This window comes from Ptychodera flava, chromosome 13 (assembly GCF_041260155.1).
Source record: "Ptychodera flava strain L36383 chromosome 13, AS_Pfla_20210202, whole genome shotgun sequence".
In the NCBI taxonomy this organism is placed as follows: Eukaryota; Metazoa; Hemichordata; class Enteropneusta; family Ptychoderidae; genus Ptychodera; species Ptychodera flava.
In genome coordinates, this window is record NC_091940.1 from 33471944 (window position 1) to 33590016 (window position 118073).

General features: G+C 38.5%; 4 protein-coding genes and 1 long non-coding RNA gene across 6 annotated transcripts; 3 read left to right on the forward strand and 2 right to left on the reverse strand.

Annotated features, from left to right (window-relative positions):
* Nucleotides 1–26768: 26768 nt before the first annotated feature.
* LOC139148221 (uncharacterized) lies at nt 26769–35488 on the forward strand. The gene is made up of 2 exons (XR_011555898.1): nt 26769–27008; nt 33312–35488. It is a non-coding gene; the product is annotated as an uncharacterized lncRNA (long non-coding RNA).
* A 3991-nt stretch (nt 35489–39479) lies between these two features.
* LOC139148578 (uncharacterized) lies at nt 39480–40268 on the forward strand. Its single transcript, XM_070720062.1, has one exon. The coding sequence runs from the start codon at nt 39480–39482 to the stop codon at nt 40266–40268; it is 789 nt and encodes a 262-aa protein (XP_070576163.1).
* Nucleotides 40269–42477: 2209 nt separating this feature from the next.
* Nucleotides 42478–43266, forward strand: LOC139148579 (uncharacterized). The gene has a single exon (XM_070720063.1). The coding sequence runs from the start codon at nt 42478–42480 to the stop codon at nt 43264–43266; it is 789 nt and encodes a 262-aa protein (XP_070576164.1).
* A 7055-nt stretch (nt 43267–50321) lies between these two features.
* LOC139148222 (endosome-associated-trafficking regulator 1-like) lies at nt 50322–58585 on the reverse strand. 2 transcript variants are annotated; one of them, XM_070719536.1, is made up of 7 exons: nt 58281–58585; nt 55036–55118; nt 54542–54933; nt 52765–52876; nt 52124–52186; nt 51811–51947; nt 50322–51074 (listed from the first exon to the last, which is right to left on the reverse strand). In XM_070719536.1, exons 1-7 carry the CDS (start codon nt 58549–58551, stop codon nt 50966–50968), a joined length of 1167 nt encoding a protein of 388 aa, XP_070575637.1. In that variant the 5' UTR covers nt 58552–58585; the 3' UTR covers nt 50322–50965. The 2 variants fall into 2 exon arrangements, with proteins under 2 accessions (XP_070575637.1, XP_070575638.1); XM_070719537.1 differs by having other exon boundaries at nt 54542–54930; nt 58281–58582.
* Nucleotides 58586–67414: 8829 nt separating this feature from the next.
* On the reverse strand, nt 67415–109018 carry LOC139148580 (sodium-dependent multivitamin transporter-like). The gene is made up of 14 exons (XM_070720064.1): nt 108926–109018; nt 80093–80279; nt 79463–79530; nt 78927–79081; nt 76720–76857; nt 76215–76300; nt 75059–75106; nt 73109–73170; nt 72248–72336; nt 71980–72122; nt 71162–71315; nt 70237–70342; nt 69661–69800; nt 67415–68227 (listed from the first exon to the last, which is right to left on the reverse strand). Exons 1-14 carry the CDS (start codon nt 109016–109018, stop codon nt 68065–68067), a joined length of 1632 nt encoding a protein of 543 aa, XP_070576165.1. The 3' UTR covers nt 67415–68064.
* Between the last annotated feature and the right edge of the window lie 9055 nt (nt 109019–118073).

Below are 118073 nucleotides of genomic sequence, written 5' to 3' on the forward strand. Positions count from 1 at the left end.
AGACAGAAGTGGAACAACGTCCTTTTTTCCCCGTGGCATTGGTACAGATGCTGCCTATGTGCAAAAAACGTAACTTTTCTATCAGTAAGATAGGAGGTCTTTTGGTCTCGTCTCGACTCGTCTTGGTCCGGGTTTTGTGACTCGCCCAAACTATCTTGGTCCGACTGACACAGAGGCAGATTCATGTATCGTTGACTGCGCCGTTAGGCGTAGTCATGGTTCCGTATTCAATAAATAAGTTCCAGTTATACATCAGCACTCGTCGTCAGATCCGCTACTGTTAGAGTCCAAACAAAGACACGTCAGCTTGATCACTCGCGTCCCAGAACGCTAATGTATTGTGAGCGTGAAATATTACTATTCTGTGCTCCAATTTGGAAGATTATGACACTACAGTAACAGTCTGCATGGCTTTACCCTGAACACGAGTGTGTATTCCATCCATTCACGGAACGAACGAACACATGGTGATTGATAGATAGTTGCATAAATGAATGGTACATGTGGGAATATATACATCTTTTGGAATTTCAGTGGTGGGGAGAAGGCAGTTGGTAGCTTAAACTTGTGGGGAACGGGGAGATACTGGAGGGCAGTGTGCATCATAATTCAGTGGGAAGGCATTTTTTCCACGAAGGCAAGTGGGAGGGCAGTTACCAACAGCTCTACTTTCGCCTTCACATTTTTAGATCAGGGTCATCAATAGGCAAAATCGCTATATCGGTCTTCGAAACATGTATGACCGAATTTACCAGTGGTAAATACGACGTAAGACCTCCAAAATACTGCTCAGAGGATAATAGGCAGAGGTACACCCAAGAATAAAACCCATTATTATACGTCTACTATCGTGAACGATAGAATTTTGTGTGCGCTAAAAACGCGTACGAAACGTCCGTTTCATACATTTACCGTTTCCCGGCGCCGATCAAACGAGGACATTGGCGCAGCGTATCCCGCGAGCCCGACGCGAAGCGGGGGGCGGTGCTCGGCGCCAATGTCAAAGTGCATCCTCTGCGGTATTTTCGTGATAACCTCTTTATTATACATCTTACATTCGTGACTGGGGCATCAAATTGTTCAAGTATTGTTTTCGTGCAATGTCAACAACATTTCTTCCGATTTATGGCTCAGGCGTTGAATGCTACCATGGACAGGTTTCCACCACACGTACACAGCACGGGACATAACAATTGGACGAGTGAGTGCCAGAATATGTCCCGTGAATTGTTATACACCATTTGCTATATTTTTCTTGGAGTACAGTTAGCTATTTTAGGTTTAAGAAAAGTTTGTAAAGTTGTTTTGAGTTCAATAAAGTTTTATATGAAGAGTGTTTATTGTTCAAATATGTATTCACAAAATTTTGTAAAACGTTTTTGGGTTCAGCAAGAATTTGCTTTCACATGATGTTCTGCTTCATGGTGATTGTTAAATATTTATGCATGTTATTGCTCTTTCATGGCCTTAAAAGTCTTCACCTGTGTTTTATAATGCACAATGTTAGTTTTTAAGAGATGTTTCCATGATGCAGAGTAATAATGTATGCTCTATATTTTTAACCTGTCAGGGTATCTTGTCTTCACCATTGTTTAAAAACCATGTCAATGTCAAAATAATTTGCTGAGATTTTGAGTTGCAGCGGAAAAGTTTTATTTTCTTTATTAAATATTTTATCAAATGACACACAAGATATCAGTGCACCATTGACATGTACTTGACATGGTATTTTCTTTTGCGATAAAAACCCTGTTCAAGTGCAAATATTATACTTGAACATACAAATAGGATTACGTATTAAACTGATATTTGACAAACATTGACAATGTATTATCTGACGCTTATCAGTAATGCATAGGCAAACAATTTGCAAATAACCAGAATACATATATCAGTACACATCCATGCATACTCAGGTTTCTGCTTGTATATTGCCACATATACATTCATACAATATATCATGTGCGGCAGATTAATTATTATAACCATCTATGAAAGCTTGGCCATAATTAACCGCCGCAGGAGGCAGCTCGAGAGAGCACTGAAGACACGGTCTTTGGGTACATGGCAACAAATTTATTTTTTCATTTTTCCCAGCCTTCTTTGTAGCAATTTTTTTCCGTCCACTTGGCAGGAAATTTCTTTTTCCTATAAATGGCTTGACAACATTTTTTTCAAAATCCTCCAGCCCCACCCCAAGAAATAAAATGGGCCACCCCTAAACAATCATTTCTTCTCCGTCGGTCTACCTTTAAAGCGCTGAATGTACCATTTTATATCATACGCCTTATTGTTAACATATCAGGACAGATGAGATTCGTAGATTTCTTAGAATTATCTCATGTTATGGTGTCCAATCCATGCCAAAATACTACTTTGATTTTACAACACAACATGCCATTCCGAATTCTATTTTACAATTCAACATGCTATTTCACAACACAACATGCCATTCCAAATCCTATTTTACAACTCAACATGCTATTTCACAACACAACATGCCATTCCAAATCCTATTTTACAACTCAACATGCTATTTCACAACACAACATGCCATTCCAAATCCTATTTTACAACTCAACATGCTCTTCCGAATTTCATTTGACAACACAACATGCCATTCCAAATCCTATTTTACAACTCAACATGCTCTTCCCAATTTCATTTGACAACACATCATGCACTTCCAAATCCTATTTTACAACTCAACATGCTCTTCCCAATTTCATTTGACAACACATCATGCACTTCCAAATCCTATTTCACAATTCAACATCCCATTCTAAAGCTAGCTCTGCGGAGCAGGGCAGTGTTACTGGCTACGAACAAGATTCAAAATGGCGGACGCGAAATGGTCCCCTCGCACAGAGAGAGAAATGCGAACTTTGCACAAGTCTAAAAACGCAGCTTAGCACATTGTGTATCTAAACAAGATGAGCGTGCTCGAAAACTAGGATCGATCACGATTTTAAATTAAAAATTGGCTGTTTTTGGAAAAGAAACTGCGCGTTAAAATCAGCAGTTTTGTCTATTGTGCACCGTGCGTGGGAGGCTTATCGTGTGCGCGGCTCATGTGAAAGACCAGGCAAGATTCACCCTCAATCATAAGTATCCGCTGACCTCCCTCCGAGCTCAGACATTATCTCCGTTCTGTGACGGAGCAGGTCGTACAATTTTCATAGTTCATTGCGCATGCTAAGTAGACATTGCCAATATAATCTACAAGATTTTTTCGCTTTACCTTGTAAAAGAACCTTGTTTTACGGGGTACCAGTCAACTCGCACTTTTTCCAACCCGCCCAGAACCAACTCGCCCGATTCCAACTCGCCCGATACCAACTCGCCCGATTCCAACTCGCCCGATACCAACTCGCCCGATATTATTTTGCAATTTTATGAGTACCTGGTACGCTAGGTCTGCATGGCAGGGCTGTGTGTTTACCGGCGTTATACGGAGGCCGTATAACGCCGGTAAACACACAGCCCTGCCATGCAGAGCTACTGGTACGCTTGCTGCGAATCGGTAGCCTTTGCCACTCGGGTAGCTTGGTCATTGCACGGTCCAATTGTGGAGGGACCGTGGTCATTGGAGTGGAAGAACATATCAAAGAGTGGCAGGGCTCGTTTTCGCAGCAACTGGTACGCATAAAACGTTTTATTTCTAACAACAAATATTTCTAACATAGAGAACCACAGGTGCGGCTTGAAATATGTGCCAACACGGAAAACTTTTTATTTGCGAATTTCACGTTTTGCAAATCTCTTGAAAGAATAAATTTCGTTCGGCTTCTTTACGTATAGGGATAGTTACTGCGTACTGGCTCACTTCTTTAGGAACAGCAGGACCGTCTTTCACGAGTTACTGGCCTGGCATGACATGAAAATAGCTGGCCTCGGGCCATCGGGTTAGCGTACATGGAATCTACAACACCCTATCTCAAAACAACGGGCGAGTTGGTATCGGGCGAGTTTGAATCGGGCGAGTTGGTTCTGGGCGGGTTGAAAAAAGTGCGAGTTGACTGTAATGTTTTACTTTACCAACCCTTGGAAGCTGAGGAAAAACCCTGTCGCCAAATAGAAAACTTTCCCCTGAAAGAATTTATTTATTTCCTACAACCAAATACCTAATCAGTGATATTTTAAAAGTTGTACGTTACGGTCAAAAAGCAGAGAGGAAATTCTTCCGTACTGATTTCCTGCATTATTATTATTATTATTATTATTATTATTATTATTATTATTTTGTGGTTTCCAAAGCTTACATAAAACGAAAAAGACTAACATTTTGACAGGACAGGAAACGCCAGCTGAAAGCCATATTAGAGGTGTTGCTAAACACATATTTTCCGCTGCAAAAAGTTTTAATATTTTATTAAAGCTCGGCAGACAGACACTTTATGAAGTTCACAAGCTTAATTTTCAATTTTGATAAGGGGGTCAAAATTATCTCAATGGCAATTAAGCAAATATTTACAACGAAAACATCACGAGATTTCTAAAAGTTAACAGTATTTGCGAATAGAGGTCACTTTCGCAATTTCCAAAGTTATTTTGTGAACACTTGTCAAGGAAGTGTTCGTATATTAAAGAAAACTCCTCCACGGCTTTCATTTCATTCTCTCCATTGTACAACGTACATTGTGACGCAAATAGATACCAACTTTTCGATGCTGCTCGTCGAATTATGACATAAAAAGTTGACACAAGAATACCTTGAAAAGATTACAGTAGCGTGTAGTTGTGACACGAAAATAGTTTGCAGCAATCTGTACTATCTGACCGCACCAGCTATGCGTGTAACAAAATTATTTAATTATCTCAGAACTGAGTAACCTGCACTATAGCGTTACACTCCTATTTTGTTAAGAAACGACGAAATCATCTCAATTCCAAGCATTCTTCAATATGCTCACGGCTATCTATTGTCTTCAGTTTTACTTTGCTGCAATCTGCATAGCTGTGATATCGCAGCAGTACTTGTGGCGTGTATCGAACGCGCTCGGGTCATTGAGGTCATCGCCACTGTGGCGATGACCTCAATGACCCGAGCGCGTTCGATACACGCCATACCGCTGCGATATCACAGCTATACAATCTGCAATATCCGACAATCTATGACTCGGCTCCGAGTAACCTTCACTAACGTTAAAACTCCGTCTAGGCTAAAAAAATTACCAATCCGTCTCAGTCTGCAGCATCCTCCAATACACTCAGGACTCTATGAAAGTCCACACATAAGAAAAGTCAATCACTTTGCAGCTATCTGCAAAGGTACAAAAATTATTAGTCTCAGCTCGGAGCAAACTGCACTGACGTTAAACTCCGTCAAGGATGAGAAATTACTGATCTATCTCAGGCCGTAGCATTCTCCAATACACTTAGGACTCTGGGATCAAAGTCCACAGATATGAAAAGTCAATCACTTTGCAGCCATCTGCAATATCTGACAAGCTTTGTATAGTACAAAATAAATAATGTGTCAGCTCAGAGCAAACTGCACCAAGGTAAAACTCCGACAATGAAAACAAATTTCAAATCGCAGTCTGTTGCATCTACAATAAACTCAAAACTGTATCTACAGTCCATACATACGAAAAGTCAATAGTTTGAAGCCATCTGCAATATCTGACACGCTATGTATAGTACAGAAATTATAAAATGTCTCAGCTCGGAGCAAACCGCACCAAGGTAACAATCCCGACCATGTAAAGAAATTTCAAATCTATGTCAGTCCGTTGAATCCACAATAAACTCAGAACTCTATCAGTGATGTCTGGCCGGTTCGCCTGCAATGAGTCGAGAGCCTGTGGGCAAAACCACTGGTTGCAACGCGGTTACTCCACCGAAAACAATCGGTTTTTTTCACCCAAAATTGTGATCGATCTCCTATTTTGAGCACACTCTTGTCTAGATGCACGATGAGCTAAGCTGTGCTTTTGAACTTACACAAAGCCCACTTTCATCTCTCTATGCGATGGGACCATATCCGTATCAGATGCGCCATATAGTAAATCTCGGTCTTTCACTATAAGCCTCCCACGCACGGTGCACAATAGACAAAACTGCTGATTTTAACGCGCAGTTTCTTTTCCAAAAACAGCCAATTTTTAATTTAAAATCGTGATCGATCCTAGTTTTCGAGCACGCTCATCTTGTTTAGATACACAATGTGCTAAGCTGCGTTTTTAGACTTGTGCAAAGTTCGCATTTCTCTCTCTGTGCGAGGGGACCATTTCGCGTCCGCCATTTTGAATCTTGTTCGATAGCCAGTAACACTGCCCTGCTCCGCAGAGCTAGCTTTAGAATGGGATGTTGAATTGTGAAATAGGATTTGGAAGTGCATGATGTGTTGTCAAATGAAATTGGGAAGAGCATGTTGAGTTGTAAAATAGGATTTGGAAATGCATGATGTGTTGTCAAATGAAATTGGGAAGAGCATGTTGAGTTGTAAAATAGGATTTGGAATGGCATGATGTGTTGTCAAATGAAATTGGGAAGAGCATGTTGAGTTGTAAAATAGGATTTGGAATGGCATGTTGTGTTGTGAAATAGCATGTTGAGTTGTAAAATAGGATTTGGAATGGCATGTTGTGTTGTGAAATAGCATGTTGAGTTGTAAAATAGGATTTGGAATGGCATGTTGTGTTGTGAAATAGCATGTTGAATTGTAAAATAGAATTCGGAATGGCATGTTGTGTTGTAAAATCAAAGTAGTAATTTTGGCATGGATTGGACACCATAACATGAGATAATTCTAAGAAATCTACGAATCTCATCTGTCCTGATATGTTAACAATAAGGCGTATGATATAAAATGGTACATTCAGCGCTTTAAAGGTAGACCGACGGAGAAGAAATGATTGTTTAGGGGTGGCCCATTTTATTTCTTGGGGTGGGGCTGGAGGATTTTGAAAAAAATGTTGTCAAGCCATTTAGAGGAAAAAGAAATTTCCTGCCAAGTGGACGGAAAAAATTGCTACAAAGAAAGCTGGAGAAAAATGAAAAATAACTTTGTTGCCATGTACCCAAAGACCGTGTCTTCAGTGCTCTCTCGAGCGTCCTCCTGCGGCGGTTAATTATGGCCAAGCTTTCATAGATGGTTATAATAATTAATCTGCCGCACAGGATATATTGTATGAATGGATTAGTGGCAATATACAAGCAGAAACCTGAGTATGCATGGATGTGTACTGATATATGTATTCTGGTTATTTGCAAATTGTTTGCCTATGCATTACTGATAAGCGTCAGATAATACATTGTCAATGTTTGTCAAATATCAGTTTAATTCGTAATCCTATTTGTATGTTCAAGTTTAATATTTGCACTTGAACAGGGTTTTTATCGCAAAAGGAAATACCATGTCAAGTACATGTCAATGGTGCATATGTTGTGTGTCATTTGATAAAATGTTTAATGAAGAAAATAAAACTTTTCCGCTGCAACTCAAAATCTCAGCAAATTATATTGACATTGACTTGGTTTTAAACAATGGCGAAGACAAGAAACCCTGGCAGGTTAAAAATATAGAGCATACATTACTCTGCATCATGGAAACACCTCTTAATAAAACTAACATTGTGCATTATAAAAGACAAGTGAAAACTTTTAAGGCCATGAAAGAGCAATAACATGCATAAATATTTAACAATCACCATGAAGCAGAACATCATGTGAAAGCAAATTCTTGCTGAACCCAAAAACGTTTTACAACATTTTGTGAATACATATTTGAACAATAAACACTCTTTATATAAAACTTTATTGAACTCAAAACAACTTTACAAACTTTTCTTAAACCTAACATAGCTAACTGTACTCCAAGAAAAATGTAGCAAATGGTGTATAACAATTCACGGGACATATTCTGGCACTCACTCGTCCAATTGTTATGTCCCGTGCTGTTACGTGTGGTGGAAACCTGTCCATGGTAGCATTCAACGCCTGAGCCATAAATCGGAAGAAATGTTGTTGACATTGCACGAAAACAATACTTGAACAATTTGATGCCCCAGTCACGAATGTAAGATGTATAATAAAGAGGTTATCACGAAAATACCGCAGTTGTAAAATAGGATTTGGAATGGCATGTTGTGTTGTGAAATAGCATGCTGAGTTGTAAAATTGGATTTGGAATGGCATGTTGTGTTGTGAAATAGCATGTTGAATTGTAAAATAAGGATTCGGAATGGCATGTTGTGTTGTGAAATAGCATGTTGAATTGTAAAATAGAATTCGGAATGGCATGTTGGTGTTGTAAAATCAAAGTAGTAATTTTGGCATGGATTGGACACCATACACCCGCGCGTCATTTTCGCTGATTTGAGGAGCTCCCTGCATGGGTCCATTGAGTCTAATGGTAAAATTACGTCATGTCTTTAAAAGCTCTTACGCAACGAGTGTTTTTTATTACCTTATTGCCAAAATTGACATAAAAGCCGATGAATACCGGCCTTCAAACCCTGTCGTTGTGAACCCAAATATCGTGATTAAGAATGAATAAACTAGGATACGGATGACAGATATCCCAACTTTGTTTTTCTTGCCATCACTTGTCATGTTCTGAAGACGATTACGGTGCACTTGAAGGTGAAGGGAGTTCGTAACCATGGCGACAGGACTGCCATGGACTCTGAACTCTGAACAACAGCGGACTGTGGCTATTACGACCTTGGTAATTAGGTGTTTATGACTTCATTTCAGTATTTACGACTTTGGAAATCAGGTTTTTACGACGCAAACTCAGTAAATGTCCTCGACAACGAAGTTTACTCAAGGCGAAAGAAAATTCGTATCGCTCACTGACCTTTATGCAGACTTCGGAATTACAAAATAACATTCTCGGCAAAGGAAAATTTAGTCTGCGAGGGTAACACGCGATTTTTATTCTTGATTTTCAAATGGAATGATTGGAAAGTTTCTTTGAGGACAGTCATAGCGAAAGTTTAAGTCTTTCAATTTCGAGGCGCGAATTACCTTCACCAAAGAAGCCTTCTTGATAATCTCGCCTGGAGATAATCTGTTAAAAGTCATGCACTGGGGCTCATATAGACCAAGTCACGTTTTATACAGTACTTCGGTCTGAGATTTAAGGTAGTGTGCGCCTCGAAAGTGAAAGACTTAAACTTTTGCTTAAACTTTCCTGAATGAAACTTTCAACCATTCTCTTACCAAATCAACAATAAAAATCAGGGGTCACTAAGCAAAGTTTGGAACTAGCGAAACAAATGACCCAACATTTCGTGATATTTGAAATTCAAAATGGCCGCCATTCCTGTTTTAACTCTATGGGGAGAAAATTAAATGTTGGATTTTTGAAAAACTAAGACGGCGAAAGTTTTCCTTTCTCCAAGAGCGTTAAAATGAGTCCCGACAAGAGGTAAATCAGAAAAGAATTGTAAAAGTTTTTGAGTCGGACTATTTGTCCCCGAGGCGCTTTCTACCTTAACCAAGCCGTTCGAATCACAGCTTCCTTGCTGTTCTCACTGCAGGCAATCTTTTACATCGACGTGACCATGATGGGACCGGCACTGGCAGTGGAAGCAGGCGAGGGGCCTGCATAAATATTAGCTATCAATAAAATGGTAATGTTATCATAGATACCAATGTTTATGTTGATAATGATCACAATATCCGGTAGAGATGATGATGATGATGATGATGATGATGGCGACGACGGGAACGGACTCGAAAAAGTCAGTGTGCCGCCAGATGGCGCTGTAGCTTACAGCGCCCCTATAATCATCCCCAGAGTATGAAACACTCCTCAATGCTATTCCAGATTCCTGGAAACAAATCATCATTTCAAACATCCACAATGAAGAAAACTATGATATTTTAGACTTAGAGAATTATGATCTAACAAAAAGCGATGTCAAAACCAAGTCACTTTATTGGAAATTAGTTGATAAGAAATGGCTTGCAGTCAAGGTCAAATTGGTCAAAAATGGACTGAGAATCTAAGTCTCACTGACAGTTACAAAGGTACTTTATTCAGCCGTCTTAGTTCAATAGGAATTGCTAGCAATTCAGTAAATGATTTAAATTGGAAGATTTTCCATCGAGGCCTAGTCACAGGAAGCTTGGCCAAAACTTTCAATTTAAGTTGTGGGAAATGCCATATTTGTGGCCAAGAAGAAACACTGGAACACATCTTATTTGAGTGTAAATAGGTAAAAGAAATCTGGCAGAAATGTATTTCTTTCTTTGTCAGAAAACACAACTTTGATAATAATATCAATATCAAAAGATTAGCAATTGCAGGAATCGCAGGAATAGCAGGAATAATAATTATTTTTTTTTTGTAATTATTAAACTTTATTTCAGACAGGTACAAGGACCGTCCATAGAATCAAAAAAGCTACACAGTACACCAAAAAAGCACAACACCAAACTACAAGAAAGTACAGGCAGATTACAAACACACATTAAAAAACAGGAACTGAGAGACAATAAAAAGCAATTCTAAGACTAACGATACAGAAGCTGTCTCCAATAAGATTGCAATCCAGAATACCTACAGTCTGACAAAAGTAAAACTCTTAGAAGACTTGTCGGTACATTGCAGTCTCGGACAAGACTGTACACAAATCTTCTTCTAAAGACTGGAAAATTATTTACACGATTTTCAACAAAGGCAGCTGAGATACTAGCATTTCGCGATAAGTCTAAAAACCTGCGCAAAGCATTATTGTGACAAACATGCAGGCTACGAATGGACGAAACATTAAAATCACACCAAAGTTGAGCACAATAGATGTTATTACAAAAAGTATTAAAAAGTCGTAACTTAACACTCAAACAGCAATTACGAAACTTTCTTAGAAGTAAGTTTGCTCTACCACATAATGCCCTACGTTGGGAGGCGATATCATCATCATCCTTTAAGTCTAATGTAAAAACATGACCAAGATACACAAATTTTGACACGAAATCAATACTATAACCCTAAGGGTAATTGGTGGAATAATTCTGCATTTGTTTCGAGATTTAAAACACATACATTTTGTTTTAAAACGTTATATACAATATCATTCTCTTCAGCAAAATTCTGGCAAATTTTGAGTAGTTTTCTTAGACCCTTGATAGAAGGCGCTGCTAAGCACATATCATCTGCATACGATAAATTATTCAACATTGTACCATCCTATTTCACAACCGATCCCACAGGCAGACAAAGCCTTGTTAAGGTCATCCATGTATACATTAAAAGTATGGGAGACATGATGCCACCTTGACGCACTCCGTTTGACACAGTAAAAGTGGAAGAAATTGCTTTTCCCCAACGAACACAAAATGTTTGGGAAATAAACCAAAATTTAAGAATACGAACAATGTAAAGAGAAACATGCCTCTCAATTAACTTCTTCAATAGAGTGAAATGGTTAACCTTGTCGAAAGCTTTTTCGGCATCAAGGAAGCATACATACACTGAACTTCCATTCTTCTTATAATACCTGATGGTTTCTTTTAGGAGGAAAACACACATGAGTCCCATGCTTCCATTTGAAACCGAACTGGTATTCAGAAGTTTCAAGTTGTGTTGCGCAACGATTTAACAGAACACGCTCCAAGATTTTAGACAAGACACTGGTCAGTGCAATTGGTCGATAATTGCTCTTGCTCGACAAATCAGCCGTTTTGTCCTTCACCAAGGGAACAAGAATCACATTGGTGAGATTTTCGGGAACAAAGCCATGTATTAACATTGAAGAGAAACACATTGCAAGATGGATAATCAATTTACTGCTAGCATAACGCAAATGCTCTACCCCAATACCATCACTGCCCGGTGATTTTCCCATGACTAGCTTACTGATGATATTACGAATTTCATCGACATTTATATACATCTCTTCAGCATAGGGGATCAAGTCTAGTGAATTTTGTACATACATCCTGTGCTTCACATTATTCACAGAATTCATAAGTTCGTGAAAGTGACTACCCCACATATTAGCAATATTCTGATCACCCTTTGCATTATTTACACAAGTCGCCAAAGGGACCTTTTTACTATTCACACTGGCAACAGCAGCCCAAAAAGAATTTTGCTTATTTTCCAAAAGGGCGTTTGCCATGCTATCAGCTCGCCTGGTGGCTTCATCTTTTCTGCATTTTCTCAAGGTATATTTGAAAACGGATCTCGTGCGCCGCATTTGCTCAGAAATCGGGCCAGTCCTTGGTTTACCAGCTGATCGCCAAATACTGTACGCAAGATGTGCTGCACTGTGTGCTTCTTTGACGACATCATTCCATCCTGGAATTGAATGGTAGCGCTTTGGTTTGCTTGAACAGAAAACGTCATCACTTGCCTTGGTCAAAGCATTACAAATTGAGTTATAGTACGAAGAAATTTGACTGATATGTTGATGGTGGCAGCAGTTTGGATTTTTACAATAAATCAAATCGCCGGGAATCTGAATTTGTGACAAATAGAAATCGGAACGAAGTGCATATCTTTGAATATCCGAGTCAGCAACAGCTGACCAGTCAACTCCTTTCCAATTGACCTGCGAACAGGTGTCACTAGAATTTCTATCACAAGAAGAACTCACTGTAGTACTAAAGGCAAATTGACAAATGAATGGCAGATGATCAGATGAAAAGAAATCATCGACAATTTGAATATCTGAAAGTGCGCTATATGCGGCCTTGGTACACAGACAATGGTCAAGCCAGGAGGTTGAACCATGGGCTTCACTTTTATATGTATACACATCTGAACTTTGACCAAAATGTGACATGTCAGCAATAACATAGTTATAATCATTACAAAAGGAAATTAATTCTCTACCAAAGGTCTTATTAGGGTCAGCATTCATATCTCCCATTACAATCGTGTATGGTGTACCAGAATCCTGTATTATAGAGTGAATTTTGCCCAAATAGTAACTAAAAACATCAAAATTTTCATGACAATCCGTGGGGAGATAAACACAAAGTAACAGGCAAGTACCAAAGTTAAACGAAACCTCTACACCAATGATTCTTGGGTCATTATACGTTTTGGGAGTGATGATACTCGCCAATGATTTTTTCCAAAGTATGGCTGTGCCGCCGTACGGACGGCCGACAAATAAGCCTTCCTTTGTGTCAATTGCACAAACTCCAAAAGCCTGAAAATCATCATGTATTAATGAGAGCAAAGACAGTTCGTCTTTAAAGAGCCAATGCTCTTGCAAAAGACAAATATCAACCATATTGCAGAGGTTTTCAACATCTGCAACCGACGATTTAACTGATCTACAATTATAAGACCCTATTTTCATTGTTCTGTGGATGCTTTTTTGGAACGACTACGGTAAAACTTTCGAACCAAAACTCCGCAAGGCCACTTTTCAGAGCATACTATATCACTATACGCAACTCCTTTCACGGTTATCCGAAAAGATGAATAAAAATCATACTTGGTGGAAAGTTGTTCACATTCAATAACTGAGATACAATGAAATGTCTTCTTGATGTAATCAGTCAGTTGTGTTGACGAAATATCAGGACCCAGACGACTAACAAAAATATGTACAGTTGGTTCTGTATTTATTCCGTGAACAACGCAGTCAGATATGAGCGAAGTACCGATAACTGGACTTCGTTTCTGTCTTTTCTTTCTTGTCACTAATATGAAGGAATCAAACTTTGAGGAGTCAGTAATACTCGAATTCTCGTGCACAGATGTTTGATCATAAATTTGGCCCGCGCTTGGTTGTGGTGGTATACACTTCAGAGCATTTGCATAAGATTTCGTCGGCGATACGGTCTTCCTCGGGGAACCTGAATTAAACAATTCCATGACTTTGGTGTTTTCCTTCCTCCTGATGCTTATGCGGTGTTGGTGCATTCAAGACAGAGATAATTTCTTGTTCAACACACGCAACTGGTTGTGGCCGGTTTTCGTCTATCTCAGAATGACACGCAACGGATTTGTCATTCACTTCTGATATACAATTTACTCGATTCAATGATTGTGAGTTTTTCAATAGCTCGATTTCATCTTCAAGATGAGAGTTCAATTGTAAAGAATGCTTTGTACACTCCTTCAGTGAAGTGATATCAGACTTGATCGATGACATCTGTTGCATCAGAACAGAGATATCAATATGATTTTGTGTTATGGGTGGTAGATTACCTAAATCAACTGCTACAAAGGACGGTATCACCTCCGGATCAACTTCATGTAACAAATTCAGTATATCTTGAACATTATTCAACTTTTTGTTCTGGCCTTGTCTTCGTCTGAAGCGAGAAGAAGTAGCCGACGAACACAGGTCGAATAGCTCTTTTTTCGAATTTTCAATTTGAGAATCTTCATAGAAATCGCAACAGACCTTGGACAAAATGTCAGTAGGCATAACATCCATCTTATTTACCAGAAAGCAGAGCAGCTCATTCACGATCAGTACGTCCTTAGACGATGACGACTCCCCACGCTTATTCTTTGACGTGTCACATATTTTCGTACTGGAATCATCAGCACCTGTTGATTCGTCCGCCCTGTTACTTTGTTGATGATTCAAATTTACGACAGAATTTTGTTTCTGTTTGCCCAATTTGCGTTCTTGACGTCTACGCATAGTGCCAGGAAACCGTTTCTCCTCACATTCAGGGCATAATAGTTCGTCACATATCGCAAGAGTCACAGAATTTGACGATCCACAATCGTAGCACCTCATGTTGATTTACATAAGAATGCTGAAATGATATGTGCAATGGCGAGGTAGCCAAAGGCCAAAGGCCCTGGGCAATTCAGAAATTGCAGATTATGGCAGTACTATTGACTACCGAGTACAGTTTTCACGTCGTCAGCTTCAGGGTATCTTCATGCACACATGTAGGTCACAAAATGAGGAGCAATTTCGGAAAAGACAGCAAAAATCGCTGAGTATCACGAGCACCTTCAGGAGACAGCTGCGCCCGTGAAAGCAGAGAGAGAGAGAGAGCTGCAACATCTGACATTATTACTATACGTATTACTTGCTTTGTAAATTACACAGTTTGGAATATTCGAAATTCGGTCACTCTTGATGGGATTAAAGTTTCCCTTCAATCCTATGTTATGCAATTAAAATGTTATCTTTCCTCGTGGATGAACACATTATATTTCACTCATAAGATGATGAACAAAACTGAGGATTTCATCGCAAAGTTTTCAAGCCTTGTAAGACTTGAACGAGAAGAATGCATCTTGAATGCATTCATATGATGATCTTTGTAATTACACAGCTAATTATTTTTTGTTTGTTTTTTGTTTCAGACAAGACGCATTGTAACAGTTCACTGTCATGCAGTGCACTGTCATGTCTTTGGTTATCCGCAAGGACAAATTGTACCTGAGTTTGAGTTTTCCTACATGCAGAAATTCTTGTTTAACTTGAGATTAACATGTGAAAGACACGTGATAAAAACTGCTCCATACTCCTACGGATTTCTAAAGTAAGATGAGGACTAAGCATCAGAAAATGTTGTCCCTCTCAAGGTAGAATCAGAGGCGAGTACTCGGCCGTGTGGGGGCGTTTTTGGGTACCCAAGAAAGAAGGTCCGCGGACAAAACGTTTCAAAAGGGCCGAACTTTTTCGTTTATTTTTCTCTAAAAATTCAAATAAATAATCTTGATTTGCAGATGTAGCATATATTCAAGCATGTAACTGACCTTGCTTTCGACATACAGCCACCTAGCAGGTCAATTTTTGGACGAAAAGCCTCCACAAATAATCCAGTCAAAAAAGTAAGAGTGTTACATTCTTTCTAGAAGACATTTAGCTACGAAACAATGGGGCATATTTCCCCAAGTTAGTCGGGATCGAAAACGGCAAAGCTTTGCATGCCTTAAACTCTTTTACTCAGGTGTAACTGTAAGGTCAATGATCCTGAGTGACCATATACCAATCCAATGGGCATAAAACTGTTTATTTTGTTGCTTTGTTTTTGTTCCTAGTCTGAACCGTCGCCAATATCAGTTGATTCTTTGTTGAGATTACTAGTTCACTGTCATGTGGAGTACTTTGGTTATCCATAGTCCGCAAGTAAAATGGTTTCTAATGTGGTAGGCATAAACTGTGTCTAATATTTCCTACCTACCTACCTACCTACCTACCTACCTAACTTCATTGACCCAAAGGGCCAAAAATACGATGGTTCACCTACCTTCCTACCTACCTATCTACCTACCTACCGACATACCGACCTACCTACCTACCAACGTACCTACCTACCTACCTACCGACCGACCGACCAACCCACTGACCAACCGACCGACCTACCTACCTATCTAGCTACCTACCTACCTTCCTTCTTTTACATTCTTTTTTTTTCCAATTTTCGAGGTACCGTGGTTCTCATGGTCCGTTTTATGGACCATTACACATGGTTCTTGTCCATGTTTATCCAAAGCTCTTAAAATAACATGGTTTTGCATCATATGTAACTACTTCGTCACAACTTAACACAAATCAATATGAACAATGTCATTGAAACGTTGTTTGTTTATTGCTTTTTGCATTTAACCTTAGCATGGTTCAAAAAGAAACATTTTACGGACCATGACGCATGGTTTTTTGTACAAAAATTCATCCGAAGGTCACAAAATACGATGGTCTTGCATCATAAACTACCACTTTGTCATAGTTTTACACAACTTTATATCAAATCTTACATTCATAAATCATTTTGGAATTTTATTCGTAAGAGTAGGATAAAATGGTTTCACGGACTCTTTAGTATGGTCATTACCATCATTGACCCAAAGGGCTAAAAATATTATAGTTCACCAACCTTCCTACCTACCTATGTACCTACCTACCTACCTATCTAAATACCTAACTTTGTTTTACATTCTTTATTTCAAACTTTTGAGATACCTACCTACCTGCCAACCTACCTACCGGCCTACCTACCTACCTACTACCAACCTACCTAACTAGCTTCAGACTGATCAATCCACTGACCAACAGACCAACCGACCTACACACTTACCTACCTACCTACCTACCTACCTACCTACCTACCTACCTACCTACCTACCTACCTACATACATACATACACACTTACCTACATACCTGCCTACCTACCTACTTACCTACCTACCTACCTACCTACCTACCCGCCCACCTACCTACCTACCAACGCACCTACCTATCTAACTACATACCTACCTACCTATCCACTTACCTACATAGCTATACCTACCGACCTGCGTACCGACTGACTGACTGATTAACTCACCGACCGACCAACCTATCAACCTGCCAACGTACCTAACTACCCATCTGTCTATATATATTCTACCTACCTACCTACCCACCTATCTACCTACCTACCTACCTACCTACCTACCTACCTACCTACCTACCTACCTACCTACCTACCTACCTACCTACCTACCTACCTACCTACCTACCTACCTACCTACCTACCTACCTACCTACCTACCTACCTACCTACCTACCTACCTACCTACCTACCTACCTACCTACCTACCTACCTACCTACCTACCTACCTACCTACCAGCCTAACTACGTACCTACCAACTTACCTACCTACCTACCTACCTACCTACCTATCTCTACCTACCTACCTACCTACCTACCTACGTACCTACTCACCTACCTAACTACCTACCTTCTTACCTACATACCAGCCTAACTAAGTACGTACCAACTCACCTACCTACCTAACTACCTACCTACCTACCTACCTACCTACCTACCTACCTACCTACCTACCTACCTACCTACCTACCTACCTACCTATACCAACCTACAAAACTACCTTCCTGCCGACCTACTACCTATTCCTACCCTCCTACTACCTACCTACCTATCTACAGACGAACAAGAGACGGACCGACTGACCGACCAATCTACCTACCTGTACCTACCTAGCAACGTACCGACCGACCTACCTACCTACCTACCTACCTACCTACCTACCTACCTACCTACCTACCTACTTACCTACTAACATACCTACCTATCTACCTACCTAACTATCTACCTACCTACCAAGCTACTGACTGACAGATTAACTCACCAGCTGACTGACCTATATACCCACCTACAGACCAACCTACCTACCTACGTATCTTCTTTGTTTTACATTCTTCATTTCCTTTTTTCGAGGTACCATTGTTCTCATGGATCCGTTTTATGGACCATTGCAGATTGTTCATGTCCATATTTATTCCAAGCTCTTAAAATAGCCTGGTGTTTTATCAGAACTACCTACATTGTCTCAACTTAAAACTAATCAATATGATCAATTTGATTGAAACATTGTCTGTTTATTATATTTTGCGTTTGATATTACCATGGTTCTAAAAGGACCGTTTTTAGGATCATTACACATTGTTTTAGTCAAGATTTATTAAAAGGTCACAAAATACGATGGTTTTGTATCATAAATCATTTTTTTCTCAGAGCTTTAAACAACTTTATGTCAAATCTTACATTAAATTTTTTTATAAGATTTTATTCGCAATAATAGGATAAAATGGTTTACACAGTTTGATTTCATGGACTACTTGATATGGTAATTACCCTCATTGATCCAAAGGGCTAAAAGTACGATGGGTAATCTACCTACCTACCTATCTACCTACCTACCTACCAATAAACCTACCTACCATCGTACCTACCAAATTACCTATCTACCTATCTACCTACCTACCTACCTACCTACCTACCTACCTACCTACCTACCTACCTACCTACCAACCTACATACCTGCCTACCTAACTACCAACCTAACCACTTATCTACATAGCTAACTATCGACCTCCGTACCGACTGACTGACTGATTAACTCACCGAAGGAACGACCCATCCACCTACCAACCTACCTAACTACCAACCTTCCTTCCTATCTACCTATCTCTCCCTACCTACCTACCTACCTACCTACCTACCTACCTACCTATCTAGCTACCTATCTAGCTACCTACCTTCCTATCTACATACCTACCAAGTACCTACCTATCTAAGTGCCTACCTACCTACCTGACCACTTACCTACATACCTTCCTCCCTCCCTCCCTACCTACCTACCTTCTTACCTACATACCAGCCTACTTACCTACCTTCCTACCTGCCAACGTATAATCCTACCTATATACCTACCTACCTATCTACCTACCTATCTACCTTTCTTGTACATTCTTTATTTCCTATTTTCGAGGTATCTACTTACACACCTACCTACCGACCGACTGACTGACTGACCGACTGGCTAACAGACACATCGATAAATATACCTACATACCTACCTGCCTAACTTCCTACCTACCTACCTACCTACCTACCTTACAATGCCATTTTGATTATGCAAGCTCTTACTGGTACAGTGCCTTGACTTTAAAAAGCAAACAAAAACTTCAAACTTCCCAAAATAAAGTTATACGGTTTGCCCTTGGTATGTCAGCAAGAGCACACCTTGAATCGGTTCACTTCAAACAAATGGGATGGCTACCTGTTAGCCACAGAGTCGCATATATAAAACTCAATCATGTTCATAGAGTTACATTAGGATTAGCACCGAAATATTTGTCTGATAATTTTGTTTTTAATAGTCATGTCCATAGAACGAGATCCGAGACCCTATTCTATCAGAATAGTTTGTATATACAGCTAGTGTTGAAAGGAACAAAGTTCCAAGAAATATACAGAGTATTACTTCAAATTCTCTGTTTAAAAGAAAGTTAAAGAAGTATTTTTATAAAGCAATGATTCAACGTGAGCAAAATGATTTTGGTTTTTGTTGATTGTTGTCGTGCCGATTTGCTTGTGATTTTATTTTTCGTGGGACCACAGTGGAAATAAGTTTTTAACTTTTCTGTGTTATCCCAGCACTTCTGTCTTTGTCTTTTTTCTTGTTTGTAATGTATGGTTACTTTTTAAGTGCTAAATAAATAAATAAATAAATCAATCAATACCTACATACATACCCGTCTTTCTACCTACCTACCTATCTATCTACCTACCTACATACCTACCTACATACCAACCTACCTACCTTTCTACTTACCTACCTACCTACCTACCTACCTACCTACCTACCTACCTACCTACCTACCTACCTACCTACCTACCTACCTACCTTCAAACATACATACCTACCTACCTATCTACCTACCTACCTACCTACCTACCTACCTACCTATCTACCTACCTACCTTCTAACATACATACCTACCTACCTGTCTTTCTACCTACCTACCTACCTACCTACCTACCTACCTACCTACCTACCTACCTACCTACCTACCTACCTACCTACCTACCTACCTACCTACCTACCTACCTACCTACCTACCTACCTACCTACCTACCTACCTACCTACCTACCTACCTACCTTCTAACATACATACCTACCTACCTGTCTTTCTACCTACCTACCTACCTACCTACCTACCTTCCTACCAACCTACCTACATACCTACCTACTTAACTACCTACCTACCTACCTACCTACCTTCCTATCTACCTACCTTCATTGAGGGCATGTTTGGCGCGTTCAGAATCAAGAATCTGGAGTCTTCAGATGAACTCGAGTGATCAATACCATTGTCGGTTCATGGCGTATCGTCTGGAACCGGTCTTCTTCGTTAAGGTAACATGCACCTCGAAAGTGAAAGACCTAAACTTTTCCTCAAACATTCCCAGTGAAACTTTCAACCATTCTCTTACCAAAGCAAGAATAATAATCAGGGGTCACCGTGCAAACTTTGGTACAAGAGAGACAAATAACTTGCGATTTCTTGATATTTGAAATTCAAAATGGCCACCATCCCTGTGTTAACTCTATGGGAAAAAATAAAATTTTCGATTTTCGAAAAACTAAGACGGTTTAAACTTTTCTTTCGCCAAGACCTTCAAAATGAGCCCCTACAAGTGGTAGGTCAGAAGAAAATTAATGAAATTTGAAGGCCAGAATTTCAGTCCCCGAGACGCGTTCTGCCTTAAGTATCATCCAATGTTTGAAAGAAGTAACAGAGTCGGAAGAGGTTGGTAGTAATAGCACGTAAACGTTGATTGCGTACATGTTAATTATCATGCGTCTTGGTATTGCGGCGCATGCCCACATGAAATCAGTATATTATTTTCATATCCTCAGTTGTTATGTGGATAATCTATTGAAAATTACTCCCGAGTCGGATAGGCCAAAAACAACAAACTTGTCCCAAACATATGAAAAATAATTATGTTGGATGAATTAATGATGTATCAGTGAAACTAAGCAAGTTTTGGGAATAGGCCTAACTGTGAGCTGTAGGAATGAAGTCAAAGCGCTTCTTGGATTATTTGTGTGTGTGTGTCACCGTATGTGTGTTTGTGTGTGTATACTGGTATGCCTTTAATGCATAAAGTCCATACGAAGGTAGTATTTGCCTCGAAAGTGGAACACTAAAATTTTGTTCAAACTTTCCTCAACGAAACTTTTGTTCTCTTACTAAGTCAAGAATAAAATTATGGGCAACCGCTCAAAATTGGTACCAGGGAAACAAATTACCGAACGTTTACCGATATGTGAAATCCAATAGGGTATGTGAAATTCAATATGGCCGGCATTCTTGTGATAACAATATAGAAAAAAGTATGATTTTCGATTTTTTTGAGATGTGATCGTGAGGCAGTAAAAAGGTTTACTTGCACCAAGAGCACCATGAGCCCTCAAATGGTAAATCAGAAAAGTATTGAAAAAATTTACAGCCCGAGGCGCGATTCTGCCTTAAGAGTCAACTGATTATCTGACATTTATTGTCGGTGATAAACTATACATGTCTACGAAAATGTTACGTTTGATCGTCAGTCAACATTTGATGATTAATGGAAATACACAATAGCTAACATCCGAAAGCTAACATAAGTGTTACCAGCGTTAGCAGGGTCTGATCGTCAGCATACATGTCAAGATTTGAATTTTGTAAAAAGAGTGGTAATTCATTCATAAAGATTGTGAAGAGATGACGACCTAAAAGAGATCTTTATGGAAAACAAATATTTATATTTCCATATCCGATAGTTTGCCCATGTGGCAAACATATTTGGGAGCGGTCTGACAAATATGATTTGAACCAGTTTATAACATCTCTACGTAAACCATATGAAGATAATTTCTTAACTAAGATGTCTTGATCTACAAGATCGAAAGCTTTAGAAAGATCCAGGAACATTATACCAGAGAGGCGTCCTGTGTCTGTATTTTCTAATAATTCATCACAAATACGGAGAAGGGCAGTATGACAAGAATGATTCTTTCTGAATCCTGACTGCTTGTCGTAAAGAAGGCCTCTATCAGACAAAAATTCATATAACTTATTGTGTACATGGTTTTCAATCACTTTTGATATAGTTGGTAAGATTGAAATGAGCCAATAATTTGACATCTCGTTCACACTACCGTTACCCTTATAAATGGGAGTTACTCGGGCACATTAAATGTGGATAGAAAGATTGCATTGTCAATACTAGCATTCAACACATTTGTAAGGGACGGTGAAATAATAGAGGCACCATAACGCAATAACTTTGCATTGATATTATCAGTACCTGTCGAATTAGCATCTAATAACATTTTTGTGACAAAGTCTTCAGACATATGTGGAATGCTAAATGAATTTTCAAGGATTTTATCTCTCAGAGTATCAGCTAAAGAAGAAAAATTGATGTTCTTGTCAGTTGAAACATTAAGCGTTTTTATAATATTCACAAAATGGTAATTGAAGGCATTTGCAATAGCAGAAGGGTCTGTGATCATAGCATTGTTACCAACTATAGAGATATCTTTATGCTCCACTGATTTTATTATGTTATTGTAAATATTCCAGACTGCCGTTGGGTTTGAGCCTTTGCTTGAAAGTTAAATCGGCGTTTTATTGTTTTGTTTATCAGAAGGAAAACTTTGTTCCTTTCTAGTCTGTAAGGAGCGAAACTTTACCACAATATTAGACATACGGTCACAATTACACCTTGTTTTATTGATAACCATGATTGGATAATGATCTGAAATATAAATTTTTGGGATGACAACCTTAGAAATATTTTCGTTATTTCAGACATAAATATGGTCAATGCATGTTTTTGAGACATGCCTTGTAGGTTCGGTAATGAGTTGATGTAAATTCAATTTACAAAGAGACCGATAGAGGTAGTGTTTTTTTGCTGCAGAAGATAGAACGTCGATATTAAAATCGTCTAAAATGTAAAGTTCTTTGCCATGCAGACACAAACCTACACTCAAAATTTTCTTCAATCTGAACATCAATACTATGAGGAGTATTTGGTGGTCTGTAAATACCAGCATCTAAGAAAGAAGTGCACTTAAGTGGTTTGATTTCAAGCCACATAATTTCCAACTCATCAGATTCTAAATCATGTCTTCTTGTATAGACCACATTTGGTGTAATATAGGCCAGTAGACCTCCGCGTTTTCCATTTCTATATTTCCTTTCAGTTAAAACCCGGGAATAGAAAAATCAACAGTTGAGCTATTATGGTCGAGAAAAGTTTCAGCTAAAAACATGATATCTGTACAGGTAGTCGAGTCAAAATTCAGATAATGTGTGATCTGATCAAGTTTGTTAGACAAACGCAGAATGTTCCGGTATCCCATTTTCAAACCATTTGGAAGCTTAGTCTTTGGCGTAATTACCATGGGATCGTCAGCGGCTTTACCTTCCTTGCCTTGACTCTAATCACCGTTGCGACGATAGGTGCAGTGTAAAGCTTTATGACCCTGGAAACCGCATAACCAACAGTGGATTGCAGTACCATGTCTACATACCCTAGACATGGCCGTCTTCACCGCAAAAGTATGCATGTTATTTCTCGTTGTTTCAGTTGTTGAGGATATCCATGTCCATCAAAGTTGCGCCTGTTATATTAACGTTGCCCTCGTTTTTGTTGTGTGCATATTTCGTTGAAAATCTTTTTCCTTGGTTTGGTTTTCTTTTGGTATAACGATTATTTGCTAGTTTAGTATTTGAGATGAATCTGTCGCACCCTGTAAGGTGAACACCATCAAGTAGAAGTAGAGATTTCTCGATCGAACCATCATTGTACCGAAAGTTAATGTCATTGTCCACACACGTAGATGAAGAGTCTTCTTCATCTACATCCATGCCATACCATACAATGCCACACCATACCATGCCACACCATCCCATCCCATCCCATACCATACCATACCATACAATGCCACGCAATGCCATACCATACCATGCCATACCATATCATGCCATACCATATCATACCATACCATACTATACCATACCATATCATCTCATACCAAACCATCCCATGAGATGCCATACCAAACCATGCATGCAATGCCGTACCATGCGATGGCATACCATACCATACCATACCATACCGTACCATACCATACCATAACATACCATACCATACCATACCATCCCATCCCATCCCATCCCATCCCATCCCATACCATCCCATACCATACCATACCATATAATGCGACACCGTACCGTGTTAGGTCTATACCATTACTGCCACATCACATTATACCATGACATGCCATACTATTCCATATCATACCAAGGAAGAAATTAGTCCTGCTACCGCAACGAGTTATCTGATCCACAACTATTGAAGAGCCATAATTCTTTCGAATCATTTACTTCTCTCATAAACTCTGTAATATAGTGGCATGAATGTTCAGAGAGTACAATCGGTCTAGGGAGGAACTCCAGCCTTCTATGGAAGAAAATATGACATTACCTCAATGTCTAGAATCTCCACTGAATGTTTTTGAATTATTAAAAGCCATAATCTTAATCTCTCATGATCCGTGTCGTGAATAGTAAAGATTTCGGGGACACATAGATTATTTCGTATTAGCCAACTGTAGGCTAATCCTTAGAATCTGTAGTTTAGGAATAATGATAAGTACTCTCCTAGAAAACCCATCATATGTCTTCCGGAGGTTTAATGCAAATTACTTGTTTGTTCAGGAAGTTCTTAGCAGTGCAACAGGTGATGTTTATATTTATGCGTTAACCTCTATAGTAAACCAGTAACTTATCAAAATATTTTCTGTAAGGCACATTGCATCTCACAGTTGTGGATGAGTAGGTTGCTGTCCTTGGTAAAATTGACCAGGACATGTCAGATAACAACATGACATCGGCAGTATTGTGACAAATGATATCAAACTATACTGCCTTGATCATATGTGTTGCTGAGACGGACCCTAAAAGCGTCTGCCGCCGCACGACCAAGGACATCGAATAACATACCCTTTATCGAACACAAAACATGAACAAGGTAATATAATATTGTGTTCTTTTTCCTATGTCGTTGGGATACTATATATGGCCTCTACTACTAGTCGTGATTTCATGATACATATAATGCAGCTCCTTAAGTATATGATACTTCCACGACGTCAGCTGTTTCACATTGAACATCCACATCTCGCACTTTACGTACTTTGCCCGCGTTTTTGTTACTTTGAGCCAATCTAGATATGTCTGATGCTAGTAGAGAACGCTCATCAATTCAGGACACCTGGTACCACTGCTATTTAGCATGTTTCAGGATGACCGTTGTGTTATGACTTTTTGTTTCACCTTTTTGAACCTGGTAAAGTGTTCATTTACTGTTAATGATATCGATTATTGGACCAGTCCTGTTGGAACTCATATAACATATATTTATGGTCCGCCGTGAACATGGTGAAGTAGAAACGGCTTTTGACTCGCTCAGAGAGTGAATGAACTTCAAGCCAAACTAAAAATCGTCAATGTAAATAATAGGCAGGATATCGTCACGATTTTCGTCTAGCAACATTTCAGGTGTAACCTACAACGTTTGAAGTACCGCATTGTATGCGTAAAATGTGTATAAGCGATCACAGAAGGCCATTAATGGGCACTTTTGGCCCTCGCCTAATATGGAAAATATTACTTGGATATGAGGGCGCTTTCGATCGTTGGGATCGCGTTGTAACATTTTGGCCTGGACTACTTTTAGAGCAACAATAGCGTATCTATATAAAAGAACAGCGTTGAGTATCCGTCCGCAAAACATCAGTTAGATATGAAAAAGAACCAAAAACTTTTATTTCAGTGTTTGTGACCCAATTTTCATGTATGGTAAATTACCTTGTCTTATAATTTCGACCATTTCAAAAAGCAGACTATCCAATCTCTATGAAGTATGAATGTGTTTAGATCATTAATTCATTAATGATTATAAATAATTGTGTATATTACGATCTACATGCAAAATAATCTTTTAAGATACATGGTAATTTACTCCAATAGTGTTGCAACCCACATATGTTGTTATAATCTACGAGCTAAATACGATACGAGTCACATGACCGCTAACTAAACAGTAAATAGCTGTCGTACTTACCATTGGTACGTACTGTATAGTGATTAGAAGCATAAAGCCCTAAACACGATTGGAAGTAATTTTGGAGAATAGGATCTTTTAAATGTTCAAATTTATCAAAAGCGTAAGGTGCAATTTAGCAAGATTACAAATTCGCAATAAGAACAAGTGAAATTGCAAAAAAAGTAGATGACCTTAAATTTGCTGATTAAACAAAAATTTAACAATACCCCATTCTCCAAAACTAGTTTCAATCTTGTTCCTATGTATTAAAGCTTTCAGTGTCGCGACGTGTCTCTCCAATTTAACATATTTGTGAATGTACAAACAAGGTCATCATTCAGAACAGATTGATGTTTGGTTGACTCGTATGTTATTAATTATTACACAGAGCACACTTTGGATGGCCCTCTCCCTGGCGTAGGTCAGTTTTGAGCTGCACTCTGTCAGTATAAACTCCGGCCCTGTAATGTTTGCCTTGCGTTAATGCAAATGAGGGTATTGTCAGGGCCCTTCGACCCCCTTCAACTTTAGCAGTAATTGCTGACCCCTCACTTTTGCAGTGTCATATGACGTCGCCATACATTAACTCTAGGAGAGCACCACGTTGAAAAACTGGGCCTAATACTCAACTCCAGAGGAAGGAATCCTACAGTAAGTATGTGAAATGATAGCTGTGATATTGCAGCGGTGCTGTGGCTTATCGATCGTGCTCAGGGTCAAGGCTCCAAGCCCACAGAACCTGGCGTTGACCATTGCCCCGAGCGTGACCGATATAAAGCCACAGCACCGCTGCGATATCACAGCTAATGAAATGGCTAATGATGTGCTTAGTTTTTGGATGTTGTTTGTTCTAATGGATGTCAGTATCCGCTATGATGATATCACGCGACCCTCTAGTCTGTCGACACCCCACTTTGAGCCTATTTTGTCGGTATGGTCGTTGCCGATCATAAATGTGCAGTTTGCAGTAGATTTTTGCCTGGCAATACCAAAAGTACCACTACTCCCCATGCAGAAAATGCCGCGTCGTTCATAAACGAAGCCACCGGGTCCAGTAGAACTATCGACAGTCGAGTAGCCCTGCTGTCTTGCCAGCGGCTCGATGCAAGTTCCTGTGTTTCCCGAGTGCGTTGCAAAGAGGTCAAAAGAATTTAATTAAGAACAAATTCAGATTGAACTTATCGAAATGTGGTCAGTCGGAAACTGTGATAGAATTCAGCTGCGAATTGTTATAAAGAGAAACTATGAAGTGTATACTATCCTTTACAAGAGGACTAAAGCGGTGGCGCGTAAAGGTTGTGGCCTGCTGGTTAACAGTACCATGACCCCGTTCCACCACATAGGTCGAGGTCAACTTAGACATTGAATCTACATTTCAATAGTTGTTCCTGCGTTGCAAAGGTGGAATCGATGGAACTTACTGTACTGTTCACCTTGTGGGATTGTTTTATATTTGTTTGTAGATAGCACGATTTGCAAGACCACTACTTTTTTCTACACTCTTAGGTGGAAGAATGAGAAGGGGCATTGTATTTTTTAAACGACAAAATTATGAACATATTACGAAAAGTTACAGCAATTGTCCCTGTTAAGGCTGGACTGTTTTCAACCAGATGACTGGTCCATTGAATGACTTACCTGATGATAACTAGTGCAATAAGAGGAAAAAATCTATTTGTATTGTACCCGATATAATTCTGTTGACTTCACAAGATTTTACAGGTGTAGGAAACCAATACAAAGCATCAAAAATAGATGACGCGTACACAGCTTTCAGAAACTACGAAAGGAATTAAACAAGCAAAGAAGCTCGCATACAATGATTACCTCGGTGACGTACATGATCAAATTGTAACATGTAGTAAACGCTTTTGGTCTTTCATAAATAATAGACGTAATTCTCGCTCTTTCCCAACGTGTCTTGTTGCACCATTCGATATGGCTTGGTTGATTGCGATGATGTTCCTGAATGCGGATCTTTAATAAACGAATGTTTAAACAATGTCATTATTACTATTTATGAAGTGACTAACAATTTGATCAACTTAAACCCTAACAAGGCTCTAGGCCCAGATGGGATCCCTGTCAGAGTCATTCGTACTTGTTCACAACAGCTTGCTACCGCTTACATTGATTTTTAACAGGTCACTTCAGACTGGTGTCTTTCCGTCTTTGTTCAAATGAATTAATGTTGTTCCAGTTTCTAAATCTGGCCTTCGTAATGAGGCCGGTAATTGCCGGCCAATCTCACTCCTCCCTATTTTTTGTAACGTTTTTGAAAAAGCTGTCTTTTCCCATATTTGATATGTTAGTTGGTTTGCCCGTTGATCTGTGTATCAAATAAAAAAAATAAAATAAAATATTTATAATCACGTGTAGAATGCACTGGCGGACAATCGGCACGGATTTGTTAGGGGGCGCTCCACTGTTACCAACCTCGTTTCTTACCCAGACCATTTATCCCGAATTATCAATGATCGTGCTCAAGTTGATTCTATATACCTTGATTTCAGCAAAGCGGTGTGTGGCTTATCGATCGTGCTCAAGTCAAGGCTCTACGCCACAGAACCTGGCTTTGACCATTGCCCCAGCGCGATCGATACAAAGCCACAGCACCGCTGCGATTTCATCCCGATGTTAATGACTTTTCCATTGAATGACTTACTTGATGATAACTAGTACAATAAGAGGAAAAAATCTATTTGTATTGTACCCGATATAATTCTGTTGACTTCACAAGATTTTGCCGGTAGAGAACGATACAAAGCATCATGACGCGTTCACAATTTTCAAGGAACTACGAAAGGAATTTAAACAAGCCAAGAAGCTCGCATGCAAGGATTACCTCGGTGACGTACAATGTCAAATTGTAACAACGAGTTAACGCTCTTGGTCTTTCATAAATAATAGACGTAATTCTCGCTCTTTCCCAACGTCCCTTACACATGGCGGGATCATTGCCGTTATGCCATTCCATATGGCTGGGCTGATTACGATGTTGTCCCTGAATAAGGGATCTTTTGTTAACGATTGTTTAAACAATGTCATTATTACTATAATTGATTTAGTGACTAACATTTTGATCAACTGAAACCCTAACAAGCTTCTAGGCCCTGATGGGATCCCCGTCAGAGTCATTCGTACACGTTCACAACAGCTTGCTACCGCTTACGTTGATTTTTAACAAGTCACTTCAGACTGGCGTCTTTCCGTCTTTGTTCAAAGTAGGTAATGATGTTCCGGTTTCTAAATATGGCCTTCGTAATCAGGCCGGTTATTACCGGCAAATCTCACTCCTCCCTACTTTTAGTAAAGTTTTTGAAAAGGCTGTCTTTCCCCACATTTATAATCACATGCAGAATGCACGCATTTGTTAGGGGCGCTCCACTGTTACCAACCTCGTGTTTCACACAGACCATTTATCCAGAGTTATCGATGATCGTGGCCAAGTTGATTATATATACCTTGATCTCAGCAAAGCCTTTGACTCAGTCAAACATAGACTTCTACTGCATTAAGTCTCACACTTTGGCAATCATGGTAACATTTTGAATTGGTTCCAATCATATCACTTCTTGGCCTTTTGGCCAAAGGTCCATATATCTTTCTTTCATGAATTTGGCTTTGTTGTGTGTACCGGTGCTTTACTGTCTGTTCTGTGCTCTTTTGTGTCTATGTTTATAACTAGTGTATAACGAATTTTGACCTAGTGTTATAGATTACGGATGGGTATGATTGAGATTATTTTCATAGAGTGCAGCGTGTGGTCCGGAATAGTCACTTCTCCTCATTGAGTAACGTTGGTTCTGGTGTACCTCAAGGGTCTCAGCACAGTCGCTTGGTGGGCTATTCAGCTCTGGGACTATTCGCCCCATAGACGAGTGTACAGAAGCGAGAAGAAGTGAGGGTTGTTTCTCGCCTCTGTGCACTCGTCTACGGGGCGAATAGTCCCAGAGCTGAATAGCCCACCAAGCGACTGTGGTCTCAGTTAGGTCTGCTTTTGTTTGTTTTCTACGTTAATGATATCAGTTCTTCAGTTTCAAGTTTCATGTAATTGTATGCAGATGACTCAAAACTGTATACGAGGCAAATTTCTAACATCTCGGATTGCGGTTTTTTTCAACAAGACCGTAACCACGTTGAGAGATGGTGCACAACATGGAAACTTAAACTGAATTTCGAAAAATGTATGGTTATTCCCTTTACAAACAAGAAACTCCGATTCCGTATAATTATAGTATTAATGGGGACAATTTATACAGAGTACCATTAGTTAAAGACCTGGGTGTTCTTCTGACCCAAAATCTGAACTATTCTACACATAATATTATATAGGGCTCAGCCCTTTGTGTCGCGCCAGGGGTTAAGATTGGCCACAGTTACGAGTGTAGTTATACATAGCCGCCGCCGAGTAGTATGCATGCATACTACGCGGCCACTTAATATAACTACACTCGCAACTGTGAGATTGGCAATGTTATTTGTATTGATTCATGATAAAATAGAACAAGTCATCGTTGATGACACAGTTCCCGGTTGTCCATTTTGTTATAATCTTTGGTGTCTAGGTAGCTGTGGTCTAGGTAGCTGTGGAATGACATTGATGCAACGGGTGCATCAGGCCTGTGACTTGCATAATACAGTAATCTGAGGAACGTTCAATAAAATTGACCCATCTCTGCCGGTAATGACCATTGAAGGAACTTTTGATTACATCACACATAACGATGCCCTCACTGCCTCTAGTGTCATGATGGCACATACTATACACATGGTTTGGTGGAATTTTAGAAATGGTATGGGATCGGGTATGTTGTTGTAATCAGCCATTTCGGATCATATAATGAAACAAATTAATGTGCACAAGAATGCAGCCATATCACGTTTAATCAAAATCAGTCCATCGAAGGACAATGACCTATGTTTATGTTTCAAAGACATAAAAAATCACACCAAAATTGAAATCAAATGGCTGTCTATTGACCATATGGATCATAGCACAAAATTAGTAGACATGCATATGTATGCCATAGTACTTTATCTTTGTACCAAGTCTCAACAACATTGGATAAGGAATATTTGCATATGATTAAGCCTCAAAGACATGAAGAAATCCAAAACTGACCATCTGGCAGCGATATTGGGGAAAAATGACAATCTGGCAACCATATTGGAACATGTCACGAAGTACATTGACATGTATATGTATGCCATAGTGCATGATCTTTGTGCCAAGTTTGGACAAATCGGTGTAATGACCTTTGAATTAAGCTTCAAAGACATGCAAAATTCCAACAAAATGGCAGTTCTGCAGCCATATTGGCTCCTATCGCAAGGTTAATTGATACATGCATATGTATGCCATAGTGCTTTGCCTTTGTGCCATGTTTGAACAAAATCGGTTCAAGGATGTTTGAGTTAGGCCTATGGTTCAAAGACATGAAAAAATCGCAACAAAATGGCCGCCTCACGCCCATATTGGATCGTATCGCAATATAATTCAACATGCATATGTAGGCCATAGTGTTATGCCTTTGTGCCAAGTTTGAACAGAATCGGTTCAAGGATGTTTGAGTTATGGTTCAAAGACATGAAAAATCGCAAACAAAATGGCCGCCTCACGCCCATATTGGATTGTATCGCAATATAATTCTACATGCATATGTAGGCCATAGTGTTTTGCCTTTGTGCCAAGTTTGAACAGAATCGGTTCAAGGATGTTTGAGTTATGGTTCAAAGACATGAAAAATCGCAAAAATATGACCACCTTGCGGCCATATTGAATCGTATCGCAAAATAAATCGATGTGCATCTGTAGGTCATAGTGCTATGCCTTTGTGCGAAGTTTGAACAAAATTGGTTCAGCAGTGTCTGAGAAACGACTGCGGACGGACGCACGGACGGACGCACGGACGGACGCACGGACGCACGGGACCCAATTTATAAGTCCCCGCCGGACTTCGTCCGCGGGGACTAATTAATTGTTACTTCATATACGTTTGTATGACAACTATGCCCAGTTTCCCTCTGATGAAAGCAGTTCACGTACGTACACGACGTCAAACCCTGCAGCAGTGCAGGTATAGATTTTCTGTAATGTGTACAAATGTTGGACAAAAATTGCCAATTGTGTTAAACAAGGGACGTATTATGCCATCGTTACCATTGCCCACCTTCCACTTGCAAGCTGAAAACTAGAGCGTTCCGTCTAAAAACTGGCAATTTTTGAATCTAGTTATTGACACAGGGGGCGCTTTTCTAAAATTCAATCCCAGCATTCTTTGCGTATGCCCCCGTTCATATGCACGACAGTTTTCTCCCATTTTCTATTTTTTATGCGTGATATTAACGATATTTTGTATCAGCGACAAAGTGGATAATAACACTAACTGGCTAACAAAAGATATATTTTATAAATGGCATGTTATAAAATAATAATTTACACGTTTTGTATTTGTTTATTTACGAGTACTAATAAATAAATAAATAAACAAAAATAAATAAATAAATAAGTAAATAAATAAATAAATAAATAAACCTTGAGAACAGTGACAGAATTCGACAAAACATATATTTATAAATGGCATGTTATAAAATAATAATTTGCACGTTTTGTATTTGTTTATTTACGATACTAATAAAATAAATAAATAAATAAATAAATAAATAAATAAATAAATAAACCTTGAGAACAGTGACAGAATTCGAAGGAGATTTTCAAAATTCAAGCGGTTCGGCGTGAGTGTTCGTAAATGAGGGTTGGGCTTGACACAGATGAAGTGTCTTTGTTAGGCCAATGGATGTACAGTAGACTCAAAGTATTTGATTGTCTATACTCGGTGTCAGGTAGGAGCGACAAGATAGTAATATCGTGTAATATAGGGAAGGAAAGAAAGTAATTGCAAAGTGACGAGAGACAGGCAACTAACACTTTTCATAATCATTTAATCACAGCTCGAAGATGACTGAAAACACACTGTCAGATAACATTCCCAAAGCCGTGCTGTGGTCGGCTCCAAGATGCATAACAACGGCGTTTGACAGATCGATAAGAGCACACGGCGACATCAAGGTGTACCATGAAGTATATAGCAATGCAGCCTACATCGGTGAGGAACGATTCTTTCCTCATTTCAAAGATAGTGACGTGGTTCCTGGCTGGAAGTTCAGCGACGTTAAGCAGCTTTTTGAGGCTTCTCTAACAGGTTCCCGGGGCGTCTTTGCTAAAGAGCACGCACATTGTATTCAAGAGCATAGACGAAGCGACGCCCTGCCTGATGGTTACCGCCTTACATTCCTGATACTTAAGCCAGAAAAGTCTGTCACATCATTTTAAAAATTGCTCACCAAACCTAACAAGCCTGTTCGTTGGTCAAAGATATATCCAGAAGAAGCTGCTTTCCGTCAAATGTGGGAATTATATCAGTACACTAGAGACACGAAGGGCGACACACCTTCGATAATCGATGCTGATGATCTGTTGAATGAACCCGCCCTTCTGATTAAGAAATATTGTAATTATGTGGGATTCGAATTCAAGGAAAGCATACTACACTGGTCGCGTCGAAGACTGGACTTGGGAAGGCAACATGTATGACACAGTTTTAAAAAGTACAGGCTTCAACAAACTCGCGGAAAAAGAAACAACAGAGCCTGACGTATCATCTTTTCCAGAGTACATCCAAGATTTAATTCGAGATGCCCAACCCTACTATGAAGAGATGTACAGGCTGCGTACAAAGCCTTGAATAAAAGTCATCGTTGATGACTAGTACCCACTTGTTAATGAGTAATTTGATCTCAATTCCTCTACATTAATTGGGTCTGTGATTACAAATACTTCGCTACAGATGGGACTTAATGGCCGAGAAAGAAGCCCATGATGCTGTAAACGTAAAACCAATCTCGGCTGCCCCCTAATTACAAAAAGGCCATTAAATGAATTAATTAATAATTAACAGAGCATCCTATTATAACACTGACAAATTATCACCTTTACCATATTTCATAGAGTTTTATGCAGTGCTTCTGAAATTAACATAATTACGCAAACATCATGAAAGACTTTTGCCTGAAATTGCAATCGTCACACTTCCCTTCTTTAACAAAATCGTCCTGATTTTGAAATAAAGACCTCAGTTTTTTCAATTGTATCATTCGTTCTTAAAATAAGATAACAAAATATTTAAAAGCTTATTATTAAATATAAAATACAGTAAAACAGAGGTAAAATGACAGAATATGTAAAAATCTGAACTATACTATCACCAAAATAATTGAAATTTGGAAATAAAATCTCTATCTTTATAACTCTTCAAAATCTGAAAAAAATTGAAACTCTAAAAGTACGTGAAATGGTAAAAGTACGAATTCTACCCTTGAACCCCCAAAAGGATCAACAAACATAAAAATAAAACACTCTCTTTTTAAACGAGGAGTACCATAATTAAAACAGAATCTATATATACTGCTAACACCCATAACACAATGTTTAACATTACCGACTCATTTTTCTTCTTACTCAAAAAAAAAAGAAAAAGAAAAATGAAGGTATCAAAACACAGAAAGAGGCGCTTGCAGTGTATTTACAATTACACGTTAAATAAAACATTCTTCAAAATCACTTAAAAAGTATTGTTTCTTTCGTTGCAAATATACGCTACCAATGAAATGGCACATTCGAGTATTGACACATTTTAACGGCGATTTATATTACAGGGTCAATTTACAATATGGTCTTCTTGATTCGACTTTGTTAGGAAATATATTCTTGTATTTCGTCATTATTAGTGCAGTGTCTTACTATAGATACTCAGATAGCATTCCTTGTGAACTAAGCTTTGAGGCACCGCTTCCTATCACTGTTTATTTTACCAACCAGAGATTCCATCTGATAAGACAATGTGTCTAATCCATCATTTGACTTTTCATGACTCATAGACACTTTTCCAGCCAAAAGTGCTTTATCTACGGGAACCTTGCCTTCCCAAGGCAGAGACATTTTCAATCTCATCAGAGATACTTCAGGTCACTAGACTCTGTGCTCGGTCTCTCACACAAGTTTTATGACCACTTTATTAACCACTGTCTATTATTAGTATAGAAATAAAGTAGTCATCTATAGTATTAGACGACTTCGTCTCCCGACCGCTTTCTCAGACCTGGTTATATACAACACAGACTTTTTCCATCTCGAATGATAAAACATTCCCTTCGCCTAACAATTCTATTATAAGTTGTCTCACCTTTAAATTCGTGGAATTGTCTTGAAGCTGATGCCACACTCTCTCTCTCTCTCTCTCTCTCTCTCTCTCTCTCTCTCTCTCTCTCTCTCTCTCTCTCTCTCTCTCTCTCTCTCTCTCTCTCCGCAAACATTTAAACATCAGGCTGCTCTTGATGTTCGGAAGTATCGATATCAAAACCAGCAAACTATTATATCATCACTTTACCGTGGTCAAAAATACTTCGTTAAGTTACCCGCCATCTTCTGTTTTCAGCCACTTCGGGTGATGACATCAGTGCGTTGTTGTATGGACATCATTCCGTCTTTTTTGGTGAGCAAGTCATTCTGAAATACCGTATGTACTGTGCCCGGATAGTTTCTTCGATTTCTTACGACTTTTGTGTAGTTGCCCGGATTCTCTACCACATGTTGCAACCGTTTGTTTTACGGTTGACCACTTCTCTCAGGTCAGGGAATAAGCTTGAAAAGAGGTACCAACAGGATACTACTACATGGGGACGCCGTAAAGTTCAAGTGGTTGAACTTTATTGATACACAGTCGGATCGGACCAACGAAAAGTCTGCCGAGGCCAGGGATGCCTAGACTGACAAAAATCTAAACCTCCCCCTTAAAGTCAAAAGTCTAAAGTCTAGAGTCCAAAAGCCTCCGAAAGTCTACAAAAAGCCTTTGAAAGTCCCCGAAAGTCCACCTATACACATCAAAACTTCACAGTAATAGACATACAGTGCGTTTTCACCAAGGTACCGCAACTCTGCGTATGAGACGGACACAATCCACGTACAAACTAACGATACTGGTATCGAGGCACATTTCAGAGCCACCGACTCATTGATTAATTACAGTAAACCAGCATGGGGCAGCCGCTCTGTCTAGACTGAGAGATACACTTGATCTACATTGTATTGCTTTTTAGTTAGTTTCTGTTGAGAATACCTTCACCTCTTGAACTCTTAGCTGAAATTGTAAAAGAAACAGTTACATTGTAGATCAAGTCTAGTCAACTGTTTATCTCTCAGTCCAGACAGCGGCTGCCCCATGCTGGTTTACTTTAACTAATCGACGAGTCGGTGACTTTGAAATGTGTCCGTGATACCCAAGCTAATCGTGTGTTTTGTACGTGGATTGTAAACGTCTCAAACGCTGAGTTGCGGTACTTAGGTGAAATGCACTGTATTTAAAGGCGTATCTGAACATGTGAAACACAACACTAGAAGTAAACGTACATTGGCTGAAAAATATGAACTTCTTGACTAGATATGAAATGAAATCCCAAATACTTGATTGGGAGAATAGCCTATCGTTGTCACAACTTATTGTTTTAGCTTAAGTTTCCATTCGAGTTCCAGTATCATGGTCAATATCAGTAAACACCTTTTGTCCGTACTGAATGAAAAACACAGCTGTTGGTTGTTTTCCAGTTTCTATAATTGACCGACCGGTAGCTGCATTGTATGTTCATTAACACATTGGCAATGATACTTGAGTTAATAAGATAAGTACCGGTTTGTTACTTGAGTTAATCAAAGGAAGAGATTCCATGTTTGAGCGACTACAATTGTTGTATTCCCACCCACCTAGTTGAATGTTCGTCATGGAAATAACAGCATTATACATCTACCGTGAGTATGGTTTTGTGCATTTGTGCAGATGTCCACAGTCCATACTTCTGTACAATATAGCAGAATAGGTATTATCGTGGAATCAAACATCTGTAATAGAACCTTACTTTGAATATTTGAGTCTGTAAAAAGTAACTGTCTTAATTTAAAACATGCCTTCATAGCTCTGGTTACTTTGTTTTGGTGTTTGATATGGCCACTGCAATGCATTGTTGGAAAAGGTCTATTGGATATGATACTCCATTACTTTGATGACATATACGATGTCAGTTTAAGCTGTACAAATATAAGAGTAGATTGCTTTGTAACTAGAGCCTGAGTATTTTTTCAGCACAACAAAAGGTGTCTTCATACGAAAGAATTGAGAGTTTCCGATCATTATTTATAAAGTTAGATACAAAACAAAACGTTTTTTAGAGTCTTTGACTCTATTTAAACGCATTCTTTAAGATTTTGGATATTCCATCAAGTGCTCATAAGCTCTCGCAGCAAGAGCTAATTGCAATAGGCATTATTCGTTGCCGTGTCCATTGCCTATGCCCAGATGCTTTACTGTCTTTCTGTGGTCATGAATTTTTTCTGGAATCTGGAAGAAGTCATGAATGTGTATGCATTATGTCTGTCTTTATCATTTATATTTGCATGAATATGTATGCTGTATAGTAAATAGCCGCACATACCATGTCTGTGTACTGTGTAGAGAGTGGGAACACAAACCTTAACTAATCTATCAATAAGTTCCTTGAAATGAACATTTTGATAGACATGTAATGGTCATTTGGACTAGGTTAATGCTATGCATACCCTTACCTTATCAGACAAAGGACACCTTAGAAGAAGCGCCCTCCCCTAGAGTGGGTCAGTTGTGAGTTGTACGTTGTCAGTTGTAAACTCATGCAATGCTTGCCTCGCGGTATTCAAATGAAGGTGTTGGCTTCTCCTTACTATCCCTGTTGGCCTCTGACTTTTGCAGAGTCATATCTATGACGTCGAAAGAGATTAACGCCATTAGGACACCATATTGAAATACTGGGCCTGATTCTGAGCTCAAAGGAAAGGAAGCATCATACGGTAAGTATATGTAATAAACATGTTACACACAGTCCGCATTTTAGAAAGATGTGTGTTCAATTGCCACCAAAGTCGATCGTGATGATGTCACGAGGCTCTAGTCTGTCCACTGGCGAACAGGACATATAGTCTAAAATATGATATTATTTTCGTAATTATTGAATCCAATGGACGCCCTGGCCGGCCACCTATGCTAAATGAAGCCAATGAGGCAACAATAGTAGAACTGTCTAATAGTCGAGAGGTCCTGCTGACTTTTGTTATCCTCAAGGTATGGGAAAAAGTATAGTAGCATACTGTTCAATACACGTAGGAAAACCAAACCCCTAGCCCTTAGAGTTGATAAGATACAAGAAAGTATATCAAAGGTCATTTAATACGGTGGTTTCAATCGGGTTCGAACTCACAACGTACGGTACCCAGTCTCCTAGTGGAGAAGTCACAGTCAGAACCTCTTGGCCAAATCCCCAATCTCAAAAAGATTGGTTCAATAGCCGAGCTAAGTTGTTACAATTTTTGTGACTGCGACCCTCTCCACAGGCTGTAGAGTTCGCGAAGCACTCACGCTCTAATGCTCACTATTACACATCGCACATAAACTTTATCGAAGCGAAGCAATGAATACATCGCATTTTGGAAAACATGTTTGATCCCTTATTGGTCAATATCCAACAAATACCAAACCTCTGGTCCTTGTGCTGAGATATATGAAAGTAGGTCAAAGGTCGTTTAAAGTTATTTGAAAGATTTTCATGGTTGGATACTTGTTAAATACACTAAAAGAAAACTAAACTCATAGCAGTTTTTGTTGCAGAGATATCAAAAAGGGCATCAAAGGTCATTTAAGGTCATATTTAATTTGTTAGACAAAGTTTGACGCAATACTTGTGCATTGTAGCTTAAATGTTATATTGGTTCCAGTGAAGAAGATTAGTTAATAGTATATCAGGGTTGTAGTAAGTTCCCCATAATAAAACAATTTTGCCGCCAACTACGTTGAAACGCCATTCACAAATTTGCAAGCACTCTGGCAAATGATTATATTAGCGAAATTTCAGTTTAAATGGCACGTTAGTTCTGGAGAAGATTTTTAGCGATTAGAAGTTTTCAAAAATCCCATTTTGCGGCTAAAGTCACGTTGCCGCTCACGATTTGATTTCTTGATTTCTTTATTATTCAAGGTCAAAATGAGTGAAAATGACCACACTTTTCCACGGGCTATCCTATGGACGGTACAAAAGGGTATGTCAACAGTATTTGAAAGATCCATACGGGCTCTAGGTGATATCAAAGTTTATCACGGAAGTTACGCCAGAGCTGCATATTTTGGAGAAGAAAGGTGCTTCCCACACTTTATGGATAGACAAGTTCAACCCGGTTTGAAGTTCAGTGACATAAAAGAGATCCTTCAGGGACCGGCGGTTGGATATCGGGGTGTCTTCATGAAAGACCACGCATATCGTATAGGGGCAACTGGAAGATACGATGCTTTACCCGAAGGATTTGCACATTCATTCCTCATACGCCAACCTATCAAATCTATCATTTCATTTTACAAGACCTATATAGATGCTTATGGTTGGGACAGTCCACTCCTTGTATCTGAGATCAGCTTTCGCGGAATGTGGGACTTATACAAATACATCAGAGATGTCAAAGGTCAAACACCATTGATCATCGACGCTGATGATTTAATCGCCGATCCAGCTGGCATAATGAAGAAGTACTGTGAGGCTGTTGGATTTGAATTCAGAGAAAGCATGTTACACTGGGAGCCTGGTCCTGTCGATGGATGGCTATGGGAAGATATATGGTACCGAAGGGTGTCGACAAGCAAAGGTTTTTTGAAGCCATCTGAATTAGAATCAAGTCGGCCGGATGACAAGCTCTCTGACTTGCCTGAAGTGATTCAAGAAGCGGTACGAGATTCTCAACCCTGCTATGAGGAAATGTACAAGTTGAGAATGCTACCATGATTCTATCAGTATATCGATTGATGAAGTAGGGGGAGACATTTCCGTTCTATATTGCTGGTCTGACAGCTTTCATATTCGGTATCTCTCTTTAAAGGAATATCCCCATAGAGCCTTATCAAAAATAAGTGCAAATTCACAATTTTCAAAAATTTATTTTCCTTATTTTATCTTCCTTTTTTTTGAAATCCAATTGCACTCGTATTAACTTTGTATGACGCTAGGATTATCGAATTCGAATATGCGAATATTTTCGTCTAAGTTTCTCACTTCTGGTAATAACGTTGTTTTCTCCGTATAACTGGTCTTACAGCTTTGAAATTCAATGTGCAGGGTTGCCCTCATTCAATTTTATATATAATAGTCCAAACAAAGGGCTATGTGCCAGAATGTAGAGGTGCACGTTTGAACAAACCTTGTTAAGATCACTCCAAGAATTCTGTATGCCGAATTGTATAGCAATCGGACGAGTGAATTCTGAAGTGTAGATTGTTTTACCAAAACGGCCAAATGGCCCCAATGTACAGTACTGCAAAATGAGAATGGATTATAATAGGTATATGATTGCTTCTTTCAAGCGAATAAATGGTTATCGACATTTCAATAAGCGATGAGACATTTGCGGGTCAAATGAATTACTAGGAACTAAAGGAAACCGGAAAACAAAATCAAAATAATCGTCTATTTTTAAAAGTTGGTGCTGGTTTTGAAAAATAACAGACCAACACTGACTGAAAGACATTAAATTCAATTTACTTCTCTCAATGATTCTGTGGTTGAAGTAATTTAATATTGTACTTCGAATACTTATCATATAATTCATAATTCACTATTTGAATGGTCAATAAAACTGAGTTATTGTTTAAAATATCTCGCGTAGTTTTCTACAGAGGTATCATAAAAGAAGGATATTGTAGTTGCCATCAAACTTCTTCCCCATAATCTCATGGTTAATTAAAGTTACACATTGCTTGTTAGATTTGCAGGTAGTTTTACGCATAAAATTCAAGAAGCCCTGCACTACACACACACTCATACTTTGCCTTTTCCGAGCTTCAGTTCACAGAGTGCACACTTGTTGATCAAGGTGAGTGGTCTATGAATTGTTTTCGAATTCGCAGGATAAGGTCGTTTGCAATTGTCAATATCAAGAAAGGCGCAAGTTACAAAATTAATTTCTGCACGATATCAAAGACAGTTACACGTTAATAAATAGGTTAGGATGTACCTCGAGGATTGTTACTAGGACTCTAACTTTTTGCCTGTACGCTTCTGGTCTACCACTTCTATAACATCCGTTTTGTCCAGTTGTGCAAAATCTAAATTTTCATGTTCCCAAATTTAGTGTTCACAAAGCTTATAGTGGCCGTATCGGCAAACTTTAGGTCATGCTTTATTTTATTTTATCGAAAAGTTGATTTACATATTCACCTCTGAAGACTTAATATATGATTATAAAAGAGAATGCTTTAAATTGTGTAATCGTGGGCAAAACCTTTTGCTTCGCTTTGCCTATAATGCTGGATGCATATGTCTCTTTTCCATCAAAGTCAACCAAGACTAAAAAGAACTTTTTCAATACCCCGAACTAGCATCGAAAGCGGTACAATTTGTGTGGCCTATGTTATTGGAGAATTTTAACAAATATCTTGTCAAATTGACTTTTAATGTGGTTTACAATGGTAGTAAACGTTTAGAAACCTGTATGTTATAGTTAAGAGTAGACTGAGCTTCGGAACACATTATCGTCCGTTCATGGTAGAAATAGTTTACTAGGTCAAATTGGTAAATGATCCGTAAAAAAATTCTCAACTGTATAGATTCCTTACACAACGCGAATTTTCTTTTAAGCTTGTATTGCCCTGGCTTGTATCAGGCTACGTGAAGTCAAATTTTCAATTCCAACTAAGTGCCTAAGCCTCGAGACAAAGTCACATGAAATTCCATGGGATTGATGAACCTTTCTGCTTGTAACACACGCTAAGCATAGATTTTTCTTCTTAAATTTATTCTGTTATTAACATTATGATATATCTGATCTAATCATTTACCCAACACCCTCCTGAATTTTGGGTACACGATCTTAAGTCAAACTTTCTCTATCAAATGCTTTGCAATGAAAGAATCAAGTTTATTTGTGTATAAAATTACTCCCACGGAAGCTCTTTATGCGTAATTGATAAATTCAAAATTTTAAATTCTCAGAGTCGATATGACCCAAAGGAGTGGTAATATTCCAAAGGTTGTACTATGGACTATGCCCCGAGCAGTAGCAACAGCGTTTGAGCGATCCATTCGAGCTCTTGGTGATATCAAGGTATATCATGAAGTTTACGGCATGGCAGCGTACTTTGGGGAAGAGCGGTACTTTCCTCACTTTTTGGACAGGCCAGTCCAGCCTGGTTGTAAGTTCAACGATATAAAACAGATGCTTGAGAACGAGGATAAAGGATGTCGAGGTATCTTTCTGAAAGACCTCGCCTACCGTATAGCAGACACCGGCAGATATGACGCCCTACCTGAAGGTTTCCAACATACCTTCCTCATACGCCCGCCAATGAAATCGGTCCCTTCCTTTTACAAGAACTTTGCAAAGGCCTATGGTCCCGAAAAGAGACCGATCTCAAGTGAAGTCGGTTTCCGTGAAATGTGGGAGTTGTATCAATACATCAGAGATCACAAAGGCCAAACACCCTTGGTCATTGATTCAGATGATTTGCTCAGTGACCCAGCTACCATAATGAAGAAATACTGCGAGGCTGTTGGATTTGAGTTCAGAGAAAGCATGTTACAATGGGAGCCTGGTCTTGTCGATGGCTGGCATTGGGAAGAAGAATGGTACGGAACAGTATCAAGCAGTTCCTGTTTTAAGAGACCGATTGATGTTAGGTCAAGCGATACCGAGAAAGATGAATCTTCTTTACCCGTTTTCATCCGAAAAGCCATTCAAGATGCTGAGCCCTACCATGAAAAGTTATACAACTTAAGATTAAAACCCTGAGCCAAAAAGGCATTACAACTTCAATTTAAAAAAAAATAAATGAATTAATTTCCCTAGTTCATTACACGTTTCGTTGAAAGTGAACGTATTTAATGATCTTATCGTTCAATACATTGTATTTATTTTATGTTCTCTGCATGTGCTTTTGTGAAAGGTTAATAGGCGTTGCGATATTTGTATTTTTCTTCACTTCGATGACCTTTGTAGAATCATTCTGACATGTGCAAGATGTCTTTAAATATAACAAATATTAGCGTATATTTAAATATGTCAGATGGATCGCGTTGTGGCCTGAACTACTTTTAGAGCATCAATAATGTATTTATATAAAAGAACAGAGCAGAGTATACGTCTGCAAAACATCAATTTAATATATATTAAACAACACTATGTTTCAGTGTCCTGTGACCCCGATTTTCATGTATGGTAAATTACCTTCTCTAATAGTTTTCGATCGACCATTTCAAAAAAGGCAGACTATTCGATCTTATAAGCACGAGTCGTTTTTATATCATTAATGATTGTAAGTAATATGCATATTACCATCTATAATAAAAATAATCTTTTAAGATACATGGTAGTTTACTCAAATGGTGTTACAACGCGAAAATGTTGTTGTAATCTACGATTTTAATACGATACGAGTCACATGACCGCCAACTGTACAGTAAATAGCTGTCGTACTTACCATTGGTATGTAATGTATAGTGATCAGAGCATAAAGCCCTAAACACTATGGATTAATTTTAGAGATAGGACTCTTTTAATTGTTCAAATTTTCAAAAGCGTTAGGGTGCTTTCTGGTAGGTTTTCAGTGAAAATTAAGAAAACAAACACAATGTTAACACTATTACTAATAAAAGTATTATTTTTCCAAAAGAAACCAAATAAAAAGTGCGCTTATGTTAATACACTTTTGTTTTTGTCTGTTTGTTTTTTACTGGCTGGCTGGTAGGTGTTTCAAAAATCCAAGGACGGCAAACAAAGAACAATCTTTAAACGGCGTAGATGGAATTTTGCAATATTACAAATTAGCAATGAGAACAAGTAAATTACAATAAAAGAAAAAAAGAAAAGTAGATGAGCTTAAATTTTGCTGAATAAATAAACATTGCTACAATATCCTATTCACCCAAATAAGTTTCAATCTTGTTCCTTTGTATCAAAGTTTTGTCGCGACGTGTCTCTCCAATTGAACATTTCTTATATGTACAAGGTCATTCAGAGTAGGTTGATGTTTGGCAGACACATAGGTTAGGCCAAAGTAATCAAATTCTTTGTTTGCGTCCCCGCCCGCTTAGGTTTTAAAATTTTCATGAAAAACACACACAGTGTATTTGAATAGGAAATTTTAGGACATAAACGCTAGCTTTTCAGAACTAAAATTTGTTACAATTTTTATTCGCTGCAATCAAATTACATTGTGTTAATTTCCTTGTGTGTGTTTTTCAGCCGCTTAGACGCGTACCTTTTCCCATTTAGAGTGGACGCAAAACAAAGAATTTAATTACTTGGCCTTATTATAACAATCACACTTTGGATGTTGCCCCCTCTCCCTGGCTAAGGTCAGTTGTGAGCTGCACGCTGTCAGTATAAACTCCAGCCCTGTCATGTTTGCCTTGCGTTATTCAAATGAGGGCATCGCCAAGGCATTGTCCTACCTTCGACTTTAGCAATAAGTGCTGACCTCTAACTTTTGCAGGTCACATATATATGACGTCGCCATAAATTAACTCAAGGAGGGCACTATTAGTGGGCCTAATACTCAACTCTAAAGAAAAGAATCCTACGGTAAGTTAGTCTAATCCCTATATACGAAGTATTTTTGCCTTCGGAGATTTTTGGCCTTCGCCCATACTCCAAAAGGGATTTGGCTAACAGCAAGTATATAAAATGACTAAGTTATACATGATGGGCTTGGTTTTTGGATGTTGTTTGTTCTGATGTATGTCAGTATCGGCCATGATGATATCACGTGACCCTCTAGTCTGTCGACAGCACCCTTTCGAACTCATTTGTTTGTATGGTCGTTGCCGATCGTAGATTTGCAGTGTGCAGTAGATTTTTGCCTGGCAATACCGAAATGGACCGTACAGAGAATACTATAAGGTCCTTGGCTCTCGAGTCAGTCGCTTTATGATGATGTAGGATTTCAACTAGACTCTCAGACTTCAATAGTGTCACTTCCACAAACAAATGCTAATAACAGTAGATGGATGTTGTGATAACATAACTGCACAACCGATACGGCAGTCTGACCCCTACACCATTGGACACACTAGCAATATCTCTTCAGTGCTACAGGTGTCATTGGTTGGGTTGATGTGTGCTTCGTGAACCTACTGCTCTCGGCAAACATTGTGAGTATTCGCACCAAAACAAATGCATAGCGAGAGCAACGCCTGACATGCCTTGGTTTAGGTTAACGCGCCGCGTAACTACAAAGAAATATTCAAAATGTGTATATAAATTGGTATAATTATATTCTTCGGCCCAAATCCTTTCCTTTGGCCATTTTCATTCTATAATATTGTAGTATATTGTCTATATGTATTAATGATAACTTAAGATTTGATCCGATTTGGTGAAAATTTCGTGAATTGACTCATTACACAAAATAGGACCGGAAAGTAGTCTAGAATATATACAACTGGATAAACGTGAAAGCTGCACAGAAAGGAACAGCTATTATTTTATATATAGAAATGTTAAGAGACAGAATCAGAACACATAGATTCTTTATTTTTTACTGAACATAATACATAACATATACAAGATTTGCCATTTTTAAGGCTGATGTTAACATGTTGTTATCGAGTAAAATATGTCAATAAGAGACCAAATTAAATCGCGTTTCTCCAAAACATCATTCTTAAGGCTGTCTCTTTAACCTTCAGCTATTTGTCATGTTTTAGTTCTGTTGAAATGTGTAGTTGTCAGGTCAGGTCATTACATTAATCTGATTATCCTAATCGTGGCATTGATTGCAAAGTTAGATGTCTTTTGCATAATTCAGCTGACAGCATAATGTGGTATGTACTGAAGTGGAGAAAGTAAAGCACGGGACATAACATATATTTAGGCTCCTCGTCACATCAGTATGACATTTGACTCGCTCAGACATACTGCGGCATATATACAGAGGTATATATACAGTGGTCACGTCTTATATAACCATTCTAAAGTGCATTATATATACATAAGACACCATCAAAATGTTTGCCAAGTAAAATGTTAACATGTAAGCGACAGTTGAAGTGCCCGTGTTGTTAACGAGTTAGATATATCAAGAAAGATACTAAAGTAAATAATAATCAGACGCGTTTCTCCAAATATGGGCAGCCGGATTTGATCGAGAGGAAGTGAACTTAACCACAATTCTCCATGATCAGTACACACAGAAATCACCCATTGAACTGAAGCAAATATCTTCTGTATACAGAACTGTTTCGTCCACACTTTAAAATTCTGACAACATTTTTTTGATAATCATAACTTTCTTATTTCCCACTGTGAATAATGAGGAGATCAATCCCTTTTCCATGGAGGAGATAGCAATTTTGTGATTTTGTGAATAGATTAACTTTCAAGGAAACTAAAGGAATAAATGGCATCTGTGTTGTCAAAAGAAAGGGTATTGATGTTTTTTCAGCGTTCATGACAAAGGAATCATGCATGACTAACAGGTGACAAGCTTATAATTTCAACCACCGAGAAACATGTACCACTTTCATCGCACACTTTTACACAGATTGCATAATTGCTATAAATAATTAAGCTATCTTTTATCCAAGATTTACCTTAAAAAACCTATGAATACGATGGATGTAAGGCCTCCATTGGCGAGCAAGCATTTTAATTTAGTCGAAAAGGTAAGAGTGTTACATTCTTTCTAACGTACATTTAGCTACAAAGCAATGCGGCATCATCCTCAAACTAATCGGGGCCAAAAACAGCAAAACCTTGCATGCTCAAGACTCTTTTACTCCAGTGTAATTTAGGGTCAGTGACCCTGAGTGACCCCATGTCAATAAAAAGGGCAGAAAATTGTTTTTGTTACAATGTTTTTGTGCCCTGTCTGAACTTTTTCAAATATCGGTGGATCCTTTGTGGAGACTAGTTAGTTCATTGCCATACGTAGTACAATGGTGATTCCATAGTACGCAAGGATATTCGTACCTGAGTTTGAGTTTTCCGACATGTTGAAACTCTTGTTAAACTTGAGATTAATATGTGAAAGATGCGTGATAAAAACTCTTTCATACCCCTACGGATGTGTAAAGTGAGGCGAGGGGTTAGCGTCAGAAGATGTTGTCCATCTCAAGGAAGCACTAGCGAGTACTCGGCCGTGTGAGGGCGTTTTTGGGTACACCCCGGGAAATCATAAAGGGTCCGGCGAAGTGGACACCGGCGGAATGGACAAAAAGTTCCGAAAATGGTCGAACTTTCCCGTTGTTTTTCTCTGGAATTCAATAAATAAACTTTCTTTGCAGATTTAGCCTATATTCAATAATATAATTGACTTTTCTTCGACATACAGCCACCTGGCAGGTCACGTTTTGGATGATAAGTCACAGTCCCTCCCTCCACACACCAATTGGGAAACGTCTATTGTTTTAACGTGTGAAGTACCGGATTAGGTATTGTATCCGTATTTCATACCCATTTTCGTCGCGTTTTTCTTTCGAACATTTATTACAAAGAACCACTCATATTTACTCTCATATGTGAATCCTGCGTAAACCATTTCAAATAAATGAACAATCCATTAGGTTTTGGACATGTATCACATGAAATGTGGTGTTTATTTTGGTGTGGGGTGGATTGTATTCTAACCGAAATGAAGCCCTACAATTACAAACACAGACATCTTATCAAACAATATGGCGCATCGTAACAATAATAAAATTGTAAATGAGTTTGAGTTTTCCGACAGACAGAAATTCTTGTTTGACTTGAGATTAACATGTGAAAGATACGTGATAAAACTGTTTGATACTCCTACAGATGTGTAAAGTGAGTTGAGGAGTTAGTAGCGTCAGAAAATGTTGTCCCTCTCAAGGAAGCAGAGGCGAATACTCGGAAACGTGAGGGCGTTGTGGGTACCCCCCCCCCCACCAGAAAAAAAGGTCTGCTGTAGCAGACAAAAAGTTTCCAAAAGGGCTGAATTTTCTAGATTTTTTCTCTTGAAATTCAAATAAATAAACTTACTTTGCAGATTTAGCTTATTCAAGGATATAATTGACCTTTTTCGCCAAACAACCACAGCAGGTCTATTTTGGGATATTACAGACTCCAGAGGAAGGTAATCTTTGATCTAGTCAAAAAACTAAGAGTGTTACATTTTTTCTTGAAGGCATTAAGCTACAAAGCAATGGGGCATCTTCCCTAAGTTAATCGGGACCAAAAACAGCAAAGCCTTGCATGCTTAAAACACTTTACTTCTGTGTACTTGTAAGGTCAATGACCCTGAGTGACCCCATTTCAATCAAAAATGCAGAAAATGTTTTGTTTGTTGCCCTGTCTGAATGTTTTCGAATATAGGTGGATGCTTTGTTGAGATGGGTTAGTTAGTTAGTGCGGAGTGCTTTATCGCAGTAACCAGATATGAAGTTAACATGCTCATGTGTGTAGAAGTGAGTCAGGGCTGTCATATAGTTGAACTAGTCTTTATCATAGAGTGGTATGTAACATAAGCATACATGTAAGTAGCAAGTTTCATTAATTTTTGTGATTAATTACAGGATATGGTAATTAGTGGCTGATGAGTTTATGCATTGACTGTAACTTAAACCACAGAGTTTCGTATATTCCAGTTAGTGTATTTAACAACATAAGAAGTAATACAATATATTATTTCTGACATTGAATCATCAATGTCTGCTCCAGTTAATTATTGCCATTTTTTCAAGTCAGTGTCTTCATGCAGTCAAGGCTCTTTTGTTAAGAATAATTTGCATTTAGCCCATAGTTCGTTTGCATATCTGCAATCAAAATTGCATGTTCAATGGTCTCTTCGTCCCCAGAGATGTGGCATTTCCCATCACTAACTTTGAAAGTTTTTGGCAAACTTCCTGCGACTAAACCTCTATATCTTCCAGTTTAGGTCATTTACCACATTGCTGACAATTTTGTCTGAATTTAAAAGCTGGAACAAGGTCTTTTTATTGTTATCCCTGTTAATATTCAAAGTCTCTGATCAGTCACACTCCATACATAGACATGGTACATACAGCGCCCTCAAACGACCGATATGGTCAAACTATCATTTTACTAACATTGACACTCCCCACGCAGTAGTGGCGCTATCACTAGCATCTTTAACTACAGGACTGAGGTGACAAAGGCATGAAAAATCCAGCATTCAGTACTCAGCAGTCCTTTCCTTCACAGGTTCAGATTATACCATCAACACTGCGAGCTGTTAATTAACATGGCTCTGCTGAATGTCTCACAGCGCCGTAAAATGTCTGTCACTTCAATATCTACAACATCGGTGAACCATTTTCAGAATTGTGTCACTAATTACAATATTCAAATTAACAATTAATTGGCGTGACGATCCAAACGTTTTTTCTTGCATATTACAATTTATATGGCAAGTTTAATCATATTTAGTGCAGTAAATCTTGGTATATAACACTATGGTCATCATGCGTCCCATAGACAACCATGTAACAGAAGAATTAAAACTTTGATAACTTCATTAATATGCATACCGAGCCCACTAAAATCTGATCAGTTCTTGCCATTTGATATCTGAGATATTGATCTATACAGACAACAGACAAGCTGACACAAGCAGACAGACATTGCTGAACCATAAGCCCACATGTGTGACACACGTCAGCTGAAAATGTGCATGATCACCCATGATAACAATGAGTTTGGGCAAAATTATGGCAGTAGAAGTGTTCAAAAATAGTTCCTCTGTTCCCAATGAAACCAGTGCACTGAGAAAGTATTTGCTTGTGGGTTGGTTTGTTGATCACAATTCACACATCCCTCAAATTTCAAAGCTTAATGTTGTTTCAGAGTAAAAAATTGTTGACACATTTTTGAATATGAAATAATCTTTTTATTTCCTTTATAAAAAAGTCATAACAGACTATTACAATGACATGCAGCACAGTGGAAACTGTTTCAAAAGAATGTGGATGCATAGTTTTACAACGTAAATGCCAAAAACTGACCTGAATTTTCATGAAAAGATGCAGAACTTACTTGGAAGCGCATTGTGACTTAAATTATACATAAATAAAACTGTTTCATGATAAATTTTCATTTTCACCAACTTGATTTTCTGATGGTTACAGATGATGATGATCAAATATGAATAAATTTATTGGTTTCTAAAAAGCTTTTGACAGAAGACAGAAGAGAAGTGATTTGTGAAGTCTTAGAGACTACCATGCACTGATCCTTGCCCTAAGGAACATCACTACACCAGGAATTGCACTGCAGTATATCATGTACTTAAACATTACGGTTCCTTATAACAAAAGTATTGAAAGACAGTTGATGAATCTATTGCTCTTTCTCACTTGAATTTGAACTTGAAAGCACTATCCACACTATCATGAAAAGACGGCCACTGATTCTGACTGACATGAATTTCTGTGAACAAAGAGAGTCAAAGTATTGCATTGTTCCCAATATATTGAGAGACACAGCTGCTAGGCTGTCAGCCCATTGGATGCTAGCTTGATTGCTGAGAGTTTGCAGAATCTTTCTCCTCTGTAACCACGGCGATACTTGACAGAGTCTCGGAGATGAGTTTCAATGTGCCAACACCGCCAAGTAGCTGACTTTGAACATGAAAGATATGAGAAACAGGAGAAGATTGAAGTTAGAATTTGAAATGAATGTTACTGTAGAATCAATAATTTTCACTGAAATTTAATTTCACAATTTTTGATGTTTTAAACATCACAGTTTTTGCCAATAAATCAACAGATTCTATTGTTATTCAACATTTTCACTGGGATTTAATTTAGCTGATTTTATGTTCCAGTGAAAATAGTGAAATTAAATCCCAGTGAACAATTAATATTTTTACAGTACTTGAAAATGTATCTATTGATAATGAAAAATCTGTTTACAGATACAACATAAAGCAAAGCGTTGATTTCATACCTGTCTGACCCTGACTGAGTGAAAAATGCCATTCAGGTTTTGGCAGACAATGCCGTTCATTATTGACATGATCTACCTCTACATGAACTCTATAAAATGTTGAGGTGTAGAAAGTGAAGTACAATGTTTAAGACAGTTCTATTCAAAGTCCTCTCAATGGGCCGTTTTCATGACCCCTCCGTAACCTCTACATCCTGGTATTTTTGGTGAATTTCAAAATCTTGAACATTTTGTCATGAGAAGAAAAGCAAATATTTGCCTGAACATAGGTTACTGGTACAGTGGTAATTTTGCACAGAATTCGGTGAATGTGGCTGGTTGTTGCAGAATGTTCAGATTTAATTTACTACAAATAAAAAAATACCAGGATGTGATGTCATACTTTGGGGGGTCACATGTGTAACTTACTTGATTGCTAGTTCAGCAGTAGTAGCACCAACAGAGAGTTTTTCAGCAGCAGTTTGAGCCGTTTGAGTAATGGCACTCACATTGGCACGCTCAGCTTCTAACTGCTGTTTCTCTGAGCTGAGGACGGCCATCTGACCCTGGTTATGTAATAAATGAAAAGAACGTTATTTGCTTAGTTCATCACTGAGACTTTCACCAGTTTATGTGATACAACTGATTTCTGTTATCTATTTCTCGACTCCATTATGACCTGAACACTTTACCCCTGGCAAGTCAAAGGTCATTGAGGTCAAAGGTCACAAAGAAGACTCACCTTTAAAGCTTTGACTTCCTGTTTGAGTTGGGTGACCATGTTTTCGGCAGCAACAGCCCTTGTCTGGCAATATAGACAAAAAAGAGAAATTTGTAATTATAATAAATGTTTACGATGAAATATAAGCAACAAAATTTGTGCATGAGAATTTTTGAAATATTTTCCTTGCATCATAAATGGTGGAAAAATAATACAACACTGAGGTAAATATGTCTTCTTTGAAAGACAAACTTTTGAAGTAAACAACAAATCCTCTTTTCTCATGACATGACTTTCTTTCTCCAATCCTTTTTTCTTCCAATTTAACTTCCCTTTTCAAAGGCTGTTTCCTGACACACTGTCTACATGGGCATATCAACTTTAAATCTGACAGACTGACAAGCTATTGATGTATATGTTCTATACAATAAATATGTTGTTTCCTTTTTGAATTCACCGACAAACTTTTCAGGCATTCTACACCCATTTTTGAACTTTTCATGAGTACCGTGCATGGCACATACAGCACTTCACGGTGCTTGGCTGATCAGCTTTGCTTCCTAAGCAATCGCAAAGTTAACATGCACTGGTGCCATTGAAGGGCTTTCACTGGCTCTCCTGCCAAGGGAACACCCTTTTTCCACATCAGATTATTCACATACCGTTGTTAACCTTAGATTCTCTTCCACCTGTTGTACCATATTTTCAAGGGCTTGTGTATCCTCAGCCTCTCTTTGTTGGACTTTTTTCATTTCTCCGAGCATGGCCGCAACTCTGCAAATGGATTCAAAACAATTTTGTTTTCACTTGTTTTTATCTAATTAAGGTCAGATGTAGAGAATGCTCCGGCTTATCACGTTTCTCTGCTGTTGTGTTCTGCTTCAGTCACCCCTCTACAGCTGACAGAGAGCAGCAACGAGCAAGGATATATACAAATTTAGCCAATTGACCTTTTTGTGTGTCATTCAACATATTTCTCTCTTATTCAGTTAGTGCCCACTATCATTTTAGTCAGTAGTAAAGTGATATCTTGTAATAACTGGTAAGAAATATTGAAGTAGAGAATTATAATCATTCTATCAGTATTTGAGGCTATACAAAATTTTCATGTTCTGAACTATTTTCTTGCCCTGTGTCTGAAGAGTTGATATTTCACTAAAATCTGAGCCACATGCTGTGTGCTAAACACCATTTTCACTTTTAAGGTTCTAAATAAATCAGCATTTCATCTTTCATACACCCACTTTAGCATTAGATTATGAATTTTCAAGTTAAAGCTCCAGTAATGCTAACTTTTGACCATTTTTACCTTTATAAAAATGACTCACTTTTTACCATACATTAATTGTGGAATGTTGTTCAGTGAAGAAATGAGTAAGATTTGTTCTCTCATAGCAACGTACAAGTGCTAAATATTGCCCATTTGGACATAAATGCCATGCACTCCTTTCTTATCTTAGTCTCATTTATATCAGATCCTTTTTCTAACACCATGGTTTTTCGATATTGTTATTTGTCTCATTTACACTTTTGAGTCAATGATATGCTTTAGCATCTTGAAATTGGCTGACAGAGTTGTTGGTAAACAAATTTCAGCCCTGCAAAAGACCACAGCATACAATTAGCTACAAACTTCACTCTCACTGCAGCGTGCATCAATACCCTTGGGGTGTCTTATTGATTTAATATATTTTTTCTTTTGTGTTTACAAAAATGTCAGGAGGCTGTGACTTTTCCTATCTGAGCAAATCACAAATAAGCCTAAAGTTTTGACAAAGATGAATCAAGGTGATATGAATTGAATACAAAGTTATGTTTGCCTGGTGCGGTACAGATTTTGACTCACTTTAGCCATTACACTACTGATTTCCCATCCATGATTGGCCAAAATTTGGCAGATATAACAATGGGCACAATACACTTGAAGAACGCTAGGCCACATCAACAAATTGGTGTTTTTTCTGAGGGTGACTTTATTGGTGATGAAATAACAAGCATACCCCATCATTTCACCTTTATCCTGCAAGCTAACATTTTACTATCAGGTCAAGTTGGATAAATCCAGTAAGGCATTGACATGTCCTGGATGTTAAATTCTTAACAAAGATTGAAGGCAACTGAAAATATAGATAATGAAAATATGATTTTTACTGACTAAACCTGCTATAACTTACCATGTAAAGTACATGAGAATATGGCAGATTGGCCTGACAAGATCAGGGTTGAAAAAAGTCAGGAAACATTGATTTTCCCCTTCTTAGCTGATTACTCAAAAACCATCAAAAGTTTCAACCATAGTCAAGATGGGTCAATCAAACTTATGAGATGGTTTTGTGTGTAGAATATCAGTGTTTGTCTAAGGGTGCCTCTATACAAAAATAAATACAAGCATAGCTCCTCATGATATAATGTTAAATTGTTGTACAACATTTATCTCACCTTTCTGATTCCTGTGTGGCAGCATTCTGTGCATCCAGCAGATCCCTCTTCAGTGACTTATTTTCCTGTTTCAGTTTTTTCACCTTAGCGGTGATCTCCTCTCTGCTCATTGAACTGAGATCGTCAGGTTCGTCAAGGTCTGCAAAAATGTCAGGAAGCTCGCTCACTTTTTTCCTTCTCCCAGATTTTTGCGAAAAAATGTCCTGAGTGGTGTTCATGGCTATATCGATGGATGAACCTCTGAGTGTTGAGTCTGTTGACAGTATTACGGAATCAATGTCTACTCTTTTGGTTTTTGTCTCAGCCTTCACATTGGGAAATTGTTCATCATGAAGTCTGTCATAAATGTCAGGCAGGCCATCGATGTTAGCTGAACTCTTCAGGTCATCCTGCTGGGAAAAATACATAGCGTGTCATAAGCTGAACAAATCTTTTTTCCAAATATTTTAAAATTCATGTTAATATAAAAGAAATTGCACATGAGAATACCATACCTTGGTCAATGATGAAGGCTTTGTGTCTTGCTTTAAAAAGTTTTTGAAGGAAAATGGATTGCATTCTTCAGATTTTGATTGCCCTGAAAAAAAGAAAATTTCAAACTTATGTCAAGATCCACACTAAACTCATGCTCACCACAGTATCGACTGGCATTGTATAGTTTGCAGTAGCTGCGATAACATAGCCCAGGGGATGTGTGAGTCTGCTGTCGCACTGGCACTCAGGGCTACAATTCCCCCTGTGTAACAACAAAAACACATTTTGAACAGCATATCTGCCGTGCACAGAGACAGTCATAAGGGCAGTGAATCTTTCCTTGTCTTATAGAAATTTCACCATAGTCTTGTTTGCTGGCTGTAAGCGATGCCATCTCTGCCAACTAAATGGTTATTAGTGACACTTTAGACTGAAAAAACTGTTACATCTGGCAAGACCTCATCTTACTCAAGATGGCGGCAGATTTGAACAAAAACATCGGTCAGAGTTGTTATCCTGTTATTTTTTCTACCTAGAGTATCACTGTTGACCATTTGGTCAGTGTACTTGAATTTACTTATGACCAGGATGCTAGACTCTTGTGAAATGTCAACGAGAAGATTCATAGCCAGTGGCAGGGCTTGACAATTCCTATCGCCCGACGCCCGGGACAAGTGAAATTTACGTTCGGGCAAGTTAAAAATAAAATCTGGTCGCCCGCCGGACAAGTTGTTTATACAACTTCTGGCGCAATCAACGCGAACCTAAGTTGCAGCTTGTGCACGTGTCGTCCGATTTACGTTGTCGTTCACACAAAATAAATGTCAATCACTGACTTTTTTTAGATACAATTGTGACGTTCTTCTGCAATTCACTTGCCGACTTACGCAGATGTTGCAATTTTCGATGATCGACATGAAATTGTTTCATCGTCCAATTAAAGAGTCGCTTAAAATTTGGCGTAAACAGCATTTCTCTGTTGTATGCTGACTGCTCCGCCCCAACAAATTAGGTAAAAAATTGCAAAACCCAATGCCATAGTGCTTATCGACGATCAACCGTGCAGTAGGCCTACTTCAAAATCATTCATGCGGCCTCGCAAGGTAGACGAACATTGTTGTCAGATAGTTTGTGGAGTGATCGCTGTAAATATGAGTATTTTACGGTAATATTTCCACTAATGCAAACAAGGCATTGTGCATTTTTGCAAGCCAGAGCGTAATTTCCGCTCCGCAGACCTACGCAAAAGTCAAGCAAAGTTGTTGCCGTAAAGAGGCACGTAGTTTACGACGATGGGCATTGTGTAACTCTGAGAAACGACATTGTGATGATTTACGACGGCGCCACGAGGGCCAGCGTGAGTGGGATCGTCTGAGAATCAACGTCTCGATGTGATGATTAGAACAATGTTTCTGACAAAAGATCTAAAACATAAGCGTTATGATGAGGAAAAACGCCGTAGATGTTATCTCCCGAAATGGAATTTGGAAAGCACAGTGGCCTTGGTTGAAATATGACGGTTCCAAAATGTTCTGTACGTCGTGTCTCAAATACCCCACCATTGCCAAACCATGGAGGTAGGAAGAGACTACCTCCATGGCCAAACCAAGCGAAATGCTCTTCTTGACAGACACGACATGTTTCGCGTTGAATCGATAAGGTCTCACGAGTTTAGTCAACCGCATTTGGACTGTTTGGCGCATCGCATATGAGATCGTGACGCGCACGCACTCACAATGCGTGAACCGAATGACGACGACCAGCGACAGAAACTGACCAATCTTTTTACGACGGCATTTATGCTTGCCAAACACGGGAAGCTGATGTATGATATGTACCTTCAAATTCAATGTTAGCCCTGCGTACAGGTCTGTGTGTTCCCGGCGTTATAAGGGCTCTTGAAGTGGAGGCCATATAATGCCGGGAACACACAGACCGTACGCAGGCCTACTTCAATGTAAACTTTTGAGAAAAATTGGCGTCAACATCGGCGAAAATTACCAAAATAAGAAAGCCCTGAAAGCCGATACGGAATTCGTCGCAAGTATTTTGGTCTTGATTATTACAAATGGAGGACAAGTAAAATTTTTGAGAGGACAAGTGAAATTGAAAATCCACTTGTCCGACGGACAAGTGAACCGGAAAAAAAATTGTCAAGCCATAGCCCGTGGGACTGTTTCTGTGAACAGTACATCTGCTGTGCAAAATTTCTGCGTTGTTTCACAGTGGGAATTGTAGCCATGATGAGGGCTGGCACAAATACAGCAACATCTGTTGCATACTCCAATTGGGTACACTATTGCAGCTAGGTTTGCAGCTATGTTGAATTAGCATTTGGCAGTCTTCAAGATAAAATGTAATGTTCCGTCGATGCTGGATGGCTGACTGGTCGTGTGTGACCAGCACTCAAGAAAAACAGTACCCTTACAGTCCCTCCAAAGGCTTCTAGCCATGCTAAAATATTCAACTCTTATAAGCCTTTAGTTCATATGTAAGTCCCTTCTCCACTTGAGAGAGAATTTCACAAATGTTTTACACCTGTGGGAAGCTCCGACCTTAGACCTCATTTTGCTTAAAGTTTAAATTTTCCAAGCACAACCAGTGATCAGTTACCACAGAGACTGACAAAATATGTCAGGCCACTGTCCTGAGTCTTTCAAAACCTCTCAATGAAATGCTTTTTCAGGCACCAGGTGCACAAATAAGAGGTCTGCATCCTTTTCTCTCCTTCTGGGGGATGATGGGAAGCTGAGAAACACAAGAAATACATAGAGCAGCTGTGTATGGAACTTCTGAGCTAAGACAAGGTACAGCTCCCTCCATGGTTGAAGCTTGTTTTGTCAGTTTACTGTCCGGATAAAATTCAAATAATGGCAATGAACTTTCTCAAAGGTCGTTACTGCTAATTGCCATACAATTTGCGAATGGTTTGTAACAGTTCAGTAAACTTCTACAACCCTTAAATTTACGACAGGGAATAATAATCTGCACTACCTCCCTATCGAAGAAACTGCCGACTAAGGAACGTCGCGGGTAAAACCGAACAAATCCATCTTCATGGATTACACATGGCGGTAGAAAGAAAGAAGATTGCATATCTAGCTTTGTTCAGTGTATGCATGGATTTTTTACATCCATGGTGTATGTCAGTACGCCGGGCAGAGTAAACTTTAAAGCTATCCATAATATTTTGTGGCCACAATTCAGGAGCTTATATATTATTTCAATACCTCAAACATTCGTATATTATTTTATATTTTAATACCTGATGCATTTGCACTGCTTGAACCCGATCCATCCGATGTCTGACCCGAGTCAACAGTTGATCGCGTCGGCGTCCCACTGGAGGAGTTCTGAGCTGGTATGTCGTCGCTGAATATGTCGACGAATTTATCAGAATCAACTCTTCCCTTTTCCTTCTTCTTCTTTGGTTTCTTTTCTGAGCTAATGGGATTAGACGATTTCTGCTTCACGAAAGCGTCAAAGGAAAACGGGTTGTCGGCATTGCGACCACTTCCGCCCTCTTCGGCCTCCATGTTAACTGCAACGAAAACGAGGCTAGGGTGATCCTCATGACCTCCTCGTGACCTCAAATGACAACGAAAAATCTGTGGAGCGCAAAGCATCATGTTCATGAATGCGGATAGCTGCAGTGCTGTAGCTCGAGGTTTCGCCTTGGTATTTGGGTCGGACTTGTTTTGCCGTCCGACCCAAATACCCAGACAAAATCTCGAGCTATTACAGTGGAATTTGATTGAGTGTCCGGTTTGCCTTGCAGAGCTCGACGAGTCTACATGTTGCTTATCATTAGAAAAGTAAACATTTGCAACAAATTCAGTCTTCGTCTTTGGTTGGTGTTAGATTACAGAGCGCAGCAAACGTTTCCCATACACTGTCTCGTCACGATCACTGCAGTCGTTTCAGCATGTCACTCACAACAAGCATAACACTGCACTACATGCACATCACCAGTTTTCTTTTAGGTGTTTACTTTTAAATTGGGAACTTTATGAAGAAACAAGTAAATTCTTTTAAAAAAATCTTTTCTTCTTCTCTCGATGTCAGCAATCACGGCAACAGTTCCTTCAGCATGCAGTCTGTAGCATTGCCAGTGCAGTCTACTCTATCAACAAGTTTGACACGATACAACACTGAATATTGTCAACCAGAAAATGCTAAACACTCCTGCATGAAACTTTAATCCCGCTTTATCTTTTTTCTCAGCTAAATGAAACTTTCTCAATTGACACTTCTCTGAGCTACAAAATAGACTTGAAGATTTTGCACATGCAAGTGCAATTCAACACGGTACATTTTGTGCCATTGAATAACACACCCAGTGTTTCTGAAATAATTCACTGTATTTTGGCACTTGATTTCCCGGACAACATCATACACAGCAACGGGTTAGCATTGAGGGGACGGTGATATCTCTCTGCCTTCAAAACATTCTTTACCTTGCTGAAGAAATACAATGTTCTACTATAATAAAACGCCCAGAGTCAGTCCGGTTGATGTTGAGGACTTTCCTCGAGATATAGATCCGACACTCGAAAAATATGCCAGTGAGTTTTGTCTGAGTTATACCAAATCAAAGCACAAATAGCTGAAAGAAAACTTTGATGATGTGCTATAGCTATAGTGCGGTGTCAAGCTTGTTGTGCATGAGTGGCATGCTGAAACGACTGTCATGATTGTAGACGAGACAGTGTATGGGAAACGGTCGCCGCACGCGCTGTATAATCTAACATCAAAGACTCAGTTTGTTGCAAATGTTTACTTTTCTAATGATAAGCAACATGTTGACTTGTCGAGCTCTGCAAGGCAAAACGGACACTCGATCAAATTCCACTGTAATATATGTAGCACTGCAGCTGGAATGCGGAACAAGTAAAGTTCGTACGCAGGGCTAGACTAAAGACTATTGCTTCATGCTTTTCTTTAGGAAGGCGCAGCCATCTGTACTACAGCACTGGGAAAATTTATTAGTAAATTTTCGATTCACTTTCATAGTTCGAATTTTAAACATGATGAAACTCCACACGGACATCACAGAAACTCTCTTGACTTAGGGACTGGACAGAAATTACGGGGGGGGGTTAAAAATGACGCTGCACGAAAAACAGTGCTTTTGTTAACTATCATTTTACTCATGAAAAATTGTTTTTTATTTGGAAATCTGTGACAAGGAAAATAGTTGCATCAGTGAGAATGGAATATATTTTTTCATTTTTCTCTTTCTAAAATATGTCACTGTAACAATGTGTTGTGAAATATTAGCGCATGTTGCTTTCTCATACTGATTTCTCACAGAGAAATCAGCAAAGGATCAGGTTTTTGTCATGATTTGTATATGAACTGCATATTTCATAATGATTAGCACGCTTTGCAAGACTTTCAATTTGCAAACATCCAGATTTGTCTGATATATATAATATATCTCTGATACATCGAAGTTATACGCCAAAAGGGCGCGCCGAAAACTGTAACTGAACGATCCAATATGTAGCTGGTATGATGCTTTGCAAAACACACTTTCAATTTGCAAACATGAAGATATATATCCGATATATTAGAGTAACGTTCCCCGAAGTGCGTGCCTAAAACTGCATATGAACGATGCAATTCGTGGCTGGAACGATGCATTTTATGAAAGTATGAGCCAGTGTCTTAATTCGAAAACACACTGACCCCCATCGAGTATTTCAAAAACATGCTGAACTCCCACCTCTCAATCACCAAAGTTATAAACAGGGCGGCATCCCCCATGAATCCACCCCCAGGCATAATACTTAAGTAAACTCTATCTTCTGTATCAGCATTCGGTCTGTGGTGATGACAACAACATCCTCAGCGGTCGTCAGAGCCACGCTTCGTATATATCTATATATTTTTCAGAAAAAAAGTTTCATAAAAACGGTACACTTAAATGCGCTGTAACGGATCGAACGATTGCTAACTGGAAAAGTGGATGTCATGAAATTATTTATTTCTTAAGAGGCTGCAAAAGATGTTGAAAATATTTCATTATATTGCAAAAATATTTAAGATTTCTCCTTCTCTTCTTCCTAAAAATGTCGAAGTACAAAGGGAACGCCAACAAAGCAGCACTGTTCGTGCCGCTGCTGACACGTTTGCAAGCGATTTTTACCTTCGATCGGGCTACTTGTTGAAAATTGATAGAGCTTGAAATGAATTTAATGTTCAATGCAATTTACAAAAAAACCCCCAAAAAACAGGAAAAAAACCCAAAAGCACAATTATATACTGAAACTTATCAGGGGCAGTCGACAAATTTTTCAAATTCCAAACTGACATTAGTGAATCCTGGTCTGAAGACGAGTAAAACTTTTCCTATCAGCGGGCGAGGACTTTTTCCTATTGATGCTCAGCGGGACTTGCGAAAGATCCAAATTTAATGTCCTCGTGGGAAATCATTCAAATTTAATTTCATTGAACTAACATTGAAAACGGTAAATTTACGTTCAAAATATTTTACACTTCAAATTGAAATATCCGGAGCTATCACTATGCCCCTGCAAACTGAAGAAGGATGCATGTCGGGCCTTCATATACATGAATGAGTGTCCCAGACTTATATAGTAATCGCAATAATGTCCAGTCAATCTGTGGTATGACCTCAAACAAATTGGAACACAAATATTTTCAGTGGTTTGGGCTCTTTTGGCAGTTCTGAACAACATATTAAAAGTAGAGAAAAATCGAGTGATACAAAATTTGATTATTTTTCCAGTTTTCTTCTTTAGTGTTTTGAAGAAAAAGAAGCTATACATATCAAATGACTAATACTCTTTCAACGAAAAAACTTGATCTGTGCATGATTTGTACTTTTCAAAGTTTTCAAAATCCGATCTTTTGTTTTTTCAGTAATTACTTAATTAATTAATTTGTTTGTTTGTTTATTTTATTTTATTTATTTATTCATTTATTTATTTAGTCATTTATTTATTTATTCGTTAATTTTGTGTGTGGAAAGAGCACTGTGTGGCACATAAAGTTCAGTAACAAAAATTAGTATCTTCAATTTGCATTCAGCAATTTCAAAATAATTTAATTATTCAATAATAAATTGACTTTTTTTTTGTTTATTTATTTGTTTATATATTTTTTTATTATCTCATTGTGTGGAAAAAACATGGCGTGGCGTAGGTAACCTTAGTCACAAAAATATGTACCTTTGATTTCGAATTCAGCAATTTCAAAGTATAAAAATCGGTTTTCATTAAAATAATTACGCTGAAAGGAAATGAAGGCAATTTCACACATCGGATCTACTGTTGTTAGTTCTACGATATAGTGAATTAGTGGATCATTGTTGTTATTTTGTGTGGAATGCATTGCGAGACACCGGTGAATCGATAGTGCTTAGATCCTGGTCCTGGTCATGTTACCTGGGTCCCCGAAAAACGGTCTCACGCTTGTGATTCGTCCTAACGGTGTTTCGTGACCAAAGTGAGGTCCCTTGACCAGTTACTCTGCTGTTTGGTTTTGTAATCGTCATCTTTCCTCAAAAGGAGAAGCAAGATTATTTTGTTCAAGACGCTAGCTTTAATTGGTGTCATGACGGCTTTCTGAGTTTTTGATTTTCTTTGCCAGATGATTTTTGCTCTACTCAACAATCTCACTAGTTTGGTTGTTTCTATTACCTATTATATTTTGGTTTTGTCCAATAAGTGGCGGCAGAAAAATGGAGACAAGTTAAGCAAAATCAAGAAAGTTCAATACAAATGTGAAATTCCGCAAGTGTCAAAGATAGCGTTTTTCGAGTTACTTTTCTTTGGATGTTCTGGTTTTGTTATCATTCCTGCGAGATACGCAGGTCATTCGTTCAACAACTCAACTCACCTATGAGTGTAGAGTATTATTAATGGTGATTGCTGATTTTGATTCTTGTAATCATTTATTCGTGTCTATCGCTTGATAAATCCAACAGTAAAAAAAGCGGGAATGTACATAAAACTCTGCTCCTGTTATCGTTCCGTGCGTCGTATGGTGCGTGAAAGGTTCGAGCAAATTCAATTGCAAGGCAATGCACTGGAAACTCGATGTACATTGCGATTAAGTTTCATCAACTTTGATCAAATAAATTCAGATATCCATAATTAGCAAAATTCATTAAATATGCGAAATTAGTAATTAGCCGAGCTCAAAATGCTGAACAACTTTCATTAAAATAGTAGGCTATTTCATTGTACATAGCAAATTTTGTTATATTTGATCAAGTCAGATATATCCCTAATAAGGGATGTTCGTTAAATATGTAAATCGGTTATTAGCTGATCTCAACATGCTGAACAACTTTCATAAATGTTAATCATAGTATCTCTAATATAGAAAGTTTCATCAACTGTGATCAAATCGATGCAGATATATCCCTACTCAGAAAAATGATTAATATGCAAATTAGTAATAGGTGAAGTAAAAATGCTAAATGACTTTCAATATTGCTATACCATATAGTATCAATACATAGCAAGTTTCGTCAACTTTGATACAGTCAATCCAGATATATATCCCCAATTGGGAATGTTCATTAAATATGAAAATTACTCATTATCTGTTGTAAAAGTGCTAAATAACTTTCAAAAATGTTATATCATAGTATCTCCAATGTACGTAGCAAATTTTATCAACTTTGATCACGACAATTTAGATATATATCCCTAATTACGTAATGTCATTATATATGCATATTAGTAACTAACTTACATTTCATCCTGAGTATCTTTCGCCGATCATATATTCAAGTGTGATCAACGTTTGTCGCAATTCTCATCAAATTCTGTAAAGCCGTTGTCCATCATTCGTTTTTTCTACAATCATTCATTATGCATATAAGCATAAATATACAAGCCACATCCTCAAAACAATTATCGCCTATTTGCAAACTGAATCTATGTACCAGATTTGATTCTGATCCAATAAGCCGTTCTTGGAAAACAGACACACAGACAGACACACAGACACACAGACGCACAAACATTAGCTAACGTGTGTGAGCAAATGGGTTAATAAACGAACAATGATGTTTGGCGTGCTCTTTTGTCAGGGAATGTTCATTTACCCCTTGCTTCATCATTCCAGTCAAACCTTCGTGGAGAGATACATGTTAAATAACTAATTGTGATATCATGTATTTTGCGTATTTGTTATTTCATTTCTTATCATGCGGTACATATTTTGGATAGTATTTAGGGTGTGTAATATGACCCTCGTTTGACTGACAAATATTAAAAGGATACAGTCGTCGGAGCTGTGCTCAAAGGTCGTATGGGACCCATACGACCAATGTAAACACTGTATCCAAGGTGCGATGATGATAATTTATGAAAGTTAAAAACATGTCTGTCATAATCTACATCGTATGATTTACATGTTGCAGCTACTCGCACAGGCGCAGTTCAGACGACTGTTTCCCTTTAAGTTTGGTTTGCTAGTGGGTCGTAACAATAATAAAGTAGCCGGTCTTGCTTAAGACAGTATGCGCCTCGAAATTGAAACCTTTTCTCAAACTTTTCTGTGGAAACTTGCATCCATACTCTCACCTAATCAATAATGAAAATCCGGGGGGAAGGGGTCACCGTACAATTTAGGTACCAGATAAACAAATTACCCAATATTTACATCTGAAATTCAAAATTGCAGCCATCCTGCAAAATGGCAGCCATTCCTGTGTTAATTCTATTGGGGCAATAGAATTTGCGAGCTTCCCAAGTGGTAGGGACTGGACATAAATTACAGGGGGGGGGGTGGGCCGGTGTTTTTCGAAAAACCGCTGCGTAAAAAATAGTGACCCTTCAAAGTTCATGCACAAAAATTAGTGACCCTCCCCCTTATCCGTGCATGAAAATAAGTGACCCTCCCCTGTTACTCAATACCCCCCAAAAAAACCCGCAATGTGTTAAAGACCCCCTTCTGACTTGCTATACTTTTTAAGTCGCCCTCCCGAAAGGAAGACAAAATGTGGCCGATATAACGCGTTGTCCAAAAATATCAAATCATATGTGTGTTATTCATGTAAATGTACTTTGCTTGAAGTGGCAGGTAAAAAGTGCATGCCTGTACAAAAAATGTAATTTTTAGATTTTATCGATAATGTTGATTCACTATACATGTAGTCGACTATAAGAAAACTACGAATGTGTATTTCCAGTATAAAACTAGCTATATCTGTTCATATACAGATGTTTAATAACTGATATAGATATACTTGATTAGCATGGGTTGTTTACAAGTGCACATGTGAACAAGATATTTGATTTTGGAATTTCTGTCAAAATGTTGATTCACTATACATGGGAGTCTATGACAAAACTATACATGGGAGTCTATGACAAAACTGTCAAAAGATTTTCAGAATTAAAATTTGCACTATTTGTGCATATATGGACCCTGAATAATTGACATAATTGTGCTTGATTAGAAGAGGGTGGTAAAATGTGCATCTGTGTACAATAACTTTGTTTTTGGAATTTCGCATAAAATGTTGATCCACTATACATGGGAGTCTATGACAAAACTGTAAAAAAAAATTTTCAGAATTAAAATATGCACTATTTGTGTATATATGACCCTGAATAATTGACATAATTTGCTTGATTAGAAGAGGGTGGTAACACATGCATCTGTGTACAATAACTTTGTTTTTGGAATTTCGCTCAGTGAAATGTGGATCCATTATACATTGTAGTCTATGAAGAAACTATGAATAATTTTTTTAAATACAAAACTTGGCAAATCTGTGTATTTATGTATGCTTGATTATTGATATTTATGTTCTTGATTAGACTAGAGTGGTTACAAGTCCATGTGTGTGCAAGAAATTTGATTTTGGAATTTCACTGAAATGTTGATTCACTATACATGGCAGTCTATGGTGAAACCCTATGAATAATTTTTTTCCAATACAAAAATAGGTAAATCTGTGCATCTATGTACACTCAATTATTGGTACTAATGTTCATGATTAGACTAGAGTGGTTTCAAGTCAATGGTTGTGCAAAAAATTTGATTTTGGCATATCACTTAAATGTCGATTTACTATACATGGCAGTCTATGATGAAACTGTGAATAATTTTTTTCCAATACAAAAATAGGAAAATCTGTGCATTTATGTACACTTGATTATGGTATTAATGTTCATGATTAGACTAGAGTAGTTTCAAGACAATGGGTGTGCAAGAAATTTGATTTTGGAATTTCACTGAAATGTCCATTCACTATACATGGCAGTCTATGATGAAACTATGAATAATTTTTTTCCAATACAAAACTTGGTAAACCTGTGCATTTATGTACACCTAATTATTAGTATTAATATTCATGATTAGACTAGAGTGGTTTCAAGTCAATGGTTGTGCAAGAAATTTGATTTTGGCATATCACTTAAATGTCGATTTACTATACATGGCAGTCTATGATGAAACTATGAATAATTTTTTCCAATACAAAAATAGGAAAATCTGTGCATTTATGTACACTTGATTATTGGTATTAATGTTCATGATTAGACTAGAGTAGTTTCAAGTCAATGGTGTGCAAGAAATTTGATTTTGGAATTTCACTGAAATGTCCATTCACTATACATGGCAGTCTATGATGAAACTATGAATAATTTTTTTCCAATACAAAACTTGGTAAACCTATGCATTTATGTACACCTAATTATTAGTATTAATATTCATGATTAGACTAGAGTGGTTTCAAGTCAATGGTTGTGCCAAGAAATTTGATTTTGGAATTTCACCAAAATGTTGATTCACTATACATTGTAGGCTATGAGGAAACTACAAATAACTCATAGGTTATCTGATCCTAAATTGTTATTCAAAAGTTGTTCGACCTGAAGCTTCCAGTTGTTATTGATGACACTATGCACTATTCTAACAGTTTGTATTCTGTCAATGTCCTCAAAAAATTAAAAAATGTACATACAGCGACATGAACGTTTGACACCGACCTATACCCAATGTATTGTCAATGGGAGAATGATGTCAAATAAGTAATCTCCCAAATTGTTATTGAAAGAGTCATTATAGGGGACAGTTATGCACAATAGTGTTGAATAAGTAGAAATCATGACAACTTAAATCAATGTGGCTGCTTTGATCATCAATACATTGTTTATTATACCTGAAATTTGCGCCCGAAGGGCGCGCCGATAATGGTAATGGCAGAAAATGAAAGTGCCAGGAGGTATTTTTTCTTTTTTCAGTATTCCATAACGTGCACATGCAATTTCAGCTTTGATGCATGAAAAAAGGTGACCCTCCCCCATAGGCTTGCACAAAATTTTATGACCCTTCAAAAATGCTTGCGCGAAAAATGGTGACCCACCCCCAAAAACACCGGCCCACCCCCCCTGTAATTTGTGTCCAGTCCCTAAAGAATATTGTACTATAATGAAGTTGCAAGTCCGAATATCTGTCCCCAAGGTGCATTCAGCTCTAAGGATAAATACTTCAACTACCTGGAAAGAGTGACTACGCGATACACGTACTCTTGCTTTCTGCGAATATTCAATTTGAACTTTATCGATTGACACACACCCTTCAATTTGAGAGACCTTTTATTTTTGACAACATTTTATTTCAATAACTAGAGCAGAACTACAGATCCGAAATGAATTTTATCGTGCAGATTATTTTAAAATTGTCTTAGCATGTGCTGATCTGATTTGATTATTGCCGACCGAAAGCTCTGCTCATATTTTGGGATTCCAAAGAATCTTAATCTGCAGAAGTACATCAAAGATCATCACAATATGACATTCTAAAAGATATGCGTGTCCTTAACAGTATCTTCTTTGCTTATTATATTCACAGAACAGATTTGTTTTTGTTTTTTCACGTTTAATCGCTTTTCCCCTTGAAGACGTTTAAGCAAATTATGCTTTTTGTTGCACATGTTTACATATTCGGTAGGTCAGTATGCAAAACAGGACTATTTTATGTATAACGTATAATATCGACCATGGGGTCCATGGGCAAACTTGGCTTACAGCTGTATCTCGACTCTCTACCTCCACCTATACATTTTTCCCCTTCAGATCAATCATGGCTATTTGATCATCTGGTGTATGAGCTTTGCTACCCAATTTGACAACCGCATCTTCGGAACCCTTTAATGGTTTTTCCTCCTCCGAATAATTCCTTTCGCCAAGACGACGGTGTCTCTGTGTCTCTCTAGGCCTATAAATGGAAAGACACACATACGTCACATATTCTTATGATTCTACACGATCATCGTTCCAAAGCTTCATGTTGTGACTAAGAAAAATTGAAAAACATTATTTCAGTTTGAATTTGAACTTGAAGGAAGAGGTCATATGATTACCCTCTTCTGGTAACCGTTATTAGCTAGGTTTAAAGATATGTTGTGTTAGCAATGTTGAGCTGGGTAGCTTATAGTTGTGATTTAAATTCAATGAAACACCATTCTTAGTTTGAATATTAGTCTAATTAATCGTCTAAAGATCTCTCAAGCATGCTTTGTGTTCAAATGTCATTATGAATGAGTGCGCGCGTGCGACGCGCAATCGAGCTCATTTATGGTGCATTTACGTTGCGCGGTATTTTTCAGATAGCGCCCATGCAGCGAGAACGCAATCCAAGATGGCATTCGCGGTTGGCACAGAGTCCGTTTAAGAAATGCCGACTCACACAGTCGCACTGACTGGAGAAATTAGTTTCAACTCCAGGAATATTGTGAACAATTTGGTAAGTTTTACAATTTTGACGACTGATCATGTCAGGCATTACATTTTGAAAGCTCTATCAACGACCCGTGCAAGCAGACGATGTGAAATGTCGTGTTCACCAAGTGTCGAGAAAATAATCTACACAAACATAAAACGTATTATGTAAATTCTTGAGCCAAAAGACATCTGAAGTATTAGTTCATCCCTTAATCATGTCTCATCAAGATAACGCATACTCGACTCTGTATGGAACACCACAAACTTTATTTGATTAACTACATGGTTTGTCCAATATCCATTGTTTTCTATGGTTAAGTTGGACCTATATACAGAGAACTGGGGGTGAAAGGGTTAAAAACAATGCAATGCGTGTCGTCAAGAGTCTAAAAATGTGACAGTGTGTCCAAAGCGATGAATTGGTTGCCAGTAAAAGCCAGAGCAGAATTTATAATCGTTCACTAGTTTATAATGCATTACGAGGCAAGTCAACACAGTATAACACAGCTGTGATCATTGTAAACAATTCAATATGTACAAATTTAGAACAAATGGGCCTGTATGTTCTTTTAATATGGAGGATGAAAGGACATTCACCGAAAAACTGAAATGTTTTAATAAGTGAGAACAATTTAAATGCATGCAAAAAGGCACATCTTTTTAAAAATACTTCAATCAATAAAGATTTTAAATAGTTGTGTTGTGACATTTTAATTGTAAGGGGTTTTTACAGCATACGTTGGAATTTCATGCATTGATCTGCTGTATCACTACATGGCTTCTGAGTATCGTTTGTAATGATAGAAACTGTGTATTAAATGTTAACTATTAGTTAGAAAACAGTGATAAAAAGCTTAAAAGTGATGACGTATACGTTTGGAGCTCTATAGTGCTTCATCGCGAGAATGTGTCACAGTGCCATCTTACCTGACAAGCATTCCGAGCAGTAGAGGATCAACTTTCTTGTATCTCTCGCTGGGGACAAAACAGCGGATCAACTCACTGCATAGTACACCGAGGATGACGGTGACGAGAAAGGTGAAAGTGCTGTACCACATGAAGGAAAGCTGAAAGACGGATGGGGAACAATCTTGTTAAGGCCATATCTCACAATTTCTTTTGAATCTTATACTTTAATGTGAACGACTGGTTTCGAATTTATCCTTGTTCAGACGTTTTATCTAGATTTCCCTGTGATGAAGCGGTTTCTTATGCCTTGTCGATCAGTATTTAAAGAAAAACAGTCGTCGAAACTGTGTCTATACGAGTTTCTTGTTTACAAACAAAGTATTTCGTGCACAGTATCTAGATGCACCTCATCATCATATCTACAACATTTAAATTATACGATGTAGATGTAGATTATGACAGACATGTTTTAACTTTCATCAATCACCATCGTACCTTGGATACAGTGTCTACATTGGTCGTATGGGTCTCATATGACCTTTGAGCACAGTTCCGACGACTGTATCCCTTTAAAATGTCCAACAATAACATTACCTTGTAAAATGATATGACATCGTCCAAGACATCTGCATAAACTACAGCTCCGACATTGACCCAGATACCGAGACCTAAACCAACCCAGAGCCCGATAAATGTACCCCTGTAAAACAAAGATCATGATATCATGAGTTTATTTTCAAGAATTCCCCCGCCTTAATGTGTTCATATTGCGATCTGTGTACGTATACATTCACGAATTTGTACAGCACTATCCAAAGCTGTACGGTATTTCGTTTAAAGGGAAACCTAAGCCCAGCGAATTTCATCATTTATCCCTTCTGATAGAACCCTTCAATAAAATGCAGCTCAAATTTGCAACAACATAATTGCACGCGCTGACGACTACGGCGTGACGAAAAGAGGAGTTGAAGTAGACATTTATAAAATGAACTCTGAATTCCCGGTTCATGGGCCCGAAGTATCCACACAAATTATTCCTCCCAGTGAATGTTCATTCTTCAAGGTCACTCCGCTCAACATTATCACGTAATTTGTATTTCCCAAAAAAGAACAGAAATCGTCATAAGGAAGAGTTTGTCTCACTTAGTACTTTAGAAGTAGCCCCGTTCTAAGTCCATTCAAAAGCGCTCTTGTATAGAAGCCTTCTTGATCGTTTTAATGTTTCTGTTGGGATTTCTGTTTGCTTGTTTGTGTGTGGTTTTGTTGGTTTTTTACGTCTTTGGTTGTTGTTTTATTTTCACTGCCCTTTTAGTTTATGTTTATGTTGATCATGTTTGTGACTTGTACTTTTAAGCTTTGGTAACTTTTGATGTTGTTTTAACACTTGTACACTTCGATTGATTGTCGACCTTGTGAAAGATAATCCCATTAGCCGAACAAGTTAGCGAATTTCAAAAAAGTGTATTATTATTATTATTATTATTATTATTATTATTATTATTATTATTGTATGACTTACCACGAGTTAGCCCGCCTGTAGTACATCCCGAGACCAAATCCCCCGAGTAGCGGTCCCCCGGAAGTACCGAATATTGTGTTAGCCAGGGATACCAGAGAACCAAAAGAGGAAGCTACGTAAGCAAGGCCAATGGAAATGATTCCATACACGACGGCTGAAAATGGAAAACAACCGCAGCGGCTGGTGAAAGTATGAATAATATCCACCGAGATCACATGAAACACATACATTCGTCTTTAATATTCTGTGGATAATAAGAGATTTCATTTTATTCTTTGCTTGCATACTATCTTCGTGAGAACTTATTGAGGAAGCACCGATTTATCTTTGTCGATATTGTAAGTGTTGTCATCTTATTGTTTTTGTTTCTGTTCTTAATCTCTGAATTTTGAAAACTTAGGACTCATGTTCACACGTACTTACGTGTTCGTTTTCTTCCTGAGGACTATCTTTATAAAGCCAGTCTTGTATTGAATAGAAAGTTCTACTAAAGAGCGGACGAAAAACAAGACTCTGTTCCAAAATAGAGTTTATTTCTAAAACTTCGACGTTTCGATTTCACACAGGGAATCTTCATCAGGAATAGAACAGATGACGAGACATTGCCCAGGCTAAAAGTAGCGGATGTTGACCGGTCGCAACGTCGAACGTAGAAGTTTTAGAAGTAAACTCTCAAGACCTAGTTTCATTACCACCAGGTACAAAGCACTGTAGTTTCATTATTTGAGATTTGTCAGCCGCTATCAACGCAGGTCATTATTATTAAAGTCGTTTTATCTACGTTTCTCTTCTCTGTAATCTTGTCAGGATGCACTCACTGAGAATTTTGGCAAGTATAGTATCATGGATGTCATTTTCATACATCGTTGTCTGCGTCATTCTTGCCCGCCATCGTCGCCATGGCTTCACAACATCTTCCAAGGTCACGGCTATCATCGCATTTAATCCGGATGACATCGAACTGCGGAGTAAAAGTACCTTGTTTGCATTAGTGATGACCAGCAGTACCGCCGAGTATTTTTGTTTTAAATGAATTAATAACAGAGTGATTCCGGAAAAGCGTAACTGTATATTTGTTCCTATTACCTGAGAGTACCTGCAAAAAGCGAAGAGACGAAGAGACCTTGTATACCGGGTATCGATCCGAACAGCGAACTGATGAAATAGACCAGTATCTACGATTAAAAGAAGTGAGAAGTTGTTACATTCGCTTACTAGTATCTACCCAGGCGCAGTCGAGAAGGTGTCGTTGCCATCGTAACACGACACTGGAGCTGATGGATCATTGAATTCCATTGACTTGTGATGTAAACATGGAAGAACATTTTAATGTAATATTGTCTTTAAAACTTTTCACCAAGGTCTCGATCGATACACCAGCGAACGGCCATTTTGAAAATATCCGGAAAGTAGTGTGGGGCACCACACTATACATTTAAAGACAGTCCACTAAGTGCATGGCAAGGTTTATTTCTTTTTTCAAAAACGAACCCATAAATCCATACTGAAGCTGGCTACACTACTTTATCTACCAGTATTTTGTCTACTCGGTGTTGCTACAACATATGCAATAATAAAGAATACACACTGTCTACATTAGGGAGTTGCAATCAGCACAGCGCGTACGAGTAGTCAAAACAACACCATATATCCACACATCCCGCTAACTGTCCAGAACGCATCATTTGCAAGCGTGCTAAGTTTTGTGCGGATCTGGTGGTGTTGTCTTGACTAGGTCTGACCTCCTTCAAGACATTTTTTTTTACTTTCGTAGAGTTGATTACTCTGTAATTGACTGATATTACCGCTAGACGATAGTTACACCTGGCAGTGTTAGCTGTGTCTAGTGCCCGGTATCATTGCTACCAATTAACGCAAACCACTATATATCATTTCGTGTCCACTTGGTTTAGCCGTTAGCTTTCTCTACGCTGACCAATAACTTACCTGATCCGACGAAGAGTAGTTCGGTGCGTACTTTGGATTAACGCCACTGGCGTCAGGAAGCTCTGCGATATGGGAACAAACAAATCTGTCAGGCAAAATAATGAAATATGTATTTCCTGCAAGACTCTCCCCCATCAGAAACGGGACAGGTGTATGGGAAAGCATTTTCATTTTTTTATAAATTTTTACTCGCTTGAAACAAAATGCGAGAAATTTTCCCAAGTGATTTGCATGCTGTTGTTTTTTGCTCGAACTTAGTTTTGTTCACTAGAATGTATCGATCTCAGACCAAAGCTTAAAGTACTCTCATTGTCACAGTTTTTCGGAAAGTCACGTCACAGTATCAGAACATTTAATCAATCTTACAAATTATTCCAAAGATAAAGCGCTTTCGAAGTCACGTAATTTTCCGCAGATCAAATTGTTGCCTCGTTAAGAACGGAGAAACGCCTGATAATATGTATTATATTACCATGCTCTGTCCATCGCGTTTTGATTGGTGGAGCCGAGCCACGTGACTGCCCACAAATACACAGTAATGGTTTGTTTTCATGCCCATGAATATGAATAATATCGTAAACATAGTAACTTTACAGCTAAAACGAAAATTGTGATTTGTACAAAATTCTTAATCAACCATAAAATAAAATGAAGCATTTATCGGCCAAGTTTAGACGCTTTTTTCCAAAAAAATATCCGGATTTGCAAAGTTTTTGCAGCGCGTGCACTACTCACTGACAGGTTCTAGGGCCCCGTTGTCGTTCGCACGGGAAATTTTCTGAAATTTTGACGGTTTTTCGGGATTCGCTGATAATATAATAGAAATAACAGACTCCGCGCTGACCATTAACGTTTACATATGGGCGCGGGCGCGAGGAAAGCCAAATTAACGGGCTCGGTAAGCCTCGCCCATTAATTTTTGGCTTTCCTCTCGCCCTTGCCCATAAATAAGCGTTAATGGTCAGCGCGTCGTCCGTTATTTCTGTAGCTTCTAGGCGTCAGAAATTAATAGCTATGTATTAGGTGTTGTCTTAAGGGGTAGGGACTCGTCCCGTCTGTTGCTATGAGACGCATACAACGGACCTGTTGCAATGAACAACATATCCTAACATCCCTTGTGTTTATCGACAATTTTAAAATGGCGGGTGTACCGAATAAGCTTATCTAGTGACTGCGGCTGAAGCAGCTGCTTATAAATGAGAGGGGACACCACCCAAAGTTCATTACCGTAAATACGCAAAATTTGGACAGTGATCGAAGAGCTGCACTCAAATGTCACGCCACAAGGCCAGAAAAAAACCCAAAAATACAGAACAAGCAGCAAGCCAGGAGTCCAAGTATTTGAAAGTGAGCGTACTTCCCCAGGTCGAAGTTTGGTCTCATCGAATTAGGAGCCGTTGGGGATAGACATATCTGCCTACGCATTGCCAATCTTCCGCTGATGTTTTCTGGGCTGTTAATGCACTCTTCTCATACACATGTTATGGAGATCACGCATGCGTGAGAACAAGCCGAAGTGCGTAACAATGTTTTATTGCGAGACATAATCGGAATCGCGTTTTGATGTCAGCATTTTCACCAATTCTCACCGTAACGGCATTTTCCTTCGAGTGTAGGAAAAACAAGTGCTGGGTCGGAGAGTTCGAACTAGGGTCGGGCGAGTTACAGGCCGTACAATCTATGTTTCTTGATCTCAGTTAGATTTCACACGGGAAAATGGCGATGAACAGTGACGTTCATCATCAGTTTTACAGTAAATGTCTTCTTCGGATTGGCGTCACCAACCGCTGGAAACTCTGCAATGTACTTACACACTTATCGACGAGATTTCACAAGACGAAACTTGCGATAAACGGTAGAACTGATCAATTTGTCTAACTTATAAGTTTAATTCAACCCGAGTCATTAATGATAAAGAATGGCAATTATAATCAAATGGCCATAACTTACCAGGAGAAAATGTTGCGTTGACTGCAGGTTGTAAGGGCATGAGGTAATCTGTGGAAAAAGAAAGAAAATGAATGAATGACACATTAATTAATAAATAAAAAAGCTATTAGATTTTAAACTGTTTGTATCCAGTTAGGAATACACTCCTGCCCGGCAAAATATATTAAAGCCCAACTATAGCTGTAACTGGTTTTCTCTGAATTCTATCCTCTGAAGGGATACGTGCTTTTACTGCATTAGGAAACCATAATTTTGTGACACATTTGACAAGAAAATTCTAACGGTCATTTTGATTTCCCGCCATTTTCAAAAATTGGTAATATTACAAAAGAAACAGAACGTAAATGTCACAGTTGAAAACATTCACCCCTATGCATTACGTTGGACTACTCTGTGCAGTTTATGTGAAGATTTCAGTGCAGATATGAACAGTATCCACGGTTTTTGCTTTTTCGCATGGGGCTGCGATTTAATGTTTGGGCACGGTCCGAGGGACCATAGTTTAGGCAAACATTTAATCGCAATCTAATCTTTATCTTGTTCAAAATTGCATATACAGTCCCACTGTGAGTAGTTTATAATGAGTGTATACACAGACCTAAATAAGTACATTCTCACAATCTTATTTTAGCTTGAAGTAAAATCTTAAAAATAACGCTAAAAGACACAGCTAGTGGGGCTTTACCTCACTGTTGACATCTTCAGGCAGTCTCTCGAGTTTATAGACTAGTACCACGATTACTTGGAATCAAGCGTGTCACACGAGTGTTACTGTATTGTCACATTGCACGGCATTGTGCCTCGAGCAGGATACATGTATGTGTGTTATCCTTCAGTTCCCACGTTTTGCAAGTGAGAGTAATATGCATATGACCATTTTGTCCACTGAAAATTGTCCAAGGATCATATCTACCCGGTACTCTCTTGATTTCGGTTAGGGTTAGCGGCTAAAGTTATGGGTTCGTTAAATGGTTAAAGTCCAAGGATCGTGTACCGCTAACCCTAAAGCTAACCCCCAAAACTAACTCTAACTCAAACCAAAATAAAGAATGTGCCAGGGACATATGTCCAAAGGATTGTCTTCAGTGGACAAAACAGTCCAGCGCTCCATCACCCTGCTGCGAACCTCATTCAGGAGTCAACGTCATTGTCTTACCGTCGTAGTAAGCATACATCACCATACCCGTGAAGCAAACGGTTGGTAAAATGACAAAGATAAAGGGCAGAGTGATCATTACGGACCTATGATAAATAAATAAATAAATATATATATACATATGTACATATCATATATTTATATTATAAAGTGTATGTGAGAGAGAGAGAGAGAGAGAGAGAGAGAGAGAGAGAGAGAGAGAGAGAGAGAGAGAGAGAGAGAGGGAGAGAGAGTTATGCTAACGTTATAGTTACAGCTTTCGCAATCACGTTCCGGTAGTGCATTAGAATTCAACGCTACTATAGGTTTTGAATTTACGATACACCTTGAAACAGATATCTACCTTTGAGCTCATATATATATATATATATATATATATATATATATATATATATATATATATATATATATATATATATATATAAAACAAGTTTACATTTCCGCTTTCTTATTTCTTATAGTCATCAAGGCTTTATAACAAACAAACTACTGTCAGATTACTTACATCTGTGCCTGTTTCAGACTTTTTGCGGACATGTATCTTTGCACAGCGGTTTGGCTGATGTACATAGGTAACAGATTCATTCCAGCGCCGATTATCAAGCTCACTAACGTTGTTCGCTGTGTTAAATCGAACGGAACTCTGGAAAATACGTAAAGAGTAAAGAATGATTAATTCTGCTTTTATCATATACACCCATGCCCACATCGCTTCATCCTAGTGACGTTTAGCGTAAAATATCAGCCGTTATATTTCATGGTAAACGTCGAGACATGCACGATAAACGTCATCAGTTTTGGAGTGTTGCTGAAAAACATTTGCAATTTCATGGTAAACAGCGTAAACAAACAAAATGGCTGCCGCTTTCCACCTGCGAAACGAATTGTTGCCGACGTAAAAATTTGAAGGGATTTGAGGAACACGGATATTTCAGGTTGCTAAGGGAGCATTCGTTTTTTACGGGGAAGGGGTCGGTTGAACTTGAGCGACAAGTGAAATGTAAAAAGCGACCCCCTCAAAATCAAATTTCTAAAATTTGACCCCCAAAATTTATCAATTGTAAAACGTGCCTCCCCCCCCAAAAAAAAATCATCAGATTTGATTCATTAACCCTTCGCACCCTATGGCCCTGGGCTGAAAAATTAGGCCCTTCAAAAGTGTTTGCTAGAAAAAGTTACCCACCCCAAATTTTCATGCACAAAAAACAGCGACCCTCCCCCAGATGTCACAGTCCATATCAATAATATCTTAATTGACTTATAATTTCCAATTTGACCTTTGAACTTTCAAAGAATCCTTTTTGAACTTTACAAATAATCACTGGGTGAAATTCCTATATCATATTGGTTTTTCAGATCTGCTCTTTCAAAAATAATATTCTCGTCACGTACATTTATATCAATTGTCAAACTTTTTTAAAGCACAGATTTTAATAGCCAGTTTTGTATTGTAAAAAAAGTATTCAAAGTTTCCTCACAGACCACAATGTTAAGAGAATCAACATTTTTGGTGAAATTCCAAAATCAAATTTCTTGCTCACACATGAACTTGTAATCGCCTTAGTCTAATCAAGTACACTAATATCAATAAACAAGAGTACATAAATACACAGATTTACCTAGTTTTGTCTTGGCAAAACATTATTCATAGTTTCCTCATAGACAAGATAGTGAATCAACAACATTTCGGTGAAATTTCAAAATCAAATTTCTTGCTCACACATGCACCTGTAACTACCCGATTCTGATCAAGTACATTAGTAACAATAATCAAGAGTCTATAAATACACAGATTTAGCTAGTTTTGTATTTAAAAGAAATTATTCCTAGTTTCCTCATAGACTACTCATAGATTATGTACGGAGGATCAAGCATCATTTCGGTGAAATTCCAAAGTCAATTTTTTTCCCATATCTCTATACAAACCTTTATAAAATTTGACCCCCTTCCAATCATTGATTGTAAAATTTGACCCCCTAATAACGATATCGTAAAAGTCAACTTCCCCCCCCCCTGATTTCCACCAACCCCTTCCCTGTAAAAAAAACGAATGCTCCCTAAATAGGAAATAATATGTTGAGTCTTGTAATGTTTTCCCATGAATTTTCTGTTAAAGTTCTTGTATTTTTTGACAAGCTCTTGCAATCATTCTGCCTTTTCCACGGCACGGTCTACTTCCGAACATGTAGCGAGCGCTGGCGTCACAGTGATGTCGCGCGCGCGACGCCTGTTGACATGGCAACTCTCAGTGTAAACAAACAAAATGACTGCCCTGCACCCACCCCCTTGTGCCGTACGACAATCAAGTGCGATCGAAATCAGAAGAGATTTAAAGCAAAGGACAGTTTTTGATCGGTTACAATTGTAATAGAATACTGGACCTTAAAAAGTTCCCCCTGTGTAGGACATGCAGCGCGCAGCCATGTCGCGCGTGAAGTCGATTCTTCGTATAGTTTGTGAAGCGCACTCGGTTTTGATCAATTCACTTCATATATGAACTCGCTATCGCTCATGCATATATGTCGTGACCTGGTCAAAATATCGTGCTATACCGTCGCTTGGTGTGATTTATCGCTTAAAAATCTCTATTCTGTTTAATGTGCGCGTCTTTTACTGTTTAAAAACTCGGCAAGTCGGGTCACTGGATCAATTTATTTAGAACAACGATTTTCATTAACGGTTTTTGTCAAGCTTTTCACTCATCATAATTACGTGAAGACATCAAGTCGGCCATCTCGTTTGTTGACTTCCCAAACATGCTCCAGCCCGCCAGCCTCGATGGTACCCAAGACAGCGACAGCAATGACGGTCCCAAAGATGACGATAAACTGGAAGACGTCTGTCCAGATGACCGCTTTCATTCCACCCTAAAAATTATAATTTTACCGGAGATTACAAATAATTAGGTTTTGACCTGTACTTTTTCTGTGCCGAAAAGGAGCATAAACAGGTTCCTTATTGGATACAAAATTCACCTATCAGCATCTATATGGATATTATGCTACTGTGATAATGTTACTAAGTTTAAATATATATATATATATATATATATATATATATATATATATATATATATATATATATATATACGTTCACATAATATGTTATGGTAATTCTACTTGATTTTGATGGTTCAAATATTTTGTAGTCATGATGTGTCCGCTGATGAACATACTTCAACAAAAGATTTTCAACAAAACATTGCCCGTACTTAAAACGTTGAGATATGCATGTTCGTGAAAACTCACCAATGTAGTGTATATCACGCAGACAAGCCCGGTAACAACGAGTGATATCCACTGATCTATGTCCATAACTGTCAGACAAAGAGAAAATCGGACTTGATAATATTTTGCTTCATACGATCTTCCATTAATATGCTCGGGTCATGTTATGCATTACTCAAGCCTCGCCACAAAACAACGATATCGCAACAACTATGGTCGTCGCAGATTTGCTGGGTCGTTATTAATATTCGAACAGTCAAACATAATAGGATAATCCTAACTGCTATAATTATCATCGCCAATGCTACTGTGCCATCAACTCCATCAGTTTCCTTTTAAGGTATAGAATGCGCCTCGGCAAAAGACATTTGGACTCTCACATTTCCACAATTCTTTTCTGATCTACCACTTGTTGGCGCTTATTTTAAAGCTCTTGGAGAAAGAAACAATTTCGCCGTTTTAGTTTTTCGAAAATCCAAAGCATAACATTTTCCCATAGGAAAGGGATGGCGCTATTTTGAATTTCAAATATTGCAAAATGCAGGGTAATTTGTTTCGCTAGTTCAAAACTTTGAACGGTGACCCCTGATTTTTATTGTTCATTTGTTAAGAGAATGATTGAAAGTTTCATTGAAGAAAGTTTGAGCAAACGGTTGTCTTTCACTTCCGAGGTGCATACTACTTCAATCATCGTCATAACCATCATCATTGTCATTATCATCGCCATCGAAATATTGGACATCCTCATCTCGTCATCGTGGTCGTCATCATCATCATCATCATCATCATCATCATCATCATCGTCGTCGTCACCTCCGCCGCCGTAATCATCACCAATCTTGGTGTAACGCAAAGAAAGATTTGTTTCTGTTCCTTGATCACAATTCCCTAACAGCTTATAATGTTATCTCCCTCGTGTACACGATGCTTTTCAATTTGAATAATGGCAGGGCATGCTTTTTAGAGGCAGGTTAATAACTTAGAGCTTGTAATGGAGCCACTTTAAGGTAGTTCGCGCCTCGAAAGTGAAAGACAAACTTTGGCTCAAACTTTCCGGAATGAAACTTTCAACCATTCTCTTACTAAATCAACAATAAAAAGTTAGGGGTCACCGTGCAAAGTTTGGAACTAGCAAAACAAATTCCCTAGCATTTTGCGAATTCAAAATGGCCGCCATTCCTGTTTTAACAGTCTTGGGGAAAGAAATCAGTCCCCTGGGGTGGGGAGGGAGGGTTTTTGTGCAATGGTTTACCTTATTTGATTTTATTAATTTTGACTGTGATATTTCAAATAAAGAGTTCAACTCCACACCGTCTGACTGTTTTCTTTATTGCTACAAGTAATTTTATTAATTTTGACTGTAATATTTCAAATAAAGATTTCAACTCCACACCGTCTGACAGCTTTATATATTACCGACAAGTCCTTATCTCCTCTCCAACTTGTGTATACACCACTGTAATTGCTCCGAAAACATTGCCAACTTGCTAATCCGCTGTCGGTATCAGCGGATTAAGTGATTGAGTCAACACCACAGCCGTCCCACACGCATTAAAATAAGGAAAGGGTTGAAAATCACAGACACAGTGTCACGATGTCGTCCGTAAAACTAGTGGACGCTTAAAATATTCATGAATTCGTAAATAAATAGGAAGGTACACAACTTATTATTCATAAATAAACGGTAAAGGAGCTCCCTAGTGACCGGCCATTGAGAGAAATTACTGAAAGCAACAACCTCGCGACCGGTCGTGTAGACAAATGTTGGCAAAAATTCCACACTTTACACTTACAGCCACGACCTCACGATCGGTCATTGAGAAAAATTACCGGGAAAAAAACCCTGAAAGCCATAACCTCATGACCGATCATTGAGAAAATTTCGGGCTAAATTAAACTCTTTATAGCCACGACCGGTCGTTGAAAAAAATTACCGGGGGAAAAAGTCAAAGCTTGAAAGCCACAACCTCATGACCGGTCGTTGAGAAAAATGTTGTGAAAATTCAACACTTTACAGCCACGACCTGGTGCGATCGGTTGTGGAGAGAAAATATTGGGAAAAAATCGGAAACCTGAAATCTACTACCGTGGACGCTTAAACTATTCTCGTTGAGAGAAATTGAAGCCCTTTGTCTGTGATGAAATCAACTAGGCTACCGTCCGACCGGTCAGGAGAGAAAATGTAGAAAAGTTAAAAAGTCACTAACAACAGCCATGTGGAGAGACAGCTCAGAAAAAATTAAAATACATGATCTGGACGGCGCCGGCCTGAAGGAGAACAGCAACGTTACAAAATTTTGATGACATAGGTTAAGTTCCTGACTACATTTTCCTATACCCTAGAACTTTAAAAAGCTAAGTCCATCCTTTCAGTTCATTCAGATTATGTGCTGTCGTCGTTGAGTTGCGTGTTTGAGGAATGATAATGGTGGAAAGTGCATAACAATACAGCGAAAATATATAAAAGTCAGCGTGGACCCTCTGTTGTGCCGCGCAACAACCTAAACGCAGCAGCTAACGTTTTTACAGACAGAATACACAGACAATGTGGCGAATACCATGAAATCGTTTTTGTTGAAAAGGCGTGCTCGCAGTACCGGCAAAACTGAATAAAAAGTTAATGATTTTATCCATCTAGTTCTCGGAAACTGAAGCGAGGGCTGTCCGTCTTTGGGGAAAATACTATAACTTACGCTACACATGGACGCGGAAGTGAAAAACACACTAACATTTTAAAACGAGAACGGGCAAGAAAATGTCAGCAAATTGTAGTCCTGGTAACAACTGGGGTTAATATTAGGAAGTCGTGTTCCTTGATATTCAAGATGTTTTGTTGATACGATGTGCACATTGTGGAGGTTATTTTGGAGTACCTGTAGGTGATAACTTCATTGGTACGGATTGTCGCTGATGTATTAGCGGGGAGGCCGGGCAAACTAGTCAGTCACAGTCGATGACGGTGTGCTACGTTGACGATAGACGCTATAGATGTACGGTGACGATGATGGCATCGAATAATATCTGAATATGGATAGTGTATAATACTGGCATACACGATGACATCAATCTATATTGAGCTGCCTGCAGCGATGTTCGGTTCGGTTGATGCTGTCTAAGCCTCGCTACAAGGAGAAAAATTCTCCTTGTCTGTGGCTGTTGAAGCTACCACCTCGATAACCAAGGAGGTTTGTGTAGATGCAGAGGCAGGAAACGTGATACCTCGCCCTTCAGCTCTTTCCGTGCAGGATTTACAGAAGTTTTGGTTATATTCTCGAACTCATCGTTAGCAACATTTTGTGACAAAAAGGATACAAATTGAATCCTTGTTTTGATTTTGTAGGATTGATTAAAACCAGTCGTGTAGCGTGATCTTATAAAACTTTGCTTTTTTTGAGCATGATGTACTAACTTTTACATTATATAACATCAAACGCATCATGGGAAATATGTTTACTTCTGGATTGGAAATAAACAGGTTTGAGGTCAAAAGGTTCTACTTCCGACTTCCGCTCTTACGGACGACATCGGACCATGACCGACTCAAAAATGTAGGTTGGTTTTCTGGCTCAAGATGACCATTTTAGACGGCGTACTTTGGCATGTAACAGTTCATCGGTATAGCGATGCTTTTGATAGTCGTTAAATTTCGATTGACTTCTATATCTGCTCAGATTTGCGTTTTTTTGTGACACTGTGTCTGTGATTTTCAACCCTTTCCTTATTTTACTACGTGTGTGACGGCTGTGGTGTTGACTCAATCAATTAATCCGCTGATACGGACAGCGGATTAGCAAGTTGGCAATGTGAGTTGAAATCTTTATTTGAAATATTACAGTCAAAATTAATAAAATTACTTGTAGCAATAAAGAAAACAGTCAGACGGTGTGAAGTTGAACTCTTTATTTGAAATATCACAGTCAAATTAATAAAATCAAATAAGGTAAACCATTGCACAAAACCCTCCTCCCCACCCCATGGGACTGATTTCTTTCCCCTATGGTCATATCGCAAGCACAATTCGCCGCACAAATTACGCAACTAGAACACAAGCGAACAAACGAAGAAACAAAGAAAACACTAGTCTTCACAACGAAAACTATAGCAACATTATATATAAGAACACAAGCTATAAAAAGCAGCAATGTGCGAACTCGTTTGTTAATTTTCACACTAACATCCAAAACACAACTCAGACACTAAACACACCAAAGCACATACAAGACGAGATGGCTGATTTGTGAAGCCACTTTCCCTTTATTACATTATTTTAAAATTAACGACTCGTTTGTTAATTTTCATACTAACAGCCAAAACACAACTCAGACACTAAACACGCCAAAGCACATACAAGATGACATGGCTGATATGTGAAGCCACTTTCTCTTTATTACATTCGCGATCACGAACACTGAAAGAGTGATACTTTTTTCCAGATGCAATCATGGGTCATGGAGCGAGGGTCACCCTCACCAAAATTTGCCAGCGCCCTCATGTGTTAGTGACAAAAATCATTGACTGCTACGCCCATGTAGGAGAGAAACAATTGACTTCGACGCAGACTTTGAATGCGGACACATATGTCGGAGAGAAAAGATTGAACGCAAACACATATATCAGGGAGAAACAATTGAATACGACGCTAACATTGAATTCACACATATATAGAGGAGAAACAATTGAATGCAGACACACATGTCGGAGAGAAACAATTGACTGTGACGCAGACATTGAACGCGGACACATATGTCGGGAGAAAAAATTGAATGCGACGCTAACATTGAATGCTGACACATGAGTCGGGGAGAAATTCTAAGTCGGGGAGAAGTTAGGGAGCATTCGTTATTTACGGGGGGGGGTGGTGGAAATCAGGGGGGTTGACTTTTACAAAACCGCTGTTTAGGGGGGGGGGGTCAAATTTTACAATCAATGATTGAAGGGGGGGGGATCAAATTTTACAAAGGTTTGTATTGAGTTATGGAAAACAAAATTGACTTTGGAATTTCACCGAAATGTTGCTTGTGTAACCACAGGGGTACACAGGCTTGTTGTTTATTTGTGTTTGTTTGTTTGTTTGTTTGTGTGTATGTTTGTGTTTGTTTATTTGTTATTTTTAATAAAATAACAGCCAAAAGCTGTTTTGTTAATATTTGTCAATAAAGAGCAGTTTATTTGTTTATTTGTTTGTTTATTTATTTATTTGTTTGTTTGTTTGTTTGTTGATACGTATTTCCGATGGTTAGGGTTAGGGTTAGGCTTAAGTTAGGGTTAGGGTTAGGGTTAGGGTTAGGGTTAGGCTTAAGTTAGGGTTAGAGTTAGGGTTAGGCTTATTCACTCCCAATATGGAGACAAGGGGAGCAAGTGGGATTCCAACATCTGTATTTTCAAGTCAAGAAAAACACACCAAATAAATGCCGGACAATTGAAATATTGGGTTTGTGGCAGCATCATGTCCTGTACTTACCACACCTATCCTTTAATTCGATGGAAAGGGCAAAAATCGGCGATATTTAGCATCTTTCTCCTTTGATTCGTACAGTTTGTACGGCAAAACGTAAGTGTCACACTTTGGCGGGTTAGTACGTCAGTGAAATTCAAATCGGACCAATCAGATAGCTTGTTAGCCCTGCCTTGGCCCGAACTGGAGACGTTACCGTTATGGGGCTCGAACCAGGATGATTTTACTTTGGCGCATTTTGCCATGTTCATTTTCCCTTTACGAATCGTCGACAACTTTGTATGCCGCAACATTCACTTTGGTCTTATGAGAAGAAGCTGAAGAAGGTTCCACTAGAGTACTTCAACTATACATCTGTGCGAAACGCACTCATTTCCAATCAGTTCGTGAGATATACGAGCCTAGATGGACAAAAACATGAGCGTAAACCCGGAAGTAAACAAATACAGAGAGACCGTCGCCACGCCACGGTTGAATTTCCGCGGCTGGAAAAGTTGTTCTTGGTATTGGTTCAATTCTAATAGTATAATAGTTTTCTAGCTATCGAAAGTAAACTACGGGCAGTAACCTTCCAACTACGAACAATACTGTACTCGTCCGAGTATACTATAAGCCCCCGGTTCGGCAACACTGAACAGTGAACGGTGGTAAAAACTGGAGGGGCTAGAGTATCCCATTTTTTTCTGCCACGCCACCACGGTCGCTTAACTTATGCTAATTTTATGCACGATTTTTTCAACTCCTCTGGATGTGTCTATCGCTTTCCAAATCAACTTTATCCAAAGGTATTGATTACACAATCTCTGAATACAGAAGTGACATTTTGGTAAAATTTCAGCGTCGAAAAAACCCAAACTTGAAACAAAGACGTCATGTACATGTATGCTGCTGATCTGAGTGTGTGTGAACTGGCATGGCATGCATATTGCCTACACGGAAAGGCAACTCAATATTCCTGTATCAAACCGTATACATCTTGTGAAAACAACAACATAGCAGTGATTGTAATAGTCACAGGAAAAAAAGCTTCACAAATGAAAGGATAATTAATTGCTTCAAACAAAAGCAACTGCATGTTCACATAAAAACAGACATCGTGGCCGTCAATGAAAATAAACCATGGCAGACGTGTGTGAGACTATTCTATTTAGGCGACGGGGTGAGCAGGGTCAAAGAATCAAGAAACGTACTGGAAAAACGTGTCATTTTCCTTACGTTGCTGTCAAGGGAACTCGAGTTTCCCATTGTTTTTACATCTTTTAATGGTTAAAGTATGATCCGTTGTCATGAACAGTGAATCAACGACTTTTTTGTTGCATTCTCGATATCTGCGAACACGTATTAGTCACAGGCACGACTGCATCTTGCTGTGGTATAGTCGCTTGAGAACTGGCGTTCGCGTATACTGCTGTGAGTCTAACAAGCTGCCTGATTGGTCCGATTTGAATTTCTCTGACGTACTAACCCGCCAAAGTGTGACACTTACGTTTTGCCGTACAAACTGTACGAATCAAAGGAGAAAGATGCTAAATATCGCCGATTTTTTGCCCTTTCCATCGAATTAAAGGATAGGTGTGGTAAGTACAGGACATGATGCTGCCACAAACCCAATATTTCAATTGTCCGGCATTTATTTGGTGTGTTTTTCTTGACTTGAAAATACAGATGTTGGAATCCCACTTGCTCCCCTTGTCTCCATATATAGTGGGAGTGAATAAGCCTAACCCTAACTCTAACCCTAACTAAGCCTAACCCTAACCTAACCTAACTTAACCCTAACCCTAACCCTAACCCTAACCCTAACTTAAGCCTAACCCTAACCCTAACCATCGGAAATACGTATCAACAAACAAACAAACAAACAAATAAATAACAAATAAATAAAACAAACAAATAAACAAATAAACTGCTCTTTATTGACAAATATTAACAAAACAGCTTTTCGCTGTTATTTTATTAAAAATAACAAATAAACAAACACAAACATACACACAAACAAACAAACAAACAAACAAACACAAATAAACAACAAGCCTGTGTACCCTGTGGTGTAACCGATGTTTCGAGACGGCAGAATAATAACCGACCGAAGCTCAGCCAAATTTATTTCTCTAGCAGGGCCAACAAGTCCGAGACTGGCGTTAACCTCTCTAGAGCAGCAACAGAGCATGTAGCCCTGAGTACAGGTCTGTGTGTTCCTGGCGTATACGGCCTCCACCACAGCCCTGCAAACGGTCTGTGGAGATAACTGGGGTCTCTGCAGCGAGATTCAAAATGGGGATCTCCATGGGTAAACAACTTGTCGAGTATGTTATGTTTCAGAAAATGAGCGGTTTGGACGTTAGGAGAAGTCAATCACATCTTTTCTGGGATTGGGTTAGGAGGTAAAGGTAGGCAGGGAAAGGATTTTGCCCCAATAGAGCAGAATTTCGGCCAAAAAGACCGTTTAGTCTTCATTGCGGTCCAGATCCAGGCCGCAGAGACCTCAAGTCTGTACAAAGACCATTGCAGGGCTTTGGTAGAGGCCATATAATGCTGGGAACACACGTGCACACACCTGTACGCAGGGCTACACAGCATGGGGCATGAAATGAGGAACCAACGCACAGTCATATAATGTAACAAACAACTTCTGTATATTACTATATTGTGTCAAATATCGGGGTCTACATATAAAATAGTAAAACCGTACTTCAAAACTATAAATATTACTCATGGTAACAGTAACCGTACTGATCGACCTCCCGACGGCAGGAGTCGAACACACTTTCAGAACAAAACTCTGTTCAAACCCTTTCTAAATGCTTAACAATTTCTATGGAAAACTTAACGTTACCGCAGAGGTACCTCAGACTGACCACGCGGCTTGGAAACACAAATAGTTCACACGCGACTTTAACCACAGGGTACACAGGCTTGTTGTTTATTTGTGTTTGTTTGTTTTGTTTGTGTGTATGTTTGTGTTTGTTATTTGTTATTTTAATAAAATAACAGCCAAAAGCTGTTTTGTTAATATTGTCAATAAAGAGCAGTTTATTTGTTTATTTGTTTGTTTATTTATTTGTTTGTTTATTTATTTGTTTGTTTGTTTGTTTGTTTGTTTGTTGATACGTATTTCCGATGGTTAGGGTTAGGGTTAGGCTTAAGTTAGGGTTAGGGTTAGGGTTAGGGTTAGGCTTAAGTTAGGGTTAGAGTTAGGGTTAGGCTTATTCACTCCCACTATATTGGGAGTGAATAAGCCTAACCCTAACTCTAACCCTAACTTAAGCCTAACCCTAAGCCTAAGCCTAACCCTAACCCTAACTTAAGCCTAACCCTAACCCTAACCATCGGAAATACGTATCAACAAACAAACAAACAAACAAACAAATAAATAAATAAACAAACAAATAAACAAATAAACTGCTCTTTATTGACAAATATTAACAAAACAGCTTTTCGCTGTTATTTTATTAAAAATAACAAATAAACAAACACAAACATACCCCCAACAAACAGACACAAATAAACAACAAGCCTGTGTACCCTGTACTTTAACTAATGTTCGATGATGAGCACAATAGTTCTTTTACCGGTTCCATGATGCAGTGCGCGCCAGGGTATACAAAGCGTATGTTACGCATAGAACTTTTTAGCCGTAGGGTACACGCAGGGTACGTTACTCATAGAACTCTATGGTAGATTACACCCTGACCTATATTTTCGTCGCTGATGGTTAGATTATACACGGGGCATTATCTGGCATTGCAAATTTGTGTCATTCTTCTGTAACAATCCGTTGTACAACACAAATCAGTATGTTTTCGCTGTTTTGAGCTTATATACGGTGTTTGATAAAGTCACTGCAATGCATTGTGGGAAAACCGGGAACAGATCTATTGTAAGTCCCGTGTAATGTCTGCACATGAAAGTCGGCGACAACACACGCAATTCATTGCTAAGCAGCGTCCAGTTCAGCTACCACGGAGCAGCCATCTTAGATCTTTTGTTTACTTCCGGTCGGGACATGCCGAACTAATCTGAAGTCTTCCTCTGCTAACTCCGCGCATTGACAAAAGTTCAGTGGAACGATCATAGGGCCTAAATAATGTTCTCATGACAATCTCAGACATCTGACTGAACTCATAAACGGAATAAAGTTCACAGTTAACACACAATTTGCTGCAGAAAGATCAGCTTTCAACTTGTGGTGATATTATCATCTTAGCGTGCCAGTGCGTATATTGCAAATATACGGCACGGCTTTCACTTGTGTGAGCAATGTTCGTTCCATCGACTAAAGTAGAGGATGGCGTAGGGTTTAAATAAACAGTCCGATCCGCATAAAATTCGATCTCTGCCACTCACCAGTTTCTTTACATATCTGCTGACTTGAGTAAGACTCAAAATAGAGAAATATCTGACTTAAAAAGCACACGCTGACACTCAAACCTTCCAGTGCCAGTGCATCAAACAACGTAAAACACTCTCTGGAAAGTTCCCGTCTTGGACTCCCTAGGTATACAGTGATAACACACAAGAACTCCCAGGCAAAATAGAAAATACACAGGTCCTCCATACATAATCTATGAGAAGCTATGAATAATTTCTTTAAATACAAAACTAGCTAAATCTGTGTATTTATAGACTCTTGATTATTGATATTAATGTACTTGATAAGACTAGGGTAGTTACCAGTGCATGTGTGAGCAAGAAATTTGATTTTGGAATTTCACTGAATTGTTAATTCACTATCTTGTCAGAGGAAACTATGAATAATTTTTTTCCATTACAAAACTAGTTAAATCTGTGTATTTATGTACGCTTGATTATTGATATTAATTTACTTGATTAGACTAGGGTGGTAACAAGTGGATGTTTGTGCAAGAAATTTGATTTTGGAATGTCACCGAAATGTTGATTCACTATCTTGTCTATATGGAAACTGTGAATATTTTTTTCCAATATAAAACTAGGTAAATCTGTGTATTTATGTACTCTTGATTATTGATATTAGTGTACTTGATTAGACTAGAGCGATTACAAGTTCATGTGCGTGCAAAAAATTGATTTTGGCATTTCACCAAAAATGTTGATTCTCTAGTATGTGAGGAAACTTTTTCAGCCCGGGGCCACAGGGTGCGAAGGGTTAATGAATCAAATCTGATGAAATTTTTTTCATGGGGGGGGGGGGGGGTCACATTTTACAATTGATGAATTGAAGGGGGGTCAAATTTTAGAAATTTGATTTGGAGGGGGGGGGTCGCTTTTTACGTTTCATTTGTCGCTCAAATTCCACCAACCCCCCCTCCCCGTAAATAACGAATGCTCCCTTACTAGATACGAAGAACTCGCACTTTTGGGCCACTATCCAGCTGCTTTTCCGCAGCTAAACTTTCCCACAACACCCCAACATGATTTTCCGACCCTACTTCAGTCTGCACTACCTGCTGCCGCATGTACTGCTAAAATGATACACCAGGAACGCATTCTTTTTCTTGTCAGCGACAATCCCGACGGCCTTCAAGTTCTCTGGCAGAATGATGTGGGCGAATTCGATGATCTTGGATCGTCAATGGACGCTAATACGAGATTAGAGGGATTTCGGCTGCCCCGCTACACCACCGAGAAGACTTTACACTGGTAAAGGAGCGTTCAGGGGGTGGGCCGGCAAATTCTTCATGCGCATCAGTCAAAATAATAATAATAATAATGTTTATTCCCCCCCAAAAAACCAAGTGAAGATCAAATGTAAATTTACAATGATTCGATTACACAGAAGGAGGGAAAAGGAGTGCGGAAAATAGTTGTCCAGCAACTAATCGAGTCCGCCTCCAGCCTCATTAACATATTTCGGCAAAAGAATGTGGGCAAGCTGTTCCTCAGAAACACACGTTATTACATTACAGAAAACTACTCAGAAAAGAAAAAAATATATAAAGAAATCAGAAATATATTACAGTGATACATTTCTTTAGACAAGAGATTGGAGATGTTTTCTATATTCACGTTTAAAACGATTTCTATTTGTTATGTTCCGTATGATATCAGGTATGCTGTTCCAAGTTTTTGTTGCTGTAGATTTTACTGTAAACTGACCTACTCTGTGTTTAGCTTTGGGTATTTCCAGATCATTTCGTTCCTTTTGTCTTGTACTATATGTATGTGAAATTGGAGTAAAAAAGTCATTAAAAGTACATGGAAGTCTGGCATGAAGAGCATGATGAACAAAGACTGCAAGCTGTAATTTATGCTGTTTGTAGATATCAAGTATATCTAGTTTTTAGCTCCCATAGCCATATGTATATATGGCAATGGAAGCTATTCTTATAGGCTAGGGAAATGTCTGTATGTATGTATGTCTGTATGTCTGTATGTCTGTCCGTCAACATCAAAAACTCCAAAACCGCTGCACATTTCATCTTGATATTTGGTGTGTACATGGATGATGGGCTGTACATGAGATGAAGTTGTCATTGCCAAAAATATACAAATTAAGTGAAAAAATGTAAAAACAGTCAAAATTGAAAAAAACTCAATAACCACTGAGCAGATTACATGAAAAATTAGCATGTAAGTACTTTGGGCTGACCTGAAATGATTGTGCACATCTTGGGTCAGTATCTTGGATTTGCTATTTTTCATGAATTTTTTTGTAATTTTCTCCCATTTTTGGTCAAAAAATCTTCTTCTCTGAAACCACAAGTCCGATTGATTTGAAACTTGGTATGGAAGTGCATAGGAGTGACCTTTCCCAAATTTTGGCAAATCATGGTGAAATTTGCATATTTTTAGTTTACACGTCCATAGACTCCCATGTATAAGGCAGATCTCCATAGACTCCCATGTATAAGGCCACGAAAAATAAAAATTTAGTTTCTCATCGTATTCATATTGCAAAAAGGATGCAGTGACACAATTTTTAGTCCCCACGGATGAAGTCCAGTGGGCTTATAGATTGGGTCATGTCCGTGTGTTCGTCCATCCATGAGTCCATCCGTTCAAGCAGATATCTCGGATATTTTGACAAAATGTCATGTGACCTCGATGACCTTTGTCCTCAAATATACATATTTGTCCATAACTCAGTAACCACAAGTGTAGTCTGGTTCCCTGACCCATTTCCCCGGTAGAGGGCGTGGGGAAATATAGGGTCAGGTACCGGGTAGCCATCTTGAACAGAATTTTGTTCAAGATGGCGGAGGTTAGTCACCTGACAGAACATGCTACAACAAATATGGCTGCTACCATGAAAATGCCGGTCAAAATTCGACTGGATCAGAATTATGTTCGAACTCTGGTATCCGAACCAAAAACATTGGCACACGAGACGGGAAACATAAACTGAAAGGATTAATCCAGAAGTACGGGGAGATAGAGGTGATTGAAGGCTGTCTGTGATATCGCAGCAGTACTTGTTGAGAGAGAAATATAGAGAAATATTTTGACCAAATGTCATGTGACCTCGATGACCTTTTACCTAAAATATATGTTTATGTCAATAAATAAGTAACCACAAGTGCTATGTCCTTTGTATTTAGTAGGATGGGAGACCTTATGACAACACACGCTTTACCTCATTAATTATGCACACATCTAGTTCTGGGCAAGCGAATAGAGCTAGAGGTCTGATTTTATGGTATAGAGGGATTAATTAGCAATATAATTTTGTTTTCAAAATGTCATGTGACCTCGATGACCTTTGACCTTGATTATACATATATATGCATATCTCAGTAACCACAAGTTCTATACCGTCCAATTTTGATAGGATATTAGACCTTAAGATGTCACATCTTGTACCTCATTTATTATGCGCATATGTATTTCTTGGCTGGCCAATACTGCTAGAGGTCTGATCTTTTTTCCAGATTTAGAACCATAACTTAGACATGCCTCATTTGTTTCAAATTGGGAACAACGACATAGACCCATGTGCCCATAGATCTCAACATATACACTCCAGTGATACTTCTTAATGACCACATTTCCCTGCCCCATCAAGACTAATACTCCTATTACAAGTGGGGACTATGTCATTGTCAATGACTTGTTGAGTTAATGGTTTTATCACAGTATTCGATATTTCTAATTCTGTATTTTTTCCATTTTATATTCTGAATAAATACATTAAACATATTTCACTGTCTCCAGTACATTACATTTAAGTATTTTCACTTCATGCACTTTATCCCTTTCACACATGTTCAAATATCTGACCAGAGAACAAACACTAAATAGTCCAGGATGGGAGCTACAGTGTCATTGACGCTATTTTTTAAAAAGTGGTGCTGTGTGTTCTGTCCAATTACTAAAGGTCATTGTGCGAATCATCTTTTTTTGAAGTACAAATATTTCATTAAGGTATGTTGGATAGGTGGCTCCCCACACCTCAAGACAATAAGTAAGATGGGGAAGAACAAAGGCGTTATACAGCAGGACTAAGATCGATTGTGGCATTATGTGACGTAATTTGTAAAAAACACCAGTCATTTTGCTAATTTTCACACATACCTCATCAATGTGTTGTTTCTAAGAGAGGTTACTGTCGATAATTACTCCGACAAAAGAAGCACATTCCACTTTACGAATGTCATCGTTCTTCAATTGAAGTGAACCGTGACACTCAATATTTTTTCTACAACTTTTCATGATCATGTAATTTGTTTTTGTGGAATTGATTGTCAGTTTGTTGGCGTCACACCAGTTACTCACATGCCTAAAATCGTCATTAATACTATGCAGATTAATACAATTTGAACTGTTACAAAATGTGTGGAATAAATTCGAGTCATCAGCATAAAGTCGAAAGTTAAACGCGTCTGATGACATAGGAATATCATTTATATAGATTAGGAAAAGGGTAGGGCCTAAAATTGATCCTTGGGGACTCCACATGTGATTGTTTTTGCGTGAGAATTCACACCGTGTACACCAACGAACTGACTTCTTGACGATAAATAACTTTGAATCCAGCTAAGAGGTAAACCCCTTATACCATAAAATTCAAGTTTTGCAAGTAAAACATCGTGATTGATTGTGTCGGATGCTTTTGAAAAATCTATGAATATACCTAGAGTGGGATTACCATTGTCAATTTCATGAAGTAGATATTGAGAAAGACTGATTAGTGATAACTTTGTACTATACTGTTTACGGAACCCGTACTGGTGATCATAGAATAAATTGTGCTTGTTAAAGAAGAGAAGAACCTGTTTGTTAGCAGTCTGTTCGTAAATTTTGCTGAGCACCGGTAAAATGGAAATAGGCCTGTAGTTGCCCATGTCATCTAGATTCCCTTTTTTGTGAATTGGTAGTACCTTAGCAATTTTTAAATCATCTGGGAACACCCCTTTTGAGAATGAAAGATTTATCAAGTGACAAAGTGACTTGGAAATTTCTTCAACAGCATCTTTGACAAGTTTAACACTAATGTTATCATTGCCAGTTGCTTTCTCAATATCAAGTGACACAATTATATCCCTTATTTCAACCTCAGTTACAGGACGTAAAAAGAATGACTGTTGATTACGATTCTTTAAGTACTTATTCAAATCTGTTGCAGTAGAAGTATCAATACTCGATGCTAAATTCTCTCCTATATTACTAAAGTAATTATTTAAAAGTTCAACCATATTTTGCAAGTCAGAAGTACTTTCCATACTATCGGATGCAACATGAATCTGATTTGGAATCTTAAGATTCTTTCGTTTTTGCTTACCCAAAAGTTCATTTATTACACACCACATCTCATTACTATTGTTACTCTTTGTCATGAAAAGCTGTGAATAATACATTTTTTTGGCTTTCTTCAAGATATTAGTTAGATAATTTCTATATTTCTTGTATTTGCTATAAAAAGGTTCCTGGAACCCACCCTTGATTAATTTCTTAGACATACTATGTTTAGCTTTTATTGATTTTCTTATACCAGGGGTAATCCAAGGTTTGTTTTTCTTTTTGTTTAACTTGCTGAATGACTTAATAGGGGCGTGTTTTGAAGAATAATTGAGAAATTTTGTCGAAAAGTTTCTATAAGCTAAATTGATATCTTTACAAGAGATAACATCGTCCCAAGTTTCTCTTCTGAGGTCATTTGTAAAGATATCCTTGCTGTAATTTGAAAAATTCCTTGACAAAACTCGCACTTTGTCTGGTAGTGATAAACAAAAATTATTGAAAAATACAAAAACTGGTAAGTGGTCAGAAATGTCAGCATAGAGAACACCAGCATCAATGCTTCTGTCACAGAGATTTGTATAAATATGGTCAATGGTGGTCTGTGAATAACTGGTAATCCTAGTTGGATCTTGAATGACTTGCTCATAGTTTAAACAATGGAGATTGTTCAATAACATCTTAGACATACTTGAAGACTGGTTGATGTTGATATTAAAATCACCAACTAAAACACAACCATGGTATTTGTGGTTTATCAAACGCAAAGTATTTTCAAGGCCATCTATAAATAAGATTTCATCGTCACTTGGTGGTCTATAAATTACACCAACAATATACTGTTTGCCTTTGTCTTTAAATTCTAACCATAACGATTCTGCATTGGGTACTGAAATTTCGTCACAAATATTATATTGTATAGATGTATGTACATAGATCCCAACACCTCCACCTTTACAATGACTTCTACACCTTGTTTCCAGTGTGTAATTCTCCATGTTGAACATACATTTGTTCCGAATCTGCCATATAAGAGAACCCCCTACCCATTGCACCAAAAAATTGATGACCCCCTTTTAAGATGACAAAAATTTCATGACCCCCCTCATATTGCTTGAGTAAAGCACAGTCCCTCTACAAAGGGACCGCGAGTAAAGCTGCACACACAAATACCTCTGGAGGGGGGCACGATAGAATCCCCCCCCCAAAAAGATCCTCAGATTTTTTCAAATGACCCTCCTTACCAACTCACAAGGTGTTAATGTTCAAATTTCCCCTCCAAACTTGCTATAATTTTGAAATTACCCCTCAAAGGGATTGGACAGAAATTACAGGTGGATCGCAATATTTTTGCAGAAGCATGTGTGTACAAAATTTTGATATTTGGATTTAATTGACCCAGCTGTTTATAATATTGATTCACTATACAATGGTAGTCTATGAGAAAACTAGGTAATACTTTTTCAATACAAAACGCATTTATAGATATTTGATAATTGACATAAATGTACTTAAAGGTATGGAAATCGATCCCAGGGCCTAGGAGTGGTACATGTAAAACAGTGTGTATCTTTGCGTCAAAGGCGGAATAAACGATGAGTGTATCTATTTATCCAGGATATCTTAATCCCGACTGCTATGTTTGTACGCACATAGAGCCAGTCGACGTTAGAGACACAAAAAACAACACGAGGAACAAACAGACAAGGGTTTTGAACAAAATGTAGCCGGTACTTCACCGATGTCTGTAACTCCATACATGAAAATATTCGTAGCTTGACGCACTTTGAACATAGCTCGTAACAAGGGACAGTGGAAAGCCCATTGAACTACGTGTACAACTATAACAGCCACTCATGTAGTTTGTGAACAGTGAAGATTTTTCCGATCAACAACTTTGACAGATGGTGGACTGACCTGTCCTACCGCAATTGTTATCTCCCTCGATTCAGCACAAAATTTTCGTATGGACTGTTGATGCGGTGTTTACAGTTGTTACCTGGTGGTAAATCCTAGTCGTATTTACGACTGCTGCGTAAACAGTCACTGAATAAATTTTGCACGCATTTACAAGCACAGGATATTTTTACCGTTTTTTAATCGAAAACCGTCCGTATACGCGTATGACAGTGACAAAAACAACACAAGGAATCTGGCGTATATTGTTACTGAATTACTTTGACCAAAAAAAAAATTACCCAAATGCCGAACGGTGATCATACAGAACTGTGGACTGAACGACCTCAAACCGACCGGATCTCAGTCAACTGTGCCGGGCTCGACGTCTACTCTATCAGCGTCAACTCAAACTTTCACTCCAGACAACTTTACCCCACAAACTGGGAATATACTAAATTTACCTTGAAAAAAATTCAAACTGTGTATCGTATTGAAAAAATCTTACGGGGCCACGGAACAAATTAACAAACCAACAAATCCCAACAGAAACAGTGGAATGATCAATAGTGTGCAAGGTCGCTGTATTATATGTCAGGGTAAAAAAATATAGTTTTGAAATTTCTGGACGTAGTGGCGCGGCATAAGCAAAATTTTCATAACAATTGTGCATTTTATGATGAAAGCATGAAATTTGGTATGAATGTAGATTATCATAATATCAATCAATTTGGATACCGAGCCACCACAGATTATGCCTCGTTCTGGTGTGGCGGCCATTTTTAAATATGGCGACCATCAGTCACTATAAAATCCCCTACTGCTCTACGGATGATTCTGTGGGGAATAGTGGATGTATTTCCATTATAAGTGCCCATTAAGATTACTATTTGCATATTTTTATAAGCATAGAGCCTCGTTCTGGTGTGGCGGCCATTTTGAAACATAGCAATCTTCAATTACTGTAAAATCCCATAGGTGCTGTTCTACGGATGATTCTGTGGTGAATAGTGGACGTATTGTCGTAATAAATGCATATTAAGATTACTATTTGCATTGTTTAATGTTTGATTATTTTATTTTCTATGAAAAGAGGCTTCTCTTAATAAAATTATTGACAATATGGCTGCCATAAGGCCAAAATGGAAGATTCAAAATTGCCAAATTTAATGTTTTGTACGATGAGCAGCTGTTAGCTGTCCTGTGTAAGTGGACTTTCAGAAGGTACCGTTCGGAGTTTTTTATTTTATTTTTATTTGTAATCGTTGATGCACATGTTTCAACCATTTTTTAGGGTTGTAGCTGGTGTGTGTGCATCACACGTACGGCACACTCACCAGATTTTGCAAACTATTGGCCTAGATCGGCCCACGGGTATGAAGAGTTTGAGTGTAAGAACAGCGTGTCCCATGTTCTGCCAATGGATGGGGTTCTTGAGTAGAAACGTTGAATATGAGCAATATTTTGACATTCTAATTATCGTTTTTAAACTTTATAATTAGCCATTGACGAGTTTTGCAGGGCGTTCTTGCTCAAAAGGCCTAACATGGAAAATTGTGCGGGGAATTTAACCCAATCCTTCACTCTTGTTCATCTACAATCATATATAGGTCTACATACAAAAAAACATAATAATATTTACTGTATAACAATTTTTTTAAGTTTGAACGCTGAAAGCAATAACATTTTGGGGGAAAATCTCTTATATGTCCCCATAATTGTCCTCTTAGAGATTTATCATGTAAACTACAATTAGTGGTTCCATTTAGAATTTGACCACGTGGAGAACACGATCATATTTTATATTATTTCTGGCTATATATATATTACGTTTTATACATTGACTTTTTATATATTGCTTTTTATAATTCATTTAAGATACCGATCTTGTGTAATTTGATATAAATTTCATGATTTACAACATTACAACTTCCCCGATGCTAACTTGACACCTATTAACGCCTGTTAATCAGATGCGAAAAGCGCCACCTGTATGCATTTCGCGGCGAAGTGTAAATGAAGTTAGTTTGCTCACAGTATTAGTTAATGAGGGGATTATTGACGATGAATTTTCTGGCCAGCATTACGGCAATGCGGACCATGATATGCTCACCCTCAAGTCCTCAACACGATACGGACTATGGCTGACCCTTACCTCCATGGGTTGACCCAGGGAGCTTGAAAAGGACGTCTCTTGCTTGGAGGAGGGACTGTCACGCGTTGATAAATCGATACCGGTTTTGGCCGTGCAATGCAAGAGTACATTGGCACCTGTTTATGTGTACCTAGACGTGTATAAATCATCAGTGGTTTATACAGCGGTACAAGCATGGCGCCAGATCCGTTTCTAGCTCCATGGTGTAAGACTACGACTTTATTTTTGGCTGACTGCACCAGGCATGGTCCGCATCAAACAGTACTACAGAAGAAAATTTACACCGCAAATTTCCATGGACTTTTTTCCATTTTTTTGAAATCACATTATACCTGCACTTATCGTGAAGGCTCACTTCTCAGCCGTAAAACATTAGTTAAAGCACAGTGGATAGAGGGACTGTGGTTAAAGCTAGGTTTTCATATCAGTGACGTGTGCATGTGCGCAATTTTACTGTTGCTAAAGAGTGTCGATCGACCTTCTGTGAATGCTAAAACACTTCTCCGAGCCATAGACCCTCGAGGGTCTATGTCCGAGCATAGCATCAATAACTTGCAATGTAGTAAAGTAACATCCCCGGAAGATTTTATTTTCTTACATTTTGATCCTGCATACCCTCTGCTTGTTGACAAGCAATGAAGCTAACGAGCGTCCTACTGTTCACCATATCCTTGCCCCGAAAACGACTACAGATTATTTCAATTTTTCAAATTTCCATGGGAGAGAGTGGATGTAATCAGATCATTTTCTGGAACTACCAGGCTATGGTCACCTCATCCAATCATTACCCGTTTTCCGAACGATCTCTCGATATTAATTTAGTGTGTCATGATCAAACTTTCACTTTATTACAATGCTGAACTTCTTTCGAGAAACTTAGAAATAAAGATCGATTATTTTTACCATGTGTACACGCCAACGAGATGCTATTGCGGAGATTAAACCCAGTGGGTCATGGATGCCTTCTGATCTGAATAAAACGTTGGGTATCTTTAGAGCGGCAGTGTTTCACCACAGTACCTCAGAGGGACTGTGGTTTCACCATATCATGAAGGCGCAACTTTGCACAATTTTTAAATATCGGATAATTACTATCTAGTGTCGAAGTTTGACGATTTCGGGACAAGTATCGATACTATACTAGAATGAACTGCGGTTGTTCAATGGGAAGCCGCGTCTGTGAAATCGACGATATTTAGGATACCCGATATTTTTTCGGCGATTTGGGAACTCTAATATCGATACTAGAAGATACTAGAATTACTTGCCCTTTGCCTCGGCACGCTCTGTGAAATATCCGATATTTACCCGATATTTATCGGCGATTTTGGGACTCTAATATAGATACTGGGCGATACTAGAATGACTTGCCTCGTGCCTCGGCACGCCGGATCTGTGAAATCTCTGATATGTACCCGATATTTATCGGCGATTTGGTGACTCTAATATCGATACTAGACGATACTAGAACTACTTGCCTTGTGTCTCGGTACACCGGATCTGTGAAATCTCCTATATTTACACGATATTTATCGGCGATTTCGGGACTCTAATATCGATACTAGACGATACTAGATTCAGTCAAATCGCGCGTAAATATCCGATATATATCGGAGATTTCACCACCTCACAGTTCTGGCCAAACCCGACATCCAAGGACTGACTCTAGCTTCGATACTAGACGATACTAGATTCAGTCAAATCGCAAATAAATATCCGATATATATCGGAGATTGCACCACCTCAGAGTTCTGGTCAAACCCGACTTCCAAGGACTGACTCTAGCTTCGATACTAGACGATACTAGATTCAGTCAAATCGCAAGTAAATATCCGATATATATCGGAGATTTCACCGCCTCACAGTTCTGGCCAAACCCGACTTCCAAGGACTGACTCTAGCTTCGATACTAGACGTTACTAGATTCAGTGAAATCGCGCGTAAATATCCGATATATATCGGAGATTTCAGCCCTTTATAGATCTGGCTAAGCCAATCTAATTTCGATATTGTATAGTCTAGTAGCCGTAAATATCGGATATCATATAAAAGTGAAATGTCGCCTTGTCCTCTGTTTCACACAAACGAGATCGTCTTTGTCCGACAACGGAAGTTGACCGGGCAATTCATTTCGCAATCCAGTTTCTTCCAGTGATTGTCATTCGAAGTGTTTTTTTTCACAAAGGAACAAGCTATAAAACTTCTCGACCAGTATATTAGCATTTAGCATAAATAAAAAAAACAGACAGACAAATAGCTAGATAGATGGATGATGTGGGTGGATAGATAGATTCTCTTTGTGACAGCGACTGTTTATGAAGATAAGACAGAGAAGATACATGTAGATAGACAAAGAGACGAAGAGAAACAGGAAGCAAGGAAGCAATCATTGTTCGCCGCGTTCGTTCAGGGAAATTAAAATCGACGGAGGCTACGCTACATAAACAGGACTAAAATACCAACATTTATGTGGAAATGGAAATTTAAATTTCATGGTCACTGTTTTGGCCATTAAATGATAAGATTTTAAAGTGACATATATATATATATATATATATATATATATATATATATATATATATATATATATATATATATATATATATATATATCCCTTTAAAAAAATTCAGCGATGGCCACAAAACTGTTTCAGCTGAGTCATTTTGAAGGCATGTCTGCAGTAACATAGGATGGGGATTACGATATTGGCGTTGGTTGCCTTTCAACGACAACTCGCAGTGAGAGATATCCTCAAGTTGTTTGCGTGAAAATTGTCTTCCTTCAGTGACTGTCACTCTCACTGTGTTTTTTATCTGAGGGAAACTTTTCAAACATAATGTGTACCACCGGTAAATTGCAATTTGTAAGCTCTGTTCAATAAGGAACGCAGTCCTCGTTTCTAGCGTTTATGCGGCTTATGCTGGCATAATTATGTTTATCTAATTTGAATAGAAAAAGGCTAACAACGTAAAAGCGAGTTCTGTAAAAAGCATACGAATCACTACCAGAGGAATAATTTCGACACCTTTTCATGCTCCATGAATCCATCATGAATGTCCATCAAATGTTGTTTCAACAAATTTTGCAATGTTTTGATGCATTATTTAGACAAAACATGATCTAACCTTTCGCCAAGGGCATTTGGCGAGAGATAAGCAGCATGGACCACGTGATCCACTGCCGTCCGCCGACAGGATTCAAAATTATGGTGAAGTCACCGTGGTTTAATGACCAGCTCGTAATTACCGTAGTCACGAGCGTTCATCTTACACTTTACACTTTTGATGCAGCAAATACTGAGTCCGAATCACCACAAATTCAAGTAAATCAAAGTCCGAACTGAAAACCTTTATCTACGACTGGAACTTAACATCATTCCGTTCGAGGCCCGCGGCCCCCTCATTATCACCGGCATAAAAAATCGGCGTCATCAAGGGACTCTCAATTTTGTATTTTATATTTTTTATTCGGATGTAGCTTTACCTATACTTGGGGTATTTAAAAATTGAATTCGTTCTCCACTGCTTGATGTAAATGTTCTGCTGGGAGTGTTTGAAGACTGTGAGACAATCACAATTATCGCCTGTGTTGTTTGCTGAATTAGCAACCTCAAGAATGGTACAAATTTTCATTACGATTTTCTTCTGACGGAAGTCCTTGTCTGATTCAAAACGTTTGATAATACGATTGTGACTGGCGAGGCTACATCAGGATGCAATGCACTCGAGTCGAATAGAACATAGACAATGTCTCTGTTTTCTTGTGAGGTGGGATGAGGTAAGGTATACAGCTGCCGCTATGTCGTCATAAGTACGGACCGAAAGAAAGTAGCAGTTATACTTGTAAAATATGAACTTTAGTAGCAGTCAAGTCTACAAGCTATAGAAGTCGAGTGAAGTCTGCACGCCACGGTCATTCCACTCGCTTTTGTGGAGTGACCATGCTTTGTGCTAGGTGTTGGTACAATGAAGCGTCTTTTCAGTTCTTTTGTACCGATGTCGCATCGCAATTGCCATATGGTGTCAGAATTCGAAAATACCACGAAACCATAGTCCCTTGTAGAGGGACTGTGACGAAAATAATATTCAATCAAACTTCACAGGAGAAATAGTCGCGGTTTCCACACACTGCCTTGCATGCAAATGCTGTTCGAGTCGTTTGATTTTGGTATTATCGATGTGTACGTGATTCACACCTTCCGACCGGCTTAGCATATTAACTAACCCCGAAATTTCGGGGTTGCATACATGGCTAGTTAGCATCGGCGAAGTTGTAATGAATTAGTTTAAGAGTTATTTCAACGTCACGTCAATGGTCTATTGCACGAATATAGATTCATGCCCATCATGACAGCCCTGCGCCCACACAGAACTTGACGGGGTGGAAACCGTCGATCTCGCCATATATATCTTTTGTAATCTTGTAATGACGACGGTTTCCACCCGACTAGAATTTACCAACAGCGCCACTGTCGTATGTTAAAAAATGTGAAAGAGGCTCCCACCTTACTTTCCAAAATGTTTAATTTGTGTCGAGTTTGTCTTTGATTCGTTTTGGATATCCGATTCTTTGTGTTAATAAAATGTTTGTTTCGCTTAGGATATATGTTTGGAAGTTTGGATTAGTGTGTACGGTAATGTTTTGTTTGTGTACAGAAAGATTATGGCGAGCCGCAGCCGGACCTCTGGTGTTACAAAGTTGATTTAAGTGGCCCTTTGATGCTTGCGTTTCGAAACCCGTGTGGTTTCTCAACAGTCGCAATGTAGATTCTTTTCTTAGTTTGCTATTTGTTCTGTGTCGTCACTGTCTACATAGTTGTGTATGGAACTGAGTGTTGCGTAATTGCCTTTCGTATTCGCGTACGTAATCTTTTGTAATCTTTTAATGACGATGTCTGGGTTTTATGGTAATGTGTCTATTGCTTGCAAGCTTGTTTATCGATTCTTTGGGTACGAGAAATGTTTTGTTTCCTTGTTTGAAAGGATATCTCTAGAAGTGCAAGTTAAGTAGCTTCCGGAATAGGGTTGTTACAACTGGTATGTGGACAAAAAGTTTGACCTTAGAATTTCACCAACAATGTTCATCAACTATACATGGGAGTCTATGATAAACTTGTGAATAATATTTTTTCCAATGAAAAACTTGCTATACTTGTGCATATACAGACGTTCAATAATTAACATAATTGTACTTGATTAGAATATGACGGTTATGTTCATCCACTATACATGGGAATCTATGAGGAAACTATGAATAATTTTTTTCAAATACAAAAATAGGTAAACCTGTGTACTTATGTACTCTCGATTATCAATATTAAAGGGACAAAGTCGCCCATTTTTCACGAATTTTGTTTTATACAAGATATTACTTATATTATTTGACAGGTTGAAAGATACTGAATGAATGGGTGACCATGCATATATTCGACCCCGGTTTTAGACAAATTAAATGAAACCATCGCAAAAATAAATTAATGGTCATGACCATTGGATTTTGGAATTTCACCGAAATGTAGATTCACTGTACATGGGAGCCTATGAGGAAACTATGATTTTTTTTCCAAACCAAAACTATCTAAATCCATAATTCATTTTAAAGTACATAGTTAGACTAGGTTTGTGTGCAAGAAATTGGAGTTTGGAATATACATTGGAGTCTATGAGAATACTATGAATATTTTTTTACAATACAAACTAAATTAATTTGAGCTTTTATAGGTGTTTGATAAGTTATAAAAATGTACTTTTATTCAAATAGGGTATTTGAAAGTTCAGATTTTGACAACAAGTAAGATATTGGAATTTCACTTAAAAGTATAATTTCACTTTTTATGGTACTAGTAGTCTGCAGGTAACTGTTAAATAGTTTCCCTGACAAAACTTGTAATAGGTAAGTTATAGAAATTCATTGCCCTCAGTGAGCTCGATTTACAATAAGACAAGCCTCAGAGTTGCCAAGTCAAGATGTTCATGTGGCAGATAATTATACTTTTGTTCAGATTTACAGTTAAATGACTTCAGAGAATGAAATCATGTAGCGAATCATTTTTATCTCCCAGAATATTTCTTAACACTGAAACAACTTTTTGACGGGACGGATACTTATGAAAATTAAGTGACCCCCCTCTGAGCTGTTTGAAAAATACATGACCCCCGATTTGCAGTTTTCAAATTAAAGGTGACCCCCCCCCCCCCTGGATTTTGCCGGCCGTAATAACTGAACGCTCCCTAATGGCTCCTTGCCAGAAAATGAGGCTGAAGAGCAAGGTGCGGCAACCACAACCATTTCATACGAGAGTGGCAAAATCAAGGCCTCCTTCGGGAGCCGTCATTAATAACGGCCGGGGGAGGAATCTGAGGGGGTCACTCAAAAAAATCGGAAGACAAGGTGGGTTCTCAAAATGTGGAGAGAAAGAAGGAGGTTACTCAATTTTTGGTGCATAATAAATTGAAACACCTCTCAGATTGCCACATTGGACACATCAGTTTCTCAAAATTTTTGATGCGAGAGAGGACACCCCCGCTAGTGCTCTCCCCCTTGGGATGTTCTGACAGATTTACTTAAGAAAAAAAATGAAAACACCGCTCAGATTGCATCAGACTGCACTTTTGCACACATCAATTTATCAAAATTTTCCACAGAAGAGAGGGGACAACCCCTCTGACACTATTCCCGTCAGCCTCTTGCGTGTTCTCCCCTGTACTTTCAAATTATACACTGTCGGATTCAAGAGTGAAGACCCTGTCATGATACCAAAATAATATATGGTTGAATACTGATTATAGCACGAGCTTTTTTATCTACATTTAGTTGTGACTTTGAATTTGATTTTGTTGTTTTCACCTTTTCCAACCGTCATGAGATAACCGATAATAATCTAGAAGGGCACACCAGGATTTGAAAGGTCTTAAAAGGTCGTGAAAGGTCTTTATTGCTTTACTTTTGTAAATTATACAAAACATGTATTGACATTTAACTTTTCTAAGTATTAGAGAGTGGATACTCAAATTCATCATGGTTAGCAGGGGGGTTACTCGAAATTTCAGCGTTTCCGATGAAATTCCTCCGACCCCCAGGCCGTAAATAATGATGGCTCCCTTATACTAGAGACCGCAAGTGGACGAATCGGTTCGCGATCGCGACCGCTCGGGATGCCTTGACTTGTTGCGGCAGTAAATAGCGAACAAAATCACTCAGAAATGAAAACAATAGCATCGAATAAACAAATCACATCACGCCCTGGATATCTTGAATGTCTGCCAGATCAAGACGATAATTATTCAAATTATGTGTAAGCCTACGTGCCCACGGAATTTTGTCGAAATTAAGAGCCCGTGAAATTGCAAGTTGACGATGAAATCGTTCAGAAGTTACAATGGATGGCGCCTGTTCTTTATAACAAGGCCCCAACCGGGCCCCACTCACTACTTTTATAACCAAAAACAGATCATACCCACATACATAAATGGGAATTAGAAAATTGGGATCTAATTTCTAATTTCTACTTCTACTATCTGTCCCCGAGACGCATTTTACCAATAGCTTACTCTTTACTGAAAAGCTATTATCGAGCGCTGCAAAAGTAAACAGACAAGGCGCTATGTGGTATCGTCATACTGTTCCGATTTTAATTGACTTAGATAAAAGCCGACACAGTAATTTGGGATTTATCAGGGCAAAAAAAGGTTGGCTGCAAAGTACAATCGTCACAAGGGCTTTAAGCTATTTTTTATAAAGTTGTTTGCGGCAAAAAAATCCCCATTTCAAAAAAGGCGGAAATATGCTTCATGTGCTCGGCGAAAATTTTTGAAAATTAAATAATTTGCATACGTTCTTTTTCCTGATTAAGTGTCCAAATTTAAAAATGGACTGGTCTCAACCTGCCACGGATTCAAATTACACGCCCTTGCAATGTACACGCCGTCCCAGCACATTCAAATGTTTGCAAGGCAGAGAGGTCTGTAGACGGCAAATGCCATGCATTCACAGAAGGCTTAAATGAAGCCTGTGCTTGATTAGGGCAACCTCTCGACATTATAGTGCAATTCAAATTGAGAATTCTTTGTTTTTACGAACAATGAGTTGTCTCGGGTACAATTTTGCTAAACCCCTTTCTTATCTTGTATTGATACCTTAACATCATGTACTTACTCTGCTGTGCCGGTTCTTTGCCCACTTTTGACACCGTGATAGATCCCGGTCACGAGGGACACTCCCAGCATAAATGAAAACAACACATAGTCAACGACTCCAAATGGACTAGTCTCTGATGCCATTTTCAAGGTCGCTGAGTAAATAATTTTCTTCAGAACTCTGTTCGAAGTGCAAGGTATGAGAAATGGAGAGAGAACATTCTTAACTGCTAGGCAGATCGTTATTGAATCTTTTATTGCCTTGCTGAGGTGCCTACATTCCTAATTATTTATTCATTGGCCATATGGGTTCTCTTGTATGTTTCTGGTACATTTGAAAAGAAATTATGACGCAAATGCCCCTCGTTTATCATTTGGCTGACTGGTTGTGGTGCCTTGATATTGTGTATGATAACAGATGGCAATTTATGGTTAAAATTTAGATTTGTATAACTTTGTTGTTTTTTTGAATGAACAAATCGAATCGGTAACTGCAAAGCAAAACCTATTCCTTCCGACATGGTTGGCATAATACTAGCCCTGCGTACAAGTCTGTGTGTTCCCAGCGTTATACGGCCTAACGCCGAGACCTGTAAGCTTACGCAGGGCTAGCATAATATTAGAATTTCAGCAATCCCCTTTTGCTGCCGATATCCGAGATATTTGCTGAGATGTTGTAATATTTAAATGCAAGTACTCCCGTCTTATATGGTGGCATACGTTATTCATGGCGACTTTCTGATGTTAAGAAAAATTGCCATCTTCAGGTTTGCATATATATATATATATATATATATATATATATATATATATATATATATATATATATATATATATATATATATATATATGAGAAGCTGTATGACGACTATGGCTACTACTAGTATTAGTAATATCCGGCATAATAAGAGGGTAATCACAGGAGGTGATTGTAATTGCCAGGACAAGTCTACATATCCCTTAAAGGGTAACTGTCAAGTCAAAGGTGCCGTTTAAAAGTCAAAGGTATCAAATGGGGGACAATAAGGAAAGGGTTTACATCGGTCTCACTTATAACACCTTCAGGACGCGTTTCGCTCGTCTTCTAGTGATGTGTAAAGATACTGGATAATTTAATGTTATCCGTTTTTTCTTTGCAGAGCTCGACTAGTGTACATGTTGCTTCACTGTGTTTTGTCAATTGTTGTGATTCACATGGGTCCATTTCACTGTAGGTCCCTGCAGATATGCTACAGCTATCAAAGTCGTTGAAGTCAAAATCAGCACTTAAAGACAGAAAATTTAAACCCGTCCGAAAACCAACATACAAACTTTGGTTCTATAGAAAGAAATTACCTGACATTTACCGATGTTTGAAATTCAAAATGGCTGCCATTCCTACGTTAACTCTATGGCGAAACATGGAATTTTCGATTTTCGAAAAAATAAGACGGTGACAATTTTTCTTACTCCAAGAGCTTTCAAATGGGACCCACAAGTGGTAGATCAGAAAAGTTTCTGGGTCCAAATATCTGTCCCCGAGACGCATTTTACCAATAGCTTACTCTTTACTGAAAAGCTATTATCGAGCGCTGCAAAAGTAAACAGACACCCTGTCAAATTCTCTTTTAACCTTTCCAAATGCTTGACCTTGCTTGACATGACCTTGAAATGAATCGCTGAGTTTTCTCCATGATGAAATATCTTTAACTTCTTTCGGTTAATTTGTTCAGCTGTTTTCAAAGGAGTTACTGATCAAATTGCTACATAACGGCCCAGTAATTCTGACGGCCTTTTTGCCTGGTTTTGTCACTATAAATCCTGTAACCTCCGTGGCCCTCATGAGTTACTGAATTGCAAAGTGTGTGAGAGGGGATCCCGGCAGACGAGAATGTTTTATCTGTATTCGAAGCTATGGAAGACCGGTCACGACATGCGACATGCGAGTTTGTAAAACTGCGATCTGCGGTTAGGGTTAGGGTAGGGGTTAGGATTAGGGGTTAGATTTTCTCTCGTAAAAAGCCTTACTTCGCTCTCAATCCTGGAGGTTAGGCCAAGGGACAGAAAAATTGTAACGGCATAACTTAGGGTTACTTAGCGTTAGGGGTTAGGGTTAGGGTTAGGGTAGGGTTAGGGTTAGGGTTAGGTCGCAGATCACAGTTAAAGACGCAGGTCGTATGTCGCAGGTCGTGACCGGTCTTCAATACCTGTCGGAGTCCTAACGTGGCCGCTATTTCTCCCAGGGTGTCTCCATTGTAGAAGTATGCAGAAATAAGCTCATCTCCACCTCTGTAATCCATCGTTAGGAGGAGAACGAAATGACATGTATGCAAACGCCATATTAGTTTTGCAACTCGCATGTCGCAGTTTAAGAACTCCCAGGTCGCAGTCTAAAAAACACTCGCATGTCGCATGTCGTGACCGGTCTTCCATACGAAGCACACAAGATTCACGTCAGCATCTGACGGCATATGCAACACTCACCTTCAGATAAAATTCAATATCTTACCGCTGAACCTTTACAGAAGTTTCCTAATCAGGTCTGCATGGCAGACCATTGTATCTACGCCTCCTGCAGCGACATGCATGCTTGCTGCAGTATGTGATAATGAACTCGTTTGGTCGATTATGCGTTATAACACGAGAGGGCGTAGCCATCGAGTGTTATAACGAATAATCGACCAAACGAGTTCATTATCTCACTTATCACACGGCCTTGACAATAGACAGTCGAATTTTATTCTAATTTCCTTGGCAGGGGATGACAATAGACAGCCGAATTTTATTCTAATTTTCTTGTTAGGTGATGACCTTGAATTGTATTTAAAAACTATCTACTGTTGATTGACCAATCAGAGTGCTCAATTCAGGGTGTTTTATTTACTCGTAAAGCCTTGGTCACCAAATTCCAGAAACGAATGACAGCGCCGTAGTAAAGTACTGTCCAATCAAAAGTGAACATGTCATATTCTGTAGACATCTGGTACGTTTTAATATTCAAATTTGGTAACACAGCGGAAACCAGCTGCAACACAAAATCTGCTGTGCCCTAGGGCATTTATATAATGTGCCCTAGGGCATTTATTGGATGTTCCATTACATTGGAAGGCTATTTCACAAATAAAAGTTTTAATTCATATCCTAAACATGTTACATTGACAAAGGGGACGGTTGACGTAAACACATTGAAAACGAAAATATATCAGTTAGCGGCGATAGTTTTTAAGTCGGATAAAACCCTCGTACTCGGGCTCTTCTGGTATATAAAGTCCAACCCTACGATAAAATGTCTCGGCCTGCGGCCTCGACATTTTATCGTTGGGTTGGACTTTATATACCAGAAGAGCCCGAGTACGAGGGCTTTATCCTATACATATTTCGATTTTTGTCTACAAGCATTCAGTTGTACAAATAAACACTGAATACATGACGCTGAAATCCGTACATAGTCATGGACGACGTAACGTCTTTTGATCTTGGTTTTCAGTGGTGGGATGAAGTTTCACTGACGCAACTGGATGCGATACCAACTCAGGAGTTATGTCATGTGAGTGGACAGATCAATGAAAAACTATTTTCGACTCCCTTGACGGAATCGCAATTTAAGCAAACTCTGAATGAAAGAATACCACTGCGAACAAGGCACGCCAACAGTTGGGCAGTATCACTCTATAATGAATGGGCCATGTGGAGGAAAATTCAACCTCATACTGTCACAGACCAGAATTGGCCGATACCTGCTTTGGAAATTGGCTCCTTGAAATCCCTCGATTACTGGTTTGCAAGATTCATCTACGAAATCAAACGAAAGGATGGTAAACCATATATCCCCAATACATTGACAAATATTGCTGCAGGATTGCAACGCTATATTTAGTCGACGTCTGTGATCGTAGAGACGTGCATTTGTTTAAAAAGGACGATGGGACCTTCAAAACATTTCAACATGCACTCGAAAAACGTAAAAAAGAGCTTATCGCTGAGGGTGCAGGCATCGCCGTGAAAAAGGCAGATCCTGTGACCGAGAAGGATGAGGAGAGATTGAGGGAACGCGGTGTGTTCAATTCTGACACAGCAAGAGGTTTGTCATATTCATAGTTTACTTTTATATCTGCGAAATGTTCGGACTGAGAGCTATATGGATGAACATACCAACCTCGAGGCCAACCAGTTTCGCACAGGATTTGATGAAAACGGGCGAAAATTTCTACAGTATGAAGGACGCCTGTCTAAGACTTGCACTGCCAGGAAAACATTGATTGCAAATCAAAACCAAAGGTAATCAGATAATATTCTGATCCTTCGAATGAGCGGTGTGTTGAGTCAATTTATGAACAATATCTTACCCTCATTGGTTTTTCTGGCCGGTTTTATCGCAGACCAATGCCAAATCGCGATAATGGGACTATAATGTTTGGTGTTAATACACTCAGGAAGTATACCTAAAGGATATGTACAGGGATGCCGGTATTGACTACGTAGATGAAAACAGAAACATCACAAATCACAGCATGTTGTACCAGATTATATGACAAGGGATTTGATGAACAATCAATAATAATATAATAACAGGAAGAAGCGGTCATCGCTCGACTGCAGTGAGGAGCTATAAACGGCCGTCCGAAGACTTGTTACAAAACATATTCAATGTCCTGCAGCCCCCAAACCTAAACAAGAAAAATTGTGTTCGGAAACAGAAAACAGGGAACCTAAAGACAAGCCTTCAACTCATGATCGAGTCTTACACATTGTTGTTTCTGACGGAATTGACTCTGTCTGCTCAGAGCGATCTGGAAAGAAAATGACAATTACTTTGATTTCTAAAGACTTACATTTGTGCTCTGTAAATTGCAAGTTTGTGTTGGAAGAAAATTGAACTAGTTTTGCAAGTTTGCGTTGGAATAAAATTGACCTTGTTCATTGCTGTGCATACCATCTTGTCAGGTGGTTTGTTCATGTCGACCAATCAGAGACAAAGAATCCTGCCGTGGATTATTGCCATGTAACTGTATCATTCGATAAGGAGTAGACCATTTGATATTGGGGCGGAGGAGCTTTGAAGATTGGGGAGTGAATTCTAAGAACTTGATTTGAATAAAACATGAAGCAACACATGGCAGAAAAAAATAAAATACACAATACTGCAAGCATCGACAGTTTCCTTCTGTCTGTTGCAATCACCAAACCTTGTATCAGTAATCCTACTGGTTGCTTCCATTTTCTTTCCCATTTCCGAAGTAAGATATTGTTTTACTATAAGTAAGTGGACGAGTAGAGGGCGGTTTACGGAATTTAACGGTACACTGCAGTTTGCCCGTGAAACTCAGAGACCCGCAGGGCCGAAAAGTTTTATGGCAAGCTGTACCGTTAAATTCCGTGAAACATCGGCTACTAGTTCACTTACCGTGTTATACCACGAATTTGCCGAGGTTTAGAGCCTTGTTTGCGCGCCGAAAGTTTGGATTCGTAATTTAGTGCAGTGTATGTTGAAGTCTTGGCAGGAAACATTGAAACGTTTTGTCACCATGTTCTTGAACGAAAGTGTAAAAAATAATCCATGATTGGATAAAACAAAGTTGACATGTGTTGCTTTTGTAGTGCGATGATGTTGTTGAGCACCTGGTTTGATTTGAATTTTATGAATTATGGTTGATTGGTTGAATGAAGAGAACAGGTGTTTGCAGATCGACGTTGGAGAGACGCGTGGCTCATTTGGGCACAGGCGGCCCAAACACTATTAATAAGCTTATTATTGAGTTTTTCTCAGTTTTCTCTGTCACTGTCAGTCCCTCTCCTTTTCTTCATGCTCTGACTGATCGTAGTAAATAGAATAAATGACTATATAGCCTAACCTATAGTCTCTTGACTCTTTATAAATTTTATGCCCATTACAAGGACGTGTATCTCTCATATACACATCTTGTAATTAATTAGTCAACACAAGTAATTATGCTAATTCGTGGACTTATCAAGGGTTGGTCAACATTGCAAAGATAGAGATGTAAATGAAAAAGGAGTAACCTTTCCTATCTTTCGCGATGTTGACGAACCCATAAAATCCCTTATAAGTCCACGGATTAGCATAATTAGTCATGTTGACTAATTAATTACAAGATGCGTGCTAAACGTCCTTGTAATGGGGTGTAAAATAAATAAAGAGTCAAGAGGCTAGGTTAGGCTATAAAGTCATTTATTTTTATTTACTACGATCAGTCAGAGCATGAAGAAAAGGAGAAGAACTGATAGAGAAAACTAAGAAAAACTCAATAACAAGCTTATTAATAGTGTTTGGGCCGCCTGTGATTTGGGTTGAAATTTGAGCAGCACACGCACAATTGTGAAACAGAGTTCATCCTATCGCAGATTGATATCGATGATAAGGAAGATTTCTTACTCGACGAAGTGCGGAAAGGGTTTCGCTGTCAACCCCCCCCCCCCCCCCCCCCCCCATCCCCCGTTGATCAAGAAACTGTGGAGCATTGCGCAGCAATAGTTGAAATATGCAAGATTAAATACAACATACTGCTGTAGAAAATAAAAATCTGTCACTTTAAAAACTGACCAAAAGAACATTTCTATGCCTATGGTATAATTCTTTGAGGATGAAGACTATGCCTGAGAGATGAATCTCTAAAGTTACAGAGGCTCAAGGAAAGACCAATATTTCTACTAACACTGATTACAGGACAAAATTAGTATTAGTCACTCTCTGTTCATGAAGTAAATGAAGCAAGATAAATTGTTTCAAAATCGTCAAATATATGCATTTTGAAGTAACAATCTACAATTCCGTTGAAAGAATACAAGAGAAAACATCAAGACCTAAGTAACGATTAAAAATGGTAAAGGTCTAGTCAGAGGGATGCTGTAATGATAGTTAGCCTCTAAAAAAGAAATTCATTAAATAAGCAAATACTGATGATGATAATGATGATACTTTCTCACATAGTGTCGAGATGCAAGAAAGATATACAATATGTACATTAAAATATACATATAAAAAAGAACGGAATAAAATACATTAAGACAGCAAGTAACAGACGACAAAATCAAAAAAGCCAAACGGATTTAGAATTAGATTTTGCCCAAAAGATGAGACTTACACATTTGCATTTTAGAAGAATGAAGAGTAGAACAAAACTTGACGTCTTCTGGTAAACTATTCCATATTATATGTTAAACTTCTCTTAAAAAATTGTGTTCTGTGTCTTGGAATGTATAATTCATATCTGTCTGCAGATTTTGTACGACTGTGGACGTTCTGGACACTTTGGAAACATTCAAATATTCAGGAGATAAATTAGTTTTGACTTTGTACATTAAGACTGACTCATTAAAAACGACCCTTTGTCTGAATGGTAACTAATTTGAAACATCGAATAAATTAAGATAGGATTGCTAAAATTAGAGTCTAAAAGTACTCTGGCCACAGCTTTCTGTAGTCTTTCAATGCGGAGTAAAAGCTTGTTTGGAACAATGACACCGTATGTTAGAACAGTTGTCAAAATGGGGTACAATATAAAACAATTGTAAAAAATAATCTTAGCTCTGATTTTTGCCTTCAAACACGTTTGTCGACAGCACTGTTCTTTAAGTTGGATTTTGTCTTAATGTCAATTTTATACCATATACTATTTTGAAAAGACTTGAATGAAAAAATAACATCATAAAAAGTTGCGATACTTGTTCTTTCAAAAGTAACTTCATGTTTTTCTTGAGCGAATATGCTATGAAAATTTTTGTGGGAGAATACTGCTTGTCCCGTTTCATACTGTGGCAGTTTCTGCCAACAATAATTGGAAATGAATTTCCTCAGTGTTCAACTATAAAAGCAAACTACATCCTAAACTGGTAACGTGTACAAGAGAGATTGCCATAACTGCTAAAGTTCCAGGCCTGGCGGATTGAGAATCAAATGTATATGATCATGATGACATGGAACTTAACAAGTGAAATTTTGCTGGCTTTGTATCCTTCTGAAAGCATATTATGAAAATAAACACGTAACTTATCATATGTGATTGATGAACTGGGTGGCCGAGTTGTTATAGCTAATTTGGAACGGTGTATTGGCGCGGGAGGGGGGGGGGTGTTGTCACAACCGAACAAAACCTCATGCTTGGCAGTCAATACGGCTTGGCTCCCTGTACTTTTAATGTGGTCCCCTTTTCAAAATTTAGTGTAAAAAAACCGGGTGACAAGCTGACCAATGGGCTATGAATATCGATTTTTTATCGATTTTTTGATGACTGTACTGATAGTACTCGATTCTTTGATGATTGAAAGTCCATTTTCAGTCATTTGACTAAACTCTCTCACAGCCGGCCTCGCCGGCGGCTTCACCTCAGACCACAATACCGCCCTCAGCAGTTTAGCTGAGCAAAGCTCGCCTCAGCGAGCCGGCGGCAAATTCCGTTATAGCTTCGCTATAGATAACCCAGCTGGCCCAGATGGCTCGGTGAGCGTCGCTTGCAAGAAAGATCGTTGAGGGCGCATCACCATATAGTTGAGGATGGAGCTGCGTAGTGGTCGAGGGGCTGTGAGAAAGTCCATCATTTGACATACTTGTGCAGGGTATTTGTTGACAGTTTGACTGGAGATAGATATTTACCAAATGTCAGAATTTTGCAAGGAAAAATACTTAATTTTTCGATGTCTGCAAGTCTAAACATGACAGAAAATGACATCTAAAGACATCCTTATGACAGACAGTATAAAATGCGTAACTTTCCAAAGTTGCTCATTCCCATTGCCATGCCAGAAATACTATATTTTTTTAATCAAACAACCTATACGCCACGCCAAACCATGATGAGATGAGACTCGAAAATCATAAATCACAAAAGAAAATAAATACATCTGACAGAAAGTGTCTTCCATTCTGGTTTCCATAGTTACGATGCATATTTCGCACGTGACGTTGTCGATATTCCAATCCTAACTCGCGAGCCACAAGGAAAGGTATGACTCAGTCGTTTTCAAAATGACAGAGACCGGTAAACTTTTATTCCGACACGTGGTCAATTTAAAATTGAAAATCCAATGCCAGGGAGTGAATTAAACTTGCTTATAGCTACAACGTGGGTTTCGCCAAGCGCCTTCATTTCAACATGTACACAACATACACATGTACACACATCACATCACAAGGATGCTGGTGTAGCGCCGGTGCTGCACTGGCCTGGTACACGCCAACAATAGAGCGCGATATTTTGCGATTTTTGAGCACGGTAATCGAAATACAGCCAACCCCCTACACTCGCAAAATTGCTTTTACAGTGCGCGTATTTTAATTTATAAGGTTTAAAGCCCCTTAATCCATTCAGTGTTTGTTTGCAAAAATTAAACTTCGAGATTTTACAGCCGGAGAAATGACCTCGTTGGTCATTGAGGCAGTCCAACGTTTTGTATATTTTGTGGAATTAGCTTTCTTCACACATTCTCCCAAATAATCAGTACCTATATAATGGGAATCGGACTCGATAATCCTGCAAACTCGATAATCCTGCAAAATATTCAGGTCACGCCCGGAAGCAAGAGTTTACCGAAAGAGGGCGCATCTTACTAGCCTACATACGTGCACACACAGGGCCCAGTCCGTCACGTCTCAAGCGACCAGAGCGTATAGGTAAGAGAAAGACGGACAGAAAAAACACTCTAAGACAACGAAACTTATTTGGTTTTTATCATATTAGTATTTATTGTCTCTGAATCCCTGTGGCTTGATTTCTTCAAGTTCACGTAATTATGTTCATTTCTTAATTTTAAGAATTTGGCTAAGTCCCAAACTCATTTGAGGACATTTTTCCGCCGTTTTGACGTCAGAATCTCGAGATAAAAGTCGAGATGCAATTGCTATAAATCTCATACATCTTACAAACAAATTGATGTTAAACACGTGTCAACTATAACAGCTTAAGACGATTTAGGCTTCCAAATAAATTGTAAAAGAGAAATTGTCTTTTAATCGTCAATCGCAGACAATTGTTGAGCCGATGCTTTCAGAACCCGTGTCATTAATCGGAGAAAATTTATCTGTAAACGTTTGGGTCTCGTTTTGGCTGCAAGCTCATTGTGTTTTTGAATAAAGACACCAGCTCATACTTGCATACAATGCATCGTATCAGCCACAAATTGCATCATTCAGCTGCAGTTTTCGGCGCGCGCTGCGGGCGCGCAATGCCAGACATATATATCAGCGGATGTTTGCAAAGTGAAAGTATGTGTTTCAAAGCATCCTACCAGCCACGAATTGTATCAGTCAGTTACAGTTTTCGGCACGCCATCCTGAGATATAACTTTAATATATCAGAGATACATATTAGATATCTGGAGTATGCAAATTGAATGCCTGTTTTGCAAAGTGTATTTGTTATGAAATTTGCAGTTTATATACACAGCATGACAAAAACCGTATCCCTTACTGGTTTCTCTATGAGAACTCACTATGAGAAAGCAACATGCACCAATATTTCACTTTACATTTTTTTAGATATTTTAGAAAGAGAAATATGACAAGATGTTTTTTGTTCTCATCGATGCAACTACTTTCCTTCCTGTCACAGGTATTCAAATAAAAGGCGTTTTTCATGAGTAAAATAATTGTTGACAAAAGGCACCTTTTTCCCTATTAGCTATGCTTTATGGTCTCAACGATAAAAGAACAGTCAATTTCAGACTAGACACAGTGCACATAAGAGTTTACTACAACTTATAAATATACCGTCATGGACAGTGTGCTCACATTTGGTTTGAATTGGTCCATTCAAGAAATATTTAAACCTGAAAAACAAGAATGACAAAAGCAAATAAGGTCTGCAACTCAGGCACTAGAGGTCATCCATAGGAACATGCATATCACCTTCTACAGCAATGGGACAAGCAGATCCTACATACATAAGCAAATGTCAACAAAAAAAATAGCCAGGGAAGGCTTGACAAAAAGAACCGGTTGGAAGAGTGGGAAAAAAATAAAGAGCGGGGAAAAATGTACAAGGGATCAGGTAAAAAGTAATGCTACCTCATCAATCTTCTAGACCCTACCCCCTCCTAAATATAAAATGTTCCACCCATTGGTTGACCATGTTTACATAAGGCCAGATGGCAGGAAATGTATTTACAACCTTGGGTTTTTTTTAATTAATGCTATGAGTGCTATCATTTGAATGTAAACAGCACTTATGTTAATTACACATAGTGAAATGCCTTCCACTGTCACGGTGGGGGTGATTACGACATCTGGAATTATCCTGGATCCAAATTTCGCATCAGTTCTTGTGTATCTTACAAGGAAAAGTTGCAAAAAATGATCTACAATGAAAACAATTACATCAGCTTTGTTTTCTGGATCAAATT

What these genes read in the sequence shown, in the direction of transcription:
- LOC139148578 (XM_070720062.1), top strand. Translation starts at nt 39,480, where the DNA reads ATGAGTGAAAATGACCACACTTTTCCACGGGCTATCCTATGGACGGTA.
- LOC139148579 (XM_070720063.1), top strand. Translation starts at nt 42,478, where the DNA reads ATGACCCAAAGGAGTGGTAATATTCCAAAGGTTGTACTATGGACTATG.
- LOC139148222 (XM_070719536.1), bottom strand. Translation starts at nt 58,551, where the DNA reads ATGGAGGCCGAAGAGGGCGGAAGTGGTCGCAATGCCGACAACCCGTTT. An exon ending in GCCACACAGGAATCAGAAAG is followed by an intron (nt 52,877 to 54,541) that starts GTGAGATAAATG and finishes ATCCATTTGCAG; the next exon opens with AGTTGCGGCCATGCTCGGAG. An exon ending in ACTGCTGAACTAGCAATCAA is followed by an intron (nt 51,075 to 51,810) that starts GTAAGTTACACA and finishes TCATGTTCAAAG; the next exon opens with TCAGCTACTTGGCGGTGTTG.
- LOC139148580 (XM_070720064.1), bottom strand. Translation starts at nt 109,018, where the DNA reads ATGGATTACAGAGGTGGAGATGAGCTTATTTCTGCATACTTCTACAAT. An exon ending in CCACGTTAGGACTCCGACAG is followed by an intron (nt 80,280 to 108,925) that starts GTATTGAAGACC and finishes CGTTACACCAAG; the next exon opens with ATTGGTGATGATTACGGCGG. An exon ending in ACTACTCTTCGTCGGATCAG is followed by an intron (nt 72,337 to 73,108) that starts GTAAGTTATTGG and finishes TTTTAATCGTAG; the next exon opens with ATACTGGTCTATTTCATCAG.